The sequence below is a fragment of the Halichoerus grypus genome, chromosome 1, assembly GCF_964656455.1.
Source record: "Halichoerus grypus chromosome 1, mHalGry1.hap1.1, whole genome shotgun sequence".
Classification (NCBI taxonomy): Eukaryota; Metazoa; Chordata; class Mammalia; order Carnivora; family Phocidae; genus Halichoerus; species Halichoerus grypus.
This window is the reverse complement of record NC_135712.1, coordinates 144,446,635-144,567,640: the sequence shown is the minus strand read 5'-3', so window position 1 is coordinate 144,567,640 and position 121,006 is coordinate 144,446,635. Positions and strand designations below refer to the sequence as shown.

Here is a 121,006-nt window from a genome sequence, read left to right as displayed (position 1 = left end):
GCAGGGCAGGAGGACCAAGGCCTGGGCCTGGATTTCTTCCCAAGAATTTCTACCCCCGCAAAGCCTCAGGCCCAGGCCCTGAGGCCCACTGCTGGTGAGGCGAGGGCTTTCCTAGGTACTACGCCCAGGGGTGCGGTAGCAGCCCGAGGCCGAGCAGTGAGCTAGCGAGCCTGACTTTCATTCTTGAGGGGCCTGGGGTTGGGCAGGCGTGGTTTTATTTGTACGTGTGAGTGAGTGTGAGGGAGAGAATCCGTGGAGCTCAGGAAATGCTGAAGGAATGCTCGCGTCTGGGGTGGCCACCTCGCCCCAGTTCGCCTGGATCGGCCCAGTGTTGGCACAGAAAGCCCCTAAGGCCCACGCAGTCCTGGATGCCGGTGACCCTAGTCCCTGTTCCTTCCTCTTTCCTTCTCTTCCCCTTCCCTGCCCAGGACGACTTCCTGTCTCACAGGGAAGCGCTGGAGGCCCAGGAAAGTTAACCGACTCACCCAGGAGCAGCCGGTGGTGATTGGAGTCTGAGCTCAGAGGGGCGGCCGGCTCGGGCCCGAGTCCTGGTTCCCCTGCGTCCTGGCTCGAGCTTCGGCTCCTTTCCCAGAACGCGGAGCCAGCAGGGACGGGCAGGCTGCCTCCTGCACGGTGGGGCGCTGCCCGGGTTGCTGGCCTTGACCTGACCTGTGCCCTCCGCCCCGCAGTTGCTGGTTGAGAAGACAACAGACTCACCGGCGGCTGAGTTCTCGCTGGTGGAGGACGTGGCCCTGCACTTCGCCTGCTTGATGGGCCGCCTGAACGAGCAGCGCCTCTTCCAGCCTGACCTCTGCGACGTGGACCTGGTGCTGGTGCCCCAGCGCAGCGTCTTCCCGGCGCACAAGGGCGTGCTGGCCGCCTACAGCCAGTTCTTCCACTCGCTCTTCACGCAGAACAAGCAGCTGCAGCGCGTCGAGCTGTCCCTAGAGGCGCTGGCCCCCGGTGGCCTGCAGCAGATCCTCAACTTCATCTACACCTCCAAGCTGCTGGTCAACGCGGCCAACGTCCACGAGGTGCTCAGTGCCGCCTCGTTGCTGCAGATGGCCGACATCGCCGCGTCCTGCCAGGAGCTGCTGGACGCCCGCTCCCTAGGCCCCCCCGGCCCCAGCGCTGTGGCCCTAGCCCAGCCGGCCGCCGGCTGCACCCCGGCCGCACCACCCTACTACTGCGACATCAAGCAGGAGGCGGACGCCCCGGGCCTGCCGAAGATCTATGCCCGTGAGGGCCCCGACCCCTACTCTGTGCGTGTCGAGGACGGGGCAGGGACCGCGGGGGGCACGGCACCTGCCGCCATCGGGCCAGCTCAGCCCTTCTTCAAGGAGGAGAAGGAGGGTGGCGTGCAAGAGGCCGGCGGGCCCCCCGGCAGCCTCTGCAAGCTGGAGGGTGGGGAGGGGCTGGAGGAAGAGCTGGGGGGTTCTGGCACCTACAGCCGCCGGGAGCAGTCCCAGATCATCGTGGAGGTGAACCTCAACAACCAGACTCTGCACGTGTCCACGGGGCCCGAGGGCAAGCCGGGCACCACTACGGGCCCGGCCACCGTGGTGCTGGGCCGGGAGGACGGGCTGCAGAGACACTCGGAGGACGAGGACGAGGACGAGGAGGAGGAGGAGGAGGAGGAAGAGGAGGAGGAGGAGGAAGAAGAGGGTGGTGGCAGCGGAGGGGAGGAGGAGGAGGAGGAGGGTGGCAGTCAGGGAGAGGAGGAAGACGAGGAGGAGGAAGGGCACAGCGAGCAGGAGGAGGAAGAGGAGGAGGAAGAGGAAGGGCACAGTGAGCAGGATCAAGAGAGCTCAGAGGAGGAGGAAGAGGAGGAAGAGGGCGGGGAGGCGGGGAGCCGGCAGGGGCCAGCGGGGCGGCGGGGCAGCAGGGCAGAGCCCCCTCCCCACAGTCGCATGGCCACGCGGTCTCGAGAGAACGCCCGACGCCGAGGCCCCCCTGAGCCTGAGGAGGCCAGGCCGCGGGGCGGGAAGAGGCCCAAGCCCGCTCCGGGGGGAGCCTCTGCAGCGGCCCGAGGGCCACAGGCCACTGACGGGCTGGGGGCCAAGGTGAAGCTGGAAGAGAAGCAGCACCACCCGTGCCAGAAGTGCCCTCGCGTCTTCAACAACCGCTGGTACCTGGAGAAGCACATGAACGTGACCCACAGCCGCATGCAGATCTGCGACCAGTGCGGCAAGCGCTTCCTGCTGGAGAGCGAGCTGCTACTGCACCGGCAGACGGACTGCGAGCGCAACATCCAGGTGGGCCTTGGGGGCTCCTCGGGCGGGGCGGGGCAGGGGGGTCCCCAGAATGGCCACCCAGTCCGCGCCCCCAGTGTCCTGCTGCCTGCATCGCCCAGACAGACTTACCGCCGGGCCCTGGGGCCAACGTGGGCCCAGGGTGGTCCGAGTTCAGGGGATTAACATCAAGGAGGGCTTCCTGGAGGAGGCAGGTAGAGCTGGGCTTTGGCACATGGAGACACGTGCAGATCGGACAGGAACAAACAGTACCCTTGGCCAGAGGGGCGAAGGGGAGGATGAGAGGAGGGAGTTGTCTGAGTACTTGAGCCAGCTCTGCGGGCTGAGCCCGTGTTTTAGTCAATCCTAGGGCTGCTGGAAGGCCACCAGGGCCACCACGTATAGTTTCACAGATCGTGCACCGCACAGAAGCACAGACGAGGTGGGGCAGGGTTTGCCCAGAGGGGGCGCCATTGGCACTTGCACAAAGGCTGAATAGAGCAAGGGGTGGCCCGGAGGAGGAAGCCCCTGCTCTCAGCTCTCTGGAGATGCCAGCTGGCCTGGGCCTGGGAAGAGGGATTGGATGAGAAATTTGGGGAGAGCAGGGGCTGCCGGGGCCAAGCAGGGGAGCTGGGCTGGCTGCCAGGCCTCGGCTCGGCCTGAGTGTGTGCCAACCCGGCCTCTCAGGGTGCGGGCAACACAGGGCCCGCCAGGCTGCTTTTTATCTTTGCTGGCCCGGAGGGGGTTGTGGGGGCAGCAGGTAGGCGGGTGCTAATTGCCTGAGCTAATTGCTAATTGCAGTGCCCTGTGGAGCAAGTGTTACCTGGGGGATTACCTGGTCTCCTGCCCCACCCTCTTGCACCTGTTCCCACTTGCCTGCCCACTGGGCTGCCCTTTGCCTCTCCAACCTGCACACACCTGAACCTTCCTTCTGAAGGGGAAAGATGCATGTACCTCTTCTGACCTGGGCACCCTGACCCGTTTTCTGTCCAAGCCCTGACCTACTCCAGCCCTCCGGAAGTGTCTCCTGCAGGGATGGGGAGGACAAGAGGAGGAGGGGAGCATGGCCCCCGGGGTTCCCACCACCCTCCATTTCCTCATGGGACCCAGGACCTGCTGTAGTCCCCCTCCAACTCCCCCTCCCAGCCAGCACTTTGGCACCTCTCTCCTTGGGGATCTCCAGGGTGTCAGGGCATGGGTCCCAGCAGTGGGGAGGCCGGACGTGTGATCTGAGAAGGGCTTCTTCGTGCACTTTGTGTAGCCTCCTCACGTGCCATGGCCCTTCAGCTGGTTATGTGTATCTCCCCTCTGTAGACAGGTGCCTTGTTGAAATGAGCACGGAGTCGGGGCTTCCTGGTATAGGTGGCCCCTGACCCAAGTTGAGTTCAAGGATGAGGGAGGGCCCCAGGCTGCAGCCCTGGGTAGGTGGGCATGTTTTTAGGGAGTTACCATCCCCAACTCCCAGAACGGCAGATTTGGCGGGTCGCTGGACATCGAGGGCTCTCCCTCCAGCACAGTCCAGGTAGAGAAACTGAGGTCCAGTGAGGGGCAGATTGTCCCAGGGCACATGGTCCTGACTCAGGATCCAGGGCCTAAAGTCCTCTCACCCTGCAGTGTGTGACGTGTGGCAAAGCTTTTAAGAAGCTCTGGTCCCTCCACGAGCACAACAAGATCGTGCATGGCTATGCAGAGAAGAAGTTCTCATGTGAGATCTGCGAGAAGAAGTTCTACACCATGGCCCACGTGCGCAAGCACATGGTTGGTGAGTCTGGGCCGGGAGGGGATGGGGCCTGAGGTCAGAGCTGGGCCAGCTCCTGGTTGTGCTGGGCAGGACTTCCCATCCCAGGGCAGTGTGAAGACGTGAGAAGGCCCCTCTCAACTGGGAATCCTGGGCAGGCTGGTTGCAGTGGCAGCTGTGATCTGGATAGGCTCAGAGGTCGGGGCTACCATGTACGGTTGGGCAGGTGGGACATTGCACAAGGGCTCCTGGACAAGATGGCAGGTGGGGACCAGAATCCAGCTGGCACACTGCTAACCAGACTGTGCATCTCAGCATGGGGTTATGGCCACCAGGGAAAGAAGTACCCTTTTCTAAATTACACAAAATGCCATATGGACTGACACAGGCCCTGTCTCAGTTTGAGGACAGCTGTGCCTCTAATTTTTTCTCACCTTCTGGCCCTTACAGGCCTTCAGGCTCCTCTGAATGAGGAGGCCCCCACGAATGTCTGCTGGGCTCCTCTGCCTTGGGCATGGCTGTCCCTCCCCTCTAGGAGGGCACGGCTGGGAGTCTGGTGTTCAGGTGGCCCTCCTTCCTTGCCTGCTTGGGGTCTGGAGCTCAAGGGCAATGTGGCTCCCTGCCAGGCCTTACCCTTTTCTCCGGCCACCTGGGAGCTGGGACCCTGGGGTGGAGGTCCAGGCCAGGAGCATGCTGGGTAGCCCAGGACTGGTGGTCTTCCTGGGCTCGGCTTCCCCAGCTCTGAGCTGCAAGGGGGACTCTCTGGCTCCACTTGCTTCCTCGCAGATCTTCCTTGAAGAGTTTGTTAGTCCTCACCTGTCCGTGGTTTTGGGGGGAGCCCAGCCAACTCCCTCTGGACTGCCCAGTGTCATCCCCTGTAAAGCCCACCTTTGAGTCTCAGTACCACCCCTGGCCGCTCTCTGAGGAAGGACACGCTGCGGTGCACTGAGGCAGTGCAGAGAGCCAGTGGTGGGGCCAGGGTTTGAGCCAAAGCCAGTCCCGCTTGGGGTCCTTGCCCGGAAGTCAGCCCCAGGTCCTAGATGGAGCCTCTGAGGCAGACTGTGAAGCGGGGGGGCCTCCCAGGAGGCCCAGTGTGGGATGTGGTCAGGCAGGGATCCCCCAGGAGCAGCCATGGGGGTCCCCCTGAGACATAATGGCCTGCCCCACAGCCCACACCAAGGACATGCCCTTCACTTGCGAGACCTGTGGGAAGTCCTTCAAACGAAGCATGTCTCTCAAAGTGCACTCGCTGCAGCACTCTGGGGAGAAGCCCTTCCGATGTGAGGTGAGTCCCTTTGTCCACCTGCCCCAGGGGCCACCCTGGACGAGCGGGGGTGGGGGAGAGCAGCTGCTTCAGGGGGCAGTGGAGTCCAGGATTCACAAAGAGGGGTGGCCCCCCTGGTGTCTGTGGCCCCCGCCTCGCGCATCCTGACCCGGCCGCCCACCTGCCTGCCCCCCACCGCCACCCTCCACCACCCCACCCTAAGCCAGCCCCCACGCATTCAGGGTGGGCCTTTCTTTGGGCTGCAGCCAGGCAGGGGGCAGGCCTTCTGGAGAGGTGGAGAGAGGCACATCTCAGGCAGAGCGGGGATAGAGCTGCAGGCCGCGATGGGGGGGGGGCGGGCGTTCCAACAAATAGGAAGGATGGGGGGCCCTCGGCTTGACGCATGAGGACTCCTTCCATTCTGGGGCCTTTTCCCACTTCCTGCCTTCCATCCCCGCCTGGGCCGAGCCTGCCCTTGGCCCCTTCTCTGTCAGTGTGCCGCCTGCCCCAGGAGCCCCTCCCCATGTGTGTCCTCCCTGTCCCTGCGGTCCCAGGCAGGTGCTCCCCACCCTGCCCCCTGGCCTCACCCTCCACCCCACCCTCAGAACTGCAATGAGCGCTTCCAGTACAAGTACCAGCTGCGGTCCCACATGAGCATCCACATCGGCCACAAGCAGTTCATGTGCCAGTGGTGCGGCAAGGACTTCAACATGAAGCAGTACTTCGATGAGCACATGAAGACCCACACAGGTACGGCCGCCTGGGGGGTGGCGGGGGGGGGCGTGGTGCAGGCTGGGGACCCCTCCTCGGCCCTGCCCCGGAGGCCTGCCTGTGATGGCCCCAGCCATGCCCCTTCTCCACTCCGGGCCTCAGTCCAGCCTTCTCTGGGGCTCAGCGCCATCCTCCGCGCCTCTCCCCGGGTTAGGGAGGCCCCGCGGGTGCCGGGGTGCGCTGACTTCTCGGTGACGCCCCCCTGCCCGTGCCAACGCCCAGGGGAGAAGCCGTACATCTGTGAGATCTGCGGCAAGAGCTTCACCAGCCGACCCAACATGAAGCGGCACCGGCGCACACACACGGGCGAGAAGCCGTACCCCTGCGACGTCTGCGGCCAGCGCTTCCGCTTCTCCAACATGCTCAAGGCCCACAAGGAGAAATGCTTCCGCGTCAGTCACCCCCTGGCCAGCGACGGCCCCGCTTCGGGCCCAGGCCTGTCCCCGGCCCAGCCCCCGGCTCACACGCTGCCCCTGCTCCCGGGGCTGCCCCAGACCCTGCCGCCCCCACCCCACCTGCCGCCCCCACCGCCACTCTTCTCTACCACTGCCACTTCCGGCGGGAGGATGAGCGCCAACAACTGACTGCCTCTGCGAGGGACCCCCGGCCCCCACCCCGGCCCTCCCCTCCTGCCTGGGGGAGGGCAGCGACACCGGCCTGGCACCGCCGCCCCCCCCTCCAGACGGGGCCGGACCTGTGCTGCTTGAGGCCCCTGACCCTGGGGGTGTGCGGGCTGGTGGCCCCCGTGCGGGTGGAGGACACCTCACTCCCAAGTGCCCCCCTTCTCAGTGACTCCTTGAAGCCTTTGCTTTTTTTTTTTTTTTGGAAGTGAAGGAAAAAGAAAAGAGAGGAAATTATTTGCAGCGCCCCCTCCAGGTGAGGGGGGTGCTGGAGGCGGCAGGTACAGCAGGGAGGGAGGGGCTGGGGAGCAGGTGTGACCGGTCACTCTGCTGAGGCCTGAGCCGGAGGGGGCTGGCCAGGCAAGCCTGGGTCAGCTTCAGTGGCTCATCTCTGCCTCCCCTGTGCCTCCTAACTTGCCCCCTCATCCTGGAGGCTTTGGGGAAAAGTTGGGGCGTCAGCCTCCCTGGAAGGAGTTGTGGATCCCGTCTGAGGGCTGTGGACACCGAGGCAGGGGCTTGACTGTGGATGCCCGTGAGCGTGTTGTGGGGGGGAGTGGCGAAGTGTGAAGGCTGCAGACCCAGCTTTGCACTGTGTGCAGTGGCGGAGGCAGGGGCTGGACCCCAGGCATTTGCTCTCCCAGCCACCACCCTGCCGGCAGGCACAGGGATCCCTGAGCTGTACCAGGCTGCATCGAGGTCCCTGAGTCCAGGAGAAGACATCCCCAGAAGCCTCTGAGCCTCGGGGCTGGGGGCTAGGCCCTGGGTGGGCAGACGGGCTGGCTCCCGCAGCACCAGATCCCAAGGGCTGCAAAGAGTCCCTGCAGCTGGGTGAACCCCAAGGGCAGGCCCTGAGAAGGAGGCAATGTTTTAAGGTTTCAAGGTGCTAGCAGGGGAGCAGGGGGCAGGGCGGCTGTTCACAGAGCACCCAGGTCCTCACCAGCTGCCCTGGTCGTCTCTCCCACACCAGCGGAGATGTGTGTGTGTCTGTCTCCATCCCTGCTCTGAAGGCAGAGGCCTCATCCTCTTCCTGGGCCTGGCCACACCCCCCCCCCCCAGGCCAGCGTCCACCATCCCTGTCCTCCCTAGGCCTCTGCACCATGGGTGGGGCGCCTGTAGCATTGTTGGTGAGAGGAGCCCACAGGGTGGGGGGTGGGGGCTCTGGGGGAGCCCCCGCCTGTGCCCAATGCTTGCCCCCATGAGGCCGGCACTAGTAGGGACATCCTTTTTTTGTTGTCATTTAACGTCTTTATTCCTGCCTTGAAAATGGGGAGGAAGGTTCCATAAGCTACGTGTTTCCTAGTTAAGCTCTTTCCTTTTGTGTTTATACAGTTTTGTTTGTTATACTCTGCACCTTAAACCTCCACGACTACCCCCACACCACCACCTTCCCAAGCATGGTTGGAGTGGGAAGAGGCCTAAGCCCAAGGGGGACAGCGGCAGGGGATGGGGTGGGGGGTGGGGGGCCTGGGCCCCATCAGCCCAAGGGCTGAGGGGGTCGGAACCCCTCTGACCTCCTTGTGAGGCCCGTGGCGCTGGGTGGGGGCTGGGGACATTTTAATCATCAATAAACGAAGCACTTTATTCTGTACCGATGTGGGCAGGTCCAAGAAGCCCGAGTGATTTGAGGATTTAGAATCCAAGCTACACAGCCCTGATAATTCTCTGGGCGCAGAGGGGGGCGGTGCCCTGGCCCAGTTGCATTTGGGTCTGCAGCAGGAGTAGTGCGGGGTCAGAGCCTCCAGAACGGCCCTGCTGTCCTTTGGAGAGAGAAGGTGGGCCCCTCACTGAGAGAGGAAAGCTCCCTGTCTGGCTCCCAGTTCTGCAGCTCCCTTACCCAAGGCTGGGGATTCTAGACTCCTGCTTTACTATACTCCCTCTCCTGTACCCCTTGATCTCTGGGCTTCCATGACGTCCTCAGGGTCCCCCCCCTCTCTGTTTCCTCCTCTTCCTTGCTATTTCTAACCTCTGGTCCCAGTGCCTGGCAGCTCTTCAGAGCTGGCTCCCATTTTCCCCCAAAAAAGTTGATCTCCCCCGATGTGCTGTAGGTCGGGACACCCATGGGTTCCCCAACCCCTGTCACTGGCACCAGGGTTTCCCATGGGGACTGGTGGCCTTGTCATCAGCTAGCCCCCCTGCAGCCTTAGTGAGTGAGGCTGGGGGACCCTGGCCAGGCCAGGTCCCTGTAAGGTATGGGGGGGGGGAGCTGGTGTCAAAACCCTGTCCCAGGACTTGGGTTCCATGTTCTAATACACCTCTCCTCGGAGGGCAGGGGTCCAGACGGCAGGCTGGGCTCTGGTCACGATGGTCATTGTAGCTGTGGGTGGGCACAGCCAAACCCTCTCCTGGGAGGCACCTGTCCCAGTGGGGACAGGAGCCCTGGTCCCTGGTGCTAAATGCTCTCTTCCCCTTGGGCCAGTGTGGGTAAAAGCTCCTTTCCAGCCAGATCACAAGGGTCTGAAGCAATAATGGAACCTCAGCAGTGCCAGTATGGGTAGGGGTTCTTGTTTTACCAGCTTTTACATTTCCTTTTTATTTTTAAAACAAATGAACAAGCACCTAGATATTGGAGTAAGGGGACTGGGGCATTATACCCACTTCCCAGGGCTGGTGGCAGGGAAGGGGGTCGGGATCACCACCTCCCACTGGAGATGTGCTGGGTGGGGGGAACCCCTCAGTCCAGATGGACTTTTCAGCCCATTTGGCCAGAACTCGGGTCTGAAACCTGGGCCTGCCCCCTCCCCAGCTTCTCCTGGGCTCCCTGGTCTTGGGCCAGCTGGGGGTGAGCCGAGAGATAAGCTGGGGCTAGAGCCTCAGCCTCCGACCTTGGCATGTGCGGCCACAGGTCCCCTTACTGGGGGGTCCACAGTCGCGGAATGGCTGTGCCAGGTGTGTGGACCCTTGATGTCTGGGCCCCAAGCGCATGAGGGGATAGCAGGAGGGTGAGGACGAGAGTGAAGGGGAATAAAGTCAGTACAACTGTCCCTTGGCCCGGCCTCTTCTTTACTTGTTGCCTGCCCTGACCACTGGCTGGAAAGACCCAGACCAGAGCAAGGGAGCCCAGCAGCTCAGTGGTAGGCCGCATGGGTCACTGTGCCCTCGAGCAGCTGCAGACCCCATCTCTCTCCCGTAAGGGGGCCTGGGCTTTAGGAGCACCCAGAGTCAGGAGCTGAGGCAAGAGCGGAGACATGTCCCCCAAACCAGTGTTTGGTCCTGAGCTGGATGTGGAAGGGGATCGAAAGAAGAGAGGTCCTGGGGCTGCTGATGCAGAGATCCCCAAAGGCGGCGCCCGCAGGAGGCCAGGGCCCCTGCAGGACAGTTTTCCACGAGCGCCCAGGCCTGTGGCCACCGGAGCCCCGGGACAGCCAGGGCCACTCCTGCTCATGTGCTCAGCACTTGGCAGGCAAGGGCCGTCTGAAGGAGCCAGCTATCAGAGATGCTGACGCGGGCCCCGGGAAGACAAACGCTCAGATGGAAGGCAGCTAGTGGCCTCCAAGGAGGGAGCAGATGGCTCTCCGTGGGGACCTCTGAGAATTAATTCGTTGTGCAGGTGATGTATGGAGCCCTGGCTCTGTGCCACGTGGGACTCTAGGCCCCAGGACTACGTGGGGAACAAGGCCCCTGTGTTTGTGGCCCTTGGCCCAAGATACATGAGGAGGGGTCTGACCAGGAGGGGCTGGGTGGATTCCTGAGCCAGAGAGGAGGTGTGGGTGCCCCCCGCTCTGTGAGGCCACGCTGACAAGCAGAGGCTGGAGACGGGTGTGGGGGCGCTGGTCCCAGGACTTGGGATTCCTGTTCTCTGAGGGCAGAGGTCCAAACGGCAGGTCCCAGAATTTGGGAGCCTGCACCTTTCCACACAGCCCTACTTCTTTGACTGAAAGGAACAGGCTCACTCAGTTTCAGTCACCCTCAAAATGGCGCTCGCCAATGAGCCTGAGGGCCTGGCCGCTTCCGTGTTTCTGCTCTCCACCCGTCTTGCCACCCATCTGCTGGCATGACGCCTCTCTGCACAGCCTCTTCCTTCAGCCCCCCCGCCACCCCCCCGCCTCATTCTAATAACGTTTCCAAATGCCTACTCGAGTGCTGCTTAGGCACGAGTCACGCTGGGCTGGGAGGAAGAGGCCGCGGGGCGGTGGTGGACACCATGGCTGGCATCTCTGGAGCACTCATCCTCCCCCAGTTTTGCTCGTTAACACCTCATGTCCTGGAGCACAGTTCCTATACTTACACTCTAGTTGCAAGGGAGGCTGGGAAGGCGAGCATGTCTTCTACTTCGGGCAGGTAGCACTCACGATCAGAAAAAGGCGGTCCAAAAGCACTGGGTGGCCCAAAGGGTCCCTCTCCCACCCCGAGTCCTGGCTCTGGGGCCCAGGCATCCTGAGAGAAACCGTGGCACATGCCTGCATCCTGGGCACAGGCCTGGAGTGTATGCTGCATCCTATAGGAAGCTCCCAGCCTGGCAAGGCGGAGTCTCTGGGCTGGTTCCATAGCGGATCCTTCCCCAGACAGTGCCCCCCTTCCTTAGCATCAGCGGCTCCTGGGGGAAGGGGAAGGCCAGTACATGCTGTGAGCACCAGCCCAATGCCACCCAGCATTGTGTTGTGTAGAATCCCTGGGAAAATATCAATTTTTTACAATTAAAATTTTTCTTAGACATAGTTGAAAAAGCTAAATATTTCTGGAAGGCCTTTTTTTTTTTTTTTAAAGCAAAAGTTGCAGTGGCCCGTACCTCCTCTTTTCCCACTTCGAATAGGCAACCAGCTCCAATTCGATTGGTATTTTTGGCATTGACTTTCAGGCCTATGAAATCTCGCCTCCACTCTTACTTCCTGATAGATGCAGTGTTAGGTATCATTTATTGATTTCTGTCTTCAACACTCCCAACACACACACACACACACACACACACACACACACACACACACACGGCTTCTATTCCCCTTTCTCCAAGCATAGTTATATTATTATTTGGGGTTAGATTAACATTCGGTGCATATATTATTATGACTATGTAAACACTGATCTCAACGAAGCCATGTCATAGAATATGATTCCATTTCCTTTCCTGTGCGACTTTTTACTTTTGTCTCTTTAAAATGTGGTTCCTTCAGTTTCTAGGTGCTTATCGCTTCTGTGTCCCCAGACTCTGCCATAACTGTGACTCTCCTCATAAGTGCACACACAGCAGGTGCCCATCGGCTCCCTCTCGGCACTGTCTCTCCAGAACCCGCGCTCACACCTGGACTGGTCGATTTCCCCCGGCTGTCATGGTGGGATCTCCCACCCTTCTGGGGATTCCCTTTGCCAATTCCTAGACAGATCTCCCGTTCCCCCGAATCCTCTATCTTCCTCTATCTGGGTTTGCTCCCTCAATTTGGTGAAGCACATCCTCCAGGGGCTTCCTGAGGAGGGGCTGATGGGCACAGGGAAAGCCGTGGCCAGGCCCGACGTGATGGGTCCTCCCCTACTCACGCAGGAGGCAGCAGCGAGCTGGTGACCATCCTAACACGGCTTCATCATCATCATCACCGCTCGAGAGCAGGGCGGCAAGACGACCCTGGTGTGCACAAAAGTGATGCCATCTCCCGTAAGGACACTTCGGCTTGACAACATCCCCCGGACCGTAGCGGACCTACGTTCCCTGTCACACTTTGCTAAGACTGTATCCCTTCAAGTTTACTGCAGAAAACTAACTTCTAAAAGGTTTATGTCTTAGTGGACTATTTTTTTCCTAACCCTGAGATGTAGCTTCTCTTCGGGATCACTTCAGGGAATGAAATTCTGAAGATCTTGACTATTTTTATTCTGCCCTCACACGGGGATGAGTTCGCCTGGGTACAGAACCCTAGCTTGGAAATCATTTTCCCCTCGGGATTTTATTTTATTTTATTTTTAAGATTTTATTTATTTTGAGAGAGAGAGCGAGCGAGCGAGAGAGCACAAGAAGGGGGAGGGGCAGAGGGAGAGGGAGAAGCAGGCTTCCCACGGAGCAGGGAGTCTGATGCGGGGCTCGAACCCAGGACCCCGAGATCATGACCTGAGCCGAAGGCAGACGCTTAACCGACTGAGCCACCCAGGCGCCCTTTCCTCAGGGTTTTAGATGCCAGTGTTTCTGCTGAGAAGCCCGATCCTGTCTTGACCCCTGATGCTGTGTGGGCAGCCTGCTTCTTGCCCCTGAAGCCTTCAGGCCTCTGTTCCACCTCCAGCATTGTGAGCCTTCACAGCGATGTCCTTGGTGTGGGTTTTTTCTCACCCAGTGAGCGGGGGACTCGGTGAGCCCTGTCAGTTCGGGAAACTTTCCCGAAATATGGCTTTCAACTGTCTCTTCTCCAAGCCTTCCTCTGTTCTTCAGCTCCTGTCATTTAGATATTGGACCTCTGGGCGGCTTCTCTCATTCTCTTACCCAGTCTCATGGTCTTCACCTTTTTTCTTCTACTTTCTGGGAGGTTTCCTCAAATGTGTTTTCCAACCCTTCTATTGAGTATTACATTGTTGCCATTATACTTTTCAATTTCCAAAAGTTCTTAGTTTCTCTGGGAGTTCCTTTTTTATAGTGTGTATCCCTTTATTATGTAAACATCTTTCTGATATTATTACTAGCAATGTTTGAATTTTTTCTCCTTTCAGCTATTTTTTATCTTTGTTGCCTCTAATTTCCTTTCCTTTCTCCTTTTTTTATGATAATTTCTTAAATGTTGGGTGATCTTTGATCATTTTCCTCATTGTAATTTTTATTGCAATAGGGGTGCCTGGGTGGCTCAGTCAGTTAAGCGGCTGCCTTCGGCTCAGGTCATGATCCCAGGGTCCTGGGATCAAGCCCTGCATCGAGCTCCCTGCCCACGGGAAGTCTGCTTCTCCCTCTCCCTCTGCCCTTGCCCCCAGTCATGCTCTCCCTCTCTATCTCAAATAAATAAATAAAATCTTTAAAAAAAAAAAAGAAATCTTTATTGCAGTAATTAGATTCATATGCAGCTGTAAGAAATAATACAGAGAAAGCTCTTGTATATTGTACCTAGTTTCCCCCAATGATAACATTTTGCAAAACTAGCACAATACCACACCCAAGACATTGACAGTGACACTCCACCGATCTTATCCAGATTTCCCGTTTTACTTGTCCTCACCTGTGTGTGTATTTACGTCTATAGAATTTTATCATACGTGTATGTTCACATACCCACCACCACAATGGAGACAGAACGTTCCAGAACCACAGGCTTCTGTCTCTTGCCCTTTTTGCCCTTTTATAACTACACACAACCCCCTCCTGCAACTGCCCACCCTGTCCCTAAGCACTGGCAACCACCGATCTGTTCTCCATTTAAAAATTTTTGTCATTTCAGGGGCGCCTGGGTGGCTCAGTCGTTAAGCGTCTGTCTTCGGCTCAGGTCATGATCCCAGAGTCCTGGGATCGAGCGCCGCATCGGGCTCTCCGCTCAGCGGAAAGCCTGCTTCTCCCTCTCCCACTCCTCCTGCTTGCGTTCCCTCTCTCGCTGTGTCTCTCTCTGTCAAATAAATAAATAAATAAATCTAAAAAAAAAAAAAATTTTTGTCATTTCAAAATGTTGTAGTAATGTATATGGCATGCAATCTTTTGGGATTGACTTTTTTCATTCAGCCTAAAGGCCTGGAGATTGACCCAATTGACTGTGTATATCAGTTGTTCATTCTTTTGTATTGCTGAGTAGTATTCCATAGTTTGTATGTACTACATTTATCTGCTGAAGGAGAACAGGGCTGTTTCTCATTTTTTGCTATAACTCATAGAGCTGCTATGAATATTCCCATATAGCTTTTGTATGAACATAAGTTTTACTTTCTCGGGGATAAAAGCCCAAGAGGACAATTGCTGGGTTATGTAAATAGTTGCATGTTTAGTTTTATCAGAAACTGCCGAAGTAATTTTCTACGAGGCTGTACCACTTTGCATCCCCACTAGCAATGTGTGAGGGATACAGTTTCTCTTCATCTTCACCAGGATTTGGGTGTTGTCACGATTTTTTATTTTAGCTGCTCTGACAGATGTGCAGTGATATTGTGGTTTTAATTTGGATTTCCCCAATGAGTAACGATATCGGACATTTTTTCAGGAGATGATTTGCCATCTGTACATCATCTTTGATGAAATATCGTTCGGGTCTTCTGCCTATTTTCCAGTCGGATTGTTGGGGTTTTTTTTACTGTTGAGTTTTGAGATTTGCTTGTGTGTCTAGATATTGCAAAAATTTTCTCCCAGTCTGCAGTGTGTCCCTCCAGCCTCTTCACATGGGCTTTTGCAGATCAAAAGTTCTGTATTTTGATGAGGTCTAACTTATCAAATTCTCCTTTTATGGATCATGCTTTCGGTGTTGGGTCTAAGAACTCTTTCCCTAGTCAAATGCCAAAGCTACTCTGCTGTTGTTTTTTTTTTCCCTAAAAGTTTTTTTTTTTAAAGATTTTATTTATTTGTCAGAGAGAGAGAGAGCGCACAAGCAGGGGGAGTGGCAGGCAGAGGGAGAAGCAGGATCCCCGCTGAGCACGGATCCTGATGTGGGACTCGATATCAGGAGCCCGGGATCATGACCTGAGCTGAAGGCGGATGCTTAACTGGCTGAGCCACCCAGGCGTCCCTCCCCTAAAAGTTTTGTTTCACATTTTTTAAAAAAGATGCTTACTTACTTTGTTATTTAGGAGCCAACTCCAGTTGTGGGACCAACAGCGTTCTCTATGTTTTTTTTTTTTTTTTTTGAGGTAATACACATAGAAGTCACCATCTTAACCATTTTTAGGGGTAGAGTCAGTGGTATTAAGTACATTCACATTGTTGTGTAACCATCACCACCATCCATCCATAGAACTCTCTTCATCTCGTAAAACTGAAACTCTGTACCCATTAAACACTAACTCCCTATGCCTCCCCCAGGCCAGCCCCCAGCCCTTGACAACCATCATTCTACTTCCTGCCTCCATGAATTTGACTATGCCAGGTACCTCACATAAGTGGAATCAGACAGGATTTGTCTTTTTGTGACTGGCTTATTTCACTTACCATAATGTCCTCAAGGTTCACCCATGTTGTGGCCTGTGTCAGAAAGCCCTTCCTTTTTAAGGCTGAATAATGTTCCACTGCGTGTATAAACCACATTTTATTTATCCACTCATCCGCTGATGGACACGTGGGTTGCTTCCATCTTTTGGCTGTTGTGAATCATGCTGTAATGAACACGGGTATACCTGTCTTTTAATACCTTTGGGTGTATAACCAGAAGTGGATTACTAGATCATATGGTAAGTGTATTTTTAATTTCTTGATGCACCACCATACTGTTTTTCATACTGTCTCTACCATTTTACATTCTCACCAACAGCACACAGAGTTCCAATTTCTTTTTTTTTTTTAATATTTTTATTTATTTATTTGACAGAGAGAGAGAGAGAGCACAAGCAGGGGGAGTGGCAGATGGAGGGAGCAAGAAGCAGGCTCCCCACTGAGCTAGGAGCTCATCGTGGGGCTCCATCCCAGGACCCTGGGATCATGACCTGAGCCGAAGGCAGACGCTTAACTGACAGAGTCACCCAGAGTTCCAATTTCTGCACATCCTCGCCAATACCTGTTTGTTTGTTTGTTTTTAAATAGTAACCATTCTAATGCGTGAGGTGGTATCTTGTGGTTTGGGTTTACATTTCCCTAGTGATTAGTGATGTTGAACATCTGTTCATGTGCTTATGGGCCATTTGTACACCTTTTTGGAAAAAGGTTGAGTCAAGTCCTTTGCCCATTTTTTTTTTAAGATTTTATTTTTAAGTAATCTCTACACCCAACATGGGGCTTGAACTCACAACCCTGAGAACAAGAGTCACACGCTCTACCAACTGAGCCAGCCAGGCACCCCTATTTGCCCATTTTTAAATCAGGTTGCCTATTTCATTGTTATTGTTGACTCTTAGGTGTTCTTTATATTTTTTGGATATTAACCCTTTATATGATTTACAAATATCTTCTACTATCCCATGGGTTGCCTTTTCTGTCAATTGTGTTCTCCCATGTACAGAAGTTTTAAATTTTGATGTAGTCCAATCTGTTTTTTCTTTTGTTGCCTGTGCTTTTGGTGTCCTATCCAAGAAATTGTCAGATCTGATGTCATGAAGTTTCACCCATGTTTTCTTCTAAAAGCTTTCTAGTTTTTGCTCTTCATTTTGAATTTATTTTTGTTTCTGGTCTAAGACAAGGGTCCAGCTTCATTCTTTTGGATATGGATATCCAGTTCTCTGAACACCGTTTGTTGAAAAGACCATTTGTTGAGAAGACCATTTCTTTTCCTCATTGAATGGTTTTGGTACCTTTGCCACCAATCATTTGACCATAAATGTGAGAGCTTATTTCTGGGCCCTCTGTTCTGATCCACTGGTCTATATGTCTGTCTTTATACCAGGACCACACAGTTTTGATTACTTGAGATTTGTAGTTTTGAAATAAAAATGTGTGAGACCTCTAACTTTGTTCTTCTTTTTCAAGGTTGTTTTAGTGTTTTACATTTTAAGTCCATGATCCATTTTGAATTAATTTTTGTATAAGGTGTGAGATTTAGGTTGAAGACTTTTTTTTTTTTCGCCTATGGATGTCTAATTGCTCCAGAACCATTTGTTGAAAAGTCTCTTTCCTCCATTGACTTGCTTTTGACCTTGGTCAAAAATCAGTTGAACATATTTGGACCTATTTCTGGGTCCTCTATTATGCTCCATTGATCTACGTGTCTGGTGGTCTGCCAGTACCACACCATTCTGATTACTAGAGCTACACAGGAAGGCTTAATATCAGGTAGAGTGATTCCTCCCACTTTATTCTTCCTTGCCAAGATCGTTTTAACTATTCTAGGTCTTGCACCTTTCCCTATAAACTTTAGAATAAGCTTGTCTATGTTCATTAAAAATGTTTCTAGGACTTTGATAGACACTGAATTAAACTTACAGTTCAATCTGGGGAGAACTGACATCTTTATGTGTTGAGCCTTCCAATCCATGAACATAGTGTTTCTCCATTTATTTAGGTCTTCCATGATTTCTTTCATCAGCATTTTGTAATTTTCAGCATGGATCCTGTATGTGTTTTGTTAGGAATACTCATAAATATTTCATTTCTTTGGAGTGATTATAACTGGTATTGCTTTAAATTTTGGTTTCTACATGTTCATTGTCAGTGGAGAGAAATGCAGTTAATTTTTGTGGGTTGATCTTATATCCTCTGACATTACTGAGCCCATTTATTAGTTCTGAAAGGTGGTTTTTTTTGTTTTTGTTTTTGTAGATTCCCTGGAATTATTTACCTTTCATTCCTGACAGTTTCACCAGATATAGAATTCACCATTGACAGTTCTTTCAGTTCTTGAAAAATGTTGTGCCACTTCCTTTTGGCCTCCATGTTATCTGATGAGAAATCCACCATCATTTGAATTAGTGTTCCCTTATAGGTAATATGTTTTTTTTCTTTCTGGCTGCTTGCATGATTTTTTCTTTGTTTTTAGCGTTCGGAAGTTTATGTGTTTTGGCATGGATTTCTTTGGGTTTATCCCCGTTTGGGGTTTGCTCAGCTTTTTGAATTTGCAGGTTTGTGTCTTTCACCAAATTTTGGAAGTTTTCAGCCATTATTCCTTCAGTTACTCTTCCAGCCCCTCTTTCTCCTCTCCTCCTGGGACTGTCATGATACAAATGGTGGATCTTTGGTTACTGTCTCATGGGCCCAAGATGCCATCCGTTTTTGTTTTTGTTTTTCATTCCACTCTATCTCTGTTCTTCAGATTGGGTAAATCCTATTCACCTGTCCTCAAGTGCACTGATTTTATCCTGTCATCTCCCCACTCCTACTGAGGCCATCCAGCATGTCTTTATTTCTGTTATTGTATTTTTCAGTTCTATTATTTCCATTTGGCTCTTCTATATAACTTCTATTTCTTTACTGAAATTTTCTCTTTTTCAAATTTATTTGAAGAGCATTGTATTGATTCTTGAAGCATTTTTATGATAGCTGCTTTAAAATCCTTGCCAGATAATTTCAACATCTGATTAACATCAGTGTTGGCATCAGCTGATTCTTTCTGCATTCGAGTAGTGATTTTCCTGGTTATTATTACGATGGGTGATTTTTTTTTTTTACTGTGCCCTGGACATTTTGAATTTATGTTTAGAAGACTTTGGGTTCTATTTGGTTCTTTTTTTTATAACAGGTGGTTGCCCTGTTTAGGTCTGGCATGCAGGTGCTGGCCTACTTTTGTGGGCTGAGGTTCCAACAACAATTTAATTTTCAGAGACTTTGCAGTGTTATTTTCACCTGCTTGGTTTATCTGTGCTGCTGGGGCTCCCACCTGGTCCTGCTGCTGCTGCCAGAGAGAGCAGAAGGAGTTTCCCCAGGCCAGGGCCCAGGGTCCCTTGGCAGGGGAGGGGGGTCTCAGGCCAGGTGTGGAAGGAGAGCGCTTTCCCTGGCTGCTTGTTGTTAGTGGGCTTCTGACAAACTCCCCTTGCTGGTGATGCTGCAGTCGTCTGGGATTGTCAGTGGGACTCCTGTGCAATTTGAGAGAGGAATAAACCTACCCGGCTCATCCTTTGTTGGGTTCGTGGGTGTGAGACACCTGCTGCTGAGTTGTTCCTTCAACTTAGGGTCCTAAACCGATTACTCATCCTTCTCCCACCTTTCTGAGTTACCCTTTAAGTGCCTCTTGCGTATTTCCATGGTTTATCATTGTACTTAACAGAGAAGAACAGGGAGAAATGAGTCCCACATTGTGTGGGCCAGAAGTCGTCTTCGCAATAATTTTTTAAAAGTGCAGCACCAAAGAGCCCAGTGGCAGTCAGCATGCGTGAAAGGCCTTGTGACCTGGGGGGCTTCGCTCTACATGGATCTGACTGTCTCTTTGAGGTCCCTTGGTTATTGATATCTTTTTTTTTTTTTTTCTTCTAGACTGTCAGAGTTCAGGGAGGCTGAGAACCTAAGTTCTGGCTTCTACCTTGGGGAAGGACCACTGATGTGGGACTGTCCCAAACATAGAAAGACTATTTAGGAGATATGAGGAGACCACCAAGGGTGACAAATGTCTGCCACATATGGACATGTAACATGGCTACTCCAGCAAATACTCCACAGCCAAGTCACCACCCCACAAGCCTTCATCGGGGGTGAGGCCTGCTCATGCAATGAGGGCTGCAGACGTTGTTGAGTTTCTTGGCACATTTGTAAGGTGTTCTCTGACCTTGGCAAAACACGTGTAAATTTTCTTAAGATTTTCACTTAGTATTTTTCTTTTTTAAAAAGGTTTTATTTATTTATTTGACAGAGACAGCAAGAGAGGGAACACTAGCGGGGCGAGTGGGAGAGGGAGAAGCAGGCTTCCCGCTGAGCAGGGAGCCCGATGCAGGGAGCCCGATGAGGGGTTCAATCCCAGGTCCCTGGGATCATGACCTGAGCCCAAAGGCAGACGCTTAACAGCTGAGCCATCCAGGCATCCCTCACTTGGTATTTTTCTTAAATAACCCTTGTGATATGCTAAGATTCCTAATGAAGGCAGAACATGAGTAGGCAAACTGGATGAAGCTCAAAAGAATTATCTGAGCAAAAGAAGTCAGAACAAAAAGACAGACAGACGGACTCCATGATTCTGCTTATATAAAACTTTAGAAAATGCAAGTGGATGATGGTGACAGAAAGCAGATCAGTGACTGTCTAGGCTTGGGGTGTTGTAGGGAGAGATGAGGGAGGGATTAAAAAAGGGCACGAGGACATGTGGCTGATGGATACATTCTCTAACTTGATTGTGGTGCTGGTTTCATGGATATATATATATGTATATATAGCCAAGGTTTCATGGGTATATATATATATGTATGTATACATATATTTATGTATGTATGTATATGTATGTATGTATGTATACATATATATGTATATATATATATATATCTCAAAACTTATCAAATTGTGGGGTACTTGGGTGGCTTAGTTGGTTAAGTTTCTGCCTTCGGCTCGGGTCATGATCCAGGGTCCTGGGATCGAGCCCCACATCGTTGGACTCCGTGCTCAGTGGGGAGTCTGCTTCTCCTTCTTCCTCTGTGGTCCCCCCCATCGCCATCATGCTCTCTATCTCTATCTCATGCTCATGTGCTCTCTCTCTCTCAAATAAATAAATCAATAAAATCTTTAAAAAAAACATCAAATTGTACACTTTAAATATGTGCAGTTCATTTATGTCACTTATGCCTCAACAAAGCTGTTTAAAAAAACAAAAACAAAAACAAAATCATAAGACTGATCCCTATTTGCTGGTCATCTAAATTTCAGTTTCTGTAAAAGGGCGTAAATAATAACTACCTCATAATTTTGGGTAAGATTAAATGAGTAAAAATTAGGGGCGCCTGGCTGGCTCAATCAGTTAAGCATCTGCCTTTGGCTCAGGTGGTGATCTCGGGGTCCTGGGATGGAGCCTCCACAGTGGGCTCCCTGCTCAGTGGGGAGCCTGCTTCTCCCTCTCCCTCTGTCCCTCCCCCCACTGTGTGCTGTCTCTGTTTCAAATAAATAATCTTTAAAAAAAAATAAATGAGTAAAAATTAAAAGGATGAAGTGAGATGACATTCTCCCTTGATTCGACTGAAAGCCACGCAGTCATGCTCTGTCCCTCTCTCTCCTGTACTCACGTCCAATACCTGGCCGGCTCCCTGGGTGACTACCAGAGTGGCTGGGGGCAGAGTGGACAGGATCGGCCATGACCTGGTGACTAGATAGTTGCTGAAATGGGGAGGTGGGTACATGGGAAATTGGCATATTATTCTCTCTACTTGTGGATATATTTACATTTCCCATAACTACAATTAAAAAATAAGCAGTGGCTCCCCATTTCACTGAAGGGAAAAACTGGCCCACGTGGCCCTACATGATTCCCCCACCCTTACCCCTCTGCCCTTATCTCCTCCTACTCACCTCCTCATTCATTGTTCCAGCCCCACCGGCTTCCTCCCTGTTTTTGGAACCTGCCAGATGCGCTCCTGCCTCAGGGCCTTTGCTCGAGCTGTACCCCTGCCCCCGCCCTGGAATCCTCCTATCTCATGGCTTGAACCTGCTCAAAAAGAGTCCTCTCAGTGAGTCCAGGCTGACTGTTCCACTAAAATTATTACCACCACCACCTGTCCCTTTCCATGCCCCCTTCTCTGCTACTTGTCACTTAGCAGTTATTATCATCTGACATCTTGTACAACTACTTGTTGCTGACTCCCCCCACCACTTTGGCTGAAACTAAGTTCCATAAAGACAGGAATTCCTGCCTGATGTGTTCACTGTTGAATCCTCAGCACTGAACAGAGTGCACAGTGGGTTCTTGATGAATGAATGAGCTACATATAAATATGCTAGTGGAATGCCTGGGAGGGAGTGAGCACTATGGGATTCATCATAATCTAAAAATACGTCATTGAGTCATTTGATAAACATAAGTTAATTGTTCCGTATGTACTTTCTGTCCTGGTCTTTGGAAAATGAAGCTACCACTAATTTTTTTGTCGTTAGTTTGTGGGAAGCAGTATGGTAGGGAGGGATTCCCACAGTCTGTGGAGGTGAGCAGATCTGCTTGGAATCCTGGCTCGGCCACTTGCCAGCTATGTGACCTGCCCAAGCTGCGCAGCCCCTCAGAGCCTGATCTCCTCACTGACGGTGCCTGTTGGAAATGCCCTGCATTGGGGGCTAGGCTGGAAGCCCTGGGATGAGACTTTACCCCTTCCGCAAGAGGGACAGGACCACCTCCAGGACCTGCCCGGCTGCGTGCCCCTCTAAGACCTGCTGGTGGGGTGTGCAAACGATGGTTGAGGGCACTGCTCAGGGACAGGCAGTAACACCTCTGAGATCACAAAAGGGGAGGTAACTCAGCCTTGGCCCATCCTGAGGTCCCCTCTCCAAGCCCTCTGCCCCTCAGGCCTGAGGTTATAAACAAGTGACTCAGAGGAATGATGGGAGAATGCCCCATAATAGTTTACACTAGTGTCCTGGGGGCTAAATTTAACCCACAGCTGCAGCTTCTGGCACTTTGGGAACAAGTTAATCTTGGTGGCTGAGGCTGATTGTGTGTGTGTGTGTGTGTGTGTGTGTGTGTGTGTAGTGGGGGAAGGGTGGTAAGTCCAGAGAAGGCTTGGCATCAGGACTGGCTATGCTGGGCCTCTACCCCGACACCCCTTAGATGGTAGACAGGGTGCAAGGGCCCCAAGGCCAAGGTAGACTCAGGTCAAGCTTAGTATGGACCAAGAACAGTGAGCACAGACAGCTATCCTGGAATATTAAACTCTTAGAGTGTTACTTTTTGAACACTAGAATCCAGACTGTCACTCCCCTAGAATGTTAAAACCCTGGGAATTTAAATACCTAGAATAGTTGAAGCCTAGGCAATTACTTTTCTAGCACGTCTGACACCTTACAATGTTAAAACCCTGTGACAGTGTACTCCCAGGAACACTGAGCCTCAGTGCTTCTGAACCTCAGCAGAACTGTAACTGAGGCCCTTAGAATCTAACTCATCCAACTCCCCATTGTGTGGAAAGGGAAACTGAGGCTCAACAGAGCCACGTGACCTGTGCAGGCCCTTCAGAAAAGAAGTGACTGTGTTTACCTAAGGCACCTTTTTGCTTTCTTGCACAGTCTAAGGAGGGTCTCAGATCTGGAGTAGAAAGGGGTAAAGGTCTTCCCATTTTAAAGGTAGGGCAACAAGGTCCCCTATGAGTGAATGCCTTTCCAAGTTCACTGAACAGGAAACCCAAGCACACTGTATCCAAGGGTGGGTGGGGTGAGATATACTCCAGGGAGGAAGATGAAGCACCCGGACAGAAAGGCCCAGAAGGCATGAACGAAGGGAGATCCTGGAAGAGGGACACCAAAGCTTCTCGCTCCCTGGCCTGAGGGGCAGAGCTTGGGTCGTCACCGGCCCTCAGGGGCACCGCCTGACCAAGGAATGTAGTCGAGGCCTTGCTGTGCTCCATTTAGAAATGAGGCAGCGAGGCCCTCATAGGCCCAAATACCCCACCCCTGTCCCGTGAGCCCCTGGGGCTGAGTCAAGGCTGCTCTGGGAGGGGGCCTCTGCCCAGCTGTCCCCTCTGCGTCATGCGCAGGAAGCCAGGCAGCTCGCCTTACAGGGCCCTGTCCACCTCTATATATAGCCCCGTGAAGACAGCTGCGTAGACCGATTGTGACCCAGAAGGAAAGCAGGGGAATAGAAAGAGGAGGCCCCCGGCAGGGCACTGGCACCCCAAGCCGCCCACCATGACGCTGGGCCTGGAGCAGGCGGACGAGCAGCGTCTGTACCAGCAGACGCTCCTGCAGGACGGGCTCAAGGACATGCTGGACCACGGCAAGTTCCTCGACTGTGTGGTGCGGGTGGGCGAGCGCGAGTTCCCGTGCCACCGCCTGGTGCTGGCCGCCTGCAGCCCCTACTTCCGGGCGCGCTTCCTGGCCGAGCCTGAGCGCGCGGGCGAGCTGCGCCTGGAGGAGGTGTCCCCGGCCGTGGTGGCGCAGGTGCTGCACTACCTGTACACGTCGGAGATCGCGCTGGACGAGGCGAGCGTGCAGGACCTGTTCGCCGCAGCGCACCGCTTCCAGATCCCGTCCATCTTCACCATCTGCGTGTCCTTCCTACAGAAGCGCCTGTGTCTCGCCAACTGCCTGGCCGTCTTCCGCCTCGGCCTCCTGCTCGACTGCGCGCGCCTGGCCGTGGCCGCCCGCGACTTCATCTGCGCGCGCTTCTCGCTCGTGGCGCGCGACGCCGACTTCCTCGGGCTCTCGGCCGACGAGCTCATCGCCGTCATCTCCAGCGACGGCCTCAACGTGGAGAAGGAGGAGGCCGTGTTCGAGGCGGTGATGCGGTGGGCGGGCAGCGGCGACGCCAAGGCGCAGGAGGAGCGCCAGCGCGCGCTGCCCACCGTCTTCGAGAGCGTGCGCTGCCGCCTGCTGCCGCGGGCCTTCCTGGAGAGCCGCGTGGAGAAGCACCCGCTCGTGCGCGCCCAGCCCGAGCTGCTGCGCAAGGTGCAGATGGTGAAGGACGCGCACGAGGGCCGCCTCACCGTGCTGCGCAAGAAGAAGAAGGACAAGGGGAAGGAGGCAGCCGGGGCCAAGGCTGCCGACAAGGGCACGGGCGAAGCCAAGGCAGAGGACGACGACGAGGAGGCTGAACGCATCATCCCCGGGATCCTCAATGACACTCTGCGCTTTGGCATGTTCCTGCAGGACCTCATCTTCATGCTCAGTGAGGAGGGGGCCGTGGCCTATGACCCAGCGGCCAACGAGTGCTACTGTGCCTCGCTCTCCACCCAGATCCCTAAGAACCACGTCAGCCTTGTGACCAAGGAGAACCAGGTCTTTGTGGCTGGGGGCCTCTTCTACAACGAGGACAACAAGGAGGACCCCATGAGTGCTTACTTCTTGCAGGTGCCTGCCCAGCCCTGGGAAGGGCAGCCAGTGCCGGGTTCTGGGAACGGGGGCGGGGGTGGGGGTCAGCTTTGGGGCCCACGAGAGGCTTGTGTCTACTTGTTGGGGGGTGTTATTGGGTCTAGGATGAGATGTAGACCAGGGAGGTTGACTGACAGCCACTTGCCTGAAGTCTTGAAGGCAGTTATAGGCAGTTGACAATTAGCTGCATAACTCTGATGTCTCTTTCAGGGGGATGTGAGCCCCAGGGAGGTCTGATATGTTGGAGGCCCTGTCTCTGCACAGGGATTGAGGTCAGGCACAGTGAGAAGGAGGAGCAAGGTCAGTGTAGGGGTCAGTCTGGGGCAGGACCTTTGCGTGAGGCCCGGACTGGAGTATAGAACAGAGTGTCCCAAACAAAGGGAGCATCCTGCCTACTCTTCTCACTCTACAGATGAGAAAACCGAGGCCCAGAAAGGACCAGTAGAGTGGGGTGACCAGTCCAAGTTGTAGTGTCTCGTGGGATCTCAGAGGGCAGAGATGGTTCCCTGGTGACTGGCCATGTAGGTTTGAGTCCTGCCATCTGGGTGGAATTTGGACACTTGAAGGGGAAGTTAGGGTGTTTCTGCCTGAGGAATGGTGAGCAAGGGACAGAGACTGGAATGAGCCCAGCGAGTGGTGAGCTCAGTGAGGCCTGACCAGGTGTGGAGAAGGGTGAGGGGCAACTCGGTACCAGGGTTAAACCGGGGGCAGGGAGGGAGGGGGGCAGCTCCACCAGCCAAAGCATATCATGGGCCTTGCTTATTTTCTCCGGGGATATTATCCTTCCTGCTTGATAAGGTTGTTTGAAGGTTACAGATGGTTATAAAGTGTTCATCAGCACATTGCCCAGCCTTCAGAAAACTTTCCAGAAAGATGAGCCACAAATATCGTTGTAAGACTATGGAGATGGGACAGGGCCACAGACTTACACTGTAGATTTTAAGGGGTGAGGGGCAGAGCTGTATTTGGAGGTTTTCTGTGCAGTGGGCTGGGGTGGAAAACAGAGGGCAGGCGGCCTCAGTTCTGGAGTCCTTGTGGGGAAGGGACAGGTCTCTGCGTGGGGTGCCCCATGGTGGTGCTGTAATGTGGTCTCTGGGCGCGGACCTCCGGAGGGCCTCGGTTGTTCTCAGTCTGGTAGGAGGATAGGGTACTGTCTCCAGGGATGGCCTCCAGGCTGCGTTGGCCCGAGCTGGAGACCTGGCCTCCTCTGTGACCCGGGGTGGCCGGGGGAGTGCGGGCGTGGAGGCCGGTGGCTGACTGCACGCCCGGCCCGCAGTTTGACCACCTGGACTCCGAGTGGCTGGGGATGCCGCCGCTGCCCTCGCCGCGCTGCCTCTTCGGCCTGGGAGAGGCTCTCAACTCCATCTACGTGGTCGGCGGCCGAGAGCTCAAGGACGGCGAGCGCAGCCTAGACTCGGTCATGTGCTACGACCGGCAGTGAGCAGGGGCCGGGGGCGGGGTTGAGGGGTCCGGGGGGCGGGGCGGGGCCCGGGGGCGGGGTTGGGGGCGCGGCGGGGGCCGGAGCCAGAGCCCGGGGCTGCGGGCGGAGGCGGGCTTGGGTAGGGGCGGAGCGGCGGGCCGCGGGGTGGGAGCCGGGACCCGAGAGGTGCCGGTTATGCACCGGGTGCACCCCGAATATGTGCTGGCTGGGTGGTGAATGCAGAGACAGGGACCCAGCGCACTCCTGAACCGGGCGCTCGCCCTACTCCGGTCTCCTCCAGGTCGTTCAAATGGGGCGAATCGGATCCGCTGCCGTATGCCGTGTACGGCCACGCGTTGCTCTCCCACATGGACCTGGTCTACGTCCTTGGCGGCAAAGGCAGCGACAGGTGAGGCTCGGGCCTGGAGGGAGTGCAGGAGCAGGGCTGTAGGTTAGAGCGGGAGCACAGTCTCCCCAGGCTGTCGGGGATTGTCCGGAGCCACTGAACCGGAGGAGGGGCGCTGTGCTCAGGCTTCCTCCCTCTCGCTCACGGTCCCCCACCCCCAGAAAGTGCCTGAAGAAGATGTGTGTCTACGACCCTAAGAAGTTCGAGTGGACCGAGCTGGCCCCCATGCAGACTGCGCGCTCCCTCTTCGGCGCCACCATCCACGATGGCCGCATTTTTGTAGCCGCCGGCGTCACAGACACGGGGCTGACCAGTTCAGCTGAAGTGTACAGCATCGCGGACAACAAGTATGGCTGCTTCCCGCCCCTTCCAGTGGGCAGTCAGGGACCAAGGGCCCCCCTGTGACTGCCTGGCTGTGTGGCTTTGAACCTGTTGGGTCTCTCTGTGACGGCCCTGGCAGGAACCATGGTCCCTGCCCCTTGACATCAGCACAGGAATAGCCTCTCTGTCCTCATCAGCCATGAGGCGGGCTTCCCCCACAATTTGGGGCCAGGGTTAGGGCCAGCCTGGCCTGCAGGAGAGAGCTCCCAGGAGTGGGGCGGGAGATGCCAGGTTCCTCATTCAGAGTCATACCGGGCAGTGGCCTTGTGCTCCAGATACACTGGTGACCAAGACAGAAGCCGCCCTGCCCTGGGAGGCCAGGGGAAACCTGAGCCGGCAGCCGCCTTGGACTTAGCCAGCAAAAGGGATGGCGGCAGAAGGATTCCCCAGGCCAAGGAAAGTTGGTGACAAGGCAGTTAGGAGAAAAAAAGGCAGGCCTGTTGGAGGAAAGGTTGGAGGAAGGAAGGTGGGGATGGGGGCACCGGGGTTGGAGAGGTGGCAAGCAGGGCCAAGGGACTCAATCCTAGGGCGGTGAAATGCCTGTGATGGGTTTTAGGCTCACATCTGTGTTTTATTAGGTAACAGCTGATGTAGAGAACAGATTAGAGATCTTCCGGGAGGCAGGCGTGCAGCCATAGAGCAGGAGGTGGCAGCCTGCAGATGGGGGCACGGTGGAGATGGGGCCGAGGGGGCACACAGGAGAAGGATGTAGGCCAGGGCTTCCCACACTGTGATATGCACACGAATCTCCCGGGGAGTCGTGTTAAAATGCAGATTCTCATTCTTGGGCCTGGGGAAGGGCCTGAGTGTGTATTTCTAACACCCCTCACGCCGCCCAGATGATGCTGATGCTGCTGGTCCATGGGCCCCACTTAGAGTAGCAAGAGTTTAGGAGATAGAAGAAATAAGATTTAGAGATTGATTGGATGTTGGGGATAAGAGAGAGATGTGGATGCTTTTGAGAGAGGGTGGGAGGTCATTTACTGGAGAACGACTGAGGTTACATTGGAAATGTGAGGGTCCAGTTGGGACACGTGGATTTGTGGGATCTGGGAGTGTCCAGGAGGAGCCCGCCAGGGCAGAGAGAATGCTGAGCTGGAGAGATTTGGGGCCAACAGTCAACGGAGGGAATGAGCTCCCTCAGGAGAGAGAGTGTAAGAGGGAGAAGCTGAGGCCCAAGCCCTGAGGGATTGTGGAGGCAGATGCATTATCCAGGAAGGAATCTGAGGACATGAGAGGCTGGGCAGGTGGGAGGCGAGAACGTCACATCAGTAGAGATGTGTGTTGTGCCTGGATTTTATGCTCTGTGGTGGCTGGGGACTAGAGAGCTGTTTTGGAGGGTAGGGATGAAGGCCCAACCTCATGGCCAGAGGAAGGGAGTGAAGACACCCTGAGAATAATTGGGCAGTGAAGAGGGGAAGAAGATTGGGGCAGGGGCGCCAGGGGAGGGCAGCTCCCCTGGGAGAATTAGTTCAGGAGCAAAGGAGGGCCACTGGGAAGATCCATGGTGGATTGTACGGGGCAGGTTGGATGTAATGACCAGGGGACCGTGGAGGGAAACGGGAGGGGCAGGAGAATGGGGAAGGCTGGAGGGCGGTGCTGGGAGGGTCAGGACACAGAAGGTTGTGCTGGGAGCGTGGGTGCTTGGGATTCGGGTTTCCAAGGGGTGTAGCTGAAGCTGTGGGCCTGGGGCCGCTGGGTGATGCACCTCTTCACGCCCCCTCCTCCCCACCAGGTGGGCACCCTTTGAGGCCTTCCCACAGGAACGCAGCTCGCTCAGCCTGGTCAGCCTGGCGGGCACCCTGTACGCCATCGGTGGCTTTGCCACGCTGGAGACCGAGTCTGGAGAGTTGGTCCCCACAGAGCTCAACGACATCTGGAGGTGAGCCCGGGGCCCAGGGAGGTGACCAAAGCCCCCGAGCAAGGCTGATGCCCCCCAGCGGCGCCTGGCGAGTTCATCTGGGGCTGGGGTGATCCCTCTTCCGGTCCCATGCGGCAGGGACGGCAGACACGCCCTGCTCAGCCCAGTCTTTCCGGTTTGGCTGGCAAGGGCCCGGTTTGTTCACAGGGCACCACGCCCCGCTGTGGAGCATCAAGCGGCCCCAAGTTTAGGGCCCAGACCCAAGGAAACAGGCCCCAGGGAGTAGAGGGGGCCCTGAAGAGGCAGCCAGGCCTTTCCTCCCTGCTCCGTCCTGGGTACTCTTGCTGGAGGGGAGAGCTGGGGCCAGAATTGAGAAGAAGCTGGACCCCAACTTCTGAGAGCCATTGCTTTCCATGCTGGCCCTTCCTGGGGGTGGAGGGAAGAGGTTTCGGTGCCTGGGGCACCTGCTAAACCTTCAGTTATTCTCACTGCTCCATGGGGGCGGGTGGGTCTTGGGGGGACTTCTGCAGTGCTGAATTCAGAATTCTCCAGAGGAGGGGCTGTGGAGATGCAGGCCTTCCTGGAAGCGTGGGGCATTCCTTGAGAGGTGACCCTTCCTGGAATGTGGGGTGGCTGTTCTTTGGGGGTGGGCCTTTTGGGGGGGCCCTTTCCCAGGACATGAGAATTCTCCAGGACCAGACATTTCTGGAGATGGGCCTGGGGCTTCGGGGACACTCCCCAGGGGTAGGCCTAGCATCGTCAGCCACCCCTCTCGGCTGGGGCCCACTCTGCACTCGGCTGACCCAGCTCTGTGTCCCTGTCCTCACTCCTCCCTCCCACCCCCAGATATAATGAGGACGAGAAGAAGTGGGAGGGCGTCCTGAGGGAGATAGCCTACGCAGCCGGCGCCACCTTCCTACCCGTGCGGCTCAACGTGCTGCGCCTGACCAAGATGTGACCAGCCCCGAGGGCCTGAACTAAGCACCCCTCCCACCCTGCGGCCACACAGGCCTGGACTTTTGAGGGCTCTGGAGAGGAGGCTGGGAGAAGCCCGAGCCCACCTGGGTCCCGTTGTGCCACCTGGGGGTGCTCTTCAGCAGGGGAGGGAAATCGCTGCCCAGTCCGAGCCTTGCCAGCAGGGACCAGGGACTCAGGGCTCTCCGGTACCCCCATATCCCCGGTCTTCTTGTTCCATGAGCCAGAACCACGGGGAGGTTGCCTTCTGGGCCAGTCCCAGCCCGCCTGTGTGCGGTGGATGTCCCCACAGGACTCCATCTCCTCGCCTGTCAGATGGGGAGTGTCCCTTTCAAGCACACTCTGCAGCCTGGATAGGTCACCTTCCTTAAGAGGAATAAAGTGACTTCTGAGCAAGTAGCTCAGGGTCTGGAATCAGGTCCTCCAAGAGTCAATGGCCAGGTGGTTGAAGATTCCAGGCTTCGGTGTTCAGCTGCTGGGTTGCCCAGGTCAGTGGCCTCCGCACTCCACGTGGGTATCTCCTCCACATTCTGTGTGCGCTGAGAGCCTGACCCCCCGCTCCCTGGGGCTCAGAACCCCCACCTCCTCAAAGAGCATGGACAAAGGGCCAGGGAACAGCCAAACTGTGGTAGAAAAGTCTTTTATTCTAGCGGTCAGGCCCCATCCGGCCTGGCCTGGGCCTGGGCCTGGGCCTGGGAATAGCTGAGCAGAGCCTGTCCCTCTCCCCTCTGCCTCCTCCCACCTACTCCGGCTTCTCTTTGTCCTGCTTCTGCTCCTCCTCTAGGGCCAGGGTTCGCTCTCGCTCCTTCACCAGCTGGACACCACAGTAGGTGACAAACAGGACGGCCAGAGTGGTCTGGGGGAACCCTGTGTGGGGAAGCAGGACCCCAGCCTCAGGGACTCTTTTCTTCTCATGCCCCTCCCCACTTGATTGGCCCACGCTGCTAGGTCCCCGGGGTGTTGGGGTGGGGTGGGGGCATTTCAGGAGGCCCCAGTCCTCAGGTTGCTACGTGGCGTGTTCTGCAGCCACACCTCCCGTCCCTCACCTGTGAGTAGCAGGCGCCTGGCAACCAGCTCTGTGAACTCAAGACTGTTCAGGCTTACAAGGTTGTACATGATGATGGCCCAGAAGTTCATGGCCCCAAAGAGGGCCCGGACCCTGCGAGACATCTGCTCCGACAGAGAGGCCTGCCCAGTCCAGGAAAACATTGGCAGTGGGGCAAGAGGTCAAGGGGAAAGAGGACACAGTTGGTCAGAGGTCCTGCCCACAGGGCTCCCCCAGGTCCTGGGGATGTGCTCGGGTCTCTGAGAGTCCCCAGGGCAGCCCTCCCTTGTTGTTAAAGATGGGAATACTGAGGACCAGAGAGAGGGGAGGGCCTGACCATCACAGCCTGGCCCAGGTGTCCACACTCCACAAAAGGGGGTGCTAGATACCCAGAGGGGGAGCCACTGCCCTGACAGCCAGGAAGTTGTGGTGAGAAAGTTCCGGACTGGGGGCTAGGTGTGGCTGGAAGACTCCAGAGAGCAGCAGTGCATCCCCTCCAGCGACCCAGCCAACCCCTGCCCCAGGCCTTCCCTACTCACCTCAATTTGTGCTAGGGGCCCCCACTCTGCCAGCTTCTGCACCCAGAGTTCAAAGTTGAGGCCAAAGCAGTTAAGGAATGACCACAGGTAAACAATATCACAAGGTCCAAGCCACAGAGTAGTGATGGCAAAAGTGGCCACGGTGGCCCCCAGCTCTGGAATCACCTCGGAATGCTCCCCACCAATGTGGTCATACACATACCTGCAAGAAAGGCAGGAGAAAGGACCAGCGGGGGTGTGGGAGAGGGCAGGTAGGAGATGGGCAAAGGATATGCCACAGGGGCAACCCTCCTCAACACCATCATCCCGGGCACGTCCAACATCCCTGACCTCAGATGGCTGCTCCTCTTCTACCCAACGTCAGAATGTGGAAGGCTCAGCTTTGAACTTCCGTGTCTCCTCATCCGTTCCCCAAGCGATCTCATCCAGACCCAAGACTTTGAACACTGTTTCTAGGCTGATGAGCCCCAAATCTGTGTCTCTAGCCTGCTCTCTTGACTCACACATCCAACTGTCACTAGACATCTCACTTGAATGACAGAGTCCCCCATCCCTGTCCAAACCCGCTGCATCCTCATCTCAGACAATGACACTTCCATCCATTCAGTTGCATCGAGAAGACGTGGTGCCATCTTGGACTATCAGTTCCCCTCTCCACATCCAAGCCAGCAAATTCTATGGGCTCCACGCAGTCCTGACTGCTGCTTGCCACCCCCACTACACCACCCTTGCCCAGCGGGTCATCTCCTCTCATAGATTATTGCAAGAGCCTCTTAAGTCACTTCCCTGCCTCTGCCTTGGACCCCTACCAACCGTTCTCCACATAGCAGCCAGAATCAGAGCACATGACTTCCACAGTCAAACCCTCCCCCAAAGGCTCCCCATTACAATTAGAATAAACCACCTCCCTACTAAGGCTAGAAGATCCCATGATGTCTGGTTTCCGCCTCCCTCCCTGACCTCTTCACCCACCATTTCCTGCTCATTCTTGCCTTACTGGCCTTCCTGTCCCTCAGACACAGGCAGCTGGTTCCTGCCTCAAACCTATGCCCTTGTTCCTTCTCCCTTGAATTCTCTTCCCTAGATTTCCTTATCACTCAAGTCTCAATTCAAATATTAGAGGCCTGCCCAGACCACAACTGTAGAAGCTTCTACCCTGTGGCCAGCTTCTATCCCGTTACACTTGTTTTTTGTTTTTTTTTTTTATAATGCTTACCACTCTCTAAAATTATTTATGTGTCTGTTTACCTGTTTATAGTCTGTTTCTCCCCACTAGACTGTAAGCTCCATGAGTTCAGGGTCTTTGCCATGTTCACTGCTGCATCCCCAGTGCCTAGAACAGTGCCTGGCACATAGTAGGTACTCAATAAATATTTGTTAAATAAATTCAGTAGAAGACCCATTGAGTAACTGGCCTCTTCATGCCTTGACCTCTTCATTTCCAGTGGTTGCTTCTCCACACCATCTCAGCCACCCACTCCCATGGTCATACTCCAACTTTGTCACCACTTGAAATTTCATTCCTTCCTAGTTATCATTCTCCACGCAGCCCCTCCCGACATGCCCCCCCAGCTCCAGTTCTTCAATCTCATTGACCCCTCCCCCTCCCCCTCTTCCTCACCTTGCAACCCTATTTTTACCACCCTCTTTAACTGGCTTAAATTCAATGATCATCATTATAAATAACCTAAAACCCCACATCCTTCACTTCTTCCTTCTCACCAATCTGGGAGAGCCCAATCTCCCATGGTCTCCTCACCTGCACCCAAGAGGCTAAGCTCTGATAAGGAAAATCTCACACCTTTACATGCTAGAGTCCATAAATCCACTACCTCCAACCCCACCTGGGCTCTCAATGCCAAGGTTTCTCTAGTCAGCTTCTTCTTCTGCCATGCTCTCCAGTGGCTACTCCACCCTTATCTCTCCCCCAACTGTGAGCGGGTGTGGTGGGTGAGCTAGGCAAGAGGAAACGGGGCCCGAAGATGCTGCCTCCCTCTGTGCCCAGCCCGGCATCTCTCAGCTGGTGACCTTGCCTCCTACTTCATGGAGAAAACTGAAGGCTTCCGGTGGATCCCTTACTTCTCGACACTAACCCGCCACCCTGCATCCATGCTGGCTTCTGTTCCTCCTTCCTGTCCTGAAGCCAAGCCTCTGCCTAGCACTGGTTCCATCACCTCCTTCCTCCTTGGGGACCTCACTCTATCAATCACCCCTCTATCCCGCCTCCCAACTTAGACTTCCTCTTAGCAACCGAGCATGTCCCACTATTTGCTGTCTTAACACACCTCACTTCTCCCTTCAGCAACTCCTCTGTCTCCCCTCAGTAGCTAGCTTCCCAGCAGCATCTGACCCAGCTGCCCCCACCGTGCCTGGATGCTCTTCCTTGTTTCCAGACTGTCATGTGGTCTTGACTGTTCTACTCCTCTGACCACACCTTTCAGTCCCTTCTGCCACTCTCTCTTCTTCCCCAATGGGAGTCCTTCCTGCTCCAATGTCAGCCACACCTTCTCTCCTCTTCTTTACTCTCTCTCCTTGGGACTTAGGCACTCCCAAGGACTAAAGACCACCCTCCCACACTCATAAGGCTCGGAGCTGCATCGGTCCTCCAGACTTCTCTGAACTCCAGACCCTCAGACCTAACCACCTCCCTGAACCTCCACAAGAATGTCTCCCAGATTCCAACCATTTCTCACACAGAACCCCTCTCTGGATGCTGCCCCTCCATCTTCCCAGGCATAGGAATCTGGGAGTCATTTCCCTCTCCTTCTTGATCCCCTCAGTCCATGGCCAAGTCCTGTCCAAGCTCCCTGCTGTGTGTCTTGACTCCAACCATTTCTCTCACCTCCAGCGCCCCCACCCATGTCCAAACCTCTGTCTTTCACCTAGACCTCTGCGATGACCTCCTCCTTGCTTCCTCTGGCCCAGGGCTGATCTTTTAAAACGTGGACCCATCTCTGCACTGCCTTGCTCAGACACCTGGCGGGATGACTGTGACCATTACCCCACCCCACCCCAACTCACTTGCAAAGCCAGTCGTTGATGCCACGGTCAAAGTGCCTGAGGGAGGAGGGCAGATGGGTGTGAATCAGCCAGGAGCAGTGCTCCGGGGGAATGGGGGAAAGAGGCTACGGGAAGGTGGGGATCCCAGTGGCTTGTCCCCGGACCTCGCACTCACGTTTCGGCGAAGACATAGAGCGCGGTGATGCACTTAGGAGGCTGGGGAGGGTCCAAGTGGTCAAGGCGCGCCACTGTGTTGACCACGCCGAAGAGGACGGCCGCCTTCACCCAGTCGTACACCAGGTTTGAGTAGGCTAGGCCAGCTGGGGATAGGGTGTCGTCACTGACTGGGGTGCGTAGCGCGGGTCTCCGCTCCCCGGATCCCCCAAATCGTGGTAGGGAGGCACGGAGCCAGGCCCTCCCCTACGGCCTCCCCCGCAGGTCGTAGGGGAGGTCCTGGCAGCCGGCCCGCCCCTACGGAGACCCCACCCCCCACTTCCTGGGGGAGGAGCCGGCCCGGCCGGCCCCAGGGAGACCCCACCCAGGCTGTGGTAATCAACCCGAGGCCCTTGTGAGGCGGCTCTGCCCGTCTGGCCTCATAGAACAAAGCTAACTCCAAGTCCAAGGCATTTCAAAGAGTAAATCCCGGCTCCCCCACCCTTGGATAGGTGCTGTGCCCTCGCAGGGTGTCAGCTCCCCAGCAGTGACGCCATGGGGGCGCAGAGGGTCTGTCTTTCTGTCTTTCCCAGTCCCTGTTCTGGCCCAGTCGCGCACCCACCGAGGGCGCTCTCCGGGAGGCGGTTGGCAAACTTGAGGTCACTGGGGATGGTGAGGATGTAGAAGAAGTGGAAGAAGATGTCCACGGCCATGATGGCCACGACGCTGAGGCCGCCCTGGGCCCGGATGCGCCACAGCTCACCCTCGCGCCTCACCGGCTCCACCTGGCTCATCTGGGGGATGCGAAGTGTCTGAGTGGGGAGGCAAGGCCTGCCGGAGGCATCCTGTCTGAATGGGGGGGGGGTCACCAACTGTCTGGGGATCTGAAGGTGAGGGGAGACGCACCTTCATCCTGGCAGCTGTACCTGAGAGTGGAGTCACTTCTCCAGCCTGTGATCCCCATCTGAGCAGGGAATGTGGCCCCATGCTGGGGTCTGAGGAGGCAGGGTATTATGGCTTCATCCTGGGGTCCTGCCTGAGGGTGAGGACACAGCCTGCCCTGGGAGTCCTAGCTGAGATGGGAGCCCCTGTCTGAAGAGGGAGACCCAGCCCTGTTCTGGAAGCCCACAGGGTGTCCGCTCACCTGGGCGTGGAAGCGATCAAAGGTCATGATGGGCCCGAAGAAGAAGAAAGGCAGGTAGAAGTTGTACTTGAGCAGGTCAGCTAGGGAGTAGCGGCGGTCAGGGTGGGCACAGCTCTCCAGCGCAAAGCTGGTACAACGCAGCACGGTGAAACCACTGCCCCCGTGAAACAGCACCTCTTGAAGATCAAAAGTGCCTGTTACAAACCCGCTCTGGATGGGAGAGAACAGGCCGCCAGCTCACCAGGTGCCCCATCTTTGGGAAGCCCACCCAGCTTCCCATAGGGGCCCAGCGTTGTCCTGGCCCCTTCCTCTCTTGCAGAGCCAATCAACACTGGCCACTGAAGGCTAATTCATGTTGAGTGCTTGGATAGAGCAGGGAACAAGCTGGACACGTCCCCGCTGCGGTGGAGGGGACCACTTTGTGGGTAGGTATGTGCCACAGTCAAAGGTTTGGAGACAGGTGGGAAAGTGAAGGAAATGCTTGGGGGAGACTCCAAAAACAAGGGCTTAAATGGGGTGAGCAGTTTGGGGTCCTATTCTTGCACCCTCCACCCTTGCCCTTCCCCAGTGCACACCTGCCAGGAGATGAGGGGATCCAGCTTGAAGGAGGCAAGGCTGGCCAGGCCGAGGCCAAGACAGAGCCAGGGCTGGCCCAAAAGTGAGGCCACATAGAGGCTGACACAGTGGCCAAGCAGCAGCCCCAGGTACCAAGGGCCCATCGTGCCCAGCACAGCCAGGGCCCCATACACAGCATACATCCAGGAGCGGAGCTGTGGACAGGGAGAAGGAATGGCTTATCTATCCATACAAGTGGAGGTGGGACCCCAACCCTTGTTGCTCAAGGGGAGCCGGCAGGGGAGGCTGGGGTGGCTCAGGTCCAGCTCACCTGGGGGGCAACCATCGTGCAGAGTTTAGCAAACAGCACATGTCCAGAGAGGGCGAAAACGATGATGTTTCGGAAGGAGGTGAACCACATCACCCACTCGAAGTCAGCCACGTCCTGGGGCAGGCCCGGGCAGGTTAAGGAGGGGCAGGAGGCAGGATGGGCTGGCGCTTCGGCTGAGCAGAGTCCCAGCACCTACCTTCCCAGCCCCCATATTCTTAGGTATTAGAGGACAGCCATGGCTGGAGGCCCTCACCTTCCCCTCTGGGGGAAGTACCAGCCAGGTAGGTAGAGAGAAACGAGAGGTACCATGTGTGCTGCCCTGCGCCCCCAGAACTCCCCCTCTGTTCAGCATATTGCCTGACATTCCACCATTAATGGCATTGTTCCTGGGAAGGATGGTGCTGGAGGCCCCTGCTGAAGCATGTCTCAATTTAGTTCCTAAATGAGCAGTGTCTGGGGGCAGACTTGATGTGGCCCCAGGAGGACACAGTGGGGAAATGGATGGGCCGGTGGGGAAATGGAAGGCTCTGAACCTCAAGCCAGAGACCCTCCTCACTGTGAGCCCTCTGTTACATGGGAACATCTGGAACGGGGGAGAGTCGGAAAGGGTCCGGGATGGGAGACACATGCCAGGGATCGGGGACCTCAGTCAGGGACCCTGGGGTGTGCGGGACCTACCATCTTCCGGCCAATGTACTCCCAGCCAGGTCTCACAGATTCCCGGAAAGCCTTCCTGTGGGCCCCATCTGAGAACAGAGTGTGGCCTCAGTGGGGGCTGCGGGGACTTCACACCCACACCTGCCCCTACAGCAAGGTTGACCCCCACCCTAGAGGGATGGGAATGGGTCTAGGTCTCTCTCTCTCTGCCTCTGCTTCTCTCTGGGTCTCATTGTGTGTCTCGGGCCAGGTCCTGACTGTACCCCCGAGTGTCTCTTTCTCTCTCTCTCTCTCTCTCTGTGGCTCTGTGTGCAGGTCTCCGTCAGTGCCTCTGCATCTGTCTCTCCCTGTGACTACACCTAGCTCAGCCCAAACCCCGGGGCTTAGGGAATATCCTAGGTCTGGAGCCTTGAAGTTTATGGCCTTGCTGGGTAGAACCCTGAGGCCCGCAGGGGAAGAAGGGTCCCACCCCCTGCTCCAGAGCCCGGCCGTTACCTTGTGAAGCTTCAAGGAGACCCCGACCAGCATAGGCCAGAGCCCCACTCAGCACCAGGGAGTATAAGCCCAGCTCCGCCGCGGGCAATGCTGTCTTGATGCTCATAGCCTGGATGGCGCTGGGGGAGACAGATCGGGTGAGGGCACTGCTGCCCCCCAGCCCTGTCTAGCCCCAGCTGATGGTCCCCCACAGAAGTGATAGGGATCCCGTTCTGAAGAGAGATTGCCCCTCCTGCCCTCCAGGGATCTCATGCTATTATCCTATCCTATCCCTGTCCCCCACCCCTCCCCTCCCAGATGCCGTAACATCCGGTGCCCATTCCTAGCAGCTGTTCTTGCTCCCCCTCTTCCTTTTGAAGGCTTTTGAAAGCCTAATCTTCACTCTCAGCCTGCCTGCCTCACCTTCATTTACTCCTTCATACCTTTCAGGTGGACCGGTCCCCACCCTTTGCTCGAACTGCTCCTGCCAAAGCCTCAGATAACCTTCATGTGGAGGGATTCCATCTATGTCACCTCAATCATGTTTCTGGCCCCCAGGGTCCCCACCCCCCTCAGTAAGCCTCCTTCAGCTCCTGACAGTGCCCCCCCAATACCCCCTTCTCGGATTCCCACACCCCTCCAGAGCTGCCTTTACTTCCCTGAGATCTCCTGGCCTCCCAGGTCCTGTCCCCAGCATTAAGCTTCCTTACCTCTCATTCAGCCTCCAGCCTCTCATTGATTCCCATTGCCCCAACCAGCCCCTGAGCCCCAGCCTGCCACTTCCCTGGCCCCTGCCTTGTGTCCGTGGCCACACCGCCCACTCTCTCAGTGCTTGTGTATTCAGGCCCTAGATGCTGGCTAGAGGCAGAGCTATTTGAAGAGGTGCCCTGGGGTAGTGGGTGTGGGGCCAGGCAGGGCCAGACAGCCCCAGGGATGGTGCTGGCCTCTGTCCAAGGTGCTGACCGGGATCAGGCTCAGGGTTAGCCTAGCCACGCCCTTCTTCCAGGGCCTAGTTCATCCCCAGGAGTCCTGCTGGGCCACCCCCTCCTATGCTCCAGCCTGGCCTTGGGCTTTCCCAAGGGTGCCACGGTTAACAGACCCAGGGCCAAATTAAAGGGAGGAACATGTCTAGGCACTTTCTTGGGCTGGGCTGGGCCAAGAGGTGGCTGGCTTGGCCCTGTCTCCCACCCCTGATCCTCCCCCAAATCTCCTTTACCAGCAATGCAACCAGCTCTCCCGGGCCCCCACAGTCAGCATTCTCCCCACTACATAGACAGAGGGGTCATGGCCCAGAGAGGGGCAGGGATCTCTCAAGGTCACACAGTGAGCCTGGGACAGGATTGTGTGTTCCCGGTGAGCCCTCTGGAATCTCAGTTAAGAGCATTGCTGCCCCTGCCCATACCAGGGGGCTTCCCAGACTGACCTCTGCACTGTTGGCCTGAGGGCTGAGGCGCCTCCTCATCGGCCAGGTTGGGGGAGGGAGGCCTGGAGGATCGGGTTAATGGAGCAGGAGTTTGAAACCGGAGCACGGTGAAGAGCCCACAAAATAGCTTTGTCAGCTGCCTCCCACTTGCCACTTTCCAATTTTAGCTCCCCATGGCCGGTGCTGGGTGTCCCCAGTGAGGCCTCCGTGAGCAGGTCCGGGGCTGGCCCCTGGCCTGGGACCTCTTCCGATAGACCCCCGGACCTGGGCCCCCATTGGATACAGCGGTGCCCCCTGCCCCCTGGTCCTGCCTGCGTCAGGTACACCTAAGGTAAAGACTGCTTTAGGGCCTGAAGTCTGGGATGAGGGGCTTGAGGTGGGCTCCGTAGGTCTCAAGGACCCCAGAGTGACTGAATCCCCTGCTGGCACTGACCTTGAGGAGGCTGTGAGGGACCCTGGCACACTGCCCACCTCGGGGCTCCGGGGTCCTGCGTCCAACCGTGCGTCCGTCCGACCAGCTAGGCTCTGGAGCCACAGTGGGGTGTGTCCAGCCCTGGGGTCCCCACCCCCTCAAGGCTATGAGCGGTGAGTGGTGACAGCAGGAGGAGGGTGGAGGAGGGCAGGGAGGAGGTGGCCTTCCTGGAGCGGAGCGGAGCTGAGCAGAGTGGAGCGGAGCCGAGCGCTGCAGAGCTGCTGGCCACAGGGAGCCGCAGGGAGGATCGTGGGGGAGGGGGGGCAGGGGTGGGGGAAGGGGTGGCCAGTGGTATAGGCTCCAACAGGGACCACCTGGGCCTCACTTCAGCTTGCCTCTCCTGGTCTGTAGAGCCTGTGCCTCCCTCTCACTGCTGGCTAGGACTCCCCTCTTCCAGGAAGCCTTCCAGGCAGCCCTCACTGACCTCTTGTGAGCCCTGCCCCCACTGCATGCACACACATGCACACTTCATGCTCAGCTCCATACTCTAGCCCGCACCTTTACATGTGAACTCCCAAGGGCTGTCCCAGGGCAGATCCATCTAGCCCCCTGCCCGGGTTCATTTCATTATGCCAAGAGGCCTATAGCTGGCCAGGCATTGGTGCCTGGGGGAGGACTGGCTTGACTAGTAGGATTGGAACTGGCCTGAGACATGTGGCATAGGGGGTCCCATACCCCAGCCCTGTCCCATAGGCAGTTGCCCAGGTGGAGGGGTGCTAGCAGGGTCACTGGGCAAGACTTAACTAGGTTCCTGAAGGGGCTGGCATCTCTTGAGTGTCCCTAACCAACCGGGAGCCCTCTGGGGGCAGGGGACATGGCCCTCACTCGTGCAAGGGGCAGCCAAGGCCTCAGCCCAGCCTTCCCAGTGGGGAAGGGTATGCTAAAGAACCTGCCAAGAGGACAGGAACATCTGACAGTCTCCCTTTAGGAGGAGGACCTCAGCGTCTAGGGGAGCTGGCATCTCTGTCGGGGCCAGTTCATGCATATGCAGTGAGCAGGATCCGGAGTCTGGGGGGGTTGAAGGAGCTGTGTGACTGTAACAAGTCATAGGACAGGTCCTGGAGCTCCTGCTGATCCCTTGACTCCAGCCACGGGCTCAGCGGAGGATGGGGAAGGAAGGGGCTGTGCCCTGTGTCCCTCCCCCATCCTCTAGCAGGGGAACATCCAGAGCCTGACCAAGGTCTGAGAAGGGGAGGGAGAGTCTCCTACCCTCCCACAATGCCCTTAGGCAATGAGCTGCCTCCCAAGCAGACACATTGGCCCAGAGCAAGAAGCAAGGAGACCCCAGCATACATACCACACAGAACGACACGGAGACCTTCATCACTGGTGCCCGGCCCCGAGAAGTGTACACGAAGATCACTGCACAGTATAGGGGCTGGGTGAGGGCTGCCGTTGGGATCGTGGGCACCAGAGTTGGCCAGCGTCAGGGATGGATGCCTGAGCCAGACTGCAGGGGTTAGGGAGGGCTTCCTGGACAGGGGTGGGGGTGGGGTACACCTGAGCAGAGTCCTAAGTTAGAGTCAATGGTTGTTAGAAGGGTAGTAAGCTAATCACAGTAGCCGGGCACAGTTCTAAGGCTTTACATGGACTCTTTAATGTCACCACAACCCCTAGGGAAGGTGTTACCATTTTCCCCAGTTGATAGAAAAGGATACTGACGCACAGGAGGTGACCCCGTAAGCTTCTGGAGCTGATCACCCTGCAGGGGCAAGAACCCCACACATCCAATCCACCCTGGGTACGGGCTGAGACCAGCCTGGGCCGGCCACTGAGTTGGTGCCCCCATGAGGCTCAAAGAGAATGGCTCAGAGAAGCAGATGGGGGGTGGATCCGCTTGTCGGAGCCTCAGATCCTCATTTGCAAATGGGCCTGCTCTGACCTTATTGGGCTTTTGGGGGGATTCCATGACTCACTCCATGAAGGGCGTGGCTCACTGAATTGCCCATAAAGAGAGCCACAGATGCCTCGCTCCAGAAGCCCAGAGAGGCAAGGCTCACATAGCAGGAGCTGTGCACCGGGTGACCCCACGCAGCGGGGTCTGCAGGGAGCCCGGCATTTGGGGATGGCAGGCTCGATAGAGGGCTAGGGAGGCCTCTTGGACCTGGCGCTGGACAGTCCAAAGCCAGCTCCACCCTGTATGAGGGTGGTGGCAAGGGAGGGTGCCTGGCATGACCAGCCCACAAAACAAGAGCAGGAAGCTGATGGAGCTTAGATCAGCACAAGGGCTTGGGGTCAGCTTCCCGAAGGCCTCCAGGGCTACTGGGAGAGATGCTATGGGCAGGGGGTCAATTCTCTCAAGTCTCAGCATCCTTTCTCATTTCTTGGTGTGTTGTTGCTCAAAGTAAAAACACACAGTAGCCCATGTGTCTGTAACTGTGTTTTGTGTCAGTTGTCTGTAGGGTGTGTGTTTTGCGTTGTATGTTGTTTATGGCATGTGCTTGTGTATGTGCATGCCGCATGCACTGTGTGTGTGCACGTGTGTGTATATATGTGATGTGTGTACTGTGTTCGTGGGTATATGCAAGGCTCAGGGACGGTAGGCGGTGCCTGTGGAGAGGGGCTGGGGTGGCCGTGGGCTCACTGGCGGTGGAGAGGGAGAGGCGAGGCCACTGCACATGGGGGCTCAGAGGAGGACCCCCGCTGCAGGCCATCCTGCCCTGAGCTCCTGAAAGCAGGGAGGGGCCCCGTGGCAACGGAACGTATTTGGGGCTCCAATCAGCCTGAACCAGGCTGTGACCTTGTCCAGCTCAGCGGTGGTGCCCGAGAGGCCTTCGTGGGGATGGTGTCCAAGCCACACCCACAGCTCTGTCAGGTCTCACCTGTCAGTGCGGGAACCTGAGCACCCAGGCCTGTGGCACCTGCCGGGGGTGCAGCCAGGGAGAGCCCTCACGTGAGGCCTCTCCCCGGCCCAGCCTTTTAACTTGTCCTTGCCCCTCCGCTCTCCAAGCACCTCTCTCCTCCTCCTACCACTTTGGCTCTGGGCAGGGACCTCAGTGTTCTCATCTGTGAAAGGCAAGTCCAGCCCAGCGGCCGCCCACCTGCCTGAGGGCTGGGGAGTTCCTCCTCAGGGTCCCAGGGACAGGTGGTGCTGCCCGGGAGGGGCCACGGGCACTAAGCTAGACAGACCAGGCTGCCACCCTCCCCGCCTGGTCCACTTGCATTAGATCCTCAGGGCCCCAGTCGTTGGCCCCTTTGACAACCCCTTCCTTCCTTAAAAAGTTCTGCTCCCCGGCTCCACCGGCCACCCCCCACCCCTCAGGGAAATAGGAACAGCTCCCTCCCATCCAGATCTGGGCGATGAACCTGGAAGCCTCAGCACAGAAGCTGAGAGGCTCGGAGGGGCTGCATTCTGTCTCTGTACCCCATACCCTCCTGCTCCATCATGGCCCTACTGCCCAGGCCTCTCTGACCTGACCAGGAGCCCCCTGAAAAGAGCAAGTCAGATTCACCTCCGGGCCCCTCACAGGCCCAAAGAGGCTGGAATGCCGGTGACATTCCCTGCCCGAGGGCTGGCCGGCTGAGCGGATGGTGGCCTGTAAGTCTGTCTGCCCAGCTGGCAGGGGCCTTCCTAGAGCGCACCCGACCCCGTCGTGCCTGGGGCCGGGGGGCTGCTCCACAAGGTGCTCGCTGAGCTAGCAGGGCTAATGCTGAGGGCTAACACTTATTGAGTGCTTCCTGTGGGCCAGCGCTGCTCTAGCACTTGATATTTTTTCACACAATGACTCCCGCAGAGGGATGCTGATGGGGGATGGAGCAGCCTTGGTCTCACTAAGCTGGGGTGCTGATGGCAGGTGCCCGCAGACGTGACAGGGACCCCTGGCACGCAGCTCCACAGCAAAGCTCTCAAGGCTGCCCGTAGAATCTGTAAGTTGAGACAGTTGTCTTTATGCCCACAGTTGGCCTAAGCAAGGATTGAGTGCCCAGTTGACCTCTGCAAGATGCCAGTTAATCAGCTGACCCCCAAATGAGCAAACAAGATTTACTATGCCTGACTGCCCACTCTCTCTCGTGTAAATCCTGTTTTATCTTTGTGGAATGAAACCAATCTATTGATACATGCCCCTTGTACAGAAGTAAAAGGCAACCTAATAATGAGCTAAATGTCTTTGAGCTATTCTCTGACACATATAACAGCCGCCCCTGAAGGAGGTTTCTATTCTTGTCCCCATGTTACAGATGAGGACATGGAGGCTCAGGGAGGTTAAGCAACTTGCCCAAGGCCACACAGCTGATGAATGGGGAAAGAGATGTGCCCCTGGCACCCCCACCTATTCAGACCTTGTGACTTGAGGCCCTTTCCTCTCTCAGACACAGCCCTGAGCCAGGAAGGCAGCCAAACCACCCTCGAGTGGTTAGGGTGTGGGTTATGCCACCCTGCACTTCCCTGAGGAGATCCCTGCCTCTCTGCCCATCCCTGAGGAAGGATAGCTGGTCCTCTGCCTACTTATCCCTCCCAGGGACTCCATGAGGGCTGGAGCCTGTCCCCGCCCACACTCAGATCCCCTGTGGGGCTCCCCCACGCCTACAGGGGAAGGTACGGACTACTCGGTCTGGTGCCACGACTCTGCGTGGGGCCCACTTCTCACCGTCAACGCTGTCCCCTCCCGGCACGGGGCCTCTCAGTCCCTCTGGCCAGCTCCTTTCACAAGGAATCAGAGAAAAACTCTTCCCTTCCCGGGACCCTTAGGACCCTCTCAGCATCGCTGCTTCGTCCCGATGGCCTTCACTACACCTCGCCAAGGGACCTCTAGACCTGTGTCACTCCAGGCAGGGTCAGGGGTGTCCTGGTTGCGGGGGGCCAGCGCAGAGTACCTCCACAGCCCCCACCCCTGAGGCAGGGCCCAAGCAGACAGGTCCCAGGAGCCCCAGGTGGCTTCCCTCCGGAAGGTCTCCGCACGGCACGCGCGCCCGCACCTGCGAGTCACTCTGCTAGTGACCGGTCTGCGTGGGTGGGAGTGTGAGCACGTGCCCGTGCGGAGGGCCTGTGAGTGCACAGCCAGCCCTGTCTGGGGGTGCGTGTATGCCCCGTACAGCTGCGTGCTCCCGAGTCTAGGTATTTCTGTGCACCTGCGGCTTTGTGGGGGCCTGGGGGGGGTTTGGTCGGTATGTGTGGCTGTGGGTGACTTTCCTTAGGGCCCCCCTTTCCCAGAGCTGTGAGTGCGGGGAGGCGGGGGTGACGCTGTGACAGTTACAGAGGGACATGGGGGGCTCACCCCTCTGCGGCCGTGAAGGAGGAGCACCACGCCTTGGCCCGGACTCACTGCCTCAGACCCTCCTGCCCAAAGCTCCTGCCAGCCCCCCACCCCAAACAGGCACCCACTAGCTGCAGCCTTGTGGAAGCAAATGGAGGGGACTCCCGGAGCAGCTGGTTGGGGGTGGGCACCCACACCCTGGCGAATCGCTCAACTGAGAGGACCCTGCTTTTGTAGTCAGGCGGCCCAGGGTTAAATGTTAGCCCAGCTTCTTTCCATAAGCCTCAGTTTCTTCATCTGCAAAAGAGGGTGCCAAATCCCTGGGTTACTAGAGGACTAGGCGGGGTCAGGTTTCCATGGTAGATGCTCACTCACTGGGACCTGTGGCGATCGTGAAAATAATCAATATTATTACAAGTCCGAGGGTCTGCGGCTAAGGAAAAGCCCTGAAGAGAGGGCTTGACAAAGTGGCTGGGAGCATGTGCCCCCAAGTCTGCGAAGGTTGGGGGGTGGCCACAGAGGGAGCCGTGGAGGGGGGAGCTGGGGGAAGGTGGGGGTAATGCCCTGGTGAGGCAGGTGGGTGGGGCTGCAGGAGGCTCATCCTGGGCCAATGGAGGCCTGTGGGCCTGCAGGGCCTCCCAGCTAGGCCCGAGGCCAAGTGGGGCGAGAGCACCTGACCCAGGGGCTGCATCTGTCTGTCCACAGCCGGCTTATCGTCCCAGAGCTCTCGCTGGTGCTGAGCAGGTCGCCGGGCCTCCTCCCCTGCCATTGCCCGGCCTGTCCGGGGTTGCCTCCAGGGCTCCGCCAAGGCTTCTCCTTTGCCCTCCTGGTCTGAGGTGTTGGCTCTGCTCACCCTTGGGGAACCTCTTCCGGGAGAAGGGGCTGAGCTGGTTGCCCAGGTTGGCTTCTGGGAGCAGGAGCAGTCCTCACCGGGCCTAAGGCTGCCCCGTCCCACCAGGCTGACACCGGGCCACCATCCTAGTAGTGTCCGCCTTCTGCTGCCGCAGGGCCTGCAGAAAGACCCCTTTCACCTGGCCCAGGGTCTCGTGGTACATTCGGAAATCCTCCTCCTTTCCACGCAGGGCACTGCCCAGGGCAGCCTTCAGCATCTCGTTTTCCTCCACCTGGATGGCCAGCCTGGGCCACAGGAAGAAAGGGCTCAGTGCGGCCCACGCGAGTATGCGTGTGTACAGGGGTGCTGGGAACGGGGCTGCCAGCGAGGCTGCTCTTGAGGCTCGGGGTTCTCTCTGACCCATCCCCTCCTCCCACGGACCCTGGGGGAATACCATGTGGGATTCCTCTCTGGGCCCACCCACAGCCCTGGGCCTGGCACCCAGTAGCACCCCCAAATGTTGGCTGCCTCAAGGATAAGTACTAATCTGTAGGGGTCCCTCCATCCTTCCTTGAACATCACTGCCTTTGACCCTGAAAGTTTAACTGAGTGAGAGAAGTGGCTTCAGGAACCCAGGCTTAGTCCAACTCTCAGAACTCGGAGGCCATCGGAGATGCGGCTGGGTCTCTCTGCCCTCTGGCGCCAAGCTGCTGAATTGCAGGCCTAGACCCCAGGACCCAGCAGGCAGCCCTCTGGGCAAACAGAAGTCAAACTGGGAGGGACAAGATGCTTCTGCCCATCAGAGTACCTCCGCGCAGACAATGCCACCCTCCGGAAGATGGGGCAGGAGAGCACCTGGTGGTCAGCTCCTCCATCTGTGATTCCATGGGCACATTGGAGAGCTGGGTGAAGGATGGGTCCTTCCTTTCACTCCTGTTCGGGTTGTGCCTGGTGCTGGAAGTGGGCAGACCTGTGGGGCAGTAGCAGCCACTTTCTGTGATGAGGCCGTGGCCCCGTGTCAGTGCTCTCCTTCTCCCCTCTCCACCCCACTGCCTAGTTCCTGCTTTTCCGCTTGCTGAAACATTATACTTCCTTCAAGATGGGAGACAAGGCATAGCATACCAAGTTGTCAAACCACTATGCTGTACCCCGGAAACTAACACTGTGTGTCAACTATACTTCAATCAAAAAAAATTTTTTTTTTTTAAGATGCAGGACAAGGGCTGCCTCCCTCCCGGATGCCGGCTCTGCATTCCCCTGGACTCACGCTTTAGTCTCTGCTACAGCCCTGATTGTGCTTGCTTTGTACCAAGGTGGTTCCTCTCGTTACTGTCTCCATCTTCGCAATTCACAATGAGTCTAGATCAGAACCGCCTCTGATGCCCTCATACCACTGAGTCCCCCTTGCCTCCAAAGCCTACCCTGACCAGCAGCTCCCTACATACGTACAGGGAGTCCAGGGGGGCCAGGGCCAGAGGCCACAGAATACTCAGAAAAAGAAATCAAAGGCAACTGGTGGGAATTTGGGCGCAATCCAGCGTCAGAAAACCTGTGCTGAAAAGGCCCTCAGAGGTGGCGTGGTTCTCGGGAATGGTGTGGCCCAGGGAAAAATCACCTGGCATCAGTAGACTTGGCTTTCACCCCCTGCTGTGTGGCCTCAGGTAAACCATCAACCTCTCTGAGCTGGTTTTCTCATCTGTAAAATGAGGATAATAGTTCTTGCCTCTAGAGCTCTCTGAGGCCTGGGTGAATTCACATTTTTACCTCAAGGCTCTGTGTGATCGGACCACCTCCTCAGTATTCTGTCACTTCTCTGACCTTGCCTCATACTCCCCTCCCCTCACCATGTGCCAGCCTCCCTTGCTATTCCTTGCTGTTCCTTCAAGCCTCCCACCAAGCTCTCACCGCAGTGCCTTTGCACTTGCTCCTCCCTCAAGTATCGGTATGCCTCACTCCCTGCCCCTCCCACTGTCCCTGTGCAGATGTCAACTCCTCAGGGGGCTCTTCCCTGGCCTCCTGGAAACCAGCTGCTCTCTCAGCACCTCCTATCCCCTCCTCGGCAGCGAGCCCCAGCACCTGCCTCCATCTGACTTAGCATGTCTTTTACTGGTTTTTTGGTAATTACCCATCTTCCCCACTGGAGTGGAACTGCCGTGGAGGGACCAAATTCCAGACTCAGGTCTCCTCCTTCTACAGATGGGGGTGCTCCACTCCCTGAAGCAGTGGTGCTCTGCCCACGTCATAGGCCAGCAGGTGGCAAAGGCCACATGGACACACTTTTTCTCAGGCCGCTGCTCTTTGCTGTCTAGGCGGAACCAAAATGGTTTTTCCTGCCGTGGCCGAGCACCCCCTGGTTGGGTTACTCAGGTCATAAGCCCAAGGCCTAGAGACACCACATTCCTAGGGGACCTATTCTTGAGGGCCCAGCAGGGCTAAGTTATAGGGACCTTCCTCAGCCTGGATTCTCAGCAGCAACTGGAAGGGGCCTTGAGGTCTGGGCCCTGCTGGTGGGAGAAGAGAAAAGGGCACAACTCCTGCTTTGTGCCTCATTCCTGGCACATCCTCCTGAAATGTTCTGATCTCATCTGGGCTGCGGACAAAGGTCTGAGTGTCCTCACTAGGGGAGGGGGTGGGGGATATACTGGGATGTTGAGAGGCAGGGCAGTAGGGGGAACACCTCCCCTCCAGAGCCTGTAGGGGGTTGGGATGGGGACGTCAGAGGGAGGCAGGTCCTAGCCCCTCCATACTGAAGATTCTTCCTTCCTTCGCTTCTGGCTCTGGCATCCCATGCCCCCAGCTGGCCCCAGCCACACAAGATGCTGATGCTGCTGGTCCAGGGACCACACCTGAAGAATCTCTGTGTTAGGGGACGCCTGGGTGGCTCATTCGGTTAAGCATCTGCCTTCAGCTCAGGTCATGATCCCGGAGTCCCAGGATCGAGTCCCACATTGAGCCCCATATCGGGCTCCTGGCTCAGCGGGGAGTCTGCTTCTCCCTCTCCCTCTGTCCCTCACCCTGCTCTTGTGCTCTCTCTCACTCAAATAAATAAATAAAATCTTTTTTAAAAAAAGAATCACTGTGTTAGAGAATAGATCTTTTCGTTTAGGACAACAAGATCTCCGTCTGCAGCTAGGCGTGGTCATGTGACTAGGATCTGCTCAGGAGATGAAGGCAGAAGTGACAGAGCAACCTTAGGATCATGCCCTTAAAAGGTGAGGAGCAGGTTGTCGCCTCCCCTCCTACCCTTGCTGCTGCTGGTGGGGAAGCTAAAGCAGCCATCTTAGACCGTGGCGGCCGCATGTTGAGCACGGTGGAACACAAGACAGAGAAGCCCGGTCCCCAAGACTACAGAGAAGCCACTTCATCCCTGCTCAACTGCTGCCGGAAGCAGAGAGGGATTCTTCTCCTGGTCACCACTGCCATCCTGGCCTCCTCAGCAGGCCAACTTTGCCCCAGGACCAACTCTAAACAAAGTCAGCTCGGGACAGAGGGTTAAGGGTTGGGGAGGGGGTGGTACCTGAGGCACTGCCGCCTCATATACGGGTTTGCAGGTGTCTGGGTCAGGGCCACGTGCAAGCCCTTTGGGGCTGCTGGTTCTGACTAGGAGGCCCAGGAAAGAGGACCCCCCAGCAGCATGGGCAGGCAGAGCTCCACCCTGATGGAGGCCTCTGCTTCCCACATTCTTCTCGAAGGGACTGAAGTGGTGCTGCTGACAGGCCCCTCCAGTAGCGGCAAGGCCACCCCCTGCCACTGGGGCCCCTGGTCCGGCCCTACCTGTCTGGCTCCTGGGGGCTGCTCTCTGACTGACTGACGTCCTCCCAGGCTCCAGGCGCATCTTCTCCAGATGCTGCTCCAGCACCACGCTGCGTTGCCGCTCCTCCTGCAGCTTCTTCTCTGATTCCAGAAGCTTGCTGTTGCTCTCCTCCACCCTGATGATTAGACAGGAGGGGCTGCCATACCCCAGGGCAGGCAGGGGCAGCCCCCACCCCAGCGGCTCTGGCTCTCAGAGAGGCAGGCGCATCCTACACTGGTGGTGGTGTGACTTGTTCTTTGTTTTTACTGCGGGGACATAGGAACATGTGTTTGAAAGTCATATAGTTCTCTCCAAGGCTTAAAATGGAAAGTTTGCCAGCCACTCACACGCCTCCCCAATCCCATTTCCGGCTCTCCAGAAGCAATCATTTAGAACACTTTTAGCTGTTTCTTTGAATATTTACTGCCGTATTTCTACAGATGTCCATACTGCTATTTTTTAAGGCTTAAATATAATCTTTCGACTTCCTGTCATGCAACACGAGAATGTAGCTTTAGTTTAACCCTCTTCCCTTACCAAACAGAATCACCCCTCCACCTCCTAATGTAGTTACATACCATTTTTCAGCTGAATTAATAGTAGGGGGTGTATTAGTTTTCTATTGCTGCTGTAACAAATTAGCACAAACTTAGCAGCTTAAAACAACATATATTTATTATCTCACAGTTCTGGAAGTCAGAAGCCCAGCAGGCTCTGTTGGTTTGTCTGTTCCAGGTTCCAAAAGCCAAAATCAAGGTGTTGGCTGACCTGGGCTCTTACCTGGAGGTTCTGGGAGAGAATCCACTTCCAGGCTCACTCAGGTTATTGAAAGAATTCAGTCCCAATGGAAGGACTGAGGTCCCTGTATCCCGCTGGCCTCTGGCTGGGTGATTTTCATCTTTTAGAGGCCACTTGGCCCGCTCCATCTTCAAGGCCAACCAGACACCCTTAGCATGCTTTGAATCTATCTGACTTCCTCCAAAGCATTTCTCTGGCTGACCCCAGCTGGAGAAATTTCTCTGCTTTTAAGAGCTCAAGTGATTAAATTGGGCCCACCTGGTAATCCAGGATAATCTTCCTATTTTAGGGCCCATAACTATAATTACATCTGCAAAGCCCCTTTTGCCATATATCATAAAGTATTCACAGGCACAACAGCAGGGAGCGAAGGGCATGGGGGACAAAATCCTGTCTACCACAGGGAGTTACATTAGAACAATTATCCAGACATGGAGCGTGGTAATGATCAAATTTTCTTTCTTATTTATTTATTTTTTTTGCTTTTCTCGGATTTAGTGATTGCTTTCTGTTTATTATTATTTATTGTTATTACTTATTATTATTTTCTATATGCCCATCATGAACTCATGGGACTTGAAGACATTGCCATTCGGCCATTTCACAGGAAGGATTTGTTTAATCTCACTAGAGCTGGGGAAGTATGGCCTTCCAGACTTCTGTGATACAAAAGGCTCAGCTAGAAGGCCAGGACTCCCCGAAATTTAACCTAAGCAAAGGGTTGCATACACACAGGCAAATCAGAGTGGAGGTCTGGAAATTTATAGTGTTGGAGGAAGTGTCTTCCACTTCGGTGCAGTCAAGACGGAGCAGAATGGTGACAATTTTGAACAGCATACAATTACTAACACAAAGCTGTATACTAACACAGTTGTACAGCTACTAACATGACTTGTTCAAGCATGTTCCTTGAAACTTTATTTGCAAAAGCAAAAAAAAAAAAAAATCTACAGGTCCATCAATAGAAGAAATAGAGAGTAAGTGGTAAATATAATACCATGGAATGTGATAGAACATGACAGGGTTCAACACAGTGGCTGCCGGCCTCATGTCCACAGGTAGCTATTTCAGTTGAAATTAATGAAAATGAAATAAAATTAAAAATCAGTTCTTCAGTCACACCAGCCACATTTCAAGTGATCCAAGCCACATGTCGCTAATGGCCACTGCATTGGACAGCAGAGCTCTAGAACACCTCCTTCATCACAGAAAGTTCTGCTGGGCAGCACTGCTCTGGCGATGAGAAAGAATGAGGTAGGGCTACATGTATAAACACAGATCTCCAAATCACGGGATTGGAGAAGAAAAACAAATGTCACAAGAATGCATACAACATGATGCCATTTATGTAAATAAAGGACAAACACATCATAGTGGATTAACACAATAAAAACACTCCTTAACCATAAAAAGAATTTGTACTGACCTAAAGAGGATGTCTGAGATATATTATTGAGTGAACTAAATAGCAGAAGATTATGCATAATATATGACCTAATTAAAAATTTTATAACAGATTAAAAATTTAAAAACAAATAGATACCAGTGCTAATGAAACTCAGCCAATGAGCTGACAACAGGGATGTGCAGCAGCTACTGAGTAGTCAGCTGGGGTGAGGGGCTTTCATTTTTCTGTCGTGTATTTCAGCAATGTTTGCATTTTGTTGAGGTGTGTATTCTGTTTGTGCTAGGGGATATAAGAAACTAACGGCAAACACCGTATCAATGCTAAAGCACTTTATGAATTCCGACAAAATTTAGGAACAACCAAACTTTTGGTTTCTCCTCCCAAATGTGCCTTCCTCATCTTGATAAATGTCACCACCACCCGTGTAGATGCCTGGTCTAAATACCCAGGCGGCATTCTTGCCTTCTCTCTCTTCCCTGCTGCTTTCAGCTTCCAATTTACCAGCAGGCCCTATGGCTTTTCCTCGAAACACACACCAGAGCCAACTCCTTCTCACTCCTTCACCTGGAGTGTGGCCTGGTCTGGAGCTGCTCCTCCGCAGGCCTCCACAGCTTCACTTTCTACTCAAGACTTCCCATCGGGATTCTGATTATTCTCTTTTGACCAGTCTTCATTCTCACAGATTTTTTTCTTCTTCGATCATCGACTGGGCTAATTCGGCTCAATGTTTGTTTGTCATGGTTTTGGGGGTGACTCTAACAGCTCTCTCAGACCATGTGCCTCAACTTCCTGACAGACCAGATTTTTTTTTGACTTTGCCTTTTCACTTTGTAATTGATTTTTATTATATTTCAAGAGTCTGACCAAACTGACCCAATGGCAGTGTAAAGTGAATAATATTAAGTAAGGCAAGTCATTAGTGAATATTTTCATGTAAAAATTTTGCTTTTGTAAGGACTCTAAGTGTGGGGATACTGATAAAGAATACTCAGATAAGGAGGTCCCCCTACCCAGGTATTAATTTAATATAAATGATACAAGACCTTTATGAAAGACAAACAGACATGATATTATACTACATATATAATACTCTATACATAATTCATAAAGAGCTCTTTATGGATGTAAAGAAAAAAATATAAATGACTCCCTAAAAAATGTGCAACACTTTGAATAGATATTTAACAGAAAAGAACATGTAAAAGGCTATAAACATGTGAAAAATATACTCATCCCCACTTTTGGTTATAGCAAAGTAGATAAAAACAACTGAGATAATAGTGTTCCTTTATTAGTTTGGCAAACATGTTATGCATTGATAAAACTTTGTGGAGGTGAGGGCATGGGGAAATGGTAGGTAGTTCACATTATTAATGGGAATGCAAATGGATTCATGTTAAAAGGGCAGTTTACCATTATTTGTGAACATTTAAATGTACACATTCTTTGATCCAGTGATTCCACATTTAGAAACTTACAGTGATATACTCTCATAAAAATGTAAAGATGTGTTTAGCGTGAGTCCATCTTGTAATAAAAATGTAGGTGCATATATGTGCACATATGTATATGCACGTATACACATATATTTGCAGATGCATTTTTGGATGTGCAAGGAAAACATTTTAGAAGTTCTGACAGTTCCTTTCTATGAGGAATGGGGAACTGCAGGTTGGAAAAGGAGGCTTTTTACAATAAGTAAGTATACGTTTGTAATAGAAAAACTAATAAAACCTTCAATCGCATAGAGCAGGAGTTTCGATGCCAATGTGAGGGCAGAAGCTGTAAACCTGGACTCCTATTAAGCAGCAAGCTGCAAGGAAGCTCTCTGCATGATTCTGGAAGCCTCAAGAGTGCCCTGTTTGCAATAAAAGACTGAGACATCCGTAAGCCAGGGAAGTGGTAAGGAAACCTGTAGTCAACCAAGGCCTTAAGTGTGGGAGGGGGGAAGCACCGATCATGAGAAAATTGAAACACAAGCCCAGCACTCATGTGCTCAGGAAACCCTAACCCAATAAATTAGCATAAAGTACCAATGAGAGACCACTGAAACCCCCAAAGCTCCACAGAGACAAAAGCAGAACCATTCCATAGGAACACTTTCATAACCTGAGAACTCCCACAGAAAAAAGACAAAAAACCAACAACACTGAAGACAAGCTCACAGAAATAACACAAAAGTACAAACCACATAGAGAAATTATTCACCGTGAGGGGGAGTCAACAGACATTACTTAGGATCCTAATTAATGAAGATGATAGAGCAACTCTAAAGGGATGAAGTAAGTTTAAAATTATTACAAGGAGAAAAGCAAGAAGTCTTCATGAAGAACACTTCCTTTTTACACAAAAAAGAACTGCTAGAAATGAAAAAAATACAGTTATTAAAATAGGTTTCGTGGCAGATGAAGTGCAACTGAAGAGATTTAGGGAGCAGATTTGAAGATTTGAAGAAACCACGCAGTTATCAGCCCAAAATATCACGAAGGTTTGAGAGCTGCGGAGGAAAGAAGAAGAAGGTCTAACAGGGACTGACTAGGCATTTCAGATGGAAAGAACAGAAACAATGGGGAGAGGCAACATATGGAGAGATGTCCTTGGCAATATATAAATTGAAGTCCTCGGAATGAAAAAGCACATCAATTACTAAGTAGGAGAAATACAATGAAATAAAGTACCTAGACCCATCACAGTGAGACTTCAAAATACCAAACACAAAAGGAATATCTGAAAAAACATCTAGAGAGAAAGGACATAACTATGAAGGAACAACAACCAAACTGATAGCAGGTTTCTTTTTGGCGACAATGGATGCTCAAAGACAATGAGCTATCATAGCGTCCCGGTGCTTAGAGAAAGTACCCGACCATCTAGAATTCTACACCAAATGAAATTCTCCTTCAAGAGAAAGGCAAAATAAAGATTCCAGAGTAAACACCATCCACATGGTCTCGCTGAACTAAAGGACGCACTTCACTAAGAAGGAAGCTGAACCCAGAAGGGAGATTGAAATGCAAGAAGCAAGAGTGAGGGAAGACATTTTTAAGTATGTTGGCCAAAGTAAATGAACACTGACTAATTTTTTAAAAGATGAATTTGGAGGGTTAATTTCAGAGGGTTTAGAAAGAAGAATGCAATATTAGAGAAATATTAGAAACCAGTAACATGAAAGACACAAGTAGGGGAATCAGAGTTAAACATTGTAAACATATTGGGGCACCTGGCTGGAGAAGCATGTGACTCTTGATCTCGGGGTCATGAGATTTTTATTATCAAAGGGATAATAAAGAAATCTACAGATTTTTTTTTTTTTTTAAAGATTTTATTTATTTATTTGAGAGAGAAAGAATGAGAGACAGAGAGCACGAAAGGGAAGAGGGCAGAGGGAGAAGCAGACCCCCTGCTGAGCAGGGAGCCCGATGTGGGACTCGATCCTGGGACTCCAGGATCATGACCTGAGCCGAAGGCAGTCGCTTAACCAACTGAGCCACCCAGGCGCCCAGAAATCTACAGATTTTAGACTTGCTGAATTCTATGTTAAAAGTTACAGGTAACCACTAAAAGGATAGAGATAGAATGTATAACTTCCAAGCTTGCATGTAAGAGAGGGAGATAAAACCTGACCTAGCCAATAGAAAAGATAAAACCTGACCTAGCCAACAGAGAAAAAGGAGCAGAAAAATCATGGCAAATAGAAAATATTAATTGAGATGATCAAAATATTTCCAAATATTACAAAAAATGGATTAAACTCTCCTCCTCAAACACCAAGTCTCAGATTGAATTTCAAAACAAAGCCAAGGGGTGCCTGGGTGGCTCGGTCGGTTAAGGCTTGGTCAGTTAAGTGTCTGACTTGGTTTCAGCTCAGGTCATGACCTCAGGGTTGTGGGATCGAGCCCTGCATCCAGCCCAGGTCGGGCTCCAAGCTCAGGGGGAGTCTGCTTGGGATTCTCTCTCTCCTTCCCCCTCTGCCCCTCCCCCTTCTCTCATGCATGAGTTCTCTCTCTCTCTCAAATAAATAAATGAAATCTTTAAAAAAAATAAAAAATAAAAATAAAGCCAATTATATGCTTTTCAAAAAGAGACATGTTTAGTGACCTCTGTCATGGAAGACTAAGTGAACTAGCCCCTCCTATTGTAAACAACTAGAAAAGTGGATAAAATATAAGACATAAGAAACAGCAATGTTCTCAGACACTGGATAACAGGATGAGAGGCACAGATCCTTGGACACAGGCCTTGAGAGAAGGGAAACAAGGACGAGCTCTACTGTTGTTTTTAGTCTGACTGCACCAGGTGAGGGGGTGAGGGGACCCCACGCAGAGCACAGTGGTCTCACTGGGATAAGGACACAGGACTGGGGACTTGCAGGGCCCTGAGGCCGCTGGAAGGGGTAGGGCAGAGTATGAGAGGGGGAAGCTCTGCCTCCCTGATGCGAGACTGGAACAGACCCCCCAGAAAAAGAAGGGAGTAGATACTGGGGATCTCTGAGAAGGGCAGGTCTCTACTTTGGGGTGAGAAATCCCAACAGGTTTGGGGGCATCCAAATGCTTTCCTTGTGTGAGCACTGTGGGACAGCAATGCCCCAGAGCAGAAAAGGCTGTGTGTCTTAGCTAATGGGCCTGGGACAGCCTCCGAGAGCTAGCTCCCCCGCACCCTAAAATGACACAGAACAGCAGAGTGAACCCAAAAAGGTCAAGCTAAGAGAAAAGCACACACACGTGACTCATAGTGAGTGCCTTGCTTGCCTCACACGAATTCCAGCTCTGCATGGGGAGGCCCTGGAAGAGGAAATAGCACGTGCAGAGAGAGGCCAGTAAAGGAGAACCCAGGCAGCTCTGCTGAGCTTCCAGAGGAACTGGGCCATGTGAGTGATGCAGGCGTTCTGTGGAATTGAATCCCCGAGGTAACCCACGGAACCTCGAGAAAGAATAAACCATCGTGTTTGAAGCCATGAAGCGTGGAATGGTCTGTTACACAGCAATGCATAACGGAGTCACCTTGGTTCATGAAACCCCCAAAACTCAGGGCCACTCGAGGGAAATGGGAGTACGTTTCTTCCATTTGGTAGACTAGAGGCTTGTACTATCCACTACATTTTAGTTGCAGAAGAAGAATTAATGTTACTTTTCTCTTATCTCTGAGTATGTCTGAAATTCATATCCTCTTCATGGATTACATGAAAAGGGAAAAAACACTGAAAGCTGGTCACTTCTCACTGCTTAGGAACTGACCACTTCCCAGCACCCCTCACTCCTTCTTTGGTAACGGTACTCTGTTTTTCCCTTTGGCAAGCTGCCCCTCCTCCATTCTATGAGCCCCTGCAGGTACTTCCAGTCAAGGTGCCTGGCCTATGTCCAGGGATGGACCTGTGAGCAACCCAGGTCAGCTAGACCTTCTCTCCCAGAACGTGCTGGCACAGGAAGCGGAAGCCATTGGGCCAGCGCCCCAGGAGAGACCGCCAAGGGTTCCTGCTACCGCGTCCAGCCCCCAAGATTCCCAGACTTCCTTGGGCTCCTCTCCTGCCCCGCCCCTTGAAGTCGGCCAGCACCTCCCAAAATCTGCTTTTCCCTTAACTTAGCCAGAATCGGTTTCTACTGCCTGTCCCCAAAGAGCCCTGGCTGCATGCCCCGGTAGGGCAGGAACTCAGTGGTGTCCTTTATATTTTTCAGTGTGGAGGTCACATGGTTGGGCCATGCGTTGGCCTGAGTACCTGCAATTCTTGCCAAAAGGGCCACTTGAGCGAGGAGCACTGATTTATCTGAATGGAAGTCTGTCAACAGCCCCTTGGAGAAAACTATGCCTCCTGGTCCACTGCCTTGGGCCACATGCTTCCCTCCCCCTCCCCAAAGAAGTCTCAGCTGCCATCTCTGAGCAACTCTCTTGCCCTTTGTAATTCTGATGTCCTTCTAGCCTTTGTCTTCCCACCAACTCCCCCAGTGCCCTGAGGAAGGTGCCGTGTTCATCAGAGATTTTAATTATTTGTGGACTGATCTGACTGCTTTAACTACTCCAGAGAGCCTCTCCCTGAGACTCCCACCTCATGTCCGCATGGATGCAACAGTCCCATTGAATATATGTAGGACAGGGCAAACCACAAGTGTGACAATAGGGCCCCAAGGCTCTGGGACACCTAGGTGAGCACCTGAGTGGTGACTGGAAATACCCTAGACCGACACCGTGGAAGCCGAACTCTCCAGGAAGGCGGACCCAGTCATGGACGAGACCGGGTCCCTGCCCAAGAACGATGCCCTTGAGCCAGGCTCTCATATCCCCAGCCCACACAGGCCCATGAGAGCATGTCCCTGGGTGCCATGTGTTACCGTTTCTGCAGGACAGTGACAAACTCGGTAAGCCGGTCACGCTCCACTTCAGCGGCCTGCCAGAGGGCCTTGAACTCTGCCACCTGTGCCTGCCAGCCTTTCTGTTCGGGGGAGTCTGAGAACCTGCGGACCAGGGTGGGGCAGAGGTCAGGGGTCAGAGGTCATTTGAGGGGTTATCAGGAGACATACACTTACTTGTGATGGTGGGAAGGATTAGGAGAACATTCAGGGTGCCTCAGAGGCAGCCTCAGAGCAGGAAGCCAACCCAGTCCTTCCTAGCCCTGCTGGTCCTCCTCCTCTGTCTTCTTCTCAGCCCACCATTCCTGTGCCTGCTGAAGTCTCTAGACCTCACTCAGCTGGCTGCACAGCCAGACCCCACCCAGGCTAGAGCTGCGTCAGTACCTCTGTCCATCCAGTCCCTGTAGGGGCCTGGAATTGGGCTGGCTGCTCTGGAATTTGGCCCTTGAGGGCCTAGGGTGCCCCGGGTACCTGTGGGGCCAAGGGCCTGGCCACCTTGCCCATTTTTAGGTGGGCCCAGCCTCTGTCTCCCTGTCAGCCTACCCCAGCCTCCTTCATCTCCTGGCTTGGCCCCACGCCCAGCCCACCTTCCTGGACACTTGGCTTTGTGACTTGGTCAGTTTTCTTCAGTGCTGATCTAGCCAGTCTCCGCTTTCCTCCTTATCCCTGGGCCTGCCTACTAGCCCCTTAGCTGCTGGCTGGAGCCCAGACAGAAGGGGAACTCTGCCCCCCAACCAAACCCCCCAGAGCCCATGTGTGAGTCCCAAGCTGCTCTCTGCTTTGCCCCCACCTTTCCCCCTGAGACCCTGGGGGCCCTGGGTTTGCTTTCCTAGCATCAGAGGACACACGGAGAGCTGGGCTGGGGCATGTGAGACCAGAGGCTAGCTTGGTCTGGGGTCTGGGCCTGGGTCCTCCCTCTGAACATGGAGGGGGTTGGCTGAGATGGGTGCGAGGACTGCAGACCCCTCTCTGTTCTGACACCTAAATACACTTTAAGGCCTTGCTGCTCAAAGTATAGTCTCTGAGTCAGTGGCTGCGCATCCAGACCTGCTGAATCAGAGCCTGCGTGCTCTGGCAAAGCTCTGGTCAACTCACCTCCACGATTTGCTCATTGGGTGGGGGGAGGGAGAAGAGGGGGAGCCGCAGAAGAAAGGGGCTCTCCCCTCCCAGACACCCCGCCAGCCCCACAGAGCCCCTCTCTGGGGTGGCTCCCGCCGGTGCTATCACTGAGGGAAGAGGCCGGTATGCTCTGTGGGGGCAGGGCCCACGGGTGGTTGGCTTCAGTAAGTACTTGTGTAGTGTGCGGGACAGAAGCTTGGGAACCAGCAGTCTGGACAGCTGAGGAGCACATCTGGTCCTGCTTCCCTGTGGAGTGCACAGGTCACAGACCCACGGGCCTGGAAGGGATCTTGAGGACCATCGTGGCCCTCTTCCTGCTCCCACTACTGTGACACAAACCTCAGAGAGACAGAGCCTGTCCATTCTCCCTGGGGCGCCAGGAGGCCTCCCACTTTTGGAAGCGTGCGTGGCGTGCTCCCTTGTGGCTCGGAGCAGCCCACTCTCCCCCAAATGCCCTTGTGACACCAGGCTGATGGGTGAGGCAGCTGCAGGGCTGGCCTTGGCCCATGGTCCCTGTGCTGCCAAATGTCAGGCCAGAAGTGTCTTAGGCCCTCCTCGGGAAGCAGCATCCCAGAGAGGATCAATGCCTGGAGCCATACAGCAAGTCAAACACGGACTCGGGCCACTCAGAGGCCTGGCCTGGAACCTGAGCTGACCTGCCTGAGGGGTGGGGTTGGGGGCTGACAGCAGGAGCATGGCTCCAGTGGACAGTGGGCAGGGCTCAGGACAGGGCTCAGAGACAGGACAAAGCCACCATTTGTCTGTGAGCTGGCAGGAAGAACAAAAGGCCCATTTAAGCCCTAGGCTTGATTCTAACAACAAAGAGGGGGCCAGAGAGCTGAGGGGATATCAGTGACTTAAAGTGGGAACCCATATGACATGAAATTCTCCCCCTAGAGACTGATTCTCAGTGGGGAAGAGAAGACAAGGAAAGGAGCTGGGCTGCAGGCCCTGGAAGGTTCCTTGTGTTAACTCTGTGGTAGCAGGAAGGGACATTAGACTGCAAGCCAGAGGCCAAGACTCTGGTTCAGTAGCCACTTCCTCTATTAACTTGGATAAGGCACTGGGCCTCCCTGATCCTCTATGTCCTTATGCAAACTTGGAAGAGTCCCTGGATTTGGCCTGGCCTCGGTTTCCTCTCCTTTTAATGGGATGGCAGTACTGGCTGAGCATTCAGGGTGGGAAGGACTGTGAGGGCCCTGAGGTCCTGGGTTCATACCTGGGTGAGGCCCCATGAGGACTGGGCAGAGAAGGCCACGTGAGAGCAGATTCCACCAGCGTGTGGCCCAGGCTGGTCACGGAGCTGTGTGAAGGCAGAAGGGGCACATCACCACAGGAAGGCAGGCTGGGCCAGGCCTGGGAGGAGAGCAGGGGCCAGCAGGGATCTGGGGAGCCCGAGGAGGTGGCCAGTGCTGGCCCTCATAGCAAACCTGGCCAGGCAGTCCTGCAGATTTTCTGCCCTTCTTTCTAGAACTCTTGCTGGCTCAAAACGAGACAGAACCAGGAGACATAAGAGCCTCGAGCAATCCAAGACAGGGCTGTTTGAGAATCCTAGAAACAGGTGCGTTTCAAGGCCAGCTCAGAGAGGATATTACAGGAAGCTGCAACCAGATGTCTTGCAGAAATAATATCTGGGCCTAACTGGCTCCTCCATGCAGATGCAGGGCTAATGGAATACGAGAGGCCCACATTTTGGAAGGACAACGCCACAGTCATCTTAAAATTGCACCCGTGGCTTCTGAGCAGAGGCAGCCTTTCTTCTGAATAATTAATATTCACTTTCCAACCACTCTATCCCCTTTTTTTTCTTACCGAGAAGATCCAAGCCTGCCAACGTGATCACCTGCTGAGGCTGGGGGCTTGGGCTGGCCAGGGTCCTCCAGGAGCTTGGTGTAGGCGGGGTTGACCTCAGTCCCACCGGACCCCTTGCCCACTTCTTTATTCTGAAGATACTGCAGGGAACAGACGTGGGTTCGATTCTCAGCACTTTGGCTCAGAGGCCTGGAGAAGGCAGGAGGGGGCCTTGGCTGGAGTTCGGGGCTTTTAGGGGACATGAAAGAGGCTTCTTTTCAGGAGTGAAAAGCGAGGCCTGCTTGGTGAAGGCACTCCTTGCATGATAATGACATCTAATAATGCCTCTCTTCAGAAAGGGAGCTACATGGCACGAGGTGGTGACTGGGCCAGGAAGCTGTTCTACATTCAGGTCCCGAAGGGAAGTGCATGGCCTTTGATTCGGGCCAGATCAGAGACTGATGTCTTTGAGTGCACCCACCTCTCGGGGCAGCCCCCCCCACGCAGGGTGAATGCCAGGTGTGACTTGAGGCCAGCTGCCTTTGTCAGCTGGAGACACGTGGACTTAGTAGACACCCGGAGCCATAGAGGTTGCCAGGGCCTCAGCAAGGGCCAGCGGTCTAGCGGGGAGGCTGGGCTTACCAGGCCCCCTTCCCTCCTCCCACCTCCTTCTTCTGGATAGCTGGAGAGGCCGGATTGAAGAAGGAGCCCCGGAGGACCCCCACCAGGGGGTCAGGCCACCAGGGGTGGACAGTTGGTGTGAGCCCCAGACAACCTGGCATGTCCCCCATCCTGAGATGCATGCCTCAACTGTCTGCTGGGTAATGCTTGGCCCCCAGTCGGCTGATGATCTCCGAGGTAAGAAGCGCTTCCCTTTTGTGTGCCTGGAGCCAGGACAGTGGTGAGGTGAAAATACTGGAATGTTCCCGTGTGCTCCTTCAGATTTCACTTCCCAATGGCAAGCAGGGCAAGGACTGCAAGGCAATGTCCCCACTCACAGCCACACACACCCTGTCCCCAGGCCTTTGTCATAACCCTGGGCTCCCCCTCAGCCTCGGGGACTTCAGCATTTTCCACCACAGCCACTGGGGTCCCAGGGGATGGATGGCTCGGAGACATACCACCAACCCCAGCCAACACCAGCCTGAGGCTGGAGCTGAGGGGCTCCTGGGCTCCCATGCTTCTGATGGGACCACGGATCCCTGGGAATAAAGGGCAGGGCTGCTCTGTGACATGCCTTAGGCGATACCAGTCACCCTGGCTATGAGGCTTCTCTGTCACTGGGACAGAGTCCCAGTCCCAAGTCCCCTCCCCTCTGAGTACCCGCACCACAGGAAGGAGCCACAGAGAGCCCACGGGGCCTGACTCCCGGCAGCCTGGGCTGTGCTGGTAAGGCATCTGTCAAGGTCCAGCTCTTCAGGGGCTCCCTCATTAGGTGAGCATTTATGAGCATCTATACTGGCCTCTCAGTCCTGTGCCAGGGCGTGAGGCACCAAGGTACGCGCCGCCTCAAGAGGAGAGGAGGACTTTGGGGGGGGCAGGAGAATGATCACCCAGGGTGACAAAAGTTTGTCTTGGGGATGCACAGGGAGTTAGGAGAGTGCCCAGGAGGGGCAAGGAACACAGCTGGGGCCCCTGGCCAGGCAGTGGTGGGGGGGGAGGAAAGGGAAGGCACGTGCTTCAGGCATGTGCACAGCTGCAGTGGGGAGAAAGCAGGGCTGTGAGGAGCTTAATGGTGGCCATGTGGCCAGAGTGTGGGGGAAAGGGAGGGGTGAAGAGGAGATACAGGCGGGGTGGCAGCAAGAGCTCGTCACGTGGGGCCCTGCAAGCTGGCTGGAGAGCAGCTTCCTTTGGGCCATCCCACTGCCTGGAATGTGAACGTGGAGCCTGGCACTGTAGCCGCCATCTTGGATCGTTAGGATGAGGGCCACGGCTGGGGACAGTGAGGCAGAGCTGGAAGGAGCCTGGACCCTTGAGGATTGAGTGAGGCCAAGGGTGACCGGGAGCCACAGACAGGTTTTGTGCAGAGACGGGAGATAATCAGGAAAGAGAGGAAAGGTATGTGAGAATTCGTGGGAAGCCAGATGGAAGCAGGGGAGCAGAATGGAGCCAGGGAGGACGTGGTGTGGCCTGAGTGAAGGTAGGTGGAAAGCAGTGGAAGTTGCTGAGCTTTGTCTGGATGGTAGATGGACTTGCCAGGGCTTGGAAATGGATGCCAGGCCAGGCCAGCGCCCTACTCACCTGCACACTCAGTTGGCCAATCTCCAACTCCAGCTGTTGTACCTTGGCCTCCCGCTCAGCCACCATGGCCCGCAGCTGGGTGATGAGGCTGATGCTCTGCTGAGCCTCACTGTTGACCTGCTGGTCCAGATGGCGCTGCGACGCCCGGGTCTTCTCCTCCTGCAGACTCAGGCTGCCCAGAATCTCCTGGAGCTGCTTCAGCTGGTCCTGTGGGGCCAAGCAGGAGGGCAGACGACAGACAAGTTTAGCCATGACCCCTGGGCAAGGCAGGACAGGGAAGACCGCCTCCCTCACGCACTCCTTGCTGCTGCAGGAAACTAACAGTGGGACCCTACCTGTTTCTTTGAGAAGCAGGAGGATAACTTTCCTTGTGGGGCTCACCAGGCAGTGGGGACCATGCCATTTTCCTGTCCTCAACTTCCTTCTCTGAGATTGGGCCAAGAAGGACATTGAGGGGGCTCTTGGGATACAGACAGCAGCTCAGATGGTGGGCCCTCTGCCAGTGGAGTGGGGGAGATATTCGGGGAAAAAGAAACCCTATCCCTCTGCTGGGAGATAGCCTTGAAGGCAGTCCCTGGACCCCCTGCCAGGGATTCCCTCAGCACCTGACTGAGGCCCCCTCCCCTGCAGATGCCCCCAGGAGACTAGTGGGCTGGAGGCTTCACCGAGGGCCAACAGGAAGGACAGGTCAGTGATTGGGAATGCAGAGGGAACTGAGGCCCAGAGAGCCCAAGGGCACAGTGCTGGTGGATGGCTGGGCTGGGGCTTGTCTGCAGCTTTCATCATGCCATCTGCGACCACCGAGGACATGCAGCTCCACACCTTATTTAAAAACTGGGAGCTGGAACGCCTGGGTGGCTCAGTTGGTTAAACGTCTGCCTTTGGCTCAGATCATGATCCCAGGGTCCTGGGATCAAGCCCCGCATCGGGCTCCCTGCTCAGCGGGAAGCCTGCTTCTCCCACTCCCACTCCCCCTGCTTGTGTTCCTGCTCTCGTTATCTCTCTCTCTCTCTGTCAAATAAATAAATAAAATCTTTAAAAAATAGTTAAAAAAAATAAAAACTGGGAGCTGAGGCTCAGCGAGGGGGTGCCAAAGGCCTAGGGTCACCCAGGGAGGTGTGAGCAGAGGTGGGTCTTCTGTGTTCCGCTTACCACCCCGTGCCCCCCAGCCAAGCCAGGCAGGGCCACCCCAGGGGCCTGGGGCACAATTTGGGATTCAAAACCCTGGGGCACTGCACGTCCTAGAGAGAAAAGGCCAGGCTAGGTTCAGGAAAGCAGTGTGGCCTTGATAATCAAGGCAGGCCTTACGGTCAGAGCAACCTGGTTTGAACTCAGTTGTACGGTCTTGGACGACTTAGCTAACTAACTGGACTCTTAGTTTCCCCATGTGTGAAATGGGATTCGAACAGATGACCCTAGGGGTTGTCTTGGCGACTAACCATTATGAACCACATGCACCCCAAGTGCCCAGGAGGGGCTGTATGCTGTCACATGGACAAGAATTTGTACCGGCCCCTCAGTTTTTCCATCAAGGAAAAATGACCCAGGGTGCACTCCCCTCTCCTTCCCTGCACCCACTTCCTCCTCCTCTGGGGTCCACAGGCCCAGCGGCTGGTGGCAGGCTCTAACACGTCACAGCCAGCAGCAACACCCCACAACACGACGTGTATGCGTGCTCGGGCAGCCTCCGAGCTGCTCCTGGCCCTGGGGCGTGGCTTTGCAGCTGACGCCCGGGTGAGGCCATGAGCTTCTGGATGATGCTGGTGGCCTCTGGGGTAAGTGAGGGCTCACTCTGGCTGGGGCTGGGTCATGGGCTTCCGGGCAGGGTGGGGGGCCCGTGTTGGAGGGACCGGGCCCTGGCTCTCGCCAGGCCTGAGCGGCTGGGCCCTACCATGAGGGCGTCGATGAGCTCATCGTCATGCCGGCCTTTCTCCACCAGGGTCCCCATCTGACTCCTGAGGGTCTTCACTTCGCTTGACAGCACCTTATTCCGGGACTTCACGCCCTCCAACTTCTTTTTCAGTTCTTCAAGCTCTTTCTGGAGGGCATCCCGCTCACCCATGAGTTTCTGTAATCAGGAAATACAGTCTTGGGCAGTGGAGCTGAATGGGTCCCGGGCTCCCACTCACAGGTGAGGCCCAGTGACAGGAGGGGACTTCTGAAGGCCGGAGAGCAAGGCAGCTCCCAGCCCCCGCCTCTCAGGGGTGTCAGGTGGGGCCCTGCCCTTGCACATGACAGACAGATGATAGCACTCCTCCATCAGCCCAAGAACACAGGCATCCAGGCAGCTGCCCTTGCTCTGCCAGGGTCAGAGACGAGAGGAGCCACACTTGCTAACTGTGGGTGTGTCCTCCAGAGAGCATGGCTGTCCTCACCTCTCAATCCCGGCCTGAGCTGGGGAAAGAGCAAAGCCGTGCTCTCATGAGCAGCACTAGGTCTAGGGTTCAAACAGAAGTGGCTCACCCCACCAGGAGCCAGAATGAGAAGGAGGTGCCACCCTGCCGCGTCACCTCCCTTCCTCCATGCATGTCCAGCACGTCAGCCCAGACTGCGCCACACTCAGGTCAGCTACTAATCGGCAACTCAAGTGCTGGGCATGCCTTCGGAGTCTCCCTCCTCCCTCCCTCCCTCCCTCCCTCCCTCCCTCCTTCCCTCCCTCCCTCCCTTCCTTCTCAACTATTTCCTGAGGGCCTACTGTGTGCTTAAAACTGTTATAGGTGCTGGGGATAGAGCAGAGAACAAAACAGAGTGTTTGTCCCCAAGGAGCTAACATCCTAGCTGGGGAGACAGATGTTCAATGGTTTACCTGTTACCACTGTTTACCTGTTGCTCTGCGTATTGAAAACTGGGCAAGGGAATGGGGTGGGAGGGACAATGGCATGGTCAGGGAAGGCCTCTCTGAAAGGTGACATCTGAGAAGAGACTAAAGGAGGTGAGGGGATGAGCAAAGGTCCTGGGGTAGAACATGTGTGGCTAGAGCACAGTGACAGAGGGGACAGGTCAGGGGCAAGGTCAGAGGGGGCAGAGTCCAGATTAGGTAAACCATCAGGAGCCAAGATTGAGACCCTGAGGAGGGTTTTGGGCAACGGGTGACATAATCTGCTTTGGTCTTGAGGGTTAGTTATCATTGGAAAAGTGTTTTTAGATCCCTGTGGAAGTGAATTATAGAATGAAAAATAGTAGATACGAATCCAGAAGACCACCGATCTTTGCCGTAGGCAGCCATTGTTTGCCTGTAGCTCTGCTGGCTACATACTCTAAGCTCTGCAGGCGTCCAGCAGAGGAAGAACACACAGGGGACAGCCTCCTTCCACTGCAATGTGGCTTACAATCGGTTCAATGACTGCAACATGTTCTGTTCGGTGTGAATGTGTAAGTCTGAGACAGGGGCACTGCAAACCCAACAGTTTCAAATCTCAGCTCCCCATCTCCCTTGAGTCCCCTCCCCGTGTCCCCTCCCCACTGCTACACTCACTGGAAGTCCTTCACAGTCCTTCCGCTTATCTCCCTTCCATCCCGTCACTGAGCCCTGTAAAGTCGACCCTCAAACGTTGCAGGTGTCTGGCCTTTGGCTATAGTCCTACTGCCTTGGCTCAGGTCCCCGGACATGTCTCAAGTGGATTATCACCTCTGCCTCCCAAGCCTCCTCTGACCTAGCCCCCCCGACCCCACCTGACCATGTGACCTTTCCAACATGCACAGGGGTCCACGTCCCTCCATGACTTAAAACCCTTTGGTGGTTCTCCACTTCCTTCTAGATAAAAGCCCAAAGCCCTGGCTGGCATACAAGGTCCAGGAGGACCTGGCCTGGCCTGCCGCTCCAGTCCCTCTGTTCCCTCCTCACCCCTGATGATCTAGGATGCTGGGGGTGCAATGCAGTGATGGTCACAATGTTCCTAGCACAGGGTCTAGTCCTGAATTGGCACTCGTAAATGGAAGTCTCCTGATGAAAAGGTAAGGTCTCATTGTTAGGAAGCCCACTGCCAGGGCCACTGAAGTGGGCCTTCTCAGCCTGCCAGCACCCCGTCCTGCTTCTTCCTCTATTTTCTTTGAGAAAGCCACGTTCCCCACTCTCACGCCAACTTCGGAGAGGCTGACTCATCTCCCAGACCTGGGGAGAAGCCTGGCTGGTCAGAGCAGCCTGGACCCTCAGCTGCAGTGACTGGCTCAGGGACGGGCTCATGGCCTAAGCTAGCCGGGTGACACTTCATTCTGGGACTTTGTTGGAACTACTGGGAAAGAGAAGCCCTTTGTTTGTGGGGGCTGGGCTGGACGATAGAAGCTGGGACTAGCAGGAATTCCCACAGGAGAGGGTGAAGCTGTTCCGGAAAAAGTGGCACCGAGACCAAGTCCCCAGATCCCTGGGTCCATCTGCGCCTGACACTAGGCCACCTCTAGACCGTTCATCTACACGGGCCAATCAATTCTGTTTGTCACATAAGCCTGGTAGAGTTTGGCTTCCACCACCCTGGGCGCAGATCTGTGAGATGCAGCCAGTGAGACACAGCGCCCACCTTTCAGCAGCCTGGAGCTCTCCTCCACTGAGCCCCACCTAACCCTGTGCCTGGGCCATCCCTCTGGGCCCTGGCCACCTCCTCTCCTTCTACAGTGACAATTTCAGGTCCAGCATCTCCAGAACAGCCAGGATGGGGCCACCCGAAGCTCATGAAATGGGCTGACGACCCAGTCAGGCAGTTCCAGCTGGACTGACAGGACGTGAGGAAGAGGCACTGAGGTAACCCCAAGCCCCAGGGGTCTCCTGCCTCTAAGGGGTGGCTCAGAGCTCGTCCTCACGGCCCTGCAGAGGTGGTCACGATCTCCCGGTCCCCTGTGCTCAACTGACCCCTTCCCTGGACATGCATTACCTCCCAGCCCTCCTGTTTTTCCCTTTCCAGGCTGCGGATCCTCAGCAGGTTTTTCTCCTGGGCCGACAGCTTCCTTGGGTCCGGACCGACAGGCGGCTTGTCATGGGATGTTCCTGCAGACTGGCTTCGGGTCTGTCCCAGCTGCTTCTCAAGCTCGCGAACCTGAGGGTGGTAAAACTCGTCATTCCGCAGTGGGCCTGCCCTCACAGACTCAACCACTCAGGGGCTGCCCTGAGGTGCGACAGGAAGCCCCACTAGACTGAGGCCACTGCTGTTCTAGATGGAGGCAGGAGCCCCATGTGAGGGGCACGGAGGTGGGGGAGGAGTCTGAGGTGGCATCTTGGGCAAAACAGGGGAGGACAGGAGGGAGGTTTAGCTTGAGAATGAGAAAAATCACCCCCTCACTTAGGGGCTATGTGAGACCAAGAAGCAGAGGTGTGACTCCAGGAACCTGGGAGGGAAAGGATGGAGGAGCTCAGTACAAGGACGAACTCTCTAACCCAAGACTGGGTGCGCTTCTTGGGAGACCATGGGTTCCTGGCCGCTTGCAGGAGATGCTGCAGAGGGAGGGTGGGGTTTAAAAGCTCAGAGAGCAGCTCAAAGCCTCACCAGCTGTGTGCCTGTGCACAGCTTACTTAACCTCTCTGAATCTCAGGTCCCTCATCTGTGAAATGGGCCTAAGGGTACCCCCCGCATAATGGTATAAGGATTCAGTATCCGGAACTTGTCTGAGTCTGGGAACCCCCAAGATGCTTCTTGGAATGACAAATCTTGGGGCCCACTCCAGACCAACAAGTCAGAGCTCCAGGGGAAGGACTGGGAATCTGCATTTTAAACAAGTCCTATGGGTGCTTTTTAGGATTAGGCAACTTTGAGAAACCCCAAGACGGCCCAGGTGAAGCCCTCGTCACACCGTCCAGCACTCATAGGCTCTCGGCCAGTGGCAGTTAGATGTCAGCCCACAGAACGATGGCTTTATTGCACTGGGTTTGAAGTGAGTAACTCCTAGGGTCCTTCTAACCCTGGTTTCCATGTTGATACAACATAAATGATGGAACACAGTTGCCGGGGCCAAATTCACTAGGATCCCCAGTAAAGGGTAGCCGCATGGTTTTGAAAGCACATATCAGCGCCCTCGTGTGGCACTGCGTGGTAATTCCATTTAAGCATTAGAGAACACAGTATGAAACTTTCAATCATTTATTTACGCAGCTTAACCACAATAACAACTAATGTGTCGAGTGCTTATTACGGCCGGGCACTGTGCTGGGTGCTTTACAGATGTTATTTCACTTAACCCACAACACTCTCCGTTTTGCAGGTGAGGAGGCAGGTGCAGAGGGACGAAGTGACTTGCCTAAGGTCACCGAAACTACAGACCAGTGACTGAGGCCAGACTCAAACTGGGGTCTCTTAAACCCCAAGGCCACACATCGGTCATTAATCACAGTGTTTTGGACACCGTCCCCTCCTTCGTGTTGGCTTCAAGGATGCCACAGGAGGCCCCGAGGATAAAAGCTACCCAGGAACTGTGCACTTGAAGTCCTTGGGGATGAAGGCCATGTGCTTGGCCAGTAGGGGAAGTTACACACCTACTCTTGTGCTTCTTGGTTTGAAGGCGAAAGAGGAAAATAACCAGAGCAACCTTTGTACAGTGTTCGCTCCACGCCAGGCACTGTGTTGGCCATTTGACGCGTATTGACTCACTCAGTCCTCCCATCAGCCCTGTGGGGTAGCTCCTATCGTTATCCATGGTATAGGGAGAAGAAAACCGAGGCCCAGAGGGGTGAAGGAACTTGCCCAAGGTCGTACGGCTGCTGAGTCGAGAGCTGAGATTTGAATCCAAGCAGCCTGGCTCCAGAGCCCCAGCTTTTAGCCTCTAGAGATGCTCCAAAATATTTAGAGCATAAAGAGGGGGACAAGGCTACATCTTTATTGGGTAATTCAAACTTTCAAAAGTCTACAAGCATCTGGACAAAACTGGAAAAAGCCGGCAAGTACAACAGTCACGCGAATTTACATGAACTAGGGGAAAAAATATGCCTAGAGTACAGTAAATCAAAGGTTTTGGCATTTGTTAAGCACCAGTGCCTGGCACGTGGTATGTGTTATATAAATGCTTGTTCATCAAATAACAAATTAAAATCAGGCCGGTGGGGGAGAATATCAAACAACAGCCCTGCAAGTACGCTCTGCCGGGCCTGAGGGCCTTTTTAGGGTTCTGCGTCTCTCATGTGGGGTGGTGCCACCTCTCTGGGGCATTTCAAGCCCTGTGTTCAGGGCCAGAAGAAGTTCGCTCACCTTGCTTTGCAACACGAGAATTTGTTGAGCCCGGCCCCTCCAGGTCCCCGGGGAGGACAGGAGCTGCTGGACATTCACATCTTCCCCGACCTCACTGGTCAAAACCTGAAAAAGGGAGGGCCTTCAGTGAGGCCAGGAGAGAGGGCCCCCACCAGAACCCTAAAACCAGTGTATCCTTAGAGGCGGTGCTGGGTGCGTGGGGCTCCCAGAGGGCCTGGCCCCCGCCTGTACCCCTTCCTCTTGCCCCAAGGCCAGCTGACCGTGCTCTCAGAGCAGTGGCCCCTGGGAAAGTAGTGATCCCCTCGTCCCCCGCATTTCTTAGTGTTGCTTCCAGCAGGTGAGGAACTGCCAACAGTGTTCAGATGGGGCCTTCCGCCCTTGACATATTCTGGGATGAGTGAACCACAAAGTTGACCAAAATCTGCTTCCTCAGTTTGTTCACCTGCCACTGAGAACTGAGATCCTTCTGGATGGCTACAGGAAGTACACTGCCCCAGGGCCTTGCCCTCTGTGAAAAGCCACTGACTAGGGGCCATGTCTGAGTGCAGCAAGGGGGGGGACCACCAAACATCAGTTGGGGAGGTTTGATTCCAGAAGGGTCCAACATTGTGGCTGCTGAAGGGTGGGGTGCAGGCCCTACCTCAAGGCTTTGAGGTGGAAACAAAACACACCAGCTGGTGCCCTGAGCCCCTCTGAAGCCTGTCACGGGAACCAATCTAGCGTCCGGAGTCTCTGGTGCTTGTTTCCACAATAGAACACTGTTTTGGAAATCTTGGCTAGTCTGAGTGGTTCCAGCAGGGAAGACAAATGCCAGAGAATTCACTATGTAAATAAAAATAAATAATGAACCAGCTGGGCCTGCATCCCAAGTCTGAGTATTTTCCTTTGAAAAGGGCCTTTAATACACAAACAACCTATTCATTTTCTAATATTACAGACAGCAAAGGGCAGGAGGCAAGTCTTGGCAGGCTTCCAAGTCCAAGGTGGCTTATTAAGGAGAGATCTACTAGGATCTACTAGGGTGCACGGAGCACAAGCAGTCTACAGGACTCTCCCTGAGTAGAGGGCTGCCCTCCTCTGTCCAGGGCGGGGGAAGGCACCACAAGGGCCCCGCAGGCAGCCAGCAACCCCACTGTAGGAAGGGCTGACAGACGGAAGTTACCGGATCTGGACCCTGCCCCAGAGCATGATGCTCACGGGGCCAAGCACTTGCTGGTCCTGAATGGAACCCATTGTCCTGGCCATGCTCTTCCCAATCCCAGCCAGACAAGAACCCCTGACCCCTGGCTCTGGAATACCTTCTGGGCCATCCGGAGCTCCTGCTTCACAGACTGGATCTGGTTACGGAGGTCACTCATCTTCAGGTTTGTGGCCGTCAGCCTGTCCTGCAAGACCTTCACCTCTGGGGTCTCTGGCTAGTTGGGCAGGAGAGAGGAGAGAGTGGTCACTTGTTGCCGAAATCATAACGATAATCGTGACTCCGTACAGCCAGGGCTATGCCAGGCACTGGGCTATGTGCTCCACGTGCAGCAACTCACTGATTCGTCACGAACTTCTGGCGGGGGTGGGGGGGTAGGGGGTGGGTTCTGTTGTCAGCCCCTTCCAGATGCAAAGCAGAGGCTGGTGGAGGGGGACTCCCCTTGGCTTGAGGCGGGGGGACCTGGCTAGGAAAGGTGGAGCAGGGACATGAATCCTGGCAACCCACCTCGGGGGCCTAAGCCCTTCGCTCAGAGCACTGCACATCCAGGGATGCAGGTGGTGGCCACAGAGGGGGAGCCCCGGGAGGAGGCCTGCAGGCTCCACACCATGCAGACACTTCCTAGGCGTGGGCACTCTCTGCTGAGGTCTGGAGGCTGCCACCACAGCTAAACCATCTCCACTCAGAATAAAGAGGGGCTAGGGACACCTGGGTGGCTCAGTCGGTTGAGCGGCTGCCTTCGGCTCAGGTCATGATCCCAGGGTCCTGGGATCGAGCCCCACATCGGGCTCCCTGCTCAGCGGGAAGCCTGCTTCTCCCTCTCCCACACCCCCGCTTGTGTTCCCTCTCTCGCTGTGTCTCTCTCTGTCAAATAAATAAATAAAATCTTAAAAAAAAAAAAAAAGAATAAAGAGGAGGCTAGTTCCATCACAGAAGGCAACCCCCAACGACCCTCCTAACTCAGGGCCTCCTTCTGAAACCATCAGCTTATTCCTTGAGCTCCCTTTCTTGGCAATGAGCTCACTCAACAGAAACAAGGACCCAGTTTCATCGCCAAATGCTCCATTTCCGTGGCTTGAAGAACTGCAGCAACCACAAAAACTCTGCCTGCTGGAACTCTTAGCAGTGTCTTTTTTGTTGTTGTTGTTTAATAATGTTTGATTTAAACTACTTGGATGTAAATTTTTCTCAAATGTGCCATCCATTTCTCAGTCTTCAGGAGAAGTTTCTGAGGCTCACAGAAGGTTGGCATTAAAGGGATGCCTTCTGTCAGAATCTGCCCCAGACAGCATCCCTCATACACACCTCCTCTCAACATTCACAGGCCCCTGGGCACTGGTGTTAATATACCCCTATTTTTACAGATGAGGAAGCCAGGTTTGGAGAGGGGAGTCATTGCCTGCATTAAGGCAATGTAAGTGATGAAAATAAGGCCCAGAGAGGGGGGGTAACTTGCCGTAGGGCACACAGTATGTTGGGGGTGACATGAGTCAGATTAGAAGAAGCCCGGTCCTTCCCCTGCCCTAGCTGATTCTCCCACTTGAAGCTGTTTCTGGCACCCAGGCATCACGGGTGGGCTGAGCAGCCCATCAGGCCATGATGCCAAGACCGTCTGCTCCTGCCCGACAGACCAGGTGGGCTGCACTTCTGGAAGCCGGGCAGGTGCTGCAGTGGCTTTCTGAGCTGTCTTCAGCAGGCACACACAGAATCTCCTGGGGACACTGGCGCGGAAGGCAGGTCCACGGAGACTGGGTCTGGGAAGTTCCCCGGTCCCCAGAGGTTGTGGACAGCCCAGGCGAAAACCACTGGGGAAGGAAACGGGAACCAGACACACAGTCCAAGAAGTCTGACCCCATCTGGTTTCCTCATTTATGGAATGGGTAAAGAATCCTTCTCTGTCCTGCTTCTTCACAGCACCACCATGAGGCTAAACAGAATACCCAATGTGAACAGAGTATAAACTGGGAACTTATATAAAACACAAATGTATCTTTAAAAAAAAGTGTGTGTGTGCATGTGTGTGTGCGTGTCCTTCCCCCTGTCTGGCGTCTTGCCATTCCTTCTCCCTGCTGTTGGATGCCTGTCCTCCCCCAGCTAAGGGGCTAACTCTGCACGTGTCCGGACTGAGAAGCAACACCCCCTGCCGGTTGGGTCTTGGGTGCACGAGGCCCGCAGGCCCTGACAGGTGGTGGTGCAGGGGCTGTGTTTATGAGCGTCCCACGTGACGGCCGTGACCCTGCTCAAAGCCCGGGAAGAGCACGCATCCGGGACCGGATCTATGACACAGGCAATGACTCCCCTCTCCACGCCTGGCTTCCTCATCTGTAAAAATAGGGGTATATTAACACCAGTGCCCAGGGGGCCTGTGAATGTTGAGAGGAGGTACGTATGAAGGATGCTGTTTGGGGCAGATTCTGACAGGGCAATGCCGGAGGGGGGCGCCTAGCCTGGCCTGGGGTAGCTGGCAAAGGGGGCTGAGGGCTAGCCAGTGCCGTCCACTTCTTGGTCTTCTGCTCTGCCAAGCCCCCAGTCCTCTCCTCCTGGACATGGGGCCAACCCCACGTCGCTGCCATCTCAGAGCTGCTTCTGCCCAGAGCGAAATTCCACGGGCTTTGTGGGGGACTTGAGGAGGGGCCTAACCCTCCCCTTCCCTGGGCCATTTTCTTTGAGGGACTAAATGAAACGCAGTCCAAGGGGAACAGACGATGCCAATGCTCTTGCAGCACAGCCTCTGGGAGCCCCACGCCGACTGTGCTGAGTGGAGACGGGGCATTCAGCTCCACTCCGGAATGCGCTTTGGCGCCCGGGGCCAGAGCGTGCCGTGAGCGCAGGCCTCTGAAGTGTGGTTCAGGCTTGGGCTACCCTGAATGGTGTAGTGAGGGGGAAGGCTGCTTTTGTTCTCTCTCCGATCCCAAGTGCCCTGGAAAACGCACCGTACTGCTGAACGGAGGCTTAATGCCCATTACCCGCTCTTCTGGCAGAAGCCTACCAGCAAAGCTGAGTGCCCCAGCTCCAGCCGCCAGTCAAGGCCGCCCTCCGTGGGTCACCCCACCCTAGCCTTGTTTGGCTTACATTCCCCTTCCCTCCTCTCCCCCCTGCAGGCCCTGGGCTGCGGGCAAACACTGTCCAGCCCACACGCAGCTAGCAAACAGAATAGGAATACTTAGTGCTGCCCGGCCTCTCAGCCTCAGCTTGTACTGCTTCTGCTGGAGGGCCCTCCCCCATCCCCCTTTCTCCAGCAAGGCCCACCTCAGGACCCCCTCCTCCAGCCCACCTCCTAGCTGCCTCACAGGGAGGGTGTGCTCTCTCTGTGAACTCTGAGGCCCTGGGGCTCTTTCTGAAGGCCCTGTCCCCCTCCTTCCTTCGGTGTGGCTACTCATCTCCCCTCCTGGGCTCCCCTGTGGACAGAGGCCCTGTCTTTGATTCCCTGTTTCACAGGGCTCAGAAAATCCTATCACGCTCAACAAGTGACTGAACAAGCAGCCTCCCATTAATGGCAGCCTAGTCAGGGACATGGCAATGCTCAGTGTTCTGGATAAACCGGGAGCAGCTTATCAGTGTCCCCTGGAGCGAGAAAAGGTCCTACAGAACAGCGCCTGCCAAGGGCAGAGCCCCTCTATCACCTCCCCAGCAATGAGACAGGGTTACACAAGACTAGCCTTCACCCCACTAGGTTCGCCCCCCTGGAGCCCTAGGAAACTATCACTATAGACTGAGGGCTGAATTCTCCCCAAGTCAGGCATGAGGTGGCTTGACCCTGAGTTGTAGGCAAAGGGAGGTGGAGCTAGAAAAGGAGCACTGAACAGGGAGTCCTAAGGCTTGACTCCCTCTATTTCCAAGAACACCCCTGGGGAGGTCTCCTGGGTTGTTTTTAAGACTCTGAGGCTACTTATCATCTGGCATGGGCCCGGTGCCCCTCCCTGGTAGCCCACAGGGTCAGACTGCCTTCCTTTCGTGAAGCCCCAATCCTCATTTCCTGGGTTCCAGGCCCTACTCACTGGCCGAGTAGAATGGAATCTGGGGAACAAGCTGCATTCCCAATAGTCACTTTGACTTTGTAGATTTGGAGTTCCACAAAGGGAAGACTTCTCACAATATGAAATGTACCCCCACCCCCAACAGGGCTCTCTTGGGCAGGAGTGAGCTCCTTGTCCCTGGGGAAAGTAAGGGGCTGGATGTCTCCCCAGTGAGGATGCTGTAAAGGATGCAGCTGGGCTGACAGTTGGAGGCCAGTTGGACCAGGCCTTCCCCGCTGGTCCTGAAATTCTAGGGTTCCAGGGTCCTCCAGCCCTTCCTGTTCTCCCTCTCTGGGGACTGAATCAGAGTTAGACCTTCACTGGCCTCCACTGGGGCATTCCTGGCCTCAGGCCACAGACTTGGTTATTGTTCCCTGATGCCCACGCTGAGGATGCTGCACTGGTGGGCTTGGCATAGCAATGGGGTGGACCCTGGACGGAGGCGCCTACACTCCCATAGAGGACGGGAGGCCCAGGCCCACAGACTCCCCAGCACAGACGAGAATTCATACCAAGGCTCTGTCTCCCATCTGAGCCCTCGACGCTTTGGCTCCCGCATCGGTGGCCGCATTGGCTGGTAGCCTGGCCAGGGCCGCCTGCAGCTGAAAAGCAAACCTTGCACTTAATATTGGATTCTGCTTAGCAACTGTGGTACCTGAGTGCAGTGCTCATGCCGCCGCAGGGTGTGGTTACTGATCTCACTGGTTCACCTTCCAGCTCACTTTAGGACCATTAACGGAAGAACACTCCCCTACAAACTGCTCTCAGTGGGAGAGGGTTTGATCGATGGTCTGCCCCACTCCCCAGTCACATACTAGGATTCACTAACAGCTTCATACATAATACTGTAGCCGTGGTCTGTATCTTGGAGCTCTGTCCACAATCTGGGAGGAGTAGCGTAAAGGGATAATGGACTTCATGTGGTAGATAAGAAGACAGGGTCAGAGATGCTAAGAAACCTGCCACATGGGCTCATGGCCTGGAGCCAAGCCTAGTGTTTCATACAGACAGCCAACTGCCCCTTTAAAGCTTTCCTGATTGTTCACACAAAGACCAGACCATGTCTGATAAGGCCGGGGTGGCCTGCCCTCCCACCTCTCTGACCTCATCTTCCTCTACTCTTGGCCACCTGGGTTTCCTCTAAGACCTTCTTCCCCACTCAGGACCTTGGCGCCTGCCGGTCCCTCTGCATGGGGGCCTGTCCCCCACCTTTCCCAGTGTGGCCCCTTCCCACCCTCCAGGGACCCACTGTAAACGCCCCTTCTCTAAGAGGCCCTGGGTGCTGGGTTTGCCCCTGAAGAGGGCAAGGCCCATGCCTATTTCGCTCCCCCCACAGGGCCTGGCACAGAGCTTGAGGTGCTTCTCAAACCATTTGTTATAGAATAAAGAAGTTCTAATTCAATGGCCAGCATAACATCTGGGGAGGCCTGCAGACGGCAACAGAATTGAAATAGCAATGCAGCACCACCACGTGCTGTGTGACTCGAGAAAGCCCCCTACCCTCTTCAAGCTCCAGCTTCTTCAGCCATATAAGGGAGCTACATAGGTCCTCTCTAGCCTGTGGATTCCATCCCAGCCCCGAAGGCACCATGAAGTGCTCGGGCTGTGTCCTTGCAAGACTGGGGGTCTGTGACTAGCTGTGGGAGGGCAGGGGGGCAGCAGAAAGAGGAAGATGGGCAAGAGTGAGACCAGCTGCTGGAGTGCTCCTGGCTCTAGCTTCACACTAGCAAGGATCCCTGTTAATGTAGGTAACGAACGTTTATCTAGTGCTTGCTACATGCCAGGCACAGGTCGAAACGTTTTACATTTATGTCTCTTGATGGTCAGAAAAACCTTAGGGTGAGTACTGTTATTACTGCTATGTGTCAGATGGAGGAAACTGAGGCACAGCGCATTTATAACCTACTCGAAGTCACAAAGCAGGTCAGTGACGGAGCTGAGATTCACACCCAGGTCAGGCTCCTGGTTAGATTAGGTTAGGATCTGTGTCCTAACCACTCTGACGGCTGCCTCCCCGCGCTGTGTCCCCCTTGCTTCCTGACACACTTTCCCCCCTCTCAGGACATGACAAAGACTGAGGAACTCTTTGCAAACACTGACCCACAAGCCCTTCAGAAGGACCCAAAGCATCTAAGTGTGACTCCCTCTCTGGAGGAGTGGCCCAGGGTCCTGGGAGTCCCCTCTAGAGGCAGGAATGACCAAGGCCCCTCACTTCCTGCTCCAGCTCCTGGACACGATTGCTCAGCTGCTTCACTCTGCTTTTCGCGCCCTCTGACTCTGCCGTCAGCACCCGGTTCTTTTTGGACAGCTCGACGATTTTGGTGGCAATCACATCCCCGGCCACACCGGCTGTGCCTACGATGAAGGAAAACAGCGAGGTCAGGGAAACACACAGGCCCACACATCAAACTCATGCCACACTACCAATGGCCCTGGGGTTTTAAAAGCTAGAACCCTCCGGAAAGGGCAGAGGCTCAGGGGAGTGACTGCATACCTGGGAACCCTGAAACCCAACTCCAATGAGTAGAAATGCAGCCACTCTGCAAAGTGTAAATTTTACTTCTATGGGATAGAAGTTTATTGCCCCAATTCTTCATGCCCTCCTCAGTGACAGGGTTACACATCCACACCCTAGGCTCTATGACTCTGCCGTGCCCTCCAGCCAATAGGTACCCTCTCAACCCTTCTATGCCTGCCTGACTCTGGCTCAGCCAATGACTTGTTTGGCCAATGGGTTGTTAGCAGATAAGGCACAGGTAGAGGCTTGCAAAGCACTTGGGTAGTTAACTCCCCCTCTTTTCACTCGTGCCAACTCCATAAGAACACAGCCAGGCCAGCTGGCTGGTCCCAGGAAGAGGAAGAGACACGTGGAACAAGGCTGAACTGCCCTAGCCGGGCCTGGTCTAGATCTGCTGAGCCCCAATTAACCCCAGATGTTTGATGCTTCCTGCTGAACGCTGCTGACATTATGTGCTGGTTTCTTACACAGAGTTTTGTGGTGACATCTAGTCAGTACAAACGCACGCATCCATCTGTAAATATTTACTGGGCTTCACCAAATATTGGGCACTCTCTGTACTAGGGATTTAACGGTGAATAAAAAAGACTTACGGAGTTTACATTGTAGCTGGGGAGACAGATAATAAAAAACAAATAAATATGGGGCGCCTGGGTGGTTCAGATGGTTAAGCGTCTGCCTTTGGCTCAGGTCATGATCCCAGCGTCCTGGGATTGAGTCCCGCGTTGGGCTCCCTGCTCAGCAGGAAGCCTGCTTCTCCCTCTGCCTCTCTCTCTCTCTCTGTCTCTTATGAATAAATAAAATCTTTAAACAACAACAACAACAACAAAAACAAATAAATATGTATTCCAATGATTGGGAGGACTACATGCTATGAAATAAAGCGAAGTTGAGCAAGAGGGTGAGAGGGATGGGTGATGCTATTTTAGATGGAGTGGTCAGGAAAGGCCTGTCTGAGGAGGTCCATGTGAACAGAGACCTGGATGAATGAAGTGAGGGGTCAAGCCATCAAGAAGAGTGTTCTCAACTAGGAAGAGTATTCTAAGAAGAGGACACAGCAAGTGCAAAGGTCCAGAGGCAGGCATATGTTTGGAGTATCTGAGGACCATCTGGCAGGCAGAGTAGCTGGAACACAGTGGGCAAGGGCAGGAGGCTGGGGAAGAGGTAGCTGGAAGGGTGTGAATGTGGGAGGTTGAATGGTATGGGGCTGTGCAGATGGCTGGCAATGGGAGCTAGCCCGCTTGGCTACTGACTGACTAGGTGGCGTTAGAACCCCCGGCCCAGCTGTGCAAAAGCAGATCCGGTCAGAGGGTCTGGAGGTTCTCTGAATGCTTCTGACACTCCAGCAATGGGTAACTGGCAGAGACACCTCCCTAGGCCTGCTTTTTAATACGACCATCATGAGCCTCAGAACAGCCTGAGAGTGACAACTGGTGGAAGGTAAACAAGGATGCCTGATGGTTTTCAGAGCAACTCAGCCCGGGCTTGCTGCTGCTGGCCTGGCCAGGCACTGAGTACGGCAACTAGGGCAGCTGCCCTTGGCCACCTCCTGGCTGCTGAAGAGGCCAGGGACGCTTCAAGAGAAAGGGCTCAGAACATGGGGAGGGAAGCGCGACCTAGAAGTACACGGGGCCCAGCAGCGAGTTTTCTGGGTTATGTTTTCCTTCCAGGACTCAAAAATCCCAGAACTAGACATCATGAAGAGGTCCAAGAGAGGCCCTCTCTAGTCTATTTTTTCTTAAAAGATTTTTATTTATTTATTTCAGAGAGTAAGAGAGAGAGAGAGAGAGCACAAGCTGGGGAGACAGGCAGAGGGAGAGGAAGAAGCAGACTCCCCACTGAGCAGAGAGCCAGACGTGGGGCTTGAATCCAGGACCCTGAGATTACAACCCGAGCCGAAGGCAGATGCTTAACTAACTAAGCCACCCAGGCGCCCCTAGGCCCTCTCTAGTCTAAAGGGCAGGAAGGGGGACTCAGAGAAAACAAGAAAAATCTTCTTCCTCTTTTTTTTTTTTTTGTTTTCCCAAGCCCTACTCTTGAAGCTGCAACCCCATGGTAAGGGGGCAGCAGTGAATGGACAAGCACAAAAATGCTAAATATGTGGGTAAATATAATAGACTATTTTTGTCTCCTTAGGCTCTTTATGTGTAATGATTGAGAGCAAATATTATAACATTGTCTGTTGGGATTTTCAATATACAGAGATCTAACACATATAAAAGCTGCACTGTGTGGGGGAGGGCAAAGGGACCGATAGCGTGGTAGTTCCTTCATTCTGCTTGAAGTGGGAAAATGCTAATTCTAAGTAGACTGTGAAAAGTTATGTATTTTGTGATCACCTGAGCAATCACCAAAAACTCATACAAAGAAATAGTTGTTTTTTTTTTAAAAAAAAAACAACAGAATTAAAGCAATCACTAAAAATCCAGCCAAAGGAAACCCAGTCCATCAGCTGTCAGCAGCCCATCACTTGTGGCCTGGTCTAAAAACATGCACCAGGCCCGTCAGACTTTTCTCTTCCAAACTTGATGCTGGAAATCAGAAATGGGGACTGCACAGCGAGGACTGGACTCAAGAGGTCTTGAGGAAGAGTTAGGCAATCAGATGAGGCCATGAGCAGGCTGGCAGAGACGACAAGAGAGAGCATGGGACAGGCTGGGCAGGAGGGAGGGGCCCCCGGGTCCCCAGTCTCCGGGCGTGAGGAAGCATCTCCTGCTTCCCCCTGTAGCTCATCGGCTTCTCTACAGCCCTGCCGAAGGGCAAGCTGCCCTTCCACATCTGAACCCGAGCCAGGCGGGGTGTGTTTCTATGTCTCCCAAGTCCTTTTCCTCAGTGCGGTTTTTGTTTTAGACAGAAAAGGCCCAAAGAATGGAGGGAGACACAATAGGCTACCAAGGGCCTTTAGGATACCAAGTTCCCTTTGCTTTTTCATTCAGTTCTGGTGCTTTGCATGCACCGAACCTTAAAGAGACTGGCTCTCAAAGGCGGGGAGGGACGCTCTGGCTGATGCCGGCTGTGGCCCGCTGTTATCTGTGATCAGTTACACCAATTTTCTGGTTTAGTCAGCTACCTGGGAATTGCTCAATGGGTTTATGTAGAGCAGAGGACAGTCAGGGCCAACGTCCCCACCAGATCTTTAGGGTCAAGGTCTAGCTCATAACCACAGAGCCAATGTCCAGCCCACACCCACAGAGCTAAGGTCATCTCCAGGCCCATAGGCCAACGTCCCTACCAACAGAGCCAAAGTCCAGCCCAGACCTCAAGGGCCAAGCCCCATTCTAGACCCTACTGGGTCCTAGGAAATCCCCTTAGAACAGCTACCTTCCCTGTCCCATCCACTTTTCTGGAGTGCTGTGGAGTAAATGCCAGTAAAGGCCACTGGGGCTTTTTCACATCCATAATATAATGTCTGAGCCTGAGCAGCAAGATCAAATGGACCCTGCTGGCCCACGACATGCAGCTAGCATCCATGGAGAACCCCTGTCGTGAGTCCTAGCTGGGCCATCAATACTGCCCAGAAGGCCTGCAGACTGTCCCTGCTGTTCATGTGCTCCCATTTCCTGGTACGCTGGCCTCCTTGGCCGGCTCTCTTCCTCCACCCGCTCCTTCATTTCCAGGACTCATCTGGACAAGACTGACCACAGCTGACCCTTGGCACTCTCTCTTGAGCACCTGCCCTCTGGAACCTGCTGTTTGCCCTGCGCAGGGGGCTCCACAGCAGCTGGGCCAGCTACCAGGACTTCCAGGCAGGGACTGCTGCGGCCACGCTGGAGCTACCTGTGAAGGCAAATCTGTCCTCTTCTATTTTCTTTTTGAGATGTTTGATTTCAAAGTCCCTTTCCTTCAGCAGCTTGTACAATCGCCCATTTTCATCCACCGTCTCCCTGAGCTGCTCTCGAAGGTGTGCAATCTCATCTTCAAGCATCCTGTAAGGGCGAAGGCAGAGTTACAGGGACCGATGATGAGCGGGAGTCAGGTCTCCCCCGCCCAGGTGTGTTGTATCTGGTCGGACACTAGGTGGTGGTAAGGACTGGTCTGTACGAAATAGAAAAATGTCAATGAGCAGATTTTAACACACTGTTCTCAAAACTGAGTGCGCGCGCGTGCGCGCGCGCACACACACACACACACACACACACACACACGAAAGGAGAGAAAATGTTTGAATAACATTGTTTACTGTGGATTTAAGAGAGGGCTATATAACCGACTGCCCCTCTCCAAGAATTCATACTCCGTCAAGCATCCATGGAACATGGATAAAAATGTATTATATTATAGGCCACAAAGGCAATCTTGGCAAATTCCACATAGTGGAAATCATTCAGGCCATTTTCTTTAATGGCAATTGACTAAAATTAGAAATCAATAGTAAAAAAATGTGGCAAAAATTAAAATAAAAAACAAACCCCAAAACCCATTGTCTGAGACTAAAAAAAAACAAAAACCACTCTCCTAAATTATATATGGGTTGAGAAGAAATTGTAATGTGTATTATGAAGCATTTAGAACAGAATGACTGCAGCAGCAATATACATCAAAGCTTGTGACATGCACCTAAAGTGATACTCAGAAGGACATTGATAGTCAGAACTCCATATATGTATATATACACACATATTAGAAGACCAAATAGGAATTGCCTAAGTCTTAAGGCTAGGCCTCTAGGTTTCAGGTAACCCTGACAGAAAATCAGAGCAGGTTGTTGGTTTTGTTTATTATAAGTTGTCTTGCCAGGCTCTCTTCAGCACTTTAAAACATGAGAAACATGTGACTGATGGGCCTGTGATCACTTCTACTGTGAGGCACGGAATGGGCTCCCTAGGGACAGGTGTGCGGGGAAGCAAGAAAGTTACAGAAGTTAGAGGGAACAGTAATTATTATGTAACAGCTGATATTGTCATTATCATTGTTATTATTATTATTATTATTAAGTAGGCTCCATACTCAGCATGGAGCCCAACGCAGCGCTTGAACTCACAACCCCGAAATCAAGACCTGAGCCGACATCAAGAGTTGGACACTTAACCAACTGAGCTACCCAGGGGCCCCTGATATTATCATTAGTGTTGGTATTCTACCAATGGCTCAAGTCTCCACCAATTCCAGTTTCTCTGATTTGGGGAAAGATCACTGGGAAATAGGTCTGGGATTAACTTAGAGCTAATATTTAGGAGCCATAGGAACTTTTTCAATTATTGAGCAACCTGTATGTTTTTCCCAGTTAGCATTTTTTAGTAGAATATTTTGAAAATTGAGAAACCATAAAAAGTAGAACCTGAAAATGGAGAAGATAGATTCTGGGCCAAACCAGAAGCAAAGAGACAACTCAACAACTATTGTGGTTTCTTTCTTTTTTCTTTCTTTTCTTTTCTTTTTTTTATTAGCAGAGAATTTTGTATCAACATAGCCTTCTGCTTCTAATAGCAAGTATAACTCAACATGCATCTGTGACATTGTTGAATTTAGAGCAAAATGAGAAGATTCTGGACTCCTTTCAACCTTTTCACCATGGAAGAACCAAGGAACCCATCATGAGCTTCTTTACACAGGTATGTTTATGGGTTGTTATGTGTCAGGAAAGGGAAATTGGCATAGGAGAATGATCCCAGATGAGAATTTGGAGCAATGATCATTTATGAACCATCAGAGTTAGCCAACCAGCTCCTCAGAAACCCAAACACAATTTTCATGAAAGAGAGACTGAATAAGAAAATTCAAGTGAATAAACTACACCCTGATGAGCTTCAAATTTTCCATTTGACTTTAAATTATTTTTAAATACAGTTTATACCAATATATCCATAGGAGCACAGATCTATCAGACCCAAGTCTGACCACCTGTGTCAGAACTTCTGTGGCTCAACTTGTAAACACACATCTGGTCAACCTGATTGCCCAGTGGTCTGTGATCAGTTCGCCCCCTCCCTCCTTACCTCCCTCCAGTGCTCCTGGGAGAGTTCAAACTTGCATTTACCTCTGCTCAAAGCTGTTTTTCGAGTTTTGATCCCCAGGTTGGAGAAGGCTGAGGCCATCGGAAATCTCCAAGGGCTCTTTTTGGTCATCGACTTTGATTTCGAGGCTCAGTTCCTTTTCCTTCTGTTTCTCCATCTGCTTCTGTAACCTTTTGTGCTGCATCTCCTGCATGGCCTTGAACTGGAGACGTAAGGTGTCCTGTGCACCTTCATCTGCTGCCATCTTGCCCTAGGAGTAGGAAAAGAAGCAAACCCCACCAAGTACACATTTCCCGAGAGTACTCAGCACAAAATCAGCTCTGTCTACAGGCTCCAAGTCTGGAGGACCCAGCTTAGCCTTGTGGTGTCCATATAGAAGCTCAGAAGACCCACCCTCACCTCAAATCCCCTAAAAGCCAAATCTGAGCTGAGCATCCTCCCCAGCCCTGAATGTGCCACCAGACTGCAAAGGCGTCAGAATACTCCCCAGCGCTGAGACTCAACACTGCCCTCCTTTCTGTCTCTAAAAACAGTGGCTCTCAACTCTGGCTGGATATTAGACTCTCCTAGGAGCCCCTAAAATATAACAAAGCTTGGGCACAACATCCTTGGACCAATTAAATCTCAATTTCTGGGAGTGGGGTCCAGACATCATTACTTTTTAAAAATTAAGTATAATTTATACATGGTAAAGTACATAAATCCTGAGTGTACAGCTCAATGAATCTTAACATAAGTATACATCCCTGTGGTGACCACCCAGATCAAGGTATAGGGTACTTCCTGTCCCCCAGCAGGGCAATCTTGTGCCCTTTCCAGGCAGGTGTCCCCCCTCCCCCAAGTAACCACTATTCTGAACTCTGCCATTAAAGATGAGTTTTGTTTTCTTTTTAATCAACTCTATTGAAGTATAATTCATTGACACTAAAATATGCCATTTTATGTGTGAAAACTAGTCTTGACAAATACATATACTTGTGTAAACCACCACCACCATCGCTGTAGAACATTTCTTTCACACCAAAAAAGTTCCTCTGTGCCCCTCTGCAGTCAGTCTCCCTGCCAGTTCCAATCCCAGGCAAACTCCGGTCTGCTTTTGGTCACTTATGGTTTTGCCTTTTCTAGAATTTCATATAATTGGAATCATATGGTAGGTAGTCTGTGGTTTGTTTTTGTTTTGTTCTGTGTTTTGTTTTGCTGTTTGTGTGTGTGTGTGTGTGTGTGTGCTTAGTACTACCTTCTAGAGATTCATCCGTGTTGTTGCATGCATCATTAGTTCATTCCTATTTATGGTTGGGTAGGACCCCATTGGGTAGATATATCACAGTTTGCTCACACACTAACCTGTTATTGGACACCTGAACTCTTTCCATTGTCGGCTATTATGAGTAAAGCTGCTATGAACATTCATATACAAGAAAGTCTTTGTGTGAACATATGTTCTTTTTTATTTCCCTTGGATAATACATAGAAGTGGAAATGCCAGGTTAGGTGGTAAACTTATGTTAGCTTTATAAGAAACTGCTAACTTGTTTCCTAGAGTGACTGTCACATTTTCCATTCCCACCAGCAGTGTATGAGAGTTCCAGTTGCTCCACATCCTTGCCAGCATTTAGTATGGTCAGTCTCAATTTTAGTCTTTCTAGTGGGTATGTAGTAGTATCTCAGTGTGCTTTCAATTTGCATTTCCCTGATGTCAAATTATATTGAGCATCTTTTCATGGGCTTACTGGCCATTTGCCTATCTTCTTTTGTGATGTGTCTATTTATATTTTTTTGCCCAGTTTTAAATTGTGTTATGTGCTTACATTCTGGGTGGTTTTGTTTACTTTTGAACTCCAGATAAACAGAATAATAGAGCATGAACACTGGAATTTTTAAATGGTCCCCACATGATTTTAAAGCGTAGCAAGTGTTAAGCACCCCTGCCTTAAACCAAACCGAAGTCACATCATCCTCCCACCATCCAACTAGTCATAGATCTTGTTGATTCTCCATAAATGTCTTCACATCTACCCCCATATTTCCGGCACCACTGATACCGCTCTCACTATCATGCTCATGGCAACCTCAGGGCCTTTGCACTTGTGGTTCTCTCTCCCTGGAATGTTCTCCCACCCCTCCACCAGCCAACGTCCACTTTACTCACTTCTCTCAAATGTCACCTTATCAGAGAGGCCTCTGCACTCTTCTTTTGTAGAAAGTTCTCTTACTCTCACTCCCCACACTCCTTATTCTGTGGTACCTTCCTCCACAGCACTTGGCTTTACCTGACACACTGTATGTTTGTTGATTGCTTCTCTCCCTGTCTGCCAGCCCAACAATAGCAGGCACTGTGTGATGTTCACTGTTGGGCCCTCAGTGCCTAGAATGGGGCCTGGTGTGTAGCAGGCATGAAATGAGTATTTGGTGAACTAATGATGGATGGTTCTGTTCCCAGGACTGCTCAGCAGGTCCCTACTGCCCTGGCTGTCCTCTCCCTCTTCCCACCTTACTTATAGTCCAGCCTGCATTGGCCAAGGGACTACTTTCTTTAAAACACAACTCTGAGCCTGACACGCCCAGCACCAAAGAGCCTCACTAGATGCCCTTTAGCCACAAAACCAAGTCCAGTGGCATTAAAGGCTTTGGGGGATTAAGGCTCTGGGGGATTAAGCCTCTGTTTCTCCTTCCAGCCTATTGTCCTCTCTAGTGTCCCCTTGCTCCTCTATCTCTCCATCTCCCCCTCCTCTGACTTAAACCTTGCTGGTTCCCCCAGGCCCGGCCTAAGTAGCACATCCTTTCCTGACCCTCTAGGAAGAACATCCTCCCTGCATCTACACCTCTCCACTGTACTTATCTCCACCTTGTCCACAGGGGTGGTCCCAGAGCCCATACCGAGGGCTTCTTAAACCTGTCTCAGTATTGAATCTCTAGGGATACAATCTACAAGTACTGATGTCCAGGCCCCAGCCCTGGAGGATTCAATCTAATAAGTCTGGGTGGAGACCAGGCATGGGGCTGTGTTAGCGCTGCCCAGGTGGCTGGGGTGTGCCGAGGCCTGAGCCTGCAGTCCGACCTTGAGCCTGTTGCAGTAAAAGAGGCGCTGGTGTTACCTTGGAATTCCTTACCAGGTAGCTCGGCCCATAAGAGGAACTATGCAGTAAAGAATTAACTCATCACGTCTGGGTTGTCCACACCCTGCCTATTCCAAAGAAAGGTTTGACCCTTGACCTGCTCCTAGGAGGTAACCTCTAAGTCTTTGGTATATCCTGCCTGACAACAATGCCCTTCTTTACCTGGGGGACTTGGGCCACTCCAGATGGTCTATGCTAACTAACAATGTGATTTTATGATGGGGGCCTTGGGCCACGCCATGTATCAGCTTGACCTCTAAAGAGGTGGGAGATTGAATGACTAAGGTCAGCCATGCAGGCAGTCAGCCATGCCTGTGTGACTGACCCACAGTAAAAACCCTGGTCTCCAAGGCTTGGGTAAGCTTCCCTGGCTGCCAATGTTCATGCATATTGCTGAAGCAAGCACTGTTCCTGAGGCTCCACTGGGAGAGGACAACTGGAACCTTGTGCCTCGTGTCTCCTGGACTCTGCCCAATGTGCCTTTCTGCTTTGTTGATTTTAATCTGTACCCTTTTGTCATAACTATATAACAGCTTTTCTGAGTCCTGCGAGTGCTTCTATCAAATCGTGGAAACTGAGGATAGTCTTGGGGACCCTCAAACTACAGGAACCCCTGGACACCTCTGCTGAATGTGTGGCAGCTGTAGATAAGTCTCCACTCAGACTTTATTGAACAAGCAGACAAACAAACAAAAGGGTTTTTATTGGGGGTCAGTCACAGAGGCATGGCTGACTGCTGGCGTGGTTGACCTTAGTCATTCCATTTCCCAACCCATCTTTTGGGACACCCAGGGATATAATGTAACTTAACAACTGGACTCAATGTTATAAACAGGCAAATCAGACTTTTTCTGTAAAGGGCCAGATAGTAAACATTTTAGGCTTTGTGGGCTGTATGGTTTCTGTTGTAAGTACTGTGCTCTGCTGTTGTAGCAGAAAGTAGCACTAGATAAGCCGGAAATGAGTGGGTGTGGCTGTGTTCCAATAAAACTTTATTGCAAAAACAGGCAGTGAGCTGGATTTGGGCTTTGGGGCCTTAGCTTGCCAACCCAATTTAGGGGAATTTCACCTGAAAAAGTGTCTAGAGATTGAAGAAAACCCTATTGAGCCTATTATTTGAAAATGTAACTAAAGAATTTAAAAATCAGTTTATCCTGTGATTCCCTATTTCTGTAGATTGTAAGCAGGGACAATCATATACTTCATTTTCCAAACTGGGTCACCTTGGAGAGTGAGAGGGAGCGCTATTAATAATCATTCTGGGTCAACAGCAACGTGGAAGCTGTGCCTAGCATATAAAGCAGCAGTGCCCACCCCTGCTGCGTACTGGAACCACCTGGGGAGCTTTAAAGATACTGGTGCCTGGGTCCCACACTCAGGGATTCTGAGGTCACTGGTCAGGGAGCAGCCTGGGTGTTGGACATGCTGGTCTGGGCTACTGTACAAGTAGCCTGGCCCAAGCTGAGATAGCACCAAGGGTTCAGGGTGAACTTGGCTCTGTGTGAGTCTAGAGTGTTTCTAGACCTCTTTGGGTCTCAATCCCTCTTCAGTGAGCAGGAGATGATGACAGGGAGGCCATAGATATTCTGTGAGGGACAAATGCAAAGCAGGGGGGGTATGTGTGTGTGTGTCAAGATACTTTGTCAGCTATGCATTGGTAGGAACAAAATATTATTTTTTCTCCCTTCCTGGTGGTCTCTCCTGGGAACTCCCTTCCTCCTCATCTTGCCCCACACCCAGATGCTTCCTGTCCTTCACAGTGATGCTTGTGACCCATCAGCAGAAAGCCTTCCTTGGCTGCTGGGCCTGCAGTGACCCAGCCCCATGACTTGGCAGCCTCTAGCCTCCACAGCCACTCCTTCACATCATAAGGTCACCTCTTCTGCACCTTATCTCCTGCCTGCTCACCCCAGTATCCTCCTAGTGCCTCCCCATCTCTCTGGCTGCCTGCTTCCCATCTTAGCTCCCAGGTCTTGTCTTGGTACCTCTAATCTATACCACATATGACCATCTGGGACATTTCTAAAACCAGATCTAAGTGGCTCCTACCTCTCCAAGACCCTGCCAGGACTCATGGAGGCCACTCTGGCTGGCCCGAAGGTGGCGTCCATCCCACATTTTTATTTAACGTTCACAGAATGCTCTATGAGGATTTGAATTTGTTGCCAACATTCAAAGATCTGTAGATTTCAATTAAATCCAGATTTTTTTCAAAAGTTCTTTTTCAAAAGTTTACAGGTCTGGCCATGCTGGGTCCATAGCCCCGCATGAATAGCAGTTGCTGGGCAGAAGGAGTTCCCTCTGGGCAGGCTATGCTCTTCCCACTCAACACCACCCCCACCACTCCCAGATGCTGCAGCCAGCACATCAGCTTCCTGGTATCACTGCTCATAAATGCTGTTCTTTCTCTTACACCTGTTGGATTCACCCACTTTCGTTTCCCATCAGCCCCAGCAGATGTTTGGGTTTGTGACTCCTTGAGCATTAGGCTCAAGCCTGGAGGCATCTCAGAGGCTTGCTTCAGCTGCTCTACCTTCCTGGGATGCCTTCCTCCCAGGCTTTTCCCCCCGACCCTTTCTGCTTCCCATAAACTCCTGTTTAGCCTTTAGGATTCCCCTGGGGGTACTCTGTGGACTCCTAGAATCCCCTGGGTGTCCCTTAACTTACTCAATGTATTATAATTATCTATGACTTTGTTTCTATTCCTTCCTTTTACTAAGAGGACTCTTAAGGGCAGAGGTCTTATGCCTTATTTTTTAATTCTCAGCATCTTGCCCAGAATGGGCCTTCAACTATTTGTAGAACTGCCATTGAATGAGTGTAGCAGGTGCTCAAGGATGAAGGGGAAAAAATGAATGAAAGATACAGAGGACAAACTGATGGTTGCCAGAGAGAAGGGGGGTGGGAGATGGCCAAAATGGGTGAAGGGGAGTGGGAGGTACAGACTTCTAGTTATGGAATGAATAAGTCACGGGATGAAAGGTACAGCACAGGGAATGTAGTCAATGATACTGTAATAGCATTGTATGGTGACAGATGGGGGCTACACTTACTGTGGTGAGCACAGCATAACGTATAGATTTGTCCAATCACTATATTGTACACCTGAAACTAACATAACATTGTGTCAACTACAATTTAAAAAAAAAAAAAACTTAAAAAATGAATGACTGAGTAAATAAATAAACAAAGAGTAACATGTAAAGCCTTTTGCTATTCCTGATGTGCACTTGAAGTCACTGGGGAACAGGTACTTCTTGGATGCACACTGTTTCCTGGGCAAATTAATATCTGTGCTTCAGTTTCCCCATCTGTAAAATGGGATGATAATCATTATATATTCCACAGGGGGGCTGTCAGGAGTAAATGAGGGAATGCATGGCAAGTGTGTGCCACAGCGCCTGGCACAGAAGCTCTCCTGACAGTTTAGCTCTTATTCTCTTTCTCCTCATACGAAATGGGGTGTCCTCCACCCAGCCAAGCCTGTGGGAGACAGACAGCATATCTGCACTGACAGGGCACCTTTGGTCTGCATCAGCCCCCAGGCCATTAGCACCGACTCTGTGCTAAGCCAGCAACTAGTGGAGATTTGGATGTCGTTGGTCTGGGCTATGGCCTGGGCATCTATTTTCATTTATTTTTTAGTTTATTTATTTATGTTTTGCATCTGTCTATTTTTAAAGTTTCCCAGGTGAATCTAAAGATGAGCTAGGCCTGAGAATGAGGGGAGGTAAGTGGTCTGAGAAGCTGGGGAGACCTGCAGGAGAGGCAGCACCCCAGTCAGCTTGAAGCTGAGTGCTGAAGAAACTGGCTTAGGGTGGGGAAAAGGGGTGCCAGGAGTGGTGGGGCAGAGGGCTGTCCTGCCAGAAGAAGAGCATTTGCAGAGAGAATGTGATGAGTGTGGGGAACTGAGAAAGGCTCAGGATGGCCAGAGGAAAGGGCAAAGGTTTGGGGAGGGACTGGAAAGAAGGCCTTATCTGGCCCAAGTAAGGAGCCTAAACTTCATCCTGAGGATGCTGGGGATGTTCAGAGGGCACAGACAGGATCAAACTTGCATTTTGTGAAGCTGGAGGCAAAGGAGCCTACCTGGGAGGATGTTTCCTGAAAGGAACATGGTCCTGAATCAAGGCTGTGGCAGTGGGGATGGAGAATGGGGAACAGGAATGGTGCCATATGGAAGAGATGGGGGGAAAGAGTGCAGCCTAGAAGGAGAGGGGGAGTCTAGCGGGTTTGGGTTTGAGTGGCTGGGGAGATGGTGGGTCCAGGCAGAAGAGTTTTCCAAGCTGCAGGCAAGCCTGGTGCCGGGCACTGCTGAGTTTGAGACTCCCTAGGCTTTCCACATGGAGACGCTGGGTGCGTCTGCAGCTCAGAAGAGCAGCCTGAACTGGAGCCTCAGGAGTCCAAGACTGGGGTATGGACAAAATACAGTGGGGAGAAGGTGAGCAGGAGGCTGGGAAGGAGGTGGGAGAGAAGGAAGGGGACAACGGAGGAAGAAGAGATGGCCAGGAGCAGATAGAGGTGAGCAGACATTACCAGGTAGGGATGGGGACAGACTGGTGAGTCTGAGCAAAGAAGAGGCAGGGTGGGCTGATCAGGGCAGAAGCTGTGGGGACTGGAAGCTGTAGTTAGGGGCAGCTGAAGGGGGGATGCCAGGGACCTCCTGAGATGGGCCCCAGGCCACATTCTTCGTCCTCTTCCTAAACAACTTAATTACAAATCAAGGTAGACCCTTGACCAAAGACAACATGGATCTCAGTTGGGGATGCTGATTCCCATGAAGCAGAAAGGAAAACTTATACTTTATAAAAGCAAATAACAATAATGCCAAAGCTAAATTTTTCAAAAACACCTCTTGGCCCTCCCTGATTCCTGACTAGTTCATGACAATGTGGTTGGTATACATTAAAAACGGGAGCAAAGATGCCTGTTCTTTATATTTTGGGGAGTCCAGATGAAAGAATGGAAGACTTTCTGTCACCTTCTACCTACCCTCAAGGTAGAAACTGTTACATTAATCTCTGAATCTTGTCTCTGCAGTATAAGCCAGCATGGGTATGCAGTGGGTGCTAAATTAACATGTGTGCCATGAATGAATAAAGGAAGCACAGCAGCAATTTTGGCCTTAGAGCAAACAGCACTAAGGACACTCAACTTGATTTCATTTGGTCCTGTAGAACATGGATTAAAGATCACTCAGCAAATATGTATTGGCATCGCACAGAGAGCTATGGATGGATCTCTTCTTATGGAACTTATAGTCTGGTGGAGGAGCCAGACATTGATCAAATGATCACATTAAAAAACATAAAATGATCACTGGGATGCTCTGAAGGAGATACATAGGGTTGAGAGTCTCTATCAGGGAGTTTGACATAGTCTGGGGAATCCAGGACAGCAATCCCGAGGAAGTGAGCTGAGACTTGAGGTATGTGTAAGAGTTAAGTAGAAGAGGAGCATTTGGGCTAAAAGGACAGCATGTGTGAAGGTTCTGTGGCAAAATGAAAAATGGCAAGGCCTCTAATGATCAGTGCCTTCGACTCCCCCCGCCCCAGCACATCTAATCCATCAGCAAATTCTCTTGGTCTATATTCAAAATATACCTGGAACCTGAGCACTTCCCACCTCCTGATCCTTATTGTAGCCTCCTAATTCCTGTCCCTACATCTGCCCTTGCCCCCAAACCCATGGTCTCTTTTCAACACATTGGCCAGAGTAACCCTGTTAATACATAGGTCAGACCATGCCCACCTCAGCATAAAAATAGGGCCCAGTGTAATCTGGTCCCTCTGCCAACCCATCTTTCATTATCAAGGATGCATCAAACTCACAGACTTTTCTGCTGGCTGTTCCTCTGCTGGAATGTTCTTCCCAAGGTACTTATATTTAGTTCCAGGATTTTTGTTGTTGTTGTTGATTCTTTGGGATTTTCTACACAGACAATCAGGTTGTCTGAGAACAAGACAGTTTTATTTCTTCCTTTCCAACCTGTAATGGTTACTTTTCCTCTCCCACTCCAGACAGGTAGACAGGTGTCTATTCCAAGGGCATTTTCTCAGGGATACCTTCCCTGCCCACCCTACCTAATACTGCATTCCCTTCCCCTGCTTCCATCCCCTGAACTCCCTCTCCCCTGCCCACATTTATTTTTCTCCATCACGCTTTTCACCGTCTGATATACAGAACATTTTACTTATTTATCATCTATGTTCTCCAACTAGTATGTAAGCTACCTGAGAGAGCACATTTTAATCTATTTTGTTCATTGTCGTATTGCAAACCTGCAACAGTATTTGGCACACAGTAGGTGCTCAGTAAATATTTCTGGAAAAGTGAATGAATTTGGCCTTTCTTAGTCCAACCATCTTTGGTAACCAGCTGTATCTGTGAACATGCTATTTATAAGTAATTGTAACAAGTGCTTAGACAAGCATTCTTTTAAAATCCATCTTAGGGCGCCTGGGTGGCTCAGTTGGTTAAGCCACTGCCTTCGGCTCAGGTCATGATCCTGGAGTCCCTGGATCGAGTCCCGCATCGGACTCCCTGCTCGGCGGGGAGTCTGCTTCTCCCTCTGACACTCCCCCTTCTCATGCTCTCTATCTCATTCTCTCTCTCAAATAAATAAATAAAATCTTTAAAAAAAAAAAAAAAATAAAATCCATCTTAATAACATTTGTGTCTTCTACATGTGGTGCTCTGGGACATGACCAGGGTCTTGTTACTTGCTCTGGACTTTAGTAGAAGTGGAGGTGCAGAGAGTTTCAAAAGTTAAAGCCGAGCAGAACTTCCGACATGTAAAGAGTTTAGAAGCTGTCATTCCTATCCTCACAATAAGAAAAAAAATCTAAACTAAAAATCAAAAACTGGAAATTAGTGGAACTCAGAATCATTAGACAATGGAGGTCACAGGGCAAAGTGCTCCCTGAAAACTGGAGAGTCAGGTGAATACAGAGAATCACAGTTTACTGGGAGCAGAAGCCTACAACTAGAGTCAATATCAGTAGACACACTAACCTGTAATTGAATTGTTGAGGGCTCGGTGTGGACTAGCTTGCAGTTTTAAAACTCCAAAGAGTCTAGTCCTTTGGGGGCCCTCATACTTTTATGATTTTTACCCCCAGGAACCCTACCAGATTCTAACTGTGAAAATCAGAGGAAAATCTGCTCCTGCTTCTGGTAGTGGGAGAGGAAAAGCAACCATTATAGACTGGAAAGAAAAAAAATAAAACTGTCTTGTTCTCAGATGACATGATTGTTTATATAGAAGATCCTAAAGAATCAGCAAAAAAGAACAAAAAGAAAAATCCTGGAACTAAAAAACAACTATAGCAAGGTTGTAGGACACAAGGTTAATAAACAACAGTCAATTGTTTTCCTACATACCAGCAAAGAGCAACTAGAAATTGAAATTTAAATGTAACACCATTTACATTCACATAAAAAATGGAAATACTTTAGTATACATCTAACAAGATATGTAAAAGATCTGTATGAGGAAAACTATAAAACTCTGATGAAATAAATCAAAGAAGAACTTAATAAATATTCCATGTTCATGGATAGGAAGACTTCACTACTGTTAAGATGTCAGTTCTTCCAAACAAAACAAAACAAACAAACAAAGATGTCCATTCTTCCCAACTTGATCTATAGTTTCAACACAATCCCAATCAAAATCCCAGCAAGTTACTTTGTGGATACTAACAAATTGATTCTAAAGTTTATATGAAAAGGCACAAAACCTAGAATAGCCAACACAATTTTGAAGGAGAAGAACAAAATTGGAGGACTGATGCTACCCAACGTTAAGATTTTCTATAAAGCTGTAGAAATTAAAACAGTGTGGTACTGGGGAAAGAACAGACAAATAGATCAATGGAACAGAACTGAGAGAACCCAGAAATAGACCCACACAAATAGAGTCAACTGATCTTTGAAAAGAAGCAAAGGCAATTCAATAGTCTTTTTGACAAATGGTGCTGGAACAACTGGACATCACATATAACAAAATGAATCTAGACACAGACCTTACACCTTTCACAAAATTAACTCAAAATGGGTCATAGACCTAAATGTAAAATGAAAAACTATAAAACTACTTGAAGATAATATAGGAAAAAAATTCAGATGGTTTTGGGTTTGGCAATGAGTTTTAAGATACAATACCAAGGGCGCCTGGGTGGCTCAGTTGGTTGGGCGACTGCCTTCGGCTCAGGTCATGATCCTGGAGTCCTGGGATCGAGTCCCGCATCGGGCTCCCTGCTCAGCAGGGAGTCTGCTTCTCCCTCTGACCCTCCTCCCTCTCATGCTCTCTGTCTCTCATTCTCTCTCTCTCAAATAAATAAATAAAATCTTTTTTTTTTTTTTTTTTATTTATTTATTCATGAAAGTCAGAGAGAGAGAGAGAGAGAGGCAGAGGCAGAGGGAGAAGCAGGCTCCCCGCCTAGCAGGGAGCCCGATGCGGGACTCGATCCCAGGACCCTAGGATCATGACCTGAGCCGAAGGCAGACGCTTAACCATCTGAGCCACCCAGGCGCCCTAAATAAATAAAATATTAAAAAAAAAAAGATACAATACCAAAAGCATGATCCATGAAAGAAAAATTTGATAAGTTGGACTTCATTAAAATTAAAAACTTCTGGGGCGCCTGGGTGGCTCAGTCTGTTAAGTGACTGCCTTCGGCTGGGGTCATGATCTCAGGGTCCTGGGATCGAGCCCTGCATCGGGCTCCCTGCTCAGCAGGAAGCCTGCTTCTCCCTCCCCCACTCCCCCTGCTTGTGTTCCCTCTCTCGCTGTCTCTCTATCTGTGTCAAATAAATAAATAAAATCTTAAAAAAAGATTAAAAACTTCTGTCTTCAAAAGCCACTGTTAAGAGAATGAAAAGACCAGTCTGGAAGAAAACTTTGACTGCAGAACACATATCCGATAAAGGACTGCATGCAAGATATACAAAAGAACTCTTAAAACTTAACAGTATGAAAACAACCCAATTAAAAAGTGAGCAAAAGATCCGAATACACGTCTCACCAAAGAAGATATATTGATGGCAAATAAGCATATGAAAAGATGTTCAACATTATATGTCGTTAGGAATTGCAAATTAAAACAACAATGAGATACCACTACACACCTACTAGAATGGCTAAAATCCAAACTACTGACAACACCAAATGGTGGCAAGGGTTTGAAGCAACAGGAGATTTTATTCATTGCTGGTGGGAATGCAAAATGGTACAGCCACTTTGGAAGACAGTCTGGCAGTTCCTTGCAAAGCTAACCATAGTCTTACCAAATGATCCAACAATCATATTTACCCAAATGTGTTGAAAAGTTATGTCTACACAAAAACCGGCAAGCGAATATTTATAGCAGCTTTATGCATAATTACCTAAAATGAGAAGCAACCAAGATATCCTTCAATATGTGAGAAGATAAACAAACTGGTACAACTATACAAGGGAATATTGTTTAGTGATGAAAAGAAATGAGCTATCAAGCCATGAAAAAAATGTTAGCCATGAAGGAAAGTTAAATGCATATTGCTAAGTGAAGAAGCCAGTCTGAAAAGGCTACATTCTGTATGATTCCAACTATATGACATTCTGGAAAAGGCAAAACTATAGAGAAGTAAAAAGATCAGTGGTTGCTAGGGTTTAGGGAGAGGGGAGGAGGGATGAACAGTGGAGCACAGGGGGTTTTAGGGCAGTGAAACTCTTCTGTAAGATACTTTAATGGTGGATACTTGACATTTTGCATTTGGCAAAACCCACAGAACTGTACAACACACACATTCACACAACCCCTAATGTAAACTATGGACTTTTGAAGTTAATAACAACATACAGCTTTATCGGTAGTAACAATGTATCGCACCAATGTAAGATGTTCATAATGGGGAAAAGGGAGGAGTATATAGGGACTCTGTATATTCTGTTCAATGTTTCTGTAAATCTAAAACTGCTCTAAGAAATAAAGCCTATTAAAAAAAAAATTTTTTTTTTAAAAAGTTAAGGCTAAGTCTTCATGGAAGGAACTCTCGGCTCAGGAAAGACTTGGAGCTAACTCATGGGGAGAGGGGCACCCACCCACTAGGCTACTTCCTGTAGCAAAGCAAAGGTCCCAGAGGCAGTTGAGCCTGGGGACAGAGACCAGGGAGGAAGGGCTGAGGCCCCTTCCAGGCATGAGCCTCCTCTGCCCCCACCAGCCTCCCTCTTCTTTCTCCCTCTCTCTTTTTTATTATGTTTTCCTAGAGTATTCCCAGCAACAGATTGGGGTCCTGGGGGTGGAGAGAAGCCCAAGAGATTCCTAGTTGGGAGCCCTGTGCACCGACTGCCTATCAGGCCCGCATCAACGTAGGGACGGGTTTGAGGTGGGGGTGGGGCGCACATGTCTGGTTCGCCGGGTGGGAGTCCCGCTCTGAGGGGACTCGCTCGTCCGGGTCTAGGTCCCGTGGGGGCTGGCCCTGAATCGGGAATATGCGGGAAGTGGTTACCAACAAGCCCCTTAGTTCCCGCTCCGCCTCTCCGTACTGTGCAGCAGGGCTCTGTAGCGGATAACCAGAAGAGGGTGCTGGTCCGACGGACCTAGGTCGGAGTTCTGACCATGCCACCTACTGTGTGACTTCGGGCAGGTGACCCACCCTCTGCACCTCACTAACTCCTGTACCATACGGAAACTAAGTGTCTGTTTGAAGAGGCGAGGAGGCTGTACGTGGAGATTCACAGAATGACGTGGGGAGAGACCTCGCTCGCCAGGCCGGCAGTGAGCATCGGGCCAGCGGCAGGGCAAGGCGCCCGGGCGAGCTTGTGAGCTCCGACTCAGGTCCAGGCCCCCCCAGCAGCTGCGGGCTCCCCGGGCTTCAGCCTGGGACCTTCCGCCCTTCCCGGCACTTACAGCGGTCACTCCGCTCCTCACTTCTAAGGCCAGAGCAGCTCTGTCTCCTCTTCCGGACGCCTGCACGCGCTGCCCCAGCAACCGTCACCAGGGAAACCAGAAGCGCTCTATGCGTGACGTCACCACGTGTCTACGGAGGCCGACGGGGCTCCGGGAGTTGGAAAAGTGACGGTGGCGTTTGTGGCCCAGGTTGAGGAGGTGTGGGAATAGAGGCGGTGGGCTGGGTGGAAAAAGGCGTCGTGTGCTTGAGACTTTATAGTTGGCCCAGTCATCCGATACTGGAACATATGTTTTAAAAGTTTCGTCGGCCGAACTTTTTGGGCAGAGATGCACATTCAGTGGTCCTGTAAGGGAGTTGAAAAGTGAATGATCCCACCACGAAATGTGACGCATTCAGAATGTCTTTGAAAAATATGGGGGGAAATTGTGTTGTGACGGTGAGTGAAAAAAGCAGGACGCAAAATAGTAATTGCTAAATAAAGTTGTGTTTTTTTAAAACGGAAACAAGACTGTGAGGAATACGTAGAAATATTAAAAGAAAATGGTTATATTTGGATGGTGGAATTACAGTGCTGTTTTTATTTTTGCTTGGGGGATTTATGGTTTATTTTCATCGTGGAAAGCACTTGTATGTTTGTTTTTTTAAGACACTGCCCAACTTAAGTCACTACTATATTCAGGCTATATGGAAGCGGGAGGCAAATTTCTATGAAAGGAGATCCAAGGAAGCTTTCCCAATATTTATCGAGGCCTTCATAATTTGAAAATGTCCAGACATCTCATAATTGCTTTTCTTTATTTTTTCCTCATAAGGCATTCACTCCATAGACATTCACGAAGATGTGGCACCAAACCACTTTTTTTTTTTGGCACCAGACCACATTTTGCAACATCAATCAGAATATTGACACTGATACACCTATCTTATTTATGTTTAATTTGTGTTCATGTTTGTGATGTATTTTGTCCTGCTCAATTTTACAACGTGTAGGTTTTCGTACCCACCACCACAGTCAGGACACCGAATACTTCATTCACCACAAGGATCCCTCTCTTGGGAGTTTATAACCACATCCACATCCCTCCCCCACCTCCCAGTCCCTAAACCCTGGTAACCACCCATTTGTCTTTTCTAAAATGTTGTCATTTCAAAATTTTTATATAAATATACAATATCTAACTTTTGGGGATTGATTTTTTTTTTTTTTTTACTCAAGAGTAATTCTCTGGAAATTCATCCAAATTGTTGTGTATCAATAATTTGCTCCTTTTTATTGCTGGGTAGTTTTCCATGATATGGATATGCCAGTTTATTTAACCACTTACCCACTGGAAGACTTCTGGGTTGTTTCCAGTTTGGGGATATTATGAATAAAGCTGATATGAACATTTATTTATTTATTTACCAGGTTCCTCTGAGACGACCAAGTGGACACTGAACTCCAACCTAGAATCATTTATCACTGCTGAATTTGGAAAAAATTTTCTAACATTTACCTTGCTAAAAGCTAATTCTTTATTTCAAACAGAATCAGGTATATAAATAATAATTGGCAGTTCTATCATTTGACACAGGAGAACTTTAAAATACTTTATATTCATTCAGCTTTGTTCTGGCCTAGTAAGTATGTTACAACGGGCTTTAGATTTACATGGAGATAGAGCCTAAATTACAAGTTCCTGAAAACTCTCCAAGTAGCATTTCCTCAACTGTGAGGCAAGAGGCTTGCCGGGACTGATCCTCTATCCTGACGGGGAAGCAGTGTACTTTGAAGATTTCAGTTCCAACTCTTACCACCAGATGTCACTGTTGCTCATCAGAAATAGGGAACCTCCAGTGACAGACTCATGAATGTAAAAAAACAAAACCTACTTATTCCAATTAAACAAATATTTATTGAATATTTATATGAGCCAGGCACTAGTGCCAGGTGCTTTGGATGAAAAAGATCATCATGGCCTCAAAGATACTAGAGGAGACATGGAAGCAATCACACACCAATGCCCCAGTAACATATAACATTAAGCCAAGGAATCAAACTCTCAGTGAAAATCAACATACCATCTCTTTAAGGTACAACATTGCTTCCTGAGGGATACTTTCTCTGACTCCAACCCTCGATTAAGTCCCCCCGCTGGATGTTACTGCTGCTACCTATACCTAGCATTCAACGTGCTTTTTTATAATCACTTAATGACGGCCTTCCCTGCTGGACTGTCAGTTGTGAGGACAGGGCCCTCGCACCGGCCCTGCTGCTTTCCCAAGCTTACCACAGTACCGACGGAAGTAGCGGTCATTTGCTGAGTTTACTTATGCATCAGGTGCTATGACAGGCTCCTTACAGTCACCACTACATTTTATCTTCCCAATGACCCTTAGCCACTGATACTGTCCCTATCTTACAGATGAGGAAGCCATGGCTACTTGACTAGTAGGTGGCAGAACTGTGAACCCAGGACTGACTTAATAACATGTAATATCACATTCACCTGAGCCACTTTTAAGAATTTCCATTATCTGATGCCAATCTATTCATCCAGCTAATTTACCACTCTCTTCCTTGAATGAGCAACCCCACCCTTAATAACATAATGCTCAGTACCCTTTCAACACTTCACTTTTGTTTGGCCTATCCTCTGGCATTGGTCTAGATCAACTTCTCTCAAATGAGTAATTTAGTTTAACAAATCAATAATGTACTCATCCATTAGAACAACAATTTTCTGAAAATTGTTCCCAAATTTGTTCTACAGAAGGCTTATCCTTCATGAAACAATTCTTGGGACTGCCTACCAGGATCTCCTATCAGGTCTACTGGAACCTGAGAAAATAGTTCCTAGTAATAGCTTTATTTTTAAAGCACTTTTCAAACTCATATAATGACCTATAAGCTATATAGGACTGTAGAAATTACCTAGCTCGACTTCTCATTTTATAGCTAAGATTGAGAAAACTTGGATTTGATCCAAGTTATAAAGTCAGTGGTGAGTCAAGACCATGCTGTAACCTCCTGCCTAATTTTATTAATATATGGTAATTGCTGCCACTCCAGTATTAATTTCACAAAGGCCAACACTGCTAATACCTGTTAGCATCTACGACTTGACTGCCCAGGTTCCAGTCCCAAACCTACACCCCTCTCTAGCTGTGTGATCCTGGGTTAGATATTTACACTGTTCATGCCTCAGCCTCCTCCTCTGTTAAATAAGGATCATAGTTCCTACCTCTTAGGGTTGTTAGGAAATCCAAATGACATTATACATGAAAAGCACTTAGAATAGTGTGTGGCACATAGTAAATACTCAATAGATACTATTATTCCTATTTGATAAATATTCTTTAACCATAGTTCCTACCAAAGGTACAAAACATTCTCTCTCTTCTTGGAACTTAATCCTTATGTTACTTTGAGGAATGATTGATTTTTTCCAAACGGAAATAAATACAAGGCAATTGATGTGTTCACTGACTTTACTAACACTACATTTACCATGTTATCACCATGGAATGTAAATTCAGGTTAGACAAGAAAATTTCACAAGTGTAATAAAGCATTCTGGAGTATACCAAAGTTTGTGTATAATGTCTGACCAAACCACCTTGCTGATGAATCATTAATCACTTCAATTATAGGTAATTTGTTAACATTTATGATTCTTACAGAGAAAATAAACAAACTTCATACATTTAAAAAGTTTTTCATCTAACCTTTGCATTAGTATTTAAAATACACATTTCTATTTTAAGGTAACATTTAAAAATTATTCTAATACAACAGCAGCATAAATATAACTCTGCAATTACAAAAAAAGCTAAACTGGGATCCACAGTTAAGTTATTCTCACGTTTACAAGTATGATTCTGAAATAAATACTACTTCTAAGCAGCTGTTATCGGCTTTTTTAGGTTTGGTTTAAATACACGTATTTTCGGTTTTGGGGAAGCTTATTATATTATATTCCATGCACTGTTCTGAAAGGGTTAAGAGCCAACCAGCCCTAAAAACTGAAGTACTCAGTCTGCAAAACAGGCAGAAAAAAGTTAAATGGGATTCCTACATAACATCAAAAGCATGTGATATTCTGCAGCAACTGGGAGTACTCAGGATTGGCAAATTGTCCTCTTTTTAACTGATTTTATCAGAAGAGTTTAAGAAGGAGCATATTTTACCACTATCAAGTACATTTAAAAGTGACATGTTTCTTTTGTTCTAATTTGACTCCGCTGAATGACCTAGCTAGTTAACTGGTCACTAGTAATTTGGTTACCAGGCAAATCAAGCCTGCAAGAAAGGAAGCCAATATTTAAATTACTGTGTTATTGTGTGACCCATTCAAATGATTTATTTTCAACATAAACATATAAACTCAGTATGAGATGCCTAGCTAAAGCAAGCACCACCAACAAAACCAAGACAGTTTCTCTTCTTCTAAGGTTTAGGCTTTGCCCAGAATTCCTTATACATGGAATAGCCCATACCTAAAGAAAAAAAAAAAATGTATTAGTTAAACATTTAATATTTTCCACGATATTAAGAAAATTGAAAACAGTTCATAAAATAGCTAAAAGTAGCACCCTCCTAGCATGCAATATTTACAAGAGGAACAAGACCCTAGGCTGCTTATACTCTTGCCTTCTTAAACTATTTAAATTTCTGAAATTCTTTTTATATTGGTTCCCAAGCAGCTCAAGGCTAGTATGACTAGTTCAGACTACTGAAATATTTGTTTTAAAGATCAATATTTATCTTACAACTTTAAAAGGAGTCACTCTTGCTATGTAACAATAAGTAAAGTCAACGAATTATAAAGCCAATAAAAGAGTGTAATACCTACATCAAAAAAATCTTTTCCAGGGCACCTGGGTGGCTCAGTCGGTTAAGCATCCGACTCTTGATTTCAGCTCAGGTCATGATCTCAGGGTCCTGAGATCAAGCCCCGTGTTGGGCTCTGCGCTGAGCATGGAGGCTGCTTAAGATTCTCTCTCCCCCTCTCCCTCAGCCTGTCCCACCCCTCTCAGGCTCTCTCTAAAAAAAAACAACAAACTTTTCCACTTCCAAAAATTCAATAAAATAGTAGTCCTATGTCTCTCCCAGATAATGGATCTTACTACCAACCCTATTTACATATCTAGACTCCAGTGAAATTATAAACTCTGTGATGGACAGAATTGCTTTTTCTTTCTTTAAAACAGTGGTAAGATGTATCACAGACAGTAAAACTTTGTCACTACTTGAACTACTAATCCAATTTTTATGTGAAAATAGATGTAAGTGACATTTCAAACTACTTCAAAGTCAGCAAAAAGTATCTACCTTGATTTATAAAGTCTATTAATGGGAATTACAAACTTGAAAATTTCCTCTAAGAACCTACCGAGAGTCATTGCTCCCACAACAAAGCCTTGGGCTGCCACACGCATGTGGATCAGGTGAACAGACATTTTAGTATTTCCCCTGCTCTTCAATTTATATAATCCATATGCAACGATTGCTGCAAACCCCGCCATTCCTGTAAAACAAATAGTCACAAGTATGTCATATGCATGGGGTCAGGGAACCAAGATGACTTTACTATCAATCAGTGTACTTTCTACTATTTTTACAAAGATGTTTCATTGAGACCATTAATTAACTAACATACAAATTGAGTTTTTAATTTTCCCCCTCAAAACCCAAAATCCATAATCGGTAGCAAACAGCAGATTCAGAAAGTTAAGATCATCTTCAAAATGTGGGCTGTGGAGCCAGCAGGTGCTTTAAGAGTGCCAGGGGAACTCCTCCTCTCAGTCCTACTTCCTTCCCTGAAGGGAATCAGGTAACATAGCAGAGACTGTAATAAACCATAACTGTGAGTGTAAGCTTTTTTTTTTTTTGAGTCTTGTGAGTCCTTCTAGCAAATCACTGAGACTGAGGGTGGTCGTGGGGTCCCCCAACACATTCACTGAAATAAGAGTCAATAAACAAAGGCTTCTGAAGACACACAGAAGAATTTTTATAGAGAGAGTTGTATTAAGCCAATCTTACATATTTCAACATATGAACAAAATATATGAAAACAAATGCTTTCAGAATGTGCTTGATGAATGAGTTGACCACACTTCTACTGAGTTAAAGCTTACAACAGACAGATTATTAGAACATCAACGTCAAACTTACCAATGGGAACAAACGGTGCTTCTCTAGCTTTTCGGATAAGTTTAGATCCCTGATCTTCATCATATGAAGAGAGAGAAACATCTGTGCCGGTTGACATAGTGGCTGAAGAATCCTCCTGAAAGAGAATTTCCAGGAGGTTCTATAATTAAAAGCAACTACTACACTGAATGGCTGGATGTATTTAAAATACTCCTAGTTTCCACATAAATACGTGGTATGTTATCCATGAAGTTTAAAAAGTATATTTTAGAAACTAACTGTATTTTTAACCCACAGCTACTTTTAGGAAGAGTTGTATTTATTCCCCCCCCCATTGTTTTGATGTTTATCCCATACAACCAATCCCTTTTTATTTTTATTTATGTTTAAATAGGCTCCACACTCAGCATGGAGCCCAACAAGTGGCTTGAACTCACAACCCTGAGATCAAGAGTCGGAAGCTTAACCGACTGAGCTACTGGGGCACCCCAACCAATTCCTCTTTAGCACCACATCGCCGATAACAGTGAAAGTTTTTTTTTTTAATCAAAATAACTTTTGTCAATTAAAATAGTAGCCATTGATTTTCTGGCTATTTTCACACTTAGTCAGTTTAACTTAACGACTTCACTCAAACCAAACCAATACTCCTTACTGCCTCTTCAAAACATGTTGAATATCCTACTAAACACTTTTGAGTGTAGTTTTTATTGGTTACAACTGAGACTGACTTATCGACTCCAACATGCTACATGGCTTCAGTTCTCACCTTTGAATAGCTTCCCCTATTACATTAATAGTGGCTGTTTTGGGGAAAAGATTACAGCTGTTCTGAATAACCAAAATTTCTACTTAGCTCATTATTTACTTCTTTATAAGAATAAGCTTTTATTGGGGCGCCTGGGTGGCTCAGTCAGCTAAGTGGCTGCCTTCGGCTCAGGTCATGATCTCAGGGTCCTGGGATTGAGCCCCACCATTGGGCTCTCCGCTCAGTCAGCAGCGAGTCTGCTTCTCCCTCTCCCTCTGTAATCTCTCTCGCTCAAATAAATAAAATCTTAAAAAAAAAAGGACAAAGCTTTTATTTTAAACACTATTGCTAGAAATGCCTCTTTTTAAGCATAATTTACGTTCCACTGAACATAATACAGCCTTTTAGTTTAGTTTTTTTTTTTTTTTTACTTAGGGTTACCATTTTTAACATCACTGCAGCAAAAAAACTGAACAACCCTCAGGGTCTTCTTAATGACTGAGTATCTCCTAAGCTTCAGCTCTACTTTCCCTTACAGAACTTACATTCCCTGGACCTCCCTCTTAAAATTCTCTACCTCCATTCTCCCTTTTTCGGTCATCTCTCTTTACACAGGAAGCTATTTAATAGGTGTTTCATCATAATGAGAAAATAAATTCAGCTTCACCTTAGTCACAATAAATATGTATATACTTCCTTCTTCCCTGAGCTGATTTAAACCGCCAGTAAATGTGATCCATAGATAAAAGGGAGTCAAACACAGTATGTTAAGTGTACAAGTCTGATTAGTGTCAGTTATAATAACTTCAAAAGTCAATTGCCCATCCCACTACCTATATAACATCTTACGTCCACCTCTGGGTTTTTCATGTGCATCATGCATCATACTCCCTTCAATAATAACTCTCATTCAACACTTTGCTATTCCAGGAGTGTTAGTAGTAGGTAACACCCTCAAAGGAAATCCAACTCTAGAGGGAGGCGTAGTGCTTAGTTTGAAAAGTGAAATCATCCTTCTCAGCCCCCATCCCCATTGGGAAGAATCCAATTCTGTTATCTGACAAAGAAAACCTTAATCCAGAGAGTTGTGCAGCATCACACAGCTAAATAAGAAGAAACAGATTCGAACTAGTCTTTCTCTTCTTCTTTTGTACTCCGTTACCTGCTAACTGAATAAACCCCTACTTACTGAGCTTTTATTATATACAAGGTTCAACAAGCTCTAGGTTCAGGATGCTCACTATATATGTGAAGAGTTAAACACTAAAATAATTAATGGTTAAAAATTAGATCCTTTTTTTTTTAAAGGGACAGAAAAGGGTATGATTACTTTCAAGAGCATAACAGAGAATGAGAACTGAATTTAGAGTGTGGTATCTTTTAGCTAAAGTAGGTTTGGGAAATATTTGAGACTGGCCTTCAAGAAACTACATAAATGGACTAGATGGAGATATTAAACATTATATTTTAGGTGAGTATATGCTTATTTGTTGCTTTCAAAACTAACCTTAAGCTTCTCAAAGTCATGAGGGTTTATCACAGATCCTCCTTCCACCTTTCTGGCCATGAACCCCATAATCTAATCACATTAAATTTCTTAAAGATGTTCTCTGTACTTCAGTGCCTATGTACAAGCTGATTTCTCTGCCTAACACTTTTCCTCCCTTTTCATCTCCTTCAGACACTTTTTCCTAGCTAACTCCTCTCATTTTTCAGGTTCGTAATTAACTTTCATTGGAAGTCTCCTTTGACTTTCTAAGTATGATCATTGCTTTGATTATGCAGTCTCTAAAATACGCTTTCTCTAAAATAATTCTTTCTTATAAATGCCTGTTCAATTGTCTCTCTTGCTAGAATCCTTGAAGTTAGCAGGCCATACATGTCCTGCTTGTATCTATATCTCCACTGCCTGGCATGATGCTTTGCATGCAGTAAGCATAGCACAAAATATTTGTTGAATAAATTTAAAAATAATCTATTTCAACAATTAAAATTATTGTTAATTTAGGAAAATTTGGTGAAAACAATAACAAGTAAACACATTTGTAGAGTTTAACTGGTCAGTAAGAAAAATGCCAAACTGTAGGTACCTAAGTGCTTATTTAATTTTTATATTTTATTTATGAAAGAAGAAATGATAACTTGAGTAGGTCTTAGTTCCTTGCAACCACAAGAGACAAAACTACTATATAACACAATCCACTTTTTAAAACTAGCACCTTCTTGGGGCACCTGGGTGGCTCAGTCGGTTAAGCGTCTGCCTTCAGCTCAGGTCATGATTCCAGGGTCCTGGGATCGAGCCCCACATCGGGCTCCCTGCTCAGTGGAGATCCTGCTTCTCCCTCTCCCTCTGCCTGCCTCTCGGCCTACCTGTACTCTCTCTCTCTCTGTCAAATAAATAAATAAAATATTTTAAATAAAAAAAAATAAAAATAAAACTAGCACCTTCTTTTGCAGATATATGCATGTTTTCTTCCTTTGCCTTAATTATTCCTAAACTAAGAAGTCATTTGGGAATTATCTTTAAAAACAAGAAAGTCAGTGGTCTTTCCTCTAATCTCTCACCTCTGGAGCAGTGTAAATTGTTCAACTGGTCAACAGAGCAGAAGTTTTTTCTCCCTCCTTCAGGAAGGAAGGGGATGGCAATCTCTCTCCTGTATATAAAAGAAGAAAATCCACTCATCTCCATTCCTCACCTATGATAGAGACTCTGAAGTTTGTACGGGTAGGACATTTGATCTGGTTTTGAGAGAGTAAATCTTAGGGTAAGAATAAGGGTGTGGGGGAAACCATGTGGTCATTATTTGCTTTCAGTGGCTAATGATAACCTGTTTCTGATCGAGAACACCTTGTGGCGCATTTAAAGATAAAATTAATAAAGAGGAATATAAAAAGTCCAACACATCACAGATTTATTATACTATACTTCAAATTATATTTTTATACCTAATATACTATATATTCATAACACTCCTTGCATATAAAAATTTGATAATTCTCTTCCTAATTACCATCTGAAAGTTTCCCAAGTATTCATGATTTACAGCCACACAAATTGAAAATGGCTAACTTTTAATGTATCAGGATCAATAACTATGAATCATATAATTTGAGAATAACAACCCAGACAATCCTTGCCAGTAGCCCAATTTTACAGATGGAAAAAGGTTATATGAATTGTTCAACATCAAGAATGTATCTCTGGCAGGGGAGGATTAGAACCCAGATCTCCTGATACATTCCAGAGTGGTTCTGATTGACAACATATTGCCAAAGCATCAATCTTTTGCTGGTAATGTATTTAATCTGAAAAATATTAAAATCCATTCCTTAACAGACGCCTGCCTTTCTTTCTTTGAATTGTAAAAAATATGCAAGTCATGCCTAAAATTAAATGGAACTTTCTTCCCCAGTGACTTAACTCATCCACCAATTTCAACTGTGCTTTGAACAGATCTTTTTCACTAGCAGGACTTCTAGATTTCCCTTAAATTTTCTCATCTGTCCATAGCAATTGACCCAGATCTCTGCCAAAAAGTTGAACAGGTAGAAAAAGAGGCACCAATGACCAGATGATATTCAAAGCCAATCTGAAAACACTAATTATTCTCTAAACTTAGTAAGATAGTACTGCAGACCTTTCCAAATGCATGGGAACCTAGAAAAGATGTCAGGGAAGATGAGCTGCCCAGCATAAGGTGATGTAACAGACTGAAGGATCTTCACAGCCTGTCATTTTGGTCACAGAACTACTAACAGCAAGGACTTCAAATTTTGATTTTCCAATAGTCACCTGTCAGCTTGTTTAAAATGGCTGCAAAGGCCCCACCCTGGAGATTCTGGTTCAGAGGGTCTGGGGCAGGGCCCAAGGAATCTGTATTTTAAGAAGCCCCCTTCAACTGCTTCTGGGGCACAAGAACTAAGAGATGCCCTGGTATTCAGGACTCAAACTTGTGTGTCACGCTGGGACCTGGTGCCTCTTCAATCTGTCTGAACTTTTCCATCCAAACCGGTCAAACTCGAAAGTGCCTGGGTACTTCTGGAAGTATAAATCCTGTGGTGGGGATTACCCGACAGAAGGAACTAGGTGCTGCCCACACCCGTATATAAGAGAGAAAGGCGAGGGCGCCTGGGTGGCTCAGATGGTTAAGCGTCTGCCTTCGGCTCAGGTCATGATCCCAGGGTCCTGGGATCGAGTCCCGCATCGGGCTCCCCGCTAGGCGGGGAGCCGGCTTCTCCCTCTGCCTCTCTCTCTCTCTCTCTCTGACTCTCATGAATAAATAAATAAAACATTTAAAAAAAAAAGAGAGAGAGAGAAAGGCGAGAAACTGCCGAATCATTTCAGCTGCTCCCAATTCTAAACCCGCGCTGTTTTCTAATCCCTAACTGGCGGGCTTAGCTTTCTTGAAGAAATTTAAATTCCGTTACAGATGCTTTATACAGGGCCTGGGGCCTTCTTACCTTCCCAGGGTAGGAGGAAACCCGGGGTCGTGGAGAAGAGTAAGGTCGTGTGGTTTTACGCCCTCAACCTTTCGAACCGCCCCCCCCTCCCGTGACCTTGTCGGGACTCCAAGGCCGGAGCGCTTGCCCTCCCAACCCTTCCCTCCTCACCCACCGCGCGGGCCCGCTCTCCGGAAGGCTCCCGGCTCCGGGTACTATCCGCGCTACCGGCTCCCTGAGGTCGGCCCCAGCCCCCTCCAAGGCTCTCTCATTACTGCCCCCTCCGCGAGTCTTCCCTCTCGGCCACGATTCACTCCACAAGCTTCTACTTCATCCCCTCACCCGAAAGGCCATCAGACCCCCCAACTTTCCCTGAACCACGAGGTCGGGCCCGAAACGCGCCAATTCCACCTCGCCCCCTTCAACCCGGGCATCTCCCCCCTCCTCCCAGCCCCGCGGACCCCACCACTCCCAAGGCGCTCTCGGCCCAGCCAAGCGCTGCCCGGCTTCTTCCCGCCCCGCGGTCGGGTGTCGTCCGCTCTCATGACTCCCTCAATCTTCACTTACCTACAATGACAGGACTTCGGCTCCAGCTGGTCTCTGGCCCTCTCCCACACTTGTCGTCCAGCCGGCTTCTTCTCGTCCCGCCCACACCTGGCCCTAGCCAATCAGAAGCCAGCGGCCCGCAGGCGAGGGTCCCGGTGGGTGCGTGCGTGTGCGCGATGGGTAAGGCGGGTCCCGGATTGGCTGGGGCGACGAGCGCGGTGGGTGGCTCCGCGTCCCCGGCTCTCGCGTAGGGATCTCGTCATGGGTGAGAGTTCATGAGCAGGGCTTCGCGCGAGCGCTCTTCAGCGCCCCTGGCTCCTACCGGGCGGAACCTCGGATTTCTCTCGGCCCTTTCTCCTCGTGCAGCGGCGGCGAGCACCGCGAACGTTGCGTGCTCCGTGCGCGGGTGGGGCGGGGCCGGCCATGAGGGGTTTCGGCCGCAGCCGGCCCTTGGGAGACTCGAGGGAGGACGTTCCTGCCTGCTGGGGCGCCGGCGGCGGTGGGGCGACGGAGCCCTCGTTCCGTTCCGTTCCCCTGGTGGTTATGTGCTGCCGCGAACGTGCGCTGTCGGGCCTCTCGTGGAGCCTTTCTTGGAGTTTACATTGTGGTGAGGGGCAGCCATTGGTCGCAAGCATGGGTTCGCTAGAGGAGACCACCCAGAACGGGGGGGGGGGGGGCTTCTCTGAGGAAAGAAGTGTCAGCGGCCCCTGGTGACAGTGAACTTCCGGAGACAGAGGCCCCAGGCTCGTTGGTATGACAGATAATCATTCAGTATGGCGAATTGATGCAAAGCATCAACGACAGTGCCATAGGGAATATGTCTGCGACTAAATTACAATCCCTTAGTAGAACCGCGAATTGAGGCATGTTGCCAACGCTGTATCACACAGGTTGGAACTAAGTGCCATGGGCTCCGGATTTTGAAAATCTTTTGTCTTATAATTAAGACACATGTAGAAAACATTCATGCTACACTTGATCTTAGCCAGAAGGCCGAGAAGCGATGAAAACATTCATGCTATGGATGATGAATTAAAAACCCCATACCTTGATTATATGGTATGCTTTCAGCTACTTGAAGGCACATATTTTTTCTGGTTCATGCCCATCTCTCCCAGAACACTGTCTTTGGGCTCAGTAGGAGCCCGGTGATGTTAAATGAAGAAGACATAACCGATGCAGTAATTGGAGGGCTGCAAAAATAAGTAGGGATGATCAGGGACTTATTTAGGATAATTAAAATGACAAAAGAGCCTAAGAGACTTGAATATGAAAGCAAGTCATTAATAAGTCCTGTGATTCTGGAAATACAAAGGCTAACATTAGTAGTGAGCATATTCATTCCTGAAGGGGATTTCTATAAATCAAAATAATGTTAGCTAATTTGCTCATTTCCAGAGAATGAGATTTGGGATGAGGGAAACTTGGGTGTTAGCCCCAGGCTGAACACGTAGTAGTCATGACCGAGGGTTTTACTTCTCAAAACTTCACTTTCTTCATTTGTAAAACGGAGATAACAGTGGTGCTGGTTAATGAGGAAATACACGTAGTGTTAGCACAGTGTTTGGCATGAAAGGTGCTTTAGACGTGCTATTGCTTTAAAAAATTACTGTGCTGTGAATTGTATGGAAAGAGGCAGACTCTGCCCTATTTGTGTGAGAAATTATCTCTTTCTGATTGGTATATAGAAACCAAAATCTTGGTAAATGATAATGATAAATATCTGAAACAATCAGATAATGTAGAAGATTTTTTTATTTTTATTTTTTTTTTTAGATTTTATTTATTTATCTGACAGCACACAAGCAGGGGAAGGGAGAGGGAGAAGCAGGCTCTCCACTGAGCAGGGAGCCTGACATGGGGCTCGATTCCAGGACCCTGTGGATCACCGACAGCCACCCACGTGCTCCTGTAGATTTTTTTAAATAGAAATTATTCTGCTGCCCTTTATTCCATATTGTGTTACAAGAAAAGGACAGTGACAACTGACAAACCATTACATCTTTCATAATGTAGACATAATTGGTAACAAATGTACATCATGTATTATTTCATTCTCCTTACTCTGTCACTTAGAAGTATAATTGATGCAGAAGACATTAAAAAATTATTTGGTTTCTCATGTATTAAACTAACCCACTTGTAGTTTATGGAAGGGAAGACAGCACAGAAGTATCTGCCTATTTTGTTAATTTCTCCTCTTTAGAGAGCCTTTGTAACTTCTCATGTTCCAAGTAGCAGTCTACACATGATCATATCTACTATAAGAGAAATGGGATTCTAAACTCAGATGTCTTTTTAGGCTGAGGCCCAGCTTAAAGGTACATTACCTTGTACCTTTATCCTTGTATCCTTCTTAAAACTACTTTGTGATCTTTGTGGAATTTTGTCTAAACCAAATGTTAAACCTTTTGAGCAAATTGGTAATATCCGCAGATATTTTTAAAACCAGAGTTAAAAGTCCCCTTCAGCAATCACTGGACATGTATATTGTGTTGGGTACTATACTGGATTCGGAAGTTAAAGACTTAGTCCCTTCTCTGAGATGATTTATAATCTTTTTAGGTAGAAGGAACAGGTATAGAAAAACATCAAAGACAGTTTGTGGTAAGTGCTTTGAATGCAGCTTCAGGTAGATATCCTAGTGAGTGCGCAGTTTCAGAGAAGGCTTCTTGGGACTGGGGCTTGGGTGAGTGAACTTTGAAGAATGATTAGCATGTAAATAAGTTGGGAGACTATTCCAGAAAGAGGAAACAGTGGGCAGAGGAATAGCAGTAGACTATAGGATTGTAGCTCTAGCATGGACAATGAGTGGGGAAAAGGCAAAAAAAAAAAAAAATTGTGACTAAAGCAGAGTCAGAATAATGGGAAGTAGGTTTAAGCTACATGGGAGAGGACTTTAAACGCTAATTAACTTGCACAGTATTCTATTAGGTGGCCCTTGAAGGTTTTGGAGCAGGATGTTGACAGGAATACATTTGAGGTAATTTGTAGTGAAGTAGAATGGATTAGAAAGGGAATATCAGCATTACTCAGCCAGAAAATTAAAAACTATTCAGTATATAGTTCATTGTATTATTTGTACTGAGTCCACATCCTTTGTCTCAAGGATATGGAAGGAAGGCTGCTACATGCAGGGGCATCATCCCTCTGTCCTCCTGGACAAGGACTACTGCTTTGAAAAAGCAATAATCCTTACAAAGCAATTCCCAGGGAGAACTGTCAAGGCCCAGACCATCATAAAATTCCATGTTAGAGGACTGCCCTGCTGCGCTACTCATAATATTCTACAGTTTTGTACCTTTACACTTTGCAGAGTCATGGAATAGTACTTAAGCTGTTTGTTTTAAATAAAAACTTACCAGACACATTAATAGCATGTTTTAAAGTTTTATTTATTGATTTTTTTTAAGATTTTATTTATTTATTTTGACAGAGAGAGAGAGAGAGAGCACAAGCAGGGGGAGCAGCGGAGGCAGAGGGAGAAGCAGACTCCCTGCTGAGCCGGGAGCCTGAAGACCCTGGAATCATGACCGGAGCTGAAAGCAGACACTTAACGGACTTAGCCACCCAAGTGCCCCTAAAGTTTTATTTAAAACTAGCCCACAAGGTAGGAGCTAACAAACAAAAGAATCTCCTGTGGCAAACAAACAAAAAAAGAATCTCCTGTGGCAAAAAGTGATTGGGTCCCTCCCTGGACTGCTTATGCAAGTCTTTCAAGAGTTTTGTAAGAAATGCTATTTTTTTTTCCCCAGAAGGAGCAGCTGCTGATCATGTCAGACCACCATGTTCTGCTCGGGTATGACAGTTTCTCTTGTTCACAACTTACACATTTCAGAACGTTAAGTCTGAGGTACCTAGTCCATCGCTCTGCCCTTTAGGAAGTATAGTTCTAAAATGCAATCTCAGAACTCTCCAGAGGGAGGAAAGTCACAACCACCTTTTAAATTTTATGAGAGGCAGTATAATAGTGTTTAAGACCACAGACTCTCGAGCTTGCTTTGCTGCTTACAAGCTATGTGATACTGAGCAAGTTACTTAATCATTCTATGCCTCAGTTTCTGCATTTGTACAATAATAGGACCTACATAATAGGACTCTGGGGAGGCTCAAATGATATGTAAAACTGCAACATTGCCTGGCATATATAATAAGTGCATATATGTTAATTATTATGACATTTCTGGTTTTGTTTTTGTGTGTGAATTCCTGTCAGTTCAGCTTATCTAAGCTGTAAACACAACTAATAGTTTCACTTGTGTGTATGTGTTTGCGTGGTTTCCATTTTTAAAAGTCTTTTGGTTACAGAGGATTTGCATAAAAATCATAAGTATAAGATGCACACAACCAGACTTTAGGAGAGCAGAAGCAAGGAACTATCAGACGCCTTTCATCTCTTCGGTTGACACTGTCTCCTACTTTTATATCATTGGTTTCATTCAACCATGTAAAATATTTTTCCTATTAGTAATCAATATGGCAGTAGGATTTGTGTGTTTAGATAGTGATATTTTCTGTAGTGAACAAACATATTATACTTTAAACGTTTTAGTCTTGAATTGATTTTTCCACTAATGCACTTAGTATTATTTGTTATTGTTGTTCCAGGCAGGAACATTCTTCTTAACAAGTATCAAGGGGAAAAAAATGTGGTGGAGTGGAAGGAGTGGAAGTCCCCCCAGGATTGCTACATGCATGTAGTCAAAAGACATGGATTTGAATGCTGACTTGAATGCTTCTTAACATTATGACCTTAAACAAGTTACTTAGCCTGTTGGAACCTCAACTTTTCATCAACAAAATGGAGATATTAATAGGTACCTGATAGGGTTACACTGTGTGATCTAAATAACCCTATATAAGATACCAAGAACAGTGCATGGAACATAATAGACACTCATGAGTTCCCCTCTCTAAACTAGCCCCCTTCCTCTTGCTGCCATATTCCTAAGCAGTAACCAGCAAAGCATCTTAAATTACTTCTCTAGACCTCTAAGTTTCCTGAACCATGCTACTAAGTCATCCTTTTATTTATCTTTGCTCAGCCTCACCTTTCATTCCCCTACTAACCATTTCCACAGAGAGCACTGAGAACTTCTCTCACCTGTCCCTTTGCCCCCACCTCTGGACTTACCTGCATCCACCTCAGTCATTTCTCCTGGTCTTGGGCGCCTTTCTCCCACTGAACACCAATCACCCCTGTACTGGATTCCATCATTTCTTGCCACCTCAGCTGTCAACTGTTTGCTCTCTCATCTGTAATTTTGCTTGTTCTCTCTTGTTATAGGCTTCTCATACCCAAGATTCTTCTACTTATAAAAAGCCCCTTCGTAGCTTCTTAATCTTTTCTGTAGTTATTGCTCTATTTTCTCTCACCCTGGCTTGGGAGAAAAAAAGTATATATACATATTATTTCCACATCACTCTTCGCTTGACCCACTGGTTTCTATTCCTGTCACACTACTAAGACTACAATAGTGAAGGACATCATTCAGTGGATATAATTCAGTTTCTCCGCACATATATGACTTGACTACCATACTTGATACCACGAATCTTCTCTTGACACCTTTCTTTTGGTTCTTGCAATCTGGCCATTCTTTCTTAGTTCCTATCACTGAATTCACTTCCTCTGTCCCTTAAATGTTGGTGTTTTCCAGGATTCTGTTCTCACACTTTCCTTCTTACTCTCTTTTCTCCTCTTGGGATGATCTCACGTACCCTCATGGTTTTTCATTCTCATCTATATACTGATGCTCTCTTGTCCTCTCTCTGCCTGAGCCCTAGAACTCTAGATTTAATTGTGTGTTGGACGTCTCTACCTCAGTAGTCCACAGATTCCACAACATGTCCATAAATGAATTAATCATGTCTCTCCTCTCCTTCCCCCTACTCTGGACACTCCCCTCCTGATAAGCCTATACTTTCTCCTAAATTCCCTGACTTGGTTTGTGGAACAGCTATCCATCCCATTAACCAAATATGAAACCTGGATAAATCCTTCGTTGACACAACTTCCTCCTTTCTCCACATCCAGCCAGTGACATCTGAGCAGAGAACTGAATGACGGGCCAGCCCTATGAAGCTCTGGGGGGGAATATTTAAGGCAGAGATGAGACTCTGCCTTTACTGTCATAGTAATGTGCTCTGACCAAACTGGCCCAGGTTTGCCTGACTCCTGTATGCAGTGATGTTAAGAGGATTATTTATACAGGAAAGCTCTTAAACAGATCAAATAAGGAAATGCATTTACATCATCTAAGGGTGGAACACAAGACTGTTTTCACTGACAATATTTTCAAACAAAAAGCTGCGAGGTTGTCACTAAAAAATGGATCTTAGATTCATTGCAGCTCCTCAAATTCCTTTTTTGTTCTTTGGGGGAGGGAGCAGGGGAGATGGGCAGGTGGGGTGGGCAGGCACAGACCTCCCCTAACTTAGCTTTATCTCTCCTGCCTATTGGCTTTGTTTTGAAGACACTCGGATTTGGGATTAACAACACAATCATTCCTTCTTAAAAATTTATATAATTTTATATTCCATATATTTTGTTATTAAATATGCCCTTTAATAGAAAATATTCAGTTTTGTGTTTTATATCCTGATTTTTTAAATTAGAAAACTTATAATCTTATATAATCTATATAACTAAAAAGATTGCCTTATTTTTATGATCTGTATTTTGCACAGATATGGAACTAGGTTATACGAAAACACAATTGATTACTGGAAGCAAAAGCTTTCTATTTATCATAGGCAAATAGCTCTTTCCATCAGAAAGGATAAACGTGATCTCCCTGGACTCCCTCCCTAGCTGCTTGCTGGCACTTGATACGATGTTGAGTACTGTGGTTATATGTGAACGTTGGGTTGCCAGCACCGTGGCAGCAGAGCCTCTGTTACAGGGATCTTTGTATCGCCCACGGCGCTAGCCTAGTGGTGTCCTGCACATAGGAGGCCTCCAGTAAGTACTGGCTGAATGACTCAAGGTTGTCTTCTTTGCAGAGGTGAGTACCTGAGTTCAGTGACACGGGCTGCATTTCAGCTACTGGGGCTGCAGTAGCCAGGCGCGGCCTGTGGGCTCCTATGGCTTCTGAATTCTCTTGGTCACCCACCCTTTACACAGTCGTCCTGTCACAGCCCCCCTCGCTTCTCCCCCACTGCCTTGGATACTGATTGCCTCTCTGCTTCCCCTCACTCTGTCTCTCTCTCAACAATGATTTAGGGCTATTTTTATAGTCTGCTAATTCTCTGAGAATGAGGTGCCTCTTTTGGGAGCCACTGCCATCTTCAATAGCACTGCAAATAGGTTTTTGTTGACTGATCTCCAGGCTCTGCAAGTCATTTTGCCCTCACCCTGATTACAAGGCACCATCTGTTTGCCTCGATGGCTTAATGAATCAAGGGCTCATAAATGTATCCGATATCTAAAATGATCCAAATCACAGTGAGGACAGGATAATGGTCTCCTTCACCAGAGATGGATGGACAATTACTTTTATAGCTTTGCAGAAAAACGGATATGCAGACACTTCACCCAAATTGGTGGCCCTGAGTTACTCTCCCTGTGCTGATGCTTCTGCTCAGGGACAGGAACCTGCCTGCCCTGTTTCAGGAGACACAAGAAGAGAAAGATTATCTGTCTGACCCAAGTTCACTCAGTGAATCAGCAGTCAAGTACTAGCCATAGTCCTTCTGCCGCTTTGGTTTATAAGGGTCAGAAGAATTTTTCAAGCATGAAGAATATTCGAATAACCATTAAAAATGTGAGCTAGTAACCTTGGCCTGTTGCCTAGTGTAATACGGCTGTTCAGAGGGAAATCCTGTGCAGTGAGACAGCTGATTGTGGTGGTGTGTACTACACAGTGATTTCTGTAGAAATTGGGTGGGTTGTTAAGTAGTTTTAAAAGATTTATTACCACTTCTGGCTGATTTGTTCTTACAGTTAGCTGAGATCTGGAATCCTTGTGATCCATGGGGTACAGTGAGTGAGTTGTCTCTGACCTCCCTATTACCTGCAAGTATCTCACACCAGAAGCAAGCAGAGCTACATGCAGCTGCCCAAACAGCCTGCTCTATCCCGACACATGCTCTGTGCCTACCGTTCTCTAGGCACACTGCTATGCTCTCGACACATTCATGTCTCTGATCATGAAAGCGGCTCTAACACGTAAATATTGCTATACCCATTTTACACATGAGGAACCTGAGGATCAGCATAATTAGCTTGCTAGAGTTTCCATAGAGGCAGAGGCAGGATTTCAACCCATTCCTGTTTAGCTCATGCTCTTTCTAGAATGCTCCATTGCCTTGCAATGCTCTTTTCCTCTGCCTGTTCTTATTCTGAGTCTAACCTTCTGTTTCCCTGTCAGAATCCTTATCAATCACAAGTGTTTTTTGAAATATAAAAATATATGTGTGTGGGCGCCTGGGTGGCTCAGTCAGTTGAGCCTCTGCCTTCGGCTTGGGTCATGATCTCAGGGTCCTGGGATGGAGCCCCATGTCAGGCTCTCTGCTCAGCGGGGAGTCTGCTCCTCCCTCTCACTCTCCCTCTGTGCTCTCTCTCTCAAATAAATAAATAAAATCTTTAAAATATATATATGTGTGTGTGTGTGTATATACACAAACACAATGTGCTTTCATATCTATATGCCTATATAGTTAGATGTAGGTATTTATAGGCAGATATAGATATAAATAGATATATAGATATAAATAAATAAATGAGGAAAGATAAACCCCTCAAATGTTAATGGTCATTTTATCTGAGTAGTAGAATAATTTATGATTTTCATTTCTTCTTTGTGTTTTTCCATACTTCTCAAACTAAATATTACTGTGATCAGGAAGGAGTTTTTTAAATCTTTCACATGCTTTCAAGTTCATATGCTACTGCCTTTGTGAGTAAAATCTTTCCCAATCTCCTGCTACTTCTTCCTCTTTTGAAACACACTCCCTTTCCCCAGCACTTTGTATTGTCTTGGGACATTTCTAGCATTTTGCTTTGTATTCTGTGTAACCTCAGTTTCCCAAGGCCCCACAAACTCATAGAGTGGAAGAGTCAGGGAGGCACAGTAATGATAAAAATGGTAATTAACAGACTAGTTCTTGCTCCAGTCTGCACCCTCATGAAGGCTAGAATCTTCCTGCTGTACCTACCATCCCAGACTTTGGTCTCTTCCCATCCCTGCAGTCTTGGCTGTGTCTCCTCCACACTGCTGTTCCTGTGACATGAGTCAGCCATCATGCTCAGTCTGCTGTTTGTGTGTGATGCTGTCCCCTCGCCTATCATTCAGTACCAAGCTAGGCCCCGTTATTCCATCAGGCCTCACATGGGCCAGGCTATGCCTCTACTCTCCATCACTTTACTAAAGTGGGACCATCTCTTCCCACCCAGGTTGTACTTTTTAAAAGTTATCCCCCTTTCCCTCATGTTCTTAATCTCTGATAAAACCTATTGCATGATGACTCATGTTTTCCTGCTTCTTAATGTACCCCCTCCCCTGTCCCCTTGCCTATAAGAACTTGCACTAAGATTAGGTCAGGAGTCAGCTTAATCGGGCCCAATCCTTCCCAGGGGCCCCATACAGAAGGGTGAATAACTGCTCTCTCTCCTCTGGGAGATCAAGGTGTGATTTCATTCTGTAATTTATTCAAGTGTCTCCCTCCTGGGTACCTTGTTAGACTTCATCTCACCAGTCATTCCCTTTCCAGGGAGGCCTGTCTGCGGCTCTCAGGACTGGAAGCTGGTGACCTGCTCTGACGAGCCATGCTTGGATAGATGAGCACAACCAACGCTGCTTGGGCCGTCAGTACACTGTGCCCTCTTCTAAGCTTCTCCATTAGCTTCTAAGACCCTTAGAGAGGAGCCGAGGACCATTTAACTTGTACACTCTGAAGCTGCTAGCACGGTTGCATAGGATGGCAAGAGCTCCATTAATTTTTGTGGAATGCATTACTGAAATCTATTGAATTTTGTGCTCTGCTTTTCTCCCTTATTATCACAGCAAACAACCAGATAAAGGTGATTAGTCCCACTTTGTTCTATACGAAGTATATCACACTGATTCTGATTTTGTGACATATTTGAGTTTTAAAACATTGAGATATAATTCACACACTGTAAAATTTACCCCTTTAAACTTTATAGTTCAGTGGTTTTTAATATATTCAAGGAAGTTGTATAACCATCACCACATCACTGCTATCTGATTCCAGAACAATATTCCATCATGCCAAATACGGGTGACATTCTTTATCACTCCCCGTTACCCTCCCTACCCCAGATCCCTCCAATAACCACCAGTCTCTTTTCTTTCTCTATAGATTTGCCTGTTCTGGACATTTCATAAAAATGGAATCATAGGACATGTGGACTTTTGTGTCTGGTTTCACTTAGCACAATGTTTTCAAGGTTCATACATGTTGTAGCATGAATAGGTGTTTCATTACTTTTTAATGGCTAAATAATATTCCACTGCATGGATATTCCACATTTTTGTTTATCCATTCATCAATTGATGAACATTTGGATTGTTTCTTCTTTCTGGCTATTATTAATAAAGTTGTTGGGAACACTCATGTACATGTTTTTTTTTTTTCCTCAGGACATATGATTGCAATTTTGGGGGGTATATGCCTAGGCGGATCATATGGTAACTTTATGTTTTAACTTTTTAAGGAACTGCCAAATTGTTTTCTTTTTTTTTTTAAGATTTTATTTATTTATTTGACAGAGAGATAGAGAGAGAGCCCAGATAGGCAGAGTGGAAGGCAGAGGGAGAAACAGGCTCTCTGCTGAGCAGAGAGCCTGATGCGGGGCTCGATCCCAGGGCCCTGGGATCATGACCTGAGCTGA

At 50.7% G+C, this 121,006-nt stretch overlaps 5 protein-coding genes and 2 long non-coding RNA genes across 34 annotated transcripts in view; 4 read left to right on the top strand and 3 right to left on the bottom strand.

Annotated features, from left to right (window-relative positions):
• ZBTB47 (zinc finger and BTB domain containing 47) overlaps positions 1 to 14,264 on the top strand; it is a 17,459-nt gene extending 3,195 nt beyond the window's left edge. Inside the window, exons 2-8 of one of the 10 annotated variants that reach the window (XR_013448139.1) lie at positions 690 to 2,255; positions 3,846 to 3,993; positions 5,139 to 5,254; positions 5,839 to 5,983; positions 6,227 to 6,396; positions 12,108 to 12,324; positions 13,965 to 14,264. Coding sequence is in view for 9 of the 10 variants with exons in the window: in XM_078073017.1 (XP_077929143.1) it covers positions 690 to 2,255; positions 3,846 to 3,993; positions 5,139 to 5,254; positions 5,839 to 5,983; positions 6,227 to 6,396; positions 11,733 to 11,936 (2,349 nt within the window). In the remaining variant the exon portion in view is untranslated. The other 9 variants (XM_078072993.1, XM_078073009.1, XM_078072978.1 and 6 more) reach the window with 9 other exon arrangements.
• Positions 14,265 to 23,798: 9,534 nt separating this feature from the next.
• On the top strand, positions 23,799 to 33,090 carry KLHL40 (kelch like family member 40). Of its 2 annotated transcripts, XM_036080261.2 has the most exons (6): positions 23,809 to 25,042; positions 26,340 to 26,500; positions 26,785 to 26,892; positions 27,051 to 27,236; positions 29,006 to 29,152; positions 29,978 to 33,090. In XM_036080261.2, exons 1-6 carry the CDS (start codon positions 23,882 to 23,884, stop codon positions 30,087 to 30,089), a joined length of 1,875 nt encoding a protein of 624 aa, XP_035936154.1. In that variant the 5' UTR covers positions 23,809 to 23,881; the 3' UTR covers positions 30,090 to 33,090. The 2 variants fall into 2 exon arrangements, with proteins under 2 accessions (XP_035936155.1, XP_035936154.1); XM_036080262.2 differs by lacking the exon at positions 27,051 to 27,236 and having other exon boundaries at positions 23,799 to 25,042.
• Positions 30,731 to 43,140, bottom strand: HHATL (hedgehog acyltransferase like). Of its 5 annotated transcripts, none has more exons than XM_036080265.2 (12): positions 41,197 to 43,140; positions 38,026 to 38,144; positions 37,552 to 37,619; positions 36,874 to 36,987; positions 36,563 to 36,757; positions 35,988 to 36,197; positions 35,466 to 35,637; positions 34,866 to 35,010; positions 34,712 to 34,747; positions 31,691 to 31,892; positions 31,153 to 31,294; positions 30,731 to 30,973 (listed from the first exon to the last, which is right to left on the bottom strand). In XM_036080265.2, the coding sequence occupies exons 2-12, from the start codon at positions 38,129 to 38,131 to the stop codon at positions 30,849 to 30,851; spliced, it is 1,515 nt and encodes a 504-aa protein (XP_035936158.1). In that variant the 5' UTR covers positions 38,132 to 38,144; positions 41,197 to 43,140; the 3' UTR covers positions 30,731 to 30,848. The 5 variants fall into 5 exon arrangements, with proteins under 5 accessions (XP_035936158.1, XP_035936160.1, XP_077929042.1 ...); XM_036080267.2 differs by lacking the exon at positions 41,197 to 43,140 and adding an exon at positions 39,861 to 40,153; XM_078072916.1 differs by lacking the exon at positions 41,197 to 43,140 and adding an exon at positions 39,428 to 39,665.
• A 180-nt stretch (positions 43,141 to 43,320) lies between these two features.
• CCDC13 (coiled-coil domain containing 13) lies at positions 43,321 to 98,370 on the bottom strand. Of its 2 annotated transcripts, XM_036080260.2 has the most exons (16): positions 98,278 to 98,370; positions 84,293 to 84,519; positions 82,093 to 82,241; positions 78,010 to 78,152; positions 76,310 to 76,399; positions 71,882 to 71,998; positions 70,584 to 70,688; positions 68,283 to 68,444; positions 65,309 to 65,485; positions 63,418 to 63,624; positions 61,198 to 61,337; positions 60,605 to 60,688; positions 58,249 to 58,371; positions 49,701 to 49,855; positions 46,782 to 46,896; positions 43,321 to 46,231 (listed from the first exon to the last, which is right to left on the bottom strand). In XM_036080260.2, the coding sequence occupies exons 2-16, from the start codon at positions 84,511 to 84,513 to the stop codon at positions 46,030 to 46,032; spliced, it is 2,190 nt and encodes a 729-aa protein (XP_035936153.1). In that variant the 5' UTR covers positions 84,514 to 84,519; positions 98,278 to 98,370; the 3' UTR covers positions 43,321 to 46,029. The 2 variants fall into 2 exon arrangements, with proteins under 2 accessions (XP_035936153.1, XP_077929015.1); XM_078072889.1 differs by lacking the exons at positions 43,321 to 46,231; positions 46,782 to 46,896; positions 49,701 to 49,855 and adding an exon at positions 51,288 to 51,750.
• Positions 62,817 to 70,448, top strand: LOC118528110 (uncharacterized). Of its 12 annotated transcripts, none has more exons than XR_004913465.2 (7): positions 62,817 to 63,316; positions 65,020 to 65,192; positions 65,441 to 65,548; positions 68,027 to 68,152; positions 68,313 to 68,412; positions 69,142 to 69,276; positions 69,604 to 70,448. It is a non-coding gene; the product is annotated as an uncharacterized LOC118528110 (long non-coding RNA). The 12 variants fall into 12 exon arrangements; XR_013448137.1 differs by having other exon boundaries at positions 62,818 to 63,316; positions 68,313 to 68,453; XR_004913463.2 differs by having other exon boundaries at positions 62,819 to 63,316; positions 68,313 to 68,450.
• Positions 98,371 to 101,731: 3,361 nt separating the features above from the next.
• HIGD1A (HIG1 hypoxia inducible domain family member 1A) lies at positions 101,732 to 110,306 on the bottom strand. 2 transcript variants are annotated; one of them, XM_036080285.2, is made up of 5 exons: positions 110,170 to 110,306; positions 107,728 to 107,816; positions 104,436 to 104,550; positions 103,654 to 103,788; positions 101,732 to 102,757 (listed from the first exon to the last, which is right to left on the bottom strand). In XM_036080285.2, exons 3-5 carry the CDS (start codon positions 104,530 to 104,532, stop codon positions 102,708 to 102,710), a joined length of 282 nt encoding a protein of 93 aa, XP_035936178.1. In that variant the 5' UTR covers positions 104,533 to 104,550; positions 107,728 to 107,816; positions 110,170 to 110,306; the 3' UTR covers positions 101,732 to 102,707. The 2 variants fall into 2 exon arrangements, with proteins under 2 accessions (XP_035936178.1, XP_035936180.1); XM_036080287.2 differs by lacking the exon at positions 107,728 to 107,816.
• Positions 110,307 to 110,435: 129 nt separating this feature from the next.
• On the top strand, positions 110,436 to 120,729 carry LOC118528112 (uncharacterized). Its single transcript, XR_013448108.1, has 5 exons — positions 110,436 to 110,755; positions 113,585 to 113,758; positions 113,904 to 113,947; positions 114,757 to 114,965; positions 120,475 to 120,729. It is a non-coding gene; the product is annotated as an uncharacterized LOC118528112 (long non-coding RNA).
• Positions 120,730 to 121,006: the final 277 nt, after the last annotated feature.

Bases quoted from the DNA above. Each gene is read 5' to 3' on its own strand.
- KLHL40 (XM_036080261.2), top strand. From the start codon at position 23,882: ATGACGCTGGGCCTGGAGCAGGCGGACGAGCAGCGTCTGTACCAGCAG. The intron at 26,893-27,050 runs GTGAGGCTCGGG...CCCCACCCCCAG, and splicing joins GGCGGCAAAGGCAGCGACAG to AAAGTGCCTGAAGAAGATGT. The intron at 29,153-29,977 runs GTGAGCCCGGGG...TCCCACCCCCAG, and splicing joins GAGCTCAACGACATCTGGAG to ATATAATGAGGACGAGAAGA.
- CCDC13 (XM_036080260.2), bottom strand. From the start codon at position 84,513: ATGGCAGCAGATGAAGGTGCACAGGACACCTTACGTCTCCAGTTCAAG. The intron at 76,400-78,009 runs GTGAGGGGCCTT...TTTGCTTTTCAG, and splicing joins TCCAGGAGCTGGAGCAGGAA to CTGCAGGCGGCCCTGGCCAG. The intron at 60,689-61,197 runs GTAAGAAAAAAA...GCCTTCACACAG, and splicing joins GGCAGGCTTGGATCTTCTCG to CTCCGTGACCAGCCTGGGCC.
- HHATL (XM_036080265.2), bottom strand. From the start codon at position 38,131: ATGAGCATCAAGACAGCATTGCCCGCGGCGGAGCTGGGCTTATACTCC. The intron at 37,620-38,025 runs GTAACGGCCGGG...CTCTGTTCTCAG, and splicing joins TCTCCTTGAAGCTTCACAAG to ATGGGGCCCACAGGAAGGCT. The intron at 36,988-37,551 runs GTAGGTCCCGCA...GGCCTGCCCCAG, and splicing joins AGTACATTGGCCGGAAGATG to GACGTGGCTGACTTCGAGTG.
- HIGD1A (XM_036080285.2), bottom strand. From the start codon at position 104,532: ATGTCAACCGGCACAGATGTTTCTCTCTCTTCATATGATGAAGATCAG. The intron at 103,789-104,435 runs GTAAGTTTGACG...TTTGTTTTACAG, and splicing joins AGCACCGTTTGTTCCCATTG to GAATGGCGGGGTTTGCAGCA. The intron at 102,758-103,653 runs GTAGGTTCTTAG...TTTTTTCTTTAG, and splicing joins TGTGGGAGCAATGACTCTCG to GTATGGGCTATTCCATGTAT.